Source organism: Malania oleifera, chromosome 9 (assembly GCF_029873635.1).
Source record: "Malania oleifera isolate guangnan ecotype guangnan chromosome 9, ASM2987363v1, whole genome shotgun sequence".
NCBI lineage: Eukaryota > Viridiplantae > Streptophyta > Magnoliopsida > Santalales > Ximeniaceae > Malania > Malania oleifera.
Window position 1 is genome coordinate 42,424,508 of NC_080425.1, and position 144,179 is coordinate 42,568,686.

Genomic DNA, 144,179 nt, shown 5'->3' on the forward strand with positions numbered 1-144,179 from the left:
TAATAAGGAAGATAGAAGGGAAAGAAGAATGAGTTTGTAAAGGGGGGCAGCAAGCTTTCGTCGATGAACAAATTGGTCTCGTCGACGAGTGTTCTGTCTTGGCTCGTCGACAAAGGTACGTGTCTCATCGACGAGGAATTGTCGAGAGGGGGGTTTTCATGACTAAAATTTGTCGACAAGTTCACTGTTTCATCGCCGAATTGTGTACTAGGACTCGTCGACGAGTCCACGTGTCTCGTCGACGAATCCCTGTGTATAAATAGCAAGTTCTTTTATTTCAAGCTCGAATTTTCTGCATGTTCTCTCTCTCTCACTAGAAATTCGGCCCTACTACCTTCTCTTTTCGATTCTGGGCCAGATTTAGCTCAGTTCGATGATCGAAAGCTACCACAAGACTCCTGGGAAGATTCTCTGCAATATAAGCGGAGTGGATTTTTGATTTGAGAAGTATGAGTGTCGCGACGTCCCGGGAGCGCGTGTGCCCCGGGCGGCGAAATTAAAAATCATTTTAATATTTTCAGGAAAAATATGGTGTAGGAGTCGCCATTAACCTTTAGTGCGGTTAGAACACATGATTACTACCCCGTTAGGGGTAGAATCGGTCTACATTACCAGAGTTGGGGTCAGGAGTTCGGTTACGCGAGGGGAAGGTACGAGTACCCCCTACGCGCCCGTTCTTACGAACGGTACCTAATTAATTTGAAATTATCCCTAAGTCAATCTAACAATTCTTTAAATTACTCCTTTTTATAATTTTATAAATACATAGGGAAAATAAATAAATAAATAAATAAATAAATAAATATATACATATATTCCCTCAGAGCTTAGGGTACGTGATGCCCAAAGGCTCATACCCCCGCAATAAAATCATAGGGATTAAAATCAAAATTATTTAAGAAAATACGCTCCCACATTTTAAAATTGTAAGTAAAAGTTTTATAGGAAAATATTAGTATGGGAGGTTTTAATAATAGATATAATAATTTAAACATAATAAATAAGTAAATAAAATAGTAATAAACTAGAATATTAGGATACCAAAATACGTACTAATCAACATATATAATAGAAGCTAAAATATCTAACATACCAATAATAGTAGAATATAAACAATAATATAGACTAAGATAATGAGCAAATATTAAAATACTACATGTGCGTTATAAACAAAAATACTTAAACATACCATAATGATAATAATAATAAATATCCACAAATAATATAATACGTAATAGATTACTATAATACTATATATACTAAACATACCATATAATAGCATGATACCAAAACACCAAAAATATTACCTAAAATATTAAACTTACCATAATAATTAATACCTTGTATATTAACATACTAAAAATATAATAATAATATATAATATTACCTAAAATGCTATATTACTAAATGTACACGGTCACCTAAAATACTAAATTAAATGTATAATGCTACTTACAATTCTAAGTTGCTAAATATAAATATCATTTATTCAAATAAATATTATAGCATTAAAAATTCCACAACAATGTTATGAACACGACAAAATGATAATACAATCGTATACAAGAAATAAATAAATAATAAACAATAATGAACATCAATATATACGCAATAGCAATATAAAGTAAATTAAATAAAACACTACTCAAAACCCTAATAACGTGAAATAGCCAAAACCCTAAAATAAAACAATAACCCAAAACCCTAAATGGTCGTATTATGAAAATAATGTAAATAATCAAGAATCCTAGATGTGCATAAATATTACAATCATAAATAATAAACAAAATCCCTAAATACTGTATGAATAATAAATATGACAGATATCCTAAATACATCAAAAAGCCTAAATAATGTCTACACAATAAAACATCCTAAATAATATGTAACAATAAAAATAAGTATATTACAATGATTACAAAAAAAAAAGAAAAAGAACCCCAAACATTAGATATTAGAACAAATAAAACAATAATAATACAATATATATACAAAATAACATTAAGAAGAAAAAAAATATATATATAAACAAATTACAAAAACATCACACGTGCATGTGTGTGTTTGTTTGTGTGTGGACAAGTTGTCCAAGAGATGAAACTCAAAGAAATTAATCAAATCAGTAAATATTAACAAGGGAGAGTTAGAAACAACCGAGTAAGGTTTCAGATTGATCAGATAAGAAATCGCCGCTCGATTGGCTTCATCTAGTTGAATGCGCATACACCGACGATTCCACTGCTGCGGCGGTGAGACAGCTGTGTAATAAATTAAAATGAAATTGTAAAACTCAAAATAATAATCTGATTGGTGAGAATTAATATAAAAGGGTCAGAAACAACTTGATAAAATTTCGCATTGATCGGATAAGAAATCGCCACTCGATTGCCTTCGTCTAGTTGAATGCGCAGACGCCGATGACTCCACTGCTGCGGCGGTGATACGACTTTGCAAGAAATTAACACAAAGGGAGAAAACTCAAAAGAAGAATCTGAACGGTGAAAATTAAGAAAAAAGGGTTAGAAACGACCTCGTAAAGTTTCACATTGATCAGATAAGAAATCGCCGCTCGATTGGCTTCGTCTAGTTGAATGCGCAGATGCCGATGACTCCACTGCTGCGGTGGTGATACGGCTGTGCAAGAAATTAACACGAAGGGAGAAAACTCAAAAGAAGAATCTGAACGGTGAAAATTAATAAGAAAGGGTTAGGAAAGACCGTGTAAAATTTCGCATTGATCGGATAAGAAATCGCCGCTCGATTGGCTTCGTCTAGTTGACTGCGCAAACGCCAACGACTCCATTGCCGCCGCACGAGACTGCAAGGTAAGGTTTTTCTTTCTTTGGTCTGTGCCTCCTCCTCTTTGGCTTGGCTATGCCCCCCTTATATAAAAAAAATTCTGTAAACCCTAAAAAAACTTCCTTTTTGATTTTATTTTTCTTTTTCTTTTCTTTTTTTTGCTTTTACTATTATGGTAATAATGAAAATAGTAATAGTAATAATAATTATAATAATAATAATAAAATCAATAAGGTAATAATAATAATAATAATAAATAATTGTAGTAAAAGTAAAAATAATAAAGATACTATCAATAAAATAATAATAATAAGACTAGTAATAATAATAATACTAATAGTAATAGTAAAAATGACAATAACAAAATAATAATAATAATAATTATATTAAAAAAATAAAAATAAAAATAAAAATGAAGTGATAATAACAATGTAAATAATAATAATAATAATAATAATAATAATAATAATAATAATCATATCGGGCCTGGGTAAAAATGGGGTGTCTATAATGAGAAACATCCCAAAACTATGGTAAGTAAAATAATTTAAGGTATTAACATTATTTTGAGGTATTTGGAGCCTAGGAAGTATTATAAGGGTGTTTTACTAAGATTTGAGGAATTTAGAATTTTTGGATTACAGTGTCTCGTTTTGTTGATTTTGGGTCGAATTTCAAGGAGCGGGTAAGGGAAAATATTTTATAATAGCTTTTCAATAATTCTAAACGACTAGTTTCGAATATGAATTTCTGTATATATACAAGTATAATTTTCTAAACCTTATTGGTATTGAAAACGCTATTTTTAGATAAATAAATTATATTGGGAAAAATCGTGTGGTTGAAACCATTTTTGATAATTAAATGGTTGTGAATAATGTGGAATAAAGAATTGTTGAGGGTATGAATACCGTTTGATTGTGAATTCTGGCTGATTGAAAATATTGATGTTGTTATATTGTGGTAGAATTATGGATATGTTGAATGATTGATTATTGTTGATTTGGGTTGTGGTTCATGTAAATTACGATATAGCGTTGGCAGTAGTATAAGAAGGTCGTTATATCGTACCTGGTATAATTATCATATGACGTTGGCAGTGGTATGAGGAGGTCGTTATATGGACGCTTATATTAGGAGGTAAACATTGGCAGTGGTATGAGGAGGTTGTCTGCCTATTTACCATGAACGGAGTGTTGTTTTGTGTCTTGTGTGGACCAGTCCTGTGTGGACATTTATGCTGTGATTTTGATTAGTCCTATGTGGACCAGTCCTATGTGGACATTTATGCTGTGATTTGATTATTCTTGTGTGGACTAGTCCTGTGTGGACATTTATGCTGTGATTTGATTAGTCTTATGTGGACCAGTCCTATGTGAACAATTATGTTGTGAACCTTTGAAGCTTCTTAAGGAAGCTTTACTTTATTATATATATATATATATATATATATATCCTTTAACCATTTGTTATATATATATTATTATATTATTATATTATTGCTTTATAAATATCTTACTTTATCTTTTTATTTTATATTACATTACATTCTTTATTTTATCATCTTATTTAATTCATCATCTAATTATTTATTTATTTATTTATTTATTTTAATAATAATAATTTTTTTGAAAGAATTTTTTCTCTAATCAGGTATATATTTTTAGGGTCGTTACATTTTTTCCTCCTTATAAAAATTTCATACTCGAAATTTTGATAAATATAACTCTAATTAAAATATTTTATTTAAAGCGTAGCAAAATAATAGATTTAAAAATATCCTAAGCTACCCATTCCTACCCCCATCATGATTCATGTCTATATTTTGGTAAAAATTATTCCTAAAGTCTACAAAACCTATCTCTTGGACTCTGATACCAAATGTAGTAAGAATACTAAGGTGTAGTCCCAAGAGGGGGGTGAATTGGGTTTTTAAAATTTCTTTTGAATCTTTTTATGAATTCTTAACTTCTTTTAATTCTTTCAATAAATTCTTGACTTCTTGACTTCTTGTTGATTTAGCAATCACAAAAGAACTTAAGTCTTTTTATTCAATCCACAACCACACAATTCAATACAAAACTTTAATCAACCAATCCTTAGTTCTTTATTCAATCCACTACTAATCACAACACAACTCAAGTAAATCAAAACTTAAACATTCAGTCAATCAATCAAACATTCAAACAAGAAAGCTTAATTTACAGCCCCCACGAGCATGGCGTGATGGAAAGGCATCAGCACATAAGAAGGAGCATCAGAAGTTCACTTCCAGGTAGATACACTCACGGAGCCAGCGGTACTTGTGGATGGTGAGAATTTACTCTGTGATCCATCATGTACCATGGATGGTGAGAGTTTTCTGTGTGCCAGTAGGGACCGTGGATGGTAATGGAGATGTGTCCTAGGGGTCGGGTTGGCCGAACGTCCAATTGATGCATGGAAGCCGTGTCCGCATTCCAAAATTTACCTGATCAGTGAGACCTAGGGGAGGACGCTGATCCATAGGTTTGGTGCCGCACCAGGGGGTTTGAAGGGCTTGTTGGTGGCTAGAGTTCCTATGTTAAAAAAAAAAAAACTTAATTTACCACTTTTATTGGCAGCCATGTGTATATATGAATTTGTAAGCCCTGTAGAGAAAGAAATTGATTTTTTAAGTTGATGATCAATATACCATCCACACTCTTTCCAAGATTCAGATTTCAAATAAACCTTCAGTTAATAGGTTTTGGGGTGTTGACCAATCAATGTACTCCCTTATGGTTTCCGCAAATTATTAATCAACCAACGTACTTCCTTTCAGTTTCTGCAAGCCCAAAAACAAATTAATCTTTCAAATTATTTAGTATCCAATCCACGTAGTTTATATTATTAATAAATATAAATCATCCGCGCAATTTTATATGTGCTGAAAATAAAGAGCAAGGGAAAGAGAGAGTGAGACCACGGTTTTTACGAGGTTCGGCTTATCCCCAGCCTACGTCCTTGCCTTTGGCAAACCACCAAAGGATTCCACTAAACCATTTCCTTTCCGGGCGGAACAACACAGTTACACACTCCTTCAATAGGCAAGAGCACCATTTCTCCAAGTGATATCCCCTCACTCAGTCACTCCTTCAATAGGCTAGATCTACACCTCTCTAAGCAATACCCCACGCTTAGCCAACAATCCAAACAATCCTTGGAGTCGCCAATCTATAAGAAAATCAAAAAGAATTTCTGTGTACAAGAAACACTCTCTAAAAAGAGTAGGTTAGTACAAGTTCAGTACTATATACTTCAATGTAAAAATATCAATATGAAATAAAATGAAGCGCAAGTGTAGAATTCATCAAATTCTTTCTTAGATGAAGATTGGCAGTAGAAACTCTGAGGAGTAAGGATCAGCACTTCAAAATATATTAGCAAAAGAGTTTTGCAATGAGTAAGCAAGAGAACTTTGTAAGAACAAGAGTACTTTTAGCTTATCAATCAGATTTTTCAATTTTTGGTGTGTTTTGATTTGCAAAACCATGTATTTATAGGCTTTCAAAAATGTTTTCGTGTTGCCTAAGATTACTTGGAATATCTTTCAAGTTTTTAGAAAATTTGGGGCACAAGCAACCTTTATTTTGAATTTAAAACATTTAAAAAATTTACCCATTAATAGTGTTCAGATGTCTGAAGTCTCAAGTTCAGTATTCTGAAGTTCTATAAAGCACTAAAAAATCAAGTCTGGACACAGGGTCAGACGACTGAACTTGAGGTTTAGATTTCTGAAGTCTCACTTCAGTTGACTGAACTCACACTTCAGTATTCTGAAGGTACACTGTCTCCTTAGGTTTTCAACAGGAAAAACTTCAATCTTCTGTTCTTAATGTTCAGTCTTCTAGGGAGACAAAAACCTAATAGCTTCAAACCCCCTTTAGTATTTTGGTCATAACTTTTTCTATACAGCTCTAAATTAGTTGATCTTAGTATCAACAGAAATATAAAAGAAAATCCTACAACTTTCATGTTGAACATTTTTTAAAATAATAAGTTTTTGATAGAGACAAATGCTCATCAATACGGATGTAGAAAAATTAACAGCATTTGAAAAATCCTATTTTTGGTGCTTTTCATTCCAAAAATAATTTTAATCTTTTGAAATAATTTTTTAACCATATAAAAATATTTTCCAAGTATTTTAAAACGTATCTAGGTCCAAGAAATTAACCTAAAAGTTTCAAAATATTTCAAACGATATTTTAAACATTAAAACACTTACATAAAGATTTATAAGACATTTGACATTATAAACACTTAAATCTTCATGCTTGTTTTGGCTCTTTCTTGGTCTTCAAGTTTTAATATTCTTTGAGCTTTCTCTTTAACATCATGCTCTCATATTCTTCAAGCTTTCTTTAAATCATCTTTGAATCCATGCTTTAAGCTTCATATGATCATCCTTCTTTGAAGTAACCTTTCAATGGATTCTTGTGATCACTTGACTTTGTTTTCTCTAAGTGAGTCCTGAAATGTCATCACTTAACCAGATATGTTAAGTTTTCACTTGTTTGTTAGCATCAAAACATGATTTTAAGCCTTGTAAGGCCAACAAGTCTACAAAACCTATCTCTTGGGCTCTGATACCAAATGTAGTACCCCGAACCTAAAAATAATTTTGCAGCGAAAGAGCTCAAATAGGCAAAGACAAAATACTAGCAAATTGTTCAAGGATAATTCCAAGGTCACATGTTTAACAAAAAAAATTAGTGAAAGATTGGTATTGAAACCAATACAAACTAGGTTTTTATAAAATCTAACAAAAATTGGATAGATAGGATCGAAGAAATAAGTGAAATTAGTCCACCCTTGATGTTGAACAAGGATTTCAAACGTAAATTTCAAATTTGAAAAACTCAAAATCAACATGTCCAAAATGTAGAACTTCTCAATGAACACACAAACTATTGAATCTATGCCTAGCCGAGTCACTAAGGAATAAAGAGGGGTTAGATACAAAACCTTAGGATGAGGAGCAATGGCTATAGAAGTATGACCTTGAGATGCTACAAGTTTACTTGATCATCATATGATGAGTTCATACCTTGTTCCTCAAGGTTTCTAGAGACATTCTTTAAGAACTCTTCATTTAAGCATATAATACTTGTGCTATCACATATAATAGGTATAAACTTGAAATTTAAACCATAATCATGCAATTCAATTGACTGGTCATCCAAATAATTTGGGCACAATGGCTTCCAATAGTCACATGTTCAACTTTGGTGGTGCTTAGAGCAATAGATTTTTGTTTTTTTTTTTGTATTAAGAAATTATGCACATACCAAGACATTGACAATTATCATTGGTACTTTATCTATCAATCTTACAACTAGCAAAATCAACATTAAAATATCATATAAGGTTTGTTGGTCTGGTTAATAGGTACCCAGTAGTGGGGATCAATTGTGTTGACTTTTTGAATCCGATTCTTATTTTGATAATGATAAATCATAAGAATCTCATTTGTGCATTGAGTGTTTGAACAAATGTATATCTTAGAAGGCACAAATACTGATTGCAATATAAAGGCCATGAGGAACTTAAAGCGTATATGGCTTGGCCTATTCCATGGAAGATTGAAGAGTAAAAGGATGAAGACACATAAATTTTCAACTGTATTGATTTAGATTTGATTGTAATATATATGATTGTAATATGCATGTCGTACTTGATATGATAGAAAGCTTAAAAATGACTATAGACTAACCCTAGGGACTCAAATTTTTCATGAAAATTTATATACACTTGTCCTAGGTTGGGTTAGTTCATTAGAAGGCTTACTAAGTATGAAAAACAGGGGACTTGTCAACTAATGGATATAATTCATCAACTAATGACAGTTAATAGCCTTAACAAGTTTTCAACCCAGGGTTCTCGTCGACGAATGAGCTTGACTCATCTACGAAAGGGGCTGACTCATCGATGAATGGTCTTTGGCTCGACGACGAACGTTTCCAGTAGCTAAATTCATTTTTTCAACCCAAGTGACTCGTCGACAAAAGAAGGTGACTCCTCAACTAGTGAAAGCTACTCATTGACAAATGATAACCACTCATCGACGATTCAAACGGATAGAACTTATGCAATAGCTCCCCAACAGCCATAAAATTCAAATATATTAATTTTCTATTGCTTAAAAGGCTATATGTCGAAAATGCCTATAAATACCAAGCCTAAAAGTCATTAAACAACTTTTGCCAATACATATTCATACTCAACACATTTGGGGATTTTTACATTCATTCTCTCAAAAATCAAAGAGCTCATCTACTCTCTTCTCTTCATTCATTTTGAAAAATGTTTTTGAGAGAGAGCATTTACTCTCATTCACTCCCATCATTTGCAAATCATTTATTGCTCTTGAGGGTTGTTGAAGAAGCATTCATTTGAGCATTTATTTCTTCACATCAAAGTCTCCTACTTATTCATTTTGCAAAAGTCATTTTGAGAGCAAAACCCTAATTTCTCCTACATTCATTTTTGCAAATCATCTTTAGAGAAAAGTTTTATTGGTTTTGAATCTTTGAAGCATTCATATACATATTTATACTCAAAAATCATCTAATCTCTTATTGTAAAAATCTTATTGAGAAACACTCTAAAATCTATTGAGCTTTAAATCATATATTGTGAGAGTGTTTAAGATTTTCATTTGTACACACTAGCTTTCAAGAAGCATTTCATTGTACTCAAATTTTTACTTCCATTGTATTCGCGGTTCGGGTATAGAACCGAGCCAGGCGTGGGGTATCGTCTGGAAAGGTAGCTTCGCCTTAGGAATAAGCGGATTGTAATAAGGTAGCTCCACCTTGGTTAAGGAGCGGATAGTGGAAATCCTCAAGCGAGTTGCTTTGAGGCGAGGACGTAGGTGGGAATAGCCGAACCTCGTAAAATCTCGTGTTTGCTTCTCTTTCCATTCTCTCTTTAAATTTCCGCTTGTGTATGGTTATATTTATTTTATAGTGATTATTGTGAATGCCTTAAATTTTTATAGCACTTGAGATTGGTTGTGTAATACTGATTGCTTAAGAAATCATAAGCCTGAATTTGTTTGGTGTTGTAATATTGAAACTTGTATATCTCCAAGCTTGTGATTTTGTTGTTGTGTTTTAAAAATAAGACATTCTTGACTTAGAATTTTTAAAACCTTCAATTCACCCGCCGTTGGAAATACACAAAAAATCACAAATTGGATGTTAAAATTTTTTAGAATTACAATTTATAGCAAGTAAATGAATGGAGAAATTGCACGGAAGCTAAATAAAAAATACACCCATGAACACACGATCAGCCAATCTAGAAAACATATACTTTCATAATGGTTTGGTCAATGTGACCTACTTCACTCCCTAAATAGAACTTGAGATTTAACATATCAACACTAATTACTTATGCAAACTTGCACATGAACAACACTTGTCCAAACTCACTTATAGTAGAAACTCAACTCAAGCTTGTCGATAGTCATTTTTTACCCAGTAAGATAAATACCAAGCTTGAACATATGAAAATTAAGAGAAAGGAAAAATAGTTGAGGTTGTTGAACCACTTTTGGCGGTCGATTAGTGCATTTTTTTACCAATCATTGTTGGTGCCCCCAATAGGTGATTGACTAGCTCATTCAAGTGGTCGATCAACCCCAACAAAATTTAAAATTTTGTATCGTTCTCTTGTAATTGACTAGGAAATTTGGGCATGTCATATCTCCTAATGATGTCAAACAACACCATTGGCTAGTGATTGGTAGTTAATTTTGAATTTGAATTTTCAAAAATCAAAGTCAAAAGGGTTTTACCCCTCCATTCCATTAGAGGTTTATAAAATGACTAGGGGAAGAGAAATAGACACAGCTAAGTGGGGGCAAGGAGAGGTTTTCTAAGATTTTTAGTGGGATTAAATTTGGAGTTTGATTGAGAGAGAGAGAGAGAGAGAGAGAGATATATAACTACATCTCATTACTTGTTTTGGGGGCATTTAGGGTGTGAATTTAAAAGAGAAAGTCCTCCACTTGATCTACAAAAAGTAATTTCTTCAACAAGATCAGTGCCTCGCCTTTCTCTTCATTAGTTTTCATTAGTTTTATAAGTTTTATAGCAACTTGACAAACAAAACAACAGTCTACATCATTGATGCAAGCTCTCTCTCTCTCTCTCTCTCTCTCTCTCTCTCTCTCTCTCTCTCTCATGTTTCTCTCTTTAGGGAATGGATGTTACAAGAGTAGTTTTGTGAGAGAAAGGAAAGGTGGAGAGATATAAATGGACAGAGGACATAAGAAGTGGAAGACAATATTGTATTATTTAATCGCGGAGAGCATATGTAGGGGTTCATATCTTTTTTTTTTGGGGGGGGGGGGGGGGGGGCAATGATGATGAGGGGATTTATAGATTGTTTAGCAAGACTTACGTGTTGCTCCAAAACTCACGGTCGAAAAGATGCCCCGATGAACGTGCCAACCACAGCAACTCGCACGTGAAGGACCTAGACCGTTGATAAAATTTTGGGAACATAGCCCATGTGAAATTGAAGAGTTGTAGGGGGATGTAGAGAGTCTCGAAAAAATGAGCTTTCGTGTATAGAAAGTTCCTATATGCTACCACCTCAGCCGCACACGCTTCACCCACGTGCCGGAGGACACGTGTCAAGACTAGACATAAATGGTTCAAAAATATAGTATAATCTATAATATAAAATTCTTTGCGGTGGAATAATATATAAGAAAAAAAAATACATAAGAAATAAGTTAAAAAATCAATATAAATATTAAAATCAATGTTAACAATACAAAATTGCAATTATATATAATTACAGCATGAATCTTGAATGTAAATACAATTTTACTATTAGTAAAGTTGTATAGGAAAAACTATCTAGAATAGAAAATTTCGTTAAATAGTACCTTTTAAACACATATAACACAAAAAATATTTAGGTATATTTTTTTTCTTTGTTTTTTAGTGAGATTAATTGACAATTAAATCACAACAAAAACAGATTAACCTAACTTCCTTGGCCAGTAAAAAACTTGAAAAATAAAAAATTGCCATAACATATCATTTTAGCATGAAACTAAACATTACATTGAAACACACAGAATAATTACAATTCATTATATAATTTTAGTAGATATAAATATAAACAAATAATAAAGAAAATGAAAACTAATAATTTGAATTAATTATAGAATATAAATGTATTGAAAAAAGAAAGTGATGGAATTTTGTTGAGTTTGACTTATTTTGTGAAAAATTATTTAGTAAAATTCATTGATATTGGAATTTTTAAATTTTGTATATAAAAATAGTAAATATCTTTGAAAATGTTTTTTAAAAAAGTAATGGAATCAATATAGAGAGAGTAACTTAGTGGGGCTTGTGTAAGATCAAAGGAAAAGGAAAAAGTTTTAAAAATAAATTTAAAACTATTAAAAATCAGTGGGGCTCGTACGACCCCTATTGAAAGATAAAGGAGGGGAAAAGAAATAAGAAAGGTTAAATATTATGTGGCTCGCAAAGACCTCACATATGCCCGAAAAATGTTTTTTTTTTTTTTTTAATGAAATGGTGAACAAGATCAAACGATACGTGACATTTTTGTTCTTTTTTTTTATTTTTTATTTTTAAAAGTACTACAGCAAGGTGACATTAGTACGACGTCAACTTGATACGTGTCACTCTCCAGGGCCTTCCTTTTATTTTTCAAATTTATTCTAAAAAATTATAGGACTTTAAAAGACTGAAAAAAATAGAGCAAACATGGCCCCCTCTGCTATAAAGATACAAGTAAAAAAAGTCTTGCATTAAGTGTACTCTAGAAAAAATGATTTCTTTAAAAATAGTAGGGCCTATATCTACCTAAGATATAGAAGAAAAAAAAATAGTACCACATATTGATGCTAGGTTGAATTTATGGGCTCAAAATCAAAGATAATGATGGAGAAAAGAGGGAGAGAGAGAGAGAGAGAGAGAGAGAGAGAGAGAGAGAGAGAGAGAGAAAAAAAAAAGTAAAATTAGGTGACAAAATTTGGTGACGACACTCACTAGGCACAAGAGTTTTTTCCTGTTTTATTATTAATTTAAAATAAAAAAAATACTCTATTTGGGAAAATTTTTTCTAGTTTAATGCTTTCGTAATTTCACAACTTGGTGCTGCAAGATTTAACACACGTCACAAACGTAGAAGTCCTGGTCAAGCAAATCTTGTAGCTTTGTTCTGTGAGATTTAAACACGTGCTAGAAACTAGGCAATCTCGTCAATTAAATCTCGCAGGTTGGTTCTGAGAGATTTAAACACGTGTCACAAAACTGGCCAGCCTTGTCAATTAAATCTCGTAGGTTGGTCCTACGAGATTTACCAAGTATATATTTTTAATTAAAAATGTATTATACCCAATTAAAAGAACAAAGTATTTTTATTCGAAGTTAATAACTCAAAATGTGTTTTAATTTATAATTTTTTTAAAAAATATAAAATATTTTTTTGTCTAATTAAATGAATTGTTAATCTAGTTTCATGTCCAAACATATAGAACTAAGCAAAAATCATATGCATTAAATTTTTTAGTTTCTTCTTCTTTAACAATTATCATGCTTTAGGTTTTTTTTTCTTTACTTATAATGCTTCTTAAAACAATATGAACGGATTAAATGCTATTCATTGCAATAGTCAAATTTAAAAATTTTGTTTTTTATGAGAATGCACATATATATTGTGGACACCAAATTTTATTCAGAGATCTAAGGTCTTGGGTTAGCCATGTTCTCTCCCTCACTTTTTGTGTATATTTCACATCTCACTCCGGCATATTTTACCCGTGAAAGTGCGAAAATATCTTATAAACAAGAGTTCATAAAAGTCCATTTATACAGATAACTTCAAACTATAAGTACATTTGAATTGCATCACAATGTAAGGATTGGTAACTTTAGATAAATATAAGTAGGCATCATAGAACATATGATGGTGCAAATATATATATATACTATAAATTTCAACATGAAATAAACAAGAAACAACTTTTTAAATTCCATAATGAAAATATAGTGCTTATGATCGATAAAATCATATAATTTTTTTTTTTTTTTTTTTTTTCAAAGTTTACATATTTTAAATGTCATTCTTGATAATATTATATGAAGTGTGCACGAGACATATGAAGGTACAAATGAAACAAAAATAATCAAATGTTATACAAATGAAATGAAAATAATCAATGAATTACAAATGAAATATAAATAATCAATGTTATACAAATGAAATAAAAATAATCAATGATATACAAATGAAATGAAAATAATGATATACTACTCAGTGTTGCAACGAGGTTGTCTCCGAGGTCATGGTGGCTGTCGTCTGCGTCTGCCCTCTCCCTGCTGGTCATCTGCATCAGGTGTCCTATCCCGTCGTCCTGTATGAGGATCATCTCCGCCAAGAGGTACTGCGTAATCATCATCCTTGCGAAGAGCGTGCGGAGAGAATTGATATGATGTCACTGGACGAGAATGAGGCGGCATAGCGAGTGCATCGACCTCCTCCCCACAGAAAATGTCGTCTAATAAAAATGACATCAATAGGGTGGCAGCAGAGTCAGATGGGGCATCGGCCGGTCTACTGGATAGTCTCGTAATATTAGCCGCACTGGAAGGCGCATGCGGTGCTGACGAACCAAACACGTACTCGGCCTGTACAACTGGTGACGAGGAGATGGGACTCACTGGATGACTAAAGGAGGCATGTAATCCTCCTCGTACTGGAGCTGGTCGATCTCCTCGTGCTGGTACATCAAGTCGAGTAGCTAGGATCCATCGTTCGTCTTTGTGGATAAGGTCCAATGCAGCATTTATCAATCGATGGATAGCGGGATCTAGCGAGATCTGATCTGCCTCATGTAGTATATTAGCCTGCAGGATACGAAAATTTTTTGTTAACCCATGCAAATTGTAACGTACACATAACAAAAGGAAGTGTGGGTTAAAATCTTTTTACGAGGCTCAAATATACAGCAGCGGTCCTATCGATGAAGCGGCGTGTGATGGACCTATACCAAGTGAAGTATGGGTCATCCAAATGCATCGGACCGTCCTCTGCCACTCCTGGTATGATGTACTCTCGCCGATGCTCCCACGCAGTCATGAATATCGCATGTGTAGTCACTCAGTTCGTGACCCCTCGACCGCGCCCATCCATGCCATGGAGGTCATCCCCAACTACATCTACCCCCGACGTCAGAAAGCGGTCGGGAATGCCCTGTCGATAGTCGAACTGCTGCATGACTCGGTCAGGGAGATACCACTCGATAATATGTAAGCATATAAGTGGCACTCGAGTTACCCAGAAGTCACTTCCAACTACATAATGGGGAGGTAGATCGACTAGAATTTCAGCCGTGTAGGGCCTCCATAGGAATTGCACTTAAAGTGGGCGAAGTGGGCCAGCAATTTGTGTCTTCGAGTGGTGAGCAGCACGACATATCTCCTTGTAAAACCACACCAAAGTAGTAGACCCTCAATTGTATGAGCATATCGCTCCTAGTTCTGCAAGGAGTGAAAGGAACATCAGATTCGTATAGTTGCCTGAAACGTCACAAAATAGCACCCCACATATCAAACGCAACAAGTGGGCTCGTGCGTGGCACATTATAGTCTGTGCATCTGCATCTGCCGGGAGCTAACAAAACATATCCCCCTAAAGGAACTGCATACGCATATGTGCACCAACCAACTAACTGTCAGGTGGCACGACTCCTAACAAATACTTACACAGAGTACGCAGGGCGAGTCGTCCCTGACGGTCTGTAGGTCCCTCTACTGGCCCGACAATATAACCAGTGACGGGGCACCCATCAATCGGCAGCCCAAACAAAACGGCGATGTCTTGGAGTGTGACGGTCACATCCCCATAAGGTAGGTGGAACGTGAGCATCTTGGGTCTCCATCACTCCACCAAAGCTGTCACGAGATGCCAATCCAGCTGAATATGGGCAATCCAATAAATACCATAAAACCCTGCATCGCGTATCCAGTGGATGATGCGGTTGTCTGCCTCTAACCAGCACTCTGCAAACTGCGTGCCCCCTCAGTAGAACAAGGGGTCAGCGTGCCCATCGGCCCACGCTCGGCTGGCTTGGTGATCATCGCCCATCGTCAAGACGCTCCAATCAAACAACCCTAGATCGATCCTGCAAAATTAACCATCGCAATACAATAAATATATAAAAAAGAAAAAGTGTACTAAAAGTCCTATAAGTGCATACAAAGTCAATGTGACAGTCCAGCTGCATCCCCGAGTTGGGTCCTTCTCGGACACCTTATCCGGTTAAGTCCTTCTTGATGACATATGTCGCACGTGCTCCTCTTCCTACCTTCCTTTGCGTTCATCTCATTGTGTATACGTGAGCTCCTAGGCCGACCTTTATGTCGAGCATATGCAGGATTTTCCTATATAGTCGGCAACGAGGATGCTGACTAGTACGCCTCGTGCATAATCGGATGAAAATCCGCAGCATATGTCGCATAGTGCTCTGCAGTGCTCCAACATGACTCAACGTACTGCATAGCGTTCAGTCGTGTTTCTGCACATGCAGCGAGAAGGTGGGAGTAAGGAAAGTGTAATGCTTGCCACTTCCCATATGAGTATTCGCGTCTACCCTTAATTCTCAAAGTTTGGATGTTGTTTCCTTAATGGGGCTCCAACTGCGCTGTTGTGATGCTAAACCTACCCTTAGAACGGTTGAATGTCGTGACTCGATGTCCGGTTGCCTTCAACTTCATTCTTTCCATCGCTAGCAATATATGGGGAGTGAATGCAATTCCTCCCGATATTGCGTTATGAGTAGCCTCACGTCGTCTATTGAAATAATGTGCAACACGATAAAGTTTCAATTGCACAAGGGCTGTTATTGGGAGGCTACGAGCGCCTTTCAAGAAGGCGTTGAAACATTCCACAAGGTTAGTGGTCATGTTCCCATACCTTCTTTCACCGTCATGGCATTGAGTCTACATATAAGGAGGGATCTAATCGAAAAACGACTTCGATGGTTCCCCACCCTCATCGAATATCCTCTCCATTCACATATTAAATTTTCTTACACGATGGTCCCTTCCCGCTCGCTTAGCCATATACTTAAGATTGACACTGTGTACTTTTGTGCTAAAGTTGCTGACCACGTGTTGAAGGCAATCAGTGGTGGCCATGTGGTGGTTGCCAATCAGGATTGTGTTGTACTGTAGCGAGAATTCCTAGATGTCGATCTGATATAAGGCAAGTGTCGTCCCTATCAGTAATGGAATGAAGACAACATAGAAATCAATTCCATGTGTCTAGACTTTCCTCTTGAACAATAGCAAATGGAAGGGAAAATATTTGCCTATTTGCATCCGGGCACATCGCAATTAGAAGTTTACCCTTGTACTTACCGTATAAGCGTATCCCGTTGACCGGTGCAAACTGCAAGTGCACAGTATTGTAGTTTTATAATATAAAGATGTGTAGAGTATCATCCTCAGGGATTGATGTCTTAATTTTACCAAGTACCGAAATTTTACTAACCTTGATTTTATTTAGAAAAATTAATAATTTTAGACTGTGAAATTTAAACAAAGCTACTTTAAACGAGCTATTCAGGAGAATTTAAAACTGGATACCGCGTGTCAAATTGATGATGGTGAAAACTTCTAGGAAACCAATTTCACCTAGTTTCTCACTATGCTTTACTCATTTAACTAATTCAACTTCGTTTTCTCTATTTGTTAGCAAATCACCAATTTTTCCAAAAGCCTCTTTCTATAGTCAATCAGAACCTATTCTTGTTTATTATTTAACATTAGAGTATGCAAATTAATAACGCAAGAACGTAGTAAGACCCTCGATTTTTAATGCTACGTAGGTTCATACAAGTCTTTCGATCTCTCTATTTACCTACGCTGAATTATCCAAGATCTATCCTATAATCCCCCCTTTCAGAAGCAAATCACAAAACTAAAATCATTTAATTAATGGCCAGTTAATTAAAAGCATTAGGCACAGAATAACTCAAACAAACATTAATGAAAATTACTTCAGATTAGCATCAAAGAGCAAGTATAGTTCGAAACTGGCTACATCGTTTTCCTAGAATTCAAAAATTTAGTTCATTCCAAAAATTAAATTCAACATAACAGATTTCACCATATTTTCTTTAATTTGGAGCGTACGGGAAAGATCAACACTCGCCGCACTGCCGTCGCGCGTCACGAACACCCCGAACACCGCCGTTGTTCGCCACCTTTCGATTCTGAAAAGATATTATTTTTGCGTGCTTCCAACTCTCCTTTGCTAGCTTTGTGTGTATCTTCGCAGCACCCCCAAAAGAAAACCACAAGAAAGCTCCTTAAAAAAAATAATTTTTCCAAGAAACTCTCTGTGTTTTTGGCCTCCCTTGTGTGTCTAACCAACCAAAATCAATCCTTTCTTTTTTTTTTTTTATGGTGCGGCCTTCTCTCCAGCCCAGCGCACGCTGCCCCCCCCCCCCCCTTTCTCTTCTTGCGCACTGCTCTCCCCCAAGGAAACCCCCTTCTTTTACTTTTTCATTCCTTCCTTTCCTTTTGACTTTTCTTTCCTTTCTTTTGTCTTTCCATTCTTTTGTCTTTCCTTTCTTTGTACCCAGAACCTCACCCATATGAGATGACCCGGCTGCATGGCTGGGTCACATCTCATTTTTTTATTTTTTTATTTTCTTTTTCTCTTTTTTTTCAAAGGTACACGAACTGCCCTCCTCTTTAAAGCCCACTTTCGACCCTCTTACAGCTCATAACTCTCAAAACTTAAAACAAAAAAGATGTAGAACTCTTTTTCAGATTTTCCTATAATTTTGAATCAGTTCAATCGGAGCTCGGATGAGAAAGTTACGCCAAGATTACGAAGAATTGTCGAAATAATCCATAAAACGGCGTATGCTAACTTCACGTCTGATTTCGATCTTGATGCATCCATTATTTAGCAAAATGCAAAACAAAAAAATTGTAGAACATTTTCTTATCTTTCTATGGCATCCTGAATAATCTAAATCGGAGGTTGGATGAGAGAGTTACGCACAGATTAAAAAGTGTTGTCGGTTTTTGGCTTCCGATAGTTGCGCTACAAGAAAAAAAATACTAAAATTTCATAAATTACTTAATAAAACTCAAATATTATAAATAGAACATAATGTTAAAATATTGAGAGTAATTAGGCATTTAAATACAAAATAGGATTCCTAATGCATGATTTAAAGCACCTAATTACGCAATTTAAGCGCGTAATCACAGCCCCCAACTAAAGTTTTGCTAGTCCCTAGCAAATAACGTGAATGCAATTCAGGGTGGTGTCATACCAATTTCAATGAATGAATACATAGACAACACAACCATACCCTTTCACATACAGGAATATCACCAAATTACACACAAACTCATTCATACCCAATTCACGCAACTCCGAAGTAAGTTATTCATGCAAATCTCATCATTATATAGCCATTAAGAACAGTAAACTCACGTAAAATTAACCAGCGAGCACAATTAAGAGTTAATGTAGCCATATAAATTCAAGTATAAATAGGCGAAATCTTGAAACACGTGTAATGTGTGTGACTCGTTACACCCAGGATATTCGTGGACACCTAAAGAACTGTCGCTTTGACTCGGCCTAAATGGTATACCTTCAAAAACACTCAAAAAGGATGGGTTCACTCATCGTATGTGAGGAGGAGTGTCATGATCAAACATCCCACATACTGTAAGGAACAAAGGCTAAATGTATAGAGTGGACTAGTCTAAAAAGGATCAAGCCTATTTAGGAGGTGTCGGGTCCTTCACCCTAGCATCTCCTCACCTACTCGCCATGTCCAACCGAGACCACCCTAGATCAACTTATTCACGAACTAGGCATGAATACATCTGAGGCATTAGGCAGGTGAAGAGTCTTCATATGTGGATAACATGCGTCTTGTCCTTGACTTTTGTTGTAGTTGTGTGGAGCAGGTATTAATCTTTCACCTCTTCTAGGGTATTTCTTTCTCTTTTTCTTTCTTCTACTCATTTTTAAATTTCTTTCTTTTCATGGTCAATTAGGACAATCATAACACTTCTTTTATTATTTTCATACCACCCATGTGCATTAAGCTCGAACAAGAGTCCATGAAATAAGTCTATTTCTAGGGGTGGTTCGGCCTTCACATCTTGAGTAGGCTACAAGACCTAAGTTTTTATCCCCCAACTAGATGTCACCTCTAGGCTAGCAATTCAAAAACCAAGACTAGCGTACAAAGAGTATCCAGAAAAAATAGGAAAAGTTGAGTTTCATGAACTCTGAGTTGACGTCAAAACTCAAAAGAGCGATAAATGGCTCAACAGTACCTCACAAGGTGTCAAAGTCTCCACGGGTGCTCTCTCAGTGTTCACAAGGAACCCTAAGTGCTATAAGTCACGTGAACGTGTATTTTTTTAGCCTCAAGAGATGCCATATAGATACAAGAGTTTATATAGCCAGATTAACACAATTGCACTATCAATCAACTTTCAATGAGTTACGATTCCTAGTTTAGCCATATAAATAGAAACTACACATAAATGACCCAGTGTGTACTCCTAGGTTATATGCAGGTATATGAAGGGCATAAGTAGCGTCACGCATGGCCTAATCATCCATATTCACACATTTTTTTTTCAATGTTATTCAAAAATGAGAAAGATTGAAGAAAAGAAAGAAACTTCCCTGACTTATTGGTGAATCCGTAGAGGAATTAAGTTTTCAGCTCTGTACTCGTGCCAAATAAACCTGCATCAAAAATCTAATTTATTCAAAAGTGCATAGATAAATTAATAAAGTAATAAAGATAAAAGAAATAAACAAAGGAAAAACTCCTTGGGTTGCCTCCCATAAGCGCTTGTTTTAACGTCTCTAGCAAGACGTTTCAGCCTTCATCAATGAGGATCTCCAAAAGGAATAAATGCACAGTTCCTCTCCATTTGTTCTCCATAATAGTGCTTCAATCTTTGACCATTCGCTCTGAATATGTTCCCTGTCTTGTCCTTCTAGTCTATTGCTCCAAAAGGGAAAACTTTGTCAATTGTATAAGGACCTGTCCATCTTGACCTTAACTTACCAGGGAAGAGTTTTAATCGTGAGTTGAAAAGTAGAACTTGCTGTCCTGGAGCAAACACACGCTTGAGAATTTGCTTGTCATGCCACTTCTTCGTACGTTCTTTGTAGATTTTTGCATTTTCATAAGCATCATTCCTAAACTCATCCATCTCATTCAATTAAAGAAGTCGCTTTTCCCCTGCTGCCTTCAAATCAAAATTAAGTTTCTTTACAGCCCAATAGGCTTTATGCTCCAATTCCACCGGGAGATGACATGCTTTTCCAAACACTAATCGGTAAAGGGACATCCCGATAGGTGTTTTAAAAGCAGTGCGATATGCCCACAAAGCATCATCAAGTTTCTTTGCCCAATCCTTTCTATTAGAGTTAACCGTCTTCTCAAGGATGTTCTTGATTTCTCAATTTGAAATTTCAGCTTGGCCATTCGTTTGAGGATGGTAGCCAAGTGCTATCTTATGCTTCACACCATATTTAGAAAGAAGATTGTCAAATAACTTGTTACAAAAGTGAGTCCCTTCATCACTAATAATAGCTCTTGGAGTGCCGAATCTTGTGAATATATTCTTATGCAGAAATTTGAGCACTACGTTTGCATCATTTGTTGTTGTAGCAATTGCTTCCACCCACTTTGACACATAATCAACTGCTAACAAGATATAAACATAGCCAAAAAAAGGAGCGAACGGACCCATAAAATCTATTCCCCAAACGTCAAACAACTCAACCTCTAAGATGTTTTTCAATGGTAGCTCCTGACGTCTTGAAATATTTCCCATACGTTGGCATCGATCACAAGTTTTCGCCACAGTGTAACTATCACGGAAAATAGAAGGCAAAAAAAAAACCACTTTGAAGTACCTTAGCTGCTGTACGTGTTGCTCCAAAGTGTCCTCCATATGATGAGGAATGGCAATGATGAAGAATGGCGTGCATCTCTTCTTCTGGCACACATCTTCGGATGATTTGATCAGGGCATCTTTTGAATAGTAAAGGCTCATCCCAAAGATAATATTTCACATCATGTAGAAACTTCTTGCGTTGATGGTACGTAAGATTTGGTGGCAATACTTTGCAAGCTAGGTAGTTTACAATATCAGCGTACCAAGGAAACTTGATCTCACATGCAAATAACTGCTCATCAGGAAATGCTTCTTGGATCGTTGAGCCTGGTCTTACTTCCTCTTGCTTTAACTGAGAGAGATGATCAGCAACTAAATTTTCACTCCCTTTCTTATCGCGAATCTCCAAGTCAAATTCTTGCAAAAGCAAGATCCAACGAATCAACCAAGGCTTGGCATCCTTTTTGTCAAATAAATAGCGAAGTGCTGCATGATCAATGAACACTATCACCTTTGTACCAATAAGGTAAGACTGAAATTTATCACAAGCGAACACCATAGCAAGCATCTCTTTCTCAGTTGTTGTATAATTTAATTGAGCATCATTTAATGTCCGTCTTGCATAATATATGGCCCTAAACAGTTTGTCTTGCCTTTGTCCTAACACTGCTCCAATTGCAAAGTCACTGGCATCACACATGACTTCAAAAGGTTGACTCTAATCAGGTGCAGTCATAACTGGTGCTGAAATTAGTTTCTCCTTGATTGCGTTAAAGGCCTGCAAACAAACATCATTAAAGTCAAATACAGAATTTTTTTCAAGAAGATTACATAAAGGTTTAGAGAGTTTAGAAAAATCCTTTATAAACCGTCTATAAAATCCTGCATGTCCTAGAAAACTCCTGATTCCCTTCACGTTCTTTGGAGGTGGTAGTTTTTCTATGATTGCAATTTTGGCTCGATCAACTTCAATTCCTTTAGATGACACTCTATGGCCAAGCACGATCCCTTCTTGAACCATGAAATGACACTTCTCCTAGTTTAAGACTAGATTTTTATCTTCACATCTCTGCAAAACAAGGGTTAAATTATGCAAACAATGATCAAAAGATGTACCAAAAACTGAAAAATCATCCATGAAAATTTCCATTATCTCTTCCACCATATCAGAAAAGATAGCCATCATGCAACACTAAAATGTTGCTAGGGCATTGCACAATCCGAAAGGCATCCTCCTAAAAGCAAATGTTCCATAAGGGCATGTGAATATTGTTTTCTCCTGATCCTCGGGGGCTATGGCAATCTGATTATGCCCCGAATAACCATCTAAGAAGCAATAATAGAAATATCCGGCCAATCGATCTAGCATTTGATCAATGAAGGGAAGTGGAAAATGATCCTTCCTTGTTGCTTTATTCAACTTGCGGTAATCCATACATACACGCCACCCCGTGACTGCCCTTATAGGAATAAACTCATTGTTGTCATTTTTCACCACCGTCATTCCACCTTTCTTTGGCACAACCTGCATTGGTCTTACCCATGGGCTATCTGAAATAGCATAAATAATTCCAGCATCGAGGAGTTTTAAAATTTCAGCTCTCACAACTTCCTTCATTGCTGGATTTAATCGTCTTTGGTGCTCGATTGACAGTTTGTAAAGTTCCTCCATTAAAATCTTGTGCATGCAAATTGAAGGACTTATACCTTTTATGTCAGAAATAGTCCATCCCAAGGCTGTCCTATGCTCCCTCAACACATGCAGCAGCTTTTCCTCTTCTTCCGATGTGAGCGATGCAGTGACAATAACTAGAAAGGTGTCGTTGTTCCCTAAGAATGCATAGCGAAGATGCTCAGGTAATTGCTTCAACTCTGGAGTTGTAGTTTGCTGCATCTTTTCTTTAGAAATTCCAGAATCCTTCTTTGTCACCATAGGTTCTATCCTCCCCACTTCATTGCTAATTGTTGTAACTTGTTGCAAAGCTCCCAAAGAAAATACACAGTGTAGAAATTCCTTACTAGCACAAGGTAAATCAGATTCACAAATAGTAGAATTATTAAAATGATAAACATGGGAAGAAGTAGTGATACACCGTTCTAGATGATTGGTTGGTACAACTTCTTGAAAGGCTTCTTCTATACATTGCTGCGTGATATCTACCCGAAAGCAAGTGTTTGGATCTTCTGGGAATCTCATAGCTTGGTAGATGTTGAATATGACCTCTTCCTTGTTTACTCTCAATGTGAGCTCACCCTTTTGAACATCAATTAACGCCCTTCCAGTGGCCAAAAATGGTCGGCCAAGAATTAGTGGATCTTCTTGGTTTTCCTCCATATCTAACACCACAAAATCAGCATGAAAAATAAATTTATCCACCTTTACCAATACGTCTTCTATGATTCCATGTGGATACTTGATGGATTGGTCTGCTAGTTGCAAAGAAATGGTTGTTTGTTTCATCTCTCCAAGTCCCAATTTCCTGCAAATAGAAAGTGGTATAAGATTAATGCTAGCTCCAAGATCACATAAAACTTTATCAAAAAATAAATTTCCAATAGTGCAAGGCAAAGTAAAACTCCCTGGATCTTTTAATTTTTGAGGCAATTTCTTTCGAAGAATAGCACTACACTCCTCAGTAAGCTTCACTGTTTCGAACTCGTCCAACCTTCTTTTCTTTGAAATGATGTCCTTCAAGAATTTGACATAGTTTGGCATTTGTTCCAAGGCATCTGTAAAAGGAATATTTATGTGAATTTTCTTAAAAATAGCCAAAAACTTAGAAAATTGCTTATCTAGTTTTTGTTTTTGAAAACGTTGAGGATAAGGAAGTGGAGTAGAGAGAATAGGAGGATTGTCAGGAAATGAAATTGTTGGTGACATGTCAGTCTCTCTTGGTGTGTCATCCACCATCTCGTCTTCTTCCACTTTATTCTCGCCTTGGCCATTATTTTTAGTTGTAGGTGTGGACATGGTTTCCTTTGCTGGTGACTTCTCAATTTCTCTTCCACTCCTAAGTGTGATGGCTTTGCATTGTTCCTTTGGATTCATTTCGGTGTTGCTAGGAAAAGTTCCTCTCTGTTGAGAATTTATAGTCGTGGCCAGTTGCCAATTTGCATTTCAAGATTCTTCATAGTGGCTCCCATATTGTTGCAATGAGTCTCGATGTTGTCTAGCCGTGAATCAGTCTTTTTAGACCTTGCTTTTGTCTCCTCAACAAATGATATCATGGCATCCTCAAGTGACATCTTCTTCTCACTTTGTTGACTATCAAGTCCTGGAGGAGGTTGCAGCACATTCCTTGTATTTCCATAAGACAATTCTCATAATTTCAAAGCCCAGGATGGTAATATTGTGGTACTGGATTACCCCTATAGTTGTAGTTCCGATTGTTGATGTATTGAACCTGTTCATGACTCTCTTCATTGCTCGGATCTGTCCTACTTGTAGTTGCCATATATTCTGCACCTTGTGGTATCCTTTGGGTTGTCAAAGATGAAATCTGATGAGACAGAGAAGCAACTTGAGCTGAAAGTGCAGCAAATGGCTCCAATTCATGAATTCCAGCAACTTTCTTAGCCATAGTTCTTTCAGTTGGCCATTGATAGTTATTTGAGGCCATTTCTTCCAAAAGAGCAGTAGCACTCTTAGGTGTCTTTGACATCAAAATTCCCCCGGATGCAGCATCAACTAAAGTTCGCGTTTGCCCATTTAATCCATTATAGAACATTTGAATTTGCAACCAATCAGGCAATCCATGTTGTGGGCAGTGTCGAATCAAATCTTTATACCTTTCCCGTGCTTCATAAAGTGATTCCAAATCATGTTGCTTGAATTAACCAATCTCACTCCTGAGTTGAGCTGTTTTTGCAGGTGGAAAGAATTTAGCCAGAAATTTTTCAGCCATGTCCTGCCAACTAGTGATACTCCTAGGTTGTAGCGACTGTTCCAACCTCTTGCTTTGTCCCTCAAAGAGAAAGGGAATAATCTCAGTCTAATGGTGTCTTCAGTAACACCATTGATCTTCACAGTATCACAAATCTCCGAAAACATCGCCAGATGGATATCGGGATCATCAAGCGGTGATCCACTAAATTGGGTCTGATGCACCATGCTGATTAATGCCGGTTTGAGCTCAAAATTGTTGGCATTAATGGGCTGGCGTCTGATACCCGATAGTTGTCATTCACAACTGGTCGCACATAATCCTTCAGGGCACTGGCTGCACGTTATCTTGTCCGTTCTCCTTGGCTACTACCCTCTTTTTCCTTAGTGCTCTAAGCGTTCTTTCAATCTCCGGATCAAAAGGAATATTGTCATGTGTTCTACCACTGCGCATCCAACAAAAAAAAACACACTAGAAATATAGAAAAAAATAAAAATAAATAGAAAAGAAATAAATAAAAATATAAAAATAAAAATCTAAATTAAAATCAAGATTACTTTGTATCGATATTGGCAAAAATAAGAAAAACTCAATCCCCGGCAACGGCGCCAAAAACTTGACCGGTGCAACTTGCAAGTGCACAGTATCGTAGTTTTATAATATAATGATGTGTAGAGTATCGCCCTCAGGGATTGATGTCTTAATTTTACCAAGTACCGAAATTTTACTAACCTTGATTTTATTTAGAAAAATTAATAATTTTAGACTGCGAAATTTAAACAAAGCTACTTTAAACGAGCTATTCAGGAGAATTTAAAACTGGATACCGCATGTCAAATTGATGATGGTGAAAACTTCTAAGAAACCGATTTCACCTAGTTTCTCACTATGCTTTACTCATTTAGCTAATTCAACTTCGTTTTCTCTGTTTGTTAGCAAATCGCCAATTTTTCCAAAAGCCTCTTTCGATAGTCAATCAGAACCTATTCTTGTTTATTATTTAACATAAGAGTATGCAAATTAATAACGCAAGAACGCAGTAAGACCCTCGATTTTTAATGCTACGTAGGTTCATACAAGTCTTTCGATCTCTATATTTACCTACGCTGAATTATCCAAGATCTATCCTATAATCCCCCCTTTCGGTAGCAAATCATAAGACTAAAATCATTTAATTAATGGCCAGTTAATTAAAAGCATTAGGCACAGAATAACACAAACAAACATTAATGAAAATTACTTCAGATTAGCATCAAAGAGCAAGTATAGTTCGAAACTGGCTACATCGTTTTCCTAGAATTTAAAAATTTAGTTCATTCCAAAAATTAAATTCAACATAACAGATTTCACCATATTTTCTTCAATTTGGAGCGTACGGGAAAGATCAACACTCACCACACTGCCGTCGCGCGTCACGAACACCCCGAACACCACCGTTGTTCGCCGCCTTTCGATTCTGAAAAGATATTATTTTTGTGTGCTTCCAACTCTCCTTTGCTGGCTTTGTGTGTATCTTCGCAGCACCCCCAAAAGAAAACCACAAGAAAGCTCCAAAAAAAAAATAATTTTTCCAAGAAACTCTCTGTGTTTTTGGCCTCCCTTGTGTGTCTAACCAACCAAAATCAATCCTTTCTTTTTTTTTTTTATGGTGCGGCCTTCTCTCCAGCCCAGCGCACGCTGCCCCCCCCTTTCTCTTCTTGCGCACTGCTCTCCCCCAAGGAAACCCCCTTCTTTTACTTTTTCATTCCTTCCTTTCCTTTTGACTTTTCTTTCTTTGCTTTTCTTTCCTTTCTTTTGTCTTTCCTTTCTTTGTACCCAGCGCCTCACCCATATGAGATGACCCGGCTGCATGGCTGGGTCACATCTCATTTTTTTATTTTTTATTTTCTTTTTATCTTTTTTTTCAAAGGTACACGAACTGCCCTCCTCTTTCAAGCCCACTTTCGACCCTTTTACAGCTCGTAACTCTCAAAACTTAAAACACAAAAGATGTAGAACTCTTTTTCAGCTTTTCCCAGAATTTTGAATCAGTTCGATCGGAGCTTGGATGAGAAAGTTACGCCAAGATTACGAAGAATTGTCGAAATAATCCATAAAACGGCGTATGCTAACTTCACGTCTGATTTCGATCTTGATGCATCCATTATTTCGCAAAATGCAAAACATAAAAATTGTAGAACATTTTCTTATCTTTCTATGGCATCCTGAATCATCTGAATCGGAGGTTGGATGAGAGAGTTACGCACAAATTAAAAAGTGTTGTTGGTTTTTGGCTTCCGATAGTTGCGCTACAAGAAAAAAAATACCAAAATTTCATAAATTACTTAATAAAACTCAAATATTATAAATAGAACATAATGTTAAAATATTGAGAGTAATTAGGCATTTAAATACAAAATAGGATTCCCAATGCATGATTTAAAGCACCTAATTACGGAATTTAAGCGCGTAATCACCCCTCCACACATATAACGGGAGGGCAGTGACGAAAATCCTGAATAAATGCTGCAAACGACCAAAATGGGAATACAAATGTTGCGGTGTGCTCGCTACTTGGAATAGGAGTCCACCTCCACTTGACTATAGTACCAGGATTGCACGCGCACATCGCTTCCATCCACTTCGGCAATGTTTGATAAGACATCTCCCAATCGCCAAATACTTGGATAATTGCCTTCTGTTTGCCTAATCAAACCTTCTTATACGAGATTGAATAGCCAAAACGATGATTAATGAACTTTTTCAATGTGGCGATTGATGTCGATGCATCACCCCTGATCATATTCACAATCTCCCTAGCAATGAGGGACAGCGTGGTTTGGTTATGGTCCTACGAGAGAAGTTCCTTCAAACACGTGTGTGGACCACTATATTGGGTGATTTCGAATAATCGATGTTTCATCTGATACATTGCATGCACTCTTCATCTGCAATCAGGCTCCTTACACCTAGTAACCCATAACACTATGGTAGACTACAGAACGTGGAAGTCATAGTGGGTTAGAGCGTGGTATATTCGTACTGCCACTATCAACTGATCCTTCGACCCGAATAACATCCCCTTACTTAGCGCAGATGATTCATCCCAACGAGTTACCCGTATAGGAAGCTCCTTATCACGTGACAAATCTGTAGCACGTGCGTCAATTAAACCGTACATAGGAGGTTCGTCCATCAGATGCGCATTGTACGTGGCATCATTCGTGGCACGGGGGGTTTGTTGACATCATCAGGGAACTTATTCGTCCCTTCACTCGTTTCCTACTCGTACATGTCATCATGTAAATCAACATCATTCGTAATGTTCATCTCCTCGTCTAACGCATTGTTCGCAATGGCGAACAATGATCTTGGACATTGTGCTAGAACTTCTTCGCAAACTACATGATCATTCGTGTGAAGATCATGCCTTTAGTACGTTTGCAGCTCGAACGACGATCCCGGACATTTGTTCAAATCCCCAACAGGCATCCCACCAACATCCGTACTCGTGTATGGTTCAATACCTTCTTCCGTAGTCATATCATAATGACGTGTCTGTTAGGTGTTTTCCTTCGCTTCAACCACACATGCTCGGTAGACGCCCGCGGTGACACCCATGTGAGGAATGATATCGACATATAATTACATAGTTAAATATGTCGTACTTACACAATGTGCATCCAACACAATGCGCAGACCGTAATCATCAGTTACGGGAACAACCTCATAGAGGACTGTACCATTATACCCTCGCATAGGGTATCTTGCAGTCACTCATAATGCATATTGATCTGGATCAATATGCAAACATTGATATATCTTCGAGTACAATTTATTTAATTTACACCTACGACCAATTCGAATTGGTCGAACCGGCGTAGTACTATAACTAACACCCTCTACTTCGGTAATAATTTCCCCCCCATATACAACAATACCATCACTGGAACATTGCTCGAGCTTCTTGCCATTTAGAGATCGACCCTCAAGAAATTGTAAACACCTACGAAAGTAAATTAAACCAAAATTAGATTAAAAAATGTATTTATACCTATGTTAATTATTGCTTGAATAAGAAGTTTGTTCTATTGTTTGGTCATAATAAAATAAACTAATTATATATGTATATATCCATACTTATGTCTATCCTATATATTAATACAATTATGGTAGGGTAAATTATTTTGTCATGTACATATGATTGTTCTTCTAAAGTGAATTTTGAAATATAATAAGTAAGTAAAATAATTACAATAATATGTTTATAATAATGACCTATAGGGTTGAGTTGTTTTACATCTTTTAAGATTTCAAAAATCTCACATACATTTTTTAAAATTTCAAAATTTTTACAAACTTTTCCTAACATTTGATTTTTGACACTTATATCCCTAAAAATTTTTATCTTTTTACATAAATAGAAGGAGAGGAAATCTTTAAAATCTCATAAAAGGTTCCTAAATTTTTTTAAATCTCATAAGAGACTTTTGTCTTTTTACTGAACTTTAAGAGAGGTCAATTTTGTTTTATCCTAAATTTTATTAAATAATTTAAATAAAAATGCATTAATAAGTTTTGATGATATTTGTTTGAGAAAAAAATATATTCAATATAAATTTATTAAATAGCAAATCTGGTGTCATGCATGTAATTAAATTCTTATAATCTATTAATATTTTAATACACAAAAATGCAATCATGCACATGCATAATAATCAGCATATGCAATGTAGGATTCACACACTAATTTAAATGTTATCATTTAATATTTTTTTGTGATTATGAGTAAAATATAATAATTTAATCTTAATTAGCTTTAACATTTAAATTTTAATTATTGTTTCTTTAGTGGAAACCCTACACATTATATTTCATTTTTTATAAAAAAACTAGCATAAGGCTGACTCAATAACTTTGGATGACTTATAAATTATATATCATGCACCAAATTAACATTGCTCTAAATTAATATTCTATGTGTGTATTGCACTAAAAATTTAATTGCTAAAATAAATTTAATTGCTGAAATAAACTAGCATGGAGGCAGACTCGGTATATATATACAACATGAAATATAGATTATATTCAATTTCTTTTTGTACTCTTTAAATTTGGATGAACTAAAAGCTAAAAGTCAAAAGCCAAAGAACTAGAAGAAAAAAAAATTGGAAAAACACAAATGAAATGAAACCTACCCTTGGGTTTCCGGACGTAGTCTTCAACGAAAAAATTGAAACCACACAATACTATATGAAGTTAAACCAAACAAATCTTCAAACGTTTGTTAAATAAGAATTCAATGAAATAAATTTTATTTTACGGTAAGAAAAAATACGTACCCTATTTTCAATTTTTTATAACTTTCGTTCGAACGGTCACTTGCACTCACCCACTCCACGAACAATCACTTACAGTCGCATTCCCGAATGGTTACCTACAGTCGCACTCCCGAACGGTCAGTTGCCGTCCTCCTTTCTGCTATCTCTGCAAGTGGAGCTCTATAGACCCTCTCTGCTTTCCGTTCACGAGTGAAAGGAAGGGAAAAAGACCAGATCAAACAAATCTCGCAGGATGGTCCTGTGAGATTTGCCACGCATTATACGCTATCTCATTTCTCACACAAATCTCACGGGACCATCCTCTGAGATTTTCTGCCACGTGTCAATTGATTTTGTGTAAAACTCTTTAAATCTCGCAACTTGATTATGCGATAAATTTGTTAAACCTCCTGCGAGATTACATAAGAATTAGTGTGAGAAAATTTTTCCCACCGAGTATTATTTAATGTTTTATTTTAAATTAATAATAAAACGGGAGAAAACTCCCCGGCACCAGGTTCAATTTTAACGTATAGTAATTATATTTTCGTTAAAAATTTCCGAGATGAGAGCGCGAGTTGAATAATGGCAGGTATTGTGGTATCAGCGCTCGCATGGCTTTCTCTGATTCCTTTTCCTCCCTTTCTACGGCACCAAGGTGGTCTCTCTCTCTCTTTCTCCGAGGAGCCGGAAATAAATATTGAGGAATTACAATCAATGTTGTACTTGCTTTGAATTTATTTTCTGAAACAAAAGTGAAACTGTTTTCAGAAATGGTGGCTATCGGACCCAAGGCGTAGCTTTTCCACGAGGATTTCATCAATCAAGGTTTTTGAGCTCATCGTTTCCAAAGTCGAGAGGTGGTCAAAGGAATTATCGAGTTCAGATTTCTGCGGCGATGCAGGGCGACAAAGTTTTGATGATGAGTGGTTGCTCTAAAATCAGAGTTCCGCATGTGCTCACTGTTGCTGGCTCTGATTCAGGAGCTGGGGCTGGAATACAAGCCGACCTCAAGGCTTGTGCAGCACGCGGGGTGTACTGTTCCACTGTTATCACTGCTGTTACTGCACAGAACACTATTGGGGTTCAGGTTGGATTTCTGACTGTGTCCTAGAATTCTAATTCCACATTCGGTTTCGTTAGATTTGAACCATAAAATTGGAAGCAGAGATCTTGATTATAAATTCCACTGTGTGATTGCTTTATTTGTTCATTGAATTTGGACTTTGGGGGTTAAGATTGAATTCCAATTGCACAAAAATGAACCCACAATAAGAGGCAAGAATTTTGGATTTTACTGAATGGATGTGTGTTCTAAAGCTCATTTTTGTGGAACAAAATGTGGCCCGAATTGAATTTAATTTAGCCTGCGGTTTGGCAATCCTTAAATTGACACGCGTTTTGATGATTTAATTTCAAATTTATTCAAATGGCAGGGTATAAATATTGTGCCAGAGGATTTTGTTGCACAGCAGTTGAAATCTGTGCTTTCTGACATGCGGGTTGATGTGGTGAGTTGAAAATAATGATAGCAATAATGCAATTAGTATTGATTTCTATTGTTTTCTTGGAAACGGTCTATCTTATGTTGATTTTATTGTATGTATGTGAGTCGAAATATATTATTGCAATTGATATTGCTTTCGAAGACTTGGCCTATTGTGTATTGGCCCTATTGGTTGCATATATGTATTTGTATTTATTATTCTGAAGCATATTATAATAGGGAAGGCATTTTATATCACCTTGAAGGAAATGGGTATCAGAGTTGGGGTTTTAGTGATGTTTTGCCTCAATTATATCAATTTTTTATGGTGCTTCCAAGATAACTTCCACACTAGTAATTAATTGCCCCTGTTGGATCATGTGGCTTGATCAACAAATAAAAATGCAAAAGATGTGATTGTTTAGCTCTTTAATTCATGAATTGTAACTATTTGATTTGATTTCGTTGACATCCCTTAATAATTGCAAAAAGTCATAGCCAGCAAAGTGTTGGTGTTTTGTATAGTCTTTCAAAAGCTTGTTTTGGTTTGTCCCACATTAGTTGTTTAATAAAGTGTGGAACCTCTTTTATGTGGGAGCTCTCCTTTGGGATCGTGATCAAGTAAGCACCTAGACTCCCTGACACTTGCATGAGGCAAGGCTCCATTCATTCATTTTAGGGGACCTTGATCTAGAAACCTTTAATCAGTGAGGGCTTAGTTTTAGCTCTGATTTATTGTGGGTCCTTAATGTCTTTTGGTTTTTATTATCTATTGGTCTTTCTAATACATGTTTTATCTTCATTATTTTTTTTTAAAATTTATTGTCATTTGTTTTTCTAGTGTTTTTAGTGAATTTTATGCGGGGAGCTCTCCTTTGGGATAGATCAAATCAACACCCAAGCTCCCCCATGCATGCATGAGGCGAGGCTTTGTCCATTTATTTATGGGGAGCTTGATTCAGAAACCTTCAATTGAGTGCGATGCATGCATACATTGCACGCAGGGGGACCATCCTGCCCCCACCCCGCGTGGGCTCAATTTCAGCTCAGTTTTACTGTTTTGGCCTTTTTGTCTTTTGGTTTTTATTTTCTTCATTGATCTTTCTAAATAGTTGTTCTTCACCTCCTACACTATAGCAGGGGAAGGGGAAGAATCAGTTTACATGTTGCGAATCAGGGCCCACTCCTGTATAGGGAAGGGAAGGTTCTTCTCAAGCTTACATTTGGAAAAATCCTTTCACTATTTGATGTGCTCTATGTCCCCGACATTAGAGTGAATCTTGTGTCTATATCTCTTTTGGGAAAGGTCAAGGTGAAAGTGTTATTTGAGTCTGATAAATTGGTACTCGCAATAAATCGATGTGCTTGTGGATAAGGGGTAGTCAAGGTCTTTCCGTTATGAATGTTCTTGACGTTATTAATAATAATGCATTTACTTCTTCTACTTGTCTGATATTGTTAATTTGTGGCATGGTAGACTAGGACATGTTAGTGTATATTATTTAAAGAAAATGAGTGAAACATGATTGATTGCTTTTTCTAACTTTGATTTACAAAAATGTGAAATTTGTGTTGAAGCTAAAACAATTAAAAAGACGTGTAAGTCAATGAATAAAGAAATTGAGCTTTTAAATTTAACCCACACAGATTTAGGTGAGCTAAAATACTTCATGACTAGAGGGAGAAAGAGATACTACATAACATTTATTGATGATTACTATAAACTAAGTTATATCTTTTAAGAAATAAGATGAAATTGTTGAAATGTTCATAAAATATAAGAATGAAGTTGAGAATAAATTAAATAAGAAAATTAAGAGACTTAGATTAGATATAGGAGGGGAATATGATTATGGACCTCTCATTGAATTTTGTAAAAAGGAAGGAACAATATACATGAGGTTACACCTCTCTACTCACTAGTATCTAATGGAGTTGTAGAAAGAAAAAAAAACTGAACTCTAAAAGAAACGATGAATCTATGTGAATAAGTTTGGGAGCACCAAATAACCTGTGGGGAGAAGCAATACTGTCAGCTTGTCACATTCAAAATAGGATACCTTATAAAGAAAATAGGGAAAACACCGTATGAACTTGGCAAAAGTTACAACCCTAACTTAAAATATTTTCGGATGTGAGGGTGTTTGGCTAAAGTAATGTTGGCAGAACCTAAGAAGAGGAAAATCGGGTCTTGAACTTCTGATTGCATTTTTATAGGTTATGCACAATATAGTGATGGCTATAGGTTTTTAGTTATTAAAAGTGATGTGCTGGATCATAACACAATAATAGAAACTAAAAATGTAGAGTTCTTTGAAAATATTATCCCTTTTAAAGATAATCAAGAGAGGATAATACATGGATCTAATGTGGAAACTGAAAATGAAATTTCGAAATAGAATTGAGGAGATGCAAGAGACAAAGAAAATACTTGGAGATGAATGTTATACATTTTTGCTTAATAGTGATCCACGTACTTATAATGAAGCAATATCTTCTCCTAATGCACCTTTTTGGAGAGAAGCCATTAATAAAGAAATTGAATCAATTTTGTCTAACACCTGAGAATCAGTAGACTAGCCTCTTGGGGCTAAACCTATAGGGTGTAAGTGGATATTCAAAAAAGAAATATGTACTTGATGGGTCTGTTAATAAATTTAAAGCATGTTTAGTAGCTAAATGTTACACACATAAAAGCTAATATAGACTATTTTGATTTTTTTGCACCTATGACTAGAATTTATTCAATTGGAGTAATAATTTCTTTAGATCAATTTATGAACTTGTAATTCACCAAATGGATGTAAAAACTGCTTTTCTTGAATGGTGACCTTGAGGAAGAAATATATGCAAACGGAAGGGTGTGTTGTCAAAGTGTGTAAATTAGTAAAGTATCTTTATGATCTAAAACAAGCACCTAAGCAATGACATGAAAATTTTGACATAGCATTAAAGAGTTTAATGGTTTTTTTACTCTTGATGTGGATAAATGTGTATATGCAACAAGTTAGACGATATTTCCCAGAAGTCTTAGTATTTCCAAGAATATCCGGTGATAATGCAGATTGGCTAGATAGACCATTTGAGGAGGCGGAAATTTTTGATGTCATACAAAATTTTATTGGTGATAAATCGCTTGGACCAAATGGATTTACAATGGCTTTCTTCCAAGCTTGTTGGGGGATTCTCAAACCTGATCTTATGGCTGTGTTCCATCATTTTTTTTTGATAAAGGTCAGTTTGAGAAAAGCTTGAATGCTACTTTCATCACTCTCATCCCTAAAAAAAATGAAGCAATTGAAGTAAAGGATTTTTGCCCTATTAGTCTTGTTGGGGAGGTTTATAAGATCATTGCTAAGGTCTTAGCCACCAGACTTCGCACGGTTATGGAAGACATAATTTCAACTTCCCAGAATTCTTTTGTGAGGAACAGGCAGATTCTTGACCCTGTACTTATTGCTAATGAATGCCTTGATAGTAGATTGAAAAATGGGATGCCAGGGCTTCTTTGCAAATTAGATGTTGAGAAGGCTTTTGATCATGTAAATTGGGGTTTTCTTATGCCGTTACTAGAATGGGGTGGGTTCTCTGCAAAGTGGAGGCGGTGGATTTTCTTTTGTATATCTACAGTTCGTCTCTCCATTATGATAAATGGCACTCCTTGTGGATTTTTTGAGAGCTCTAGGGGATTGAGACAAGGTGACCCATTATCTCCTTTGTTGTTTGTCTTGGTTATGGAAGCCCTGGGGAGAATGTTGGATAAAGCTGTCCATGATGGTCACATGTCAGGCTTTGGTGTGGGATGTATAGAGGGAAGAGCTTTGGTGGTGGTCTCATCTTCTCTTTGTGGACAACACTCTAATTTTTTGTGATGCTGATCTGGATCAGATTTTGTTTCTCCGTGTGATACTTATGTGGTTTGAGGCGGTCTCTGGTGTAAAGATAAATTTGGGCAAGTCAGAGTTGGTTCCTGTTGGTGCGGTGCTTAATTTTGACTTATTCTTGCATGTCCTTGGCTGTAAACAAGGTAATCTTCCTATGAAATATTTGGGTCTTCCTTTGGGAGCCAAATTCAAGGATAAGACAATATGGAACCTAATTTTGGAGAAGATAGAATGAAGGTTAGCAGGGTGGAAACGTTTGTACTTATCTAAGGGAGGTAGAGTCACGTTAATTAAAAGCACTCTTATCTAATTTTCCCACTTACTTTCTATCTTTATTTCCTATTCCTGCTGCTGTGGCTAACCGTATTGAGAAACTTCAAAGGAATTTTTTATGGGGTGGCATTGGTGATGAACCAAAATTCCATTTGGTCAAATGGGATACTGTTTGCTATCCCATTTCTTCAGGTGGTTTGGGGATAAGGAAGGTAAGACAGTTTAATGAAGCTTTGCTTGGGAAGTGGTTATGGAGATTTGGGATGGAGAAGGCTGCTTTTTGGAGGCAAGTGATAGAGGTGAAATACGGCTGTGAATGGGGTGGTTTGTGTACTAGACCTGTTAATGGTCTACATGGTGTTGGCTTGTGGAAAAATATTAGTCGGGGATGGTCTTCTTTTTCTTGCCACGTTCTATATGATATTGGAAATGGGTCTAAGGTGAAATTTTGGCAAGACCATTGGTGTGGTGAGACATCTCTTGCAGTCAGCTATCCTGATTTGTATATATTTTGCCGAGATAAAGAAGCTAGTGTGGCTGAGTTTATGAAGTTTGATAATGGAGTCTTGTTTTGGGATGTAAGTTTCTTTAGGGGTATGGATCTTCGGGAATTAGAGGCCTTGGCTGGTTTTATGGATACCATATATGGTGCTTTGGTGAAGGGGTCTGGTGAGGATAAGATGTGCTGGAAATCTGATAGAGAGATGGGCTTCTTGGTTAAAGGTTATTATGGTATTTTAATGGGCTCCAAAGATTGTGGGTTTCCTTGGAAAAGTATTTGGAAGCAGAAAATTCCATCTAGAGTAGCTTTTTTCGTTTGGACTGCTGCTTTAAGGAAATGCTTAACGATTGACAATTTACGAAAAAGAAAGGTTTGGATATTGGATTGGTGCTACATGTGCAAGTTTAATAATGAGACGGTTGATCATTTTTTATTCATTGTCCGGTTGCAATGGACTTGTGGGTTATGGTATTTGTTTTGTTTGGAGTGAGCTGGGTTATGCCGCAATCTGTAGTGGGAGTTCTAGCATGTTGGCAAGGCAGCTTTGATCGTTATTGAAATGGGTTTATTTGGTTGATGGTTCCTCATTGTTTATTGTGGTGTCTTTGGAGGGAGAGAAATAGTAGGTGTTTTGAAGATAAGGAAAGATCCATTTCGGACCTGAAGCTATTTTTCTTTACAACTTTGATGGATTGGTTGGCTGTTTTGCGAAACCAATCATTTGCTTCTGTTTTTGATTTACTAGATTCTTGTAATTTCTGTTTTTGATTTGTTTACCCCATGTACATTGCTTGTGTAATTGGTGTTCATTTTTGTTATCAATAAACTTGTTACTTAAAAAAAAAAAAAATAGTTTGTATGTTGATGACATGTTAATTTTCGGGACTGATTTCGAAATAGTCGAAACAATTAAATGTTTCTAGCCTCACAGTTTCACATGAAATATCTCAGGGAGGCTAATATTATATTAATAGTGAAAATCACCCCGCAAAATAATGGGATAATGTTGTCTCAAGAACATTACTTACAAAGAGTACTTGAGAAATTTGGTCACTTGGATTAGGAACCTGTTTCTACACCTTTTGATGCAAATTCACAACTAAAAAGAATAGAGGTGATAGTGTGTCATAGTCTAAATATGCAAAGATAATTGTAAGCTTGCTGCATTTAATGAATTATACTTGTCCTGATATAGCATATGCAATTTGTAGATTGTGTAGGTATAATCAAAATCCTAACCAGGATCATTGGAGTGCGTTGAAAAGACTGGTATCTGAGAGGTACTATGAATTATGGTATCGTATATAGTAGATTTCTTGTTTTATTAGAGGGTTACAGCGATGCTAATTGGATTTTGATTCAGATGAGACAAAATCCACTAGTGGTTATGTCTTTACTCTAGGAGGGGGTCTGTGTCTTGGAAATCATCTAGACAAATTGTTATAGCTTGGTCCATCGTGGAATCTAAGTTTATTGCCTTAGAGATGGCAGGAAATGAAGTTGAGTGACTGAGGAATTTCTTAGCAAATATCCCTTTAGGGATGAAATTAGTTCCATTAGTGTCTATGCACTGTGATTGCCAAGCTGCAATAGCTTGTGCAAAGAATGAAGTATATAATGGAAAAAATGAGCATATACGCCTAAGACATGATGTTGTAAAGCAACTGGTAAATAAGGGGGTTAATCCCTAGATTATGTGTGGTCAGAGATGAACTTAGCAGATCCTTTGACAAACCACTAGGTAGAAAGCTAGTGTAGTTGTGTGGGACTCATCAAGGGGAATGGGGTTGGCTATAACAAAAGGTTAAAGGTGATTGTAACCCAACGTATGTGATTGGAGATCCCACGAAGTGGGTCGGTTGACCTAGTATATACTCATTGAATTTATGAATATCCATTCCTATGTTAAGGATAGTGTAATACTGCAATGTGTGGGGTTGAACACTTGCTCTTAATGAATTTCATAGCCCTCTGTGGGTGGTGTGCTTAATTGCAATGCACATTAGATGGTTTCGCCTATGAGTGAGGAGGGGGGTCGCTCCTATATAATCTTAGGCAGGGTTGCTAGGGCACTCATGAAATCTAGGAAAGGGACATGGCCTATTTGTGTCAACCCGCGTTGAACAACTAAGCTTTAGATTGTAATATGGATGATTTGTATGACTTGTAATAGGAATTGTGGTTCATAGAGTCTTAATGTATAACCATATTTTCATGGGATACAACTTATCTTCCTAGGTCTGGTTCATAGACCAAAAGGCACCAGATACAATACATTACATTCTGATTGGTAACCCAAACATTCTGAATCTTTTAAAATAGCGAGGAATTGTTGGTGTTTTTTTATTCCCTCAGTATTTCAAAATCTTGTTTCAGATAGTCCCACATTGGTTCTTTTATAAAGTGTGGAACTTCTCTTTATGTGGGAGCTCTCCCTTGGGTTAGTGATCAAGTCAGCACCCAGGTTCTCCCACCTGCCCACGAGGTGAGGCTCCATCCATTCATTTCCGGGGAGTTAGATTTATGTCCTTTGGTTTTTATTTTCTATCCATTGGTCTTCCTAATACATGTTATATCTTCACTATTTTTTTTTTATTAAATGTTTAATCTTCGATAATGCAAACAAGGTTCTTTGCTCGCATTTTTATATTTCTGGCTCGTTGTTCATTTGGATATAGCGCATTCCAGAATAGCACTCCTTAAACTATCACTCCAGATTGTTGTTCCCGATTGTTTGATTTGATCGTGAATGTTCGATTGCTGACTGTTTGATATTGATCTTAGTGTTCTTTTGCTGTGTTCTGTGAATACTGACGAAATGGTTATGTGATTCCTGTTCTGTAATTCAGAATCGCAGCGTTCCGATATTTTTGATTGCTGTGTGATATGTTCGATCACAGAACCTGAGATTCCTGCGATCGTGTAGTTCTGCTATTCTTATTTCATTGTTTTCCTGAGATTCCTGTTTCCTGATCAGTGAGTGCACACTGATCAGAAGGGCTGTTGTATCTTGGGGGTGGATGCCGACGAGCCTTCTGCACTGTACCAGAGGAGCGAAATCTACCTGAAGGGCAGTGCTACACACACCTTAGCCAATAAGTTCTTTCTAAATTTTTTCCTTGTATATTGTAATCAGTTTAACATTTTCCAACGCAAAGTGCCTCTTGGCATGCAAAAGACTAGCGTGTCGCCCCCATTCAAGAGGCGTGCTTGGTCGAGGTTAGAAAATATGAAACCTAGGGTTAGTAATGAGAAGCTCGATCAAGTAGAAGCTTTAAAGAGAAGTAGGTCATTAGAAACTCAATTGTTTAATACCTTAACTGAATAAGCAGCTTAGAAAGACAAAAGGGAATGGCAAAGGTTATGATTATATGCTCAGAAAGCTTTGATCTAACATAATAGGGGCAAAGGAATGATGGGTAACTGTAATCCTCAATCAACTAGTCCAGAAAGCATTTGGGAGGGCAGAAGAGCTCAATTGGTTGAAGTAGTAAATCAGAGAAGGATCATAACAATGTTAGAAGCAGTGTAAGATAGAAAACAAACGTGGTAGCAGATAATTAAAGTGGGCATCAAGGTAAAAATGTACAGTCTCTGCGAAAACACTTGATAAGTCCACCACTGCAGTTAGAGATGCCTTCAAAAATAAGCAGGAAAGGGTACTTTGACAAATGGAGAAGCTAAGGAGCAAACTAGATTCTTATGGAAAGGGTTCTCATAGAGTTAAACCTATTTATGCATTTTTAAAATCTAGATCTAATATCAATTATCTCCAATATCTTCTCAATTCTGACTTCTTATTTCCTAATGTTGGATAAAATTTTCATCTAAAATTAGTTATTTTCTCATTCAGAGGCTTTTGATGAAGCATTTATGTGGAAAATATTTTTCATCAAGAATTAATTCTCATTGAAACAAATAGAGCCTTAATTGAAGAAGACTTAATCCATAACATAGGGGAGAAAGAGACAAGTTAAAAGAGTGTGGAATGTTGACAAAAACAAGTGTATATTTCATGGGGAAGCTGCATTACTTTTTATCAACACTCCTCTCTAGTATTCTTTATTATTTTATGTCGTTATTTTGGATATTGTTGAAGTTGTGGAGAGGCAAAAGCTCATGATGAGAGAGGTTTCATGGTTGGGACTGTTGTTGGTAGGAGGGATCATTTTGTAGGTTGGCAGGTTATTAGTAGGCTGACATTTGATGGGTTTAGGATCTTGGTTATTTGGTGTTAAAGAACTTTTTATTTTTGTTGAAAAGGATATTATGTTTACACTATGTTTGGAGAAAGAGGAACCATGGGAAAAAGGAGAAAGGAAAAAGTGAGAGGAAGATCATTTTTGATTTTTCCCGTAGTAATTAAGAGGGTGGAAAAACTGAGGAAGGAAAGACACTGGATGGAAATGGAGCTTTCATTTCTCTCCAAAATGATCACATGGGAGCAAATGGGTGGAAAGAGAGTTGCCTCTTAAATTGAACAGATCATTCTTTTCCCTTCCATTTTCTTTCATTAAACCAAGCCATGAAGAAACAACAGGAAAATAAATATTTTTTTCCTTCCTTTTCCCCTCCCTTTTCCTTCCTTCCTACCAAATACAACATAAATCCAAACTTTCTGCGGCATAAGGTTCTTAAGAACAAGCATTGTCTTTAACCTAATACGTGGGATGCTAGACAAGGTATTCATGCTACACATGTAAGCCAAAGGAATTTCATTTCTCAGGGTTTCCATATTTTCTTTTTCACTGCCCAGAAAAATGCTAACCTTTATACACATTCTTCTTGGCTTCATTGACTTTCTTATCTTCATAATGCTCTAGTTCTCCCAACTTTTCCCCTATTGCTGGGTTCCCACTTTTGGGATTTCCATTTCTTCAGGAATCTTATTTAGAGGCAAACCTTGGAACTTGTTTATTTTATTGGTAACCTTAAATCTTTTGTTCCTAACTCTTGGCATCTTTCAAGAAATTGGAAAGGGAATAAAGGGAATTCAGGGAATTTGAAAGTTTCCTCTAAAAGCACGGCATTTATCTTGACTTTGGTTCTTAATAGAACTAATACTAATGTTTTCTTGTAGTCTTGTAGGTGAGAAGGCCTTGGAAGGTACTTAGTCTCAATATGTGTATAATAATTCTAATGGAACTAGTTGACACCTCTATCTCCATTGTTGGATCGTAGGGCAGCTGATAACTAAATTGTATGGGATCCTTGGTTTGCAATTATATGACTATTGTGGAAGGAAAACAAATCATAGGGACTTTCATATCAATTTACATCATTGGATCTACTTGGGATCAAATTCTTGCTTCAATTTTGAGGGCATTTCTTTAAATGATGTACAAAAGCTCTTCCTTTTGTAAGTTCTTTCTTTAATTTTTGAGAATTTCTTGACAAATTTTCTTTTCCTCTTTCTTTTGTTAAATCTTCATTCTAAAAAATATATAAAAGGTAGCTTTATTGCAAGCCTATTTTTAATTCAAATTATGAGATTGGTTTAACTTGGAAACTTGATAATTCTCCAGTGTATGGAAAATATTCTTTACTTTGCATCCGTGAAGCATGGATATGAATACGGGGATATGGGATACAGATATGAGGTTATTTCAGATATGACAAAACTCAAGGTGCTACATGACAGGGATACATGCGTAATTGAATATATATTTATGTATATACACATCAATATTTGACATGTTCTATCTACAATCTATGTTACAAATTAAAAAGTAGCAAAAGGATTAAATAGAATATGAAAACAAGTAGCAGTAGAACAAATTAAAGTTTGTTTTGTTTTTTATGTAAGACCTTGTGTTGATTATTTATTATTTCAGAAAATTTCAATTAAAGTAATTTTTGCATAAATAGATAGGCATGCAAGTATTTGTGGTTTTCTAACGCGTTAAAAAAAGAAGAAGAGTAAGTTGTGCTGGGTTTTGGAGCATGGGGTTCAAGCCATGGATTTGGAAATCTATGGATTGAATAGAACACAATAAAAATTGTAAATCTGTATTGAATTTCAACAAAATCTGCTAAATCTAAATAACTTCAAATCCATTCTTCCAAATGTAGTGTTAATCTGGTTTAAATGTCAAGACATCAACATACAGTCACAGGAAACATTGCCTTAAAGAGATAATGGAATATATTGTGGATATGCCATTATACACTATTAAAGTATTTGGCACTGTTTTGAAGCATCTGATACATATCCAAGGAATGTTAGATGAGTATGCATATTGTATGTAGTTATGTTATGGGTGTGGCAAGTGGCAACCCTCTAGAAACATCCATACTTTATAGCTTTGCATGCTTTTATGAAGTTTGATTCACTTAAATCAGGGAAAAGGAAATTGTTGTTCACCTTTGAAAAATATGTAATGTTTTTAGTGTGATGTAACAAACAGGATCTTTGTCTTGGAATAAAAAGGGGTATTTGCAGTGCTTTGCCTTTGAATTAGGGGATTTGTGGATGGAGTTTGAAGACCTTAGTTTATAAACACCTCAGCTTTTGAGTGACTGAGCTTGTGCTTTAGCAGAGGAAGCACCACAACAGTTTTTTCCCCACTTATAATGTGCTTGGTTTGCAATTGTACGGTTGCTGTTGAAGGAAAAGAATGATAAGTTTCTTTTGGATTGGTTTAAATGGATGATCAGTTTCTTTCGGATTGGTTTACATGGATGGAGTGGGCCTTAGCTTTAAGAAGCATTTGTTGCTTCCTGTTTATGATTGAAATTATGGGCTTGATTGGCCTGGCAAATTGATAATTTTTCTCAAGCATACAGAAAATTTTGTTTACTTTGCATGCTTATAATTATGATGTTTGATTCTTGTAAGTCAGGGGAAAGTGAATTGGTTTTCACCTTTGAAGAGATGTAATGTCTGTAGCATGATGTAACAAACAGAATCATTGTGTTGGACATTAAGTATTTCTGGACTACTTTGCCTTTGAATGGAGAGGATTTGTGGGCAGATTTTGAAGAACTTAGTATATAACCACCATTAAATTTTGAGAGACTGAGCTTATGCTTAGAAGAAAGTGTCGCAGCATTTTTTTATGACTATCTCATCAACACTATTGGCTTGTACAGTTAGCATGGTTGATGATACACCACTTATTTCAAGGAGACAATAATGAGTTATTTATGTGAATTTTGTGGATTACATCCCATGAATTAATGTAGTTGCTGTATTGCTTGCTGCATAGATCATGGTCCATAAGGTTTATCTGCAGAGAAGTAGTACTACTTCTTTTACTTCTGTTTTTCTTTGAAAATGCCTTATTTTGGCTTCCTTTTTTTATTGAATTTGATTTTGTGAAAGTCATTGCCAAAAAAAAAAAGAAAAATAAAGGAAAGAGTTTATTGTGATTTATTATGAAATGTTATTAGGTTAAAACAGGCATGCTTCCTTCTACAGGCATAGTCAATGTCCTTCGTCAGAGTCTTAAGGAGTTTCCAGTTGGAGGTACGCACTGATGTCACAACAACACTATTTTCTTTCTCTCTTGCAGTTGTGGCTTTTAAATTGACCTAGTCAAATCATTGAAGGCAGCTTTAGTGGTTGATCCTGTTATGGTATCTACAAGTGGAGATGTTCTAGCTGGTCCCTCTATTCTTGATGCTTTTCGGTATGTTTAAACTTTTGATACAAACACAAGTATGATTTTGATGATTCGCATAATTTAATGTTACATCATCCTATTAACTGGTTCGCCATTCTTGTGTGTGAACTTGTTAGCTTATTGGATCTGCCTTCTACAATTGTAGCTGTATTAATGTATTAAAAGCTGGCTGTGTGTAGAATGAATTAATCTCTTCTTCGCCCAGTTTGAAGACTAGAATGCACTTGCCATGGTTACAGAAGCAAATCTACTGAAAGTGATATTCTTTGGATTGTGTTGGTTATAAAGAGCAAGTATTAAGTGCATGTACGTAGATAGCTGAAGGCTTATAATGCCAATTCTTGGACAGAAGGTCAATAAAATTGCAGTGATACGTTCACCTAGATGAGGTTTTTAAACACTTAACACACCCCCCCCCCCCTTGCAAAAAAATAAAAATAAAACAGTTGTCTGATGTTTGAGGAATTGCAGAGACCCCCATTGAGGCATTCTGTCATGATCAGCGCTTACCCCTCCCTTAATTGACTATCAAATGGTGAGGTATTCTGGCATTACAATCAATTACCCTTCACTTAGTTGAACATCATACGATGTTCAAAATATGATGACCTTGCAAAATGGATGATTTTACCCTTCAAGATTGTTTGACTGATGAATGTTCAATTTGTCCTTCCATTTCAATCTCTATGTTAATTCTTTCTCTGAGTGATCTCTATTTTTTTTCTTTGATAATTTGTAATTGTGCTTTTGCCAATGAAAACGTTTTATCTTCTAGCACTTCAAATTGTTACAGAAAAGCAATGTAAAGCAATTTAAGCTTATAGGCTTTGGCTATGGAATAATAAAGAGTTTTCAAAATCTAAAGCACTTTGGTCCTGTTGGATCAGTAAATGAGGTTCGCTGAAGTCCCTGCAATATAAATTGACCTATGAGTTGATCTACCGCAAGGAAGAAGACGTTCTGACAGAGCACCATTAATTGGTTAGAGAATGCTTTTCCACTTTGGAGGCCTAAGTCAAAGCCAAGCCTATACCCAAAATTTTGGTCCAATCAGAAGCAACCTTGTTAGTAATTACGGTTAATTTTAGGGATAATGTTTGCGAAAAATTATTAAAATATACGTCTCCTATTTTAATTGGGTTTTTCCTTTATAAGTAGTTCTTATGTAATGGAATTAGCAGATTGTTATGGAGATTAACTGAGGTTTTTACCCGTGGTATCTATTTCTCTCTCTTGTTACCCCCCCGCCGTCCTCTCACATCAGCCTCCCAGATTAATTTAGATTGTTATGGATTTTTCTGGAGATGGTAATTGTGATTTGTAGTGTGATGTTCAGGTGACAAAGACCATAGAGGTTTTTGGTAGTGTTGAGATATGACAATGTGATCGTTGGGGGTTTGGCTGGATGGAGTTGAGTGGTTGGAAGTGGAAGTAACAAGAGAGTGCACGACTAATGATATGATTGCTTTGAGTGCTGGGGCGTTGATGGTGGGTTGTGCTATTGGTGAGTAGACAAGGAAGAAAAAATGTGAACGAGATGAAGAAGGGGAAATCCTTTACAGTGATACTTAATAACTTGATTTTCTTGAAGGGTGAAATTGTCCAAATCATAATGTTATTGTCGCTTGGTGAGATGATATAGTAGTTTTTTCAAACCTCAGGGAATTCCCTATGATATTTTCAAACCAAGTCAAACCATAGGGAAGGCCATTTTGTTGTGTCCAAAAAATTATGAAGAAAAACTTTAAAAGGGAAATGATTACATTTTCTGCTTTGCTGAAGAGAAACAAGATTTTCCTTCATCAAGGATAAAATAGATGACTTTTTTAGATAAAAAAGAAACTTATTGAGAAAGGAGGAGGACAAGAACAAGAGAACAAGATGCCCTCCAATCCCGTTGCATATCAGTCAAAGAAACACACCAAAACACCCTAAAACATCACTGAAGCTATAGCTCAGAGTGAAGCAAGAAATACCACTCTATCCCACAGCAAGAAGGAAGACAAATTGTATAAACCAGGCACCTTGCCATAATACCCTTGCTTTCCTACTCCTACCAAAACCCCTGAACTTTTCTTATGCATGAAGTTACCCATATCATAAGGCTACACCCACTGCCGTAATACCATCACTTATTTCATTAGGAACTAAGCACATAATGCAGACATTTGGGCGTATTGTGTTATTAAGTATCCTTGCTTGCAACAAACCATTACTATTGGTTTTGTTAAGAAACTGTTAGAGGTTATTTATGTTTTATAGTATTATTATTAAGCGTATTAGTATGTTAATTAGTGAGAGTTAGTGAGAGTATATTGTCATAAGAATGTATTTAATTTGTATTATAAATAGAGGGAGAGACCTGTCTTCAAGTTAGGTCATTCATTTTAATCAAATTCTTAACATGGTATCAGAGCGTGATTCAACCTAAACCTTATTATACTCAGCTGTCGAACCTTTTTCAAACATGCACTTGCGGTAATACATTAATTTCTTTTCGGTGCTTGTAAAGGCTTCTTTGTGAGTTTCTTGGAGCAGTCGTAGTGTTCGTAAGTCAAGTTGCGAGGCTGTGGCAGTGCTATATCAGTAGGTGAGTCGTTCATCTTGTTCGTGGCTGTTTCGGTGCTTCACAAAGTTTGTGATTGTGCTGATTCGTTTTGATTGTTTTTTTTTTGTTTGACATTGGTGTGGCTGCAAGTTTGTGAGTGTTGGGATGGAGTCTATGAATCCCAAAAATATGCTTCCTACATCGCTGCCACAGATAACGACTCAAAAGTTGGATGGAAAGAATTGTGTTCAATGGTCTAAAGCTATTCGGGTTTATTTAGCAGGATTAGGAAAATCTGACCACTTGCTCCAATTTGATCCTTTTGAGAAGAGAAAAGAAGTGTGGATTCAAGAAGATGCGTTGATTGTTTCCCTTTTGTGGAATTCGATGGAGCCACAGATTGCATAGATGTGTGCATCTAGATACGTGCAAGGAGATTTGAGATTATGCCAAGCTTCTATACTTTAGTAACATTACATGTATGTATATTTTTATCTGAAGAGTACTCTCAGTTACAACAAGGGGATAGGAGCATTTCAGATTATTTTGGAGAGATGAAGCATATTCATGAGGAGCTTAATTTCGTGCAACACTGCAACCTATAACTGCCAACGTTCATGAGATGCAGAAGCAGAGGGAGCTTATGACAGTCCTTCGGGTTCTACTGGGCTTGAGGCCCGAGTTTGAGGCAGTCTGGTCCTAGATACTTAGTATTGCTGATATGGCACCATTTGCCGATGTTTATTCTCGTGCCCTTCATGCTTTCTTTAGCACACATTCTCTTGCTCTTGCATCTAGCTTTGAAAGGACAGCCTTTGCTACACAGGATGCTTCTAGTTCTCTACCAAACAATTGCATAAGTTATCGCGGCAGTTTGAGTGGTCATGGTGGTAGAGACAGATGAGGTAGAGGCACTCCTCACAAGTGTACTCATTGTGGATGGAATAATCATACTGTTGAGCAGTGTTGGGATCTCCACAGTAGACCTTCACATGTTGCCAATGTAGCCACCACCGATTTCACATCTTTGAAGCGGCCAATGCAGCCACCACCGACTCCACACTTTTGGGCTAAGTGGGGGGCAATGTTCTATATCCATATTAGAGGAAGAGTATTCCAAGTTCTTACAGTATCAAATGTCACAAAAAGCTTTTTTCCCCTTGCATCTCTTGCCCAAATAGGTAATCTCATAGTATGTCTGTCATCTAGTACTTCTCATCTTAGTCCTTGGGTCATAGACTTTGCAGATCATATCACCTGTATACCTAACTTCTTCTTCTTCTTCTTCTTCCCCACTCTTCAATATCCTGCAAATTTACCTTATATTACTCTTGCTGATGGATCCACCACTGTAGTCAAGGGAATTGGGATTGTAAATCCTACTTCTATTTCTCTTTCTTTAGTTTTGTATATTCCCAAATTTCCTTTCAATCTTATGTTTGTTAGCAAGATTACTAAATCCATGAATTGTTCAGTGACATTCTTCATTGATTCTGTGGTTATTCAGGATTTGAAGACGAGGAAGACGATTGACGGAGGGCATGAAGCTGGTGGACTTTATCACTTTGAGCTGCTATCTTCTACCGCCTGCACTGCTTCTGCAGCACCTCTCCAAATTCATTGTCGTCTTGGTCATCCTTCGTTGGAAAAGTTAAAATGTCTTGTTCCTAATTTGAGTTCTGGGTCTAGTCTTGATTGTGAGTCTTGTCAGTTGGGAAAGCACCATCGGTCCATCGTGTGTCCCTTCGCTTCTTGAGTCAATAAATGGGCCGCAAGCCTTTTCATGTTAGTTCATTCTAATGTTTGGGATCCTAGTAGAGTTGTGTCCAACTTGGGTTTTTGGTACTTTGTAACCTTTGTGGATGATTATTCAAGAATTACTTGGCATATTTAATAAAAGATCGTTTTGAGTTATTTCATATTTTTGTGCCTTTTGTTCTGAAATAAAACTCAATTTGATTTGCTAGTTCGAATACTTTGAAGTGATAATGCTAAAGAGTATTTCAGTGCACAATTCACTACTTATATGACTTAGTTTGGTATTGCCATCAATCATCTTGTGCCCACACTCCTCAACAAAATGGGGTTGCAAAGAGGAAATCACTCACACCTTACTTTATCAAAAGCATGTAACTAAAGTGTTTAGGAGTGATGTTGTACTTATTGTTTGTTATCTGATCAACTAGATGCCATCCTTTGTTTTAGTGGCAAATCCCTACTCCATTCTCTTTCCTAATTCACCTTCATTCTCCCTCCCTCGTACATTTGGGTGTGTGTCCTTTGTTCATCAACTAACTCCTTGGGTGAATGAGTTGGATTCTTGTGTTATAAAATGTGTTTTTTTGGGCTACTCATATACTCAAAAGGGATATAATTGTCATAGTCCTATGCTGCATTGCTTCTTTATTTATGCCGATATTACCTTCTTTAAGTCTACGCCTTACTACACCAGTCTTTGAATGCTTCTGAGCTCGATGAGTCTCTTCCTCTGCATAATCTTCCAGATTCTACTTTGCTATCCTTGCCTAACCAACCATCCTAGTCTCCATGTAGTTTGAGTCCTTCTTATCATCTTGATCATCCTAATTTGCAGGTGTATTCACGACGGCAACTCCAAGGAAGAGAGTCCCCTCTAGCTTCTACTACAACACCCTTGGTTTCCTCTTCTGATGATCATATTTCCCATGATGTTGATCCTCCTATTGCTGTTCGGAAAGGTAAATGCACATGTACCCAACATCCCATTTCCAACTATGTTTGTTATGACTTCTTATCACCCTCCTATTATTGTTTTGTTACTGCTCTATCATTACTACCCTTCCTAAATTTGTTTCGGAAGCCTTAGCCCACTCTAGGTGGAGGAATGCTATGGTTGAAGAGATGAATGCTTTACAGGACAATGGCTCTTGGGACTTGGTATCTGTTCCTCTTGAAAAGTTTGTGGTTGGTTCTCGCTGGGTTTACATTGCGAAAGCCAACCTTGATGGTTCTGTGGCTTGTCTAAAGGTCCCTCTTGTTGCTAAGGGGTATACTTAGGTGTATGGTTTGGATTATTCCGACATTTTTCTTGGTTGCCAAACTTACATTAGTATGTATGTTCATCTCCTTGGCTACTGCTTGTCACTGGTCTCTGCATTAGTTAGATGTGAAGAATGCCTTCTTGCATGTTGACCTTCAAGAGGAGGTCTATATGGAGCAACTACTCGGGTTTGCTGCTCAAGGGGTGTCAGGCTTGGTGTGTTGGCTCAAGAAGGCACTATATGGTTTGAAACTATCTCCCAAAGCATGGCTTAGTCGTTTCAGTGCTGTAGTACTTGAGTTTTGTCTTCGATGGTGTGTAGTGGATCATTCTGTGTTTCATCGTCATACTTCATTGGATGGGATCCTTCTTATTGTTTATGTGGATGATATTATTATTACAGGTGGTGCTGATAAAGTGTTCAAAGTCTCAAACTTTTTCTACAGACTATCAAACCAAAGATTTGGGGACCTTTGAAATACTTCTTGGGTATAGAAGTATCTAGATCTCGTACGGGAACTGTTTTGTCACAAAAGAAGTATGTTCTTGATCCATTGGATGAAATTGGATTGTTGGGATCTAAATCGGTTGATACATCCATGGATCCTAACAGCAAGTTAGTGTCAGATATGGGTGATTTGCTACCTAATCTTGGACAATACCGGAAACTTGTTGGAAAGTTGAATTATCTCAGTCACATGGTTGGATATATCTTTTTCAATAAGTGTTGTGAGTCAATTTCTAGATTCTCCGAGGACAAGTCATTGGGATGTAGTAATTCGCATCTTTAGATATCTCAAAGGTGCACCTGGGGGATGTCTTTTATATCGTGATTAGGGTCACACTTATGTCCATGGATATACATATGTAGATTGGGCTAGATTGCCTTTTGATCAAAGATCCACAATTGGGTACTATACCTTGGTTTGTGGTAAATTGGTTTCTTGGAAAAGTAAGAAACAAACTGTGGTGGCCAGGTCAAGTGTTGAATCAGAATATAAATCTGTGGTTCACACTGCTTCTGAACTTGTTTGGTTGAAGAACATGTTGGAAGGATTGAGTTTTTCACATGCTCAGCCTATGGAGTTGATGTGTGATAATCAAACTGCTCTTCATATTGCCTCAAACCTAGTCTTTCACGAGTGGACAATGCACATTGAAGTTGATTGCCACTTTGTTTGGGAGAAACTTGTGCAGAAGCTCATTACTATTGCTTATGTGAAGTCTGATATGCAGCTTGTTGGTTTGTTTACCAAAGCTTTGGGGGGTGTTCGTGTTAAATTATTTATAACAAGCTAGGAGCATATGACATTTATGCTCCAGCTTGAGGGGGAGTGTTAGAGGTTATTTATGTCTTCTAGTATTATTATTAAGTGTGTTAGTATGTTAATTAGTGAGAGTTAGTAAGGTTATTATTGTCATTCGAATGTATTTAATTTGTATTATAAATAGAGGGAGAGACCTATCTTCAAGTTAGGTCATTCATTTTAATAGGTATTATTGCATTAGAATGTATTTAATTTGTATTATAAATAGAGGGAGAGACCCATCTTCAAGTTAGGTCATTCATTTTAATAAAAATATCAACAGAAACAAAATCCAAGTCAATGCCATAATTTTGGAAGTGATCCTAGCCTTCCAAATTGCTTTCTCCAAAGATAATGGAGGAGGGGATTCAGTAATTGTAACAGAAAAGATTTCCTAGAAAAGACACAAGGACTATTCCACTTCCAAGATCAAACATAATATCTAAGATGAGGGGCAAAAGAACTGAGAACATCCTTTTGGCTCATGAGCTCATTGACTTCCTCTTAAACCTACTGACCACATCCCAATTAACTAAACAATCTTTCTTACTAATAATAGATCTTAAACACTGATCCTAAAAACTGACATAATAAATGGAATACTCAAATGACATGCCCTAATAATTGTGATATGACTCCCACAAAGGAATATAGGCCTATTTCAACCCTTTTATTTCTTACCCACCTGCTCCCTCCACTGGATCTCAGAAACTAATTTTAATCCAGGTTTATTCTACAAAAGAAGGCCTGGATGTGTTAATGGACAAGATAAACTAGAACACTTTGAGGAGCCAAGCAGCCATTTGCTATCACGAAAAAAATTATTAAAATGAAAACTAGAAATGAAAACCAAAAACTAGAAACAAACTCTAAAACTGAACCCTGAGTCGGCACCTCATTTGTTCTTACATTGTCATTTTGCTTGGAGCATCTGGAATAAGTTATTTGGCTGTTGGGGTGGAAGGAATGGTGGCTCTTTCTTTTGAGGGTTTTGGAAGAAGGAAGGATAGGGCTGCTCTTTGGAAATGTGGAATATTTGCAGTGCTGTGGGGTTTATGGTTGGAGCGCAATGCATGCATTTTTTCAGGGAAAAAATTGAACAGGCAGTTGCTTTGGGAGAAGATTTATTACTTGGCTTCTTTATGATGTGTGTTGGCTTTGAATGCTTTAAGAGAGTGAGCTCTTCAGAAATTCAGCGAGATTGGAAGAATTTTTTGCTTTGATATTTCAGAATATTCTTTTGTGTTTTTAGTATCTTTTTCTCTGGTTTTTTCTAGAATTTTAATGGGAGGTGTCTTATGCTCTGCTTTGTAAATTCTTCTCTTTCTAATGAAATCTCTTCCTTTTCTATCAAAAGAAAAAAAAAACACTGAAAACCGAACCAGCAACCCATTAATATTTTTTAAACTAAAAAAAATAAAAAACTTGATTGAAAAAAATACTCACTTTTGTCTTTGAACTTTAAAAATATTATTATAAAATAAAATTATCATAATTATTTTACTTAATTATTATTTTTCAAAACTTACTTTTTGGTGTTATATGAACAATCTTATTATACATGGCAATTGAAAAATAGTGAAAAAAAATTTAAATGACTTCCATTATTTTTTAAATTTTAAAGAAATTTAATGGGTATTTTTATTTTAAATATATTTCGAACTCGCATGGACATTTTATTTTAATTTTAATTAAAAGATAATGTATATTTAATCCCAAAAAATTAATTATGGATATTAAAGTATTCTAAGTGTCCATATGGAATCATAGTAAAAAAATTATAAAAAAGATAACAAGAAAAAAAAATGAAAACAAAAAAAAAATTAAAAACCAAAAATAGAAACTAAAAAACGAAAACTAGTGACTTGGCTAATATTTTTAAAATTAAAACAAATTAAAAACTTGATTATGCAAATGTTCATTTTTGCCCTTGAATCAAGTAAAAATTACAAAAATATGATTAAAATAATAAAAATTAAAAATAATATAATAAAAGTAAAATTATTATAATTATTTTACTTAATTATTATATTTCAAAATTCACTTTACAAGAGCAATCTTATTGTACATGACAATTGAATAGTAAAAATGTTTCATAAATAGCTTTTATTTATTTTTTATTCATTTTTGAAATTTAATGTTCATTTTTATTAAATTATATTTTAAATCCATATGATCATTTTATTTTAATTTTAACTAAAACAGATGTATAATATGAATGATAAATCAAAAAAATTAATTTTGTACATTAAAATATTTTGGCATTCCGTTGTCAAAACTGAAAACCATAAAAGCTGATTTTTAGTTTTTTGCAAAAAATTTGAAAATTGACAGTGCAAACAAAAAACAGGCAAGTAAACAAATTTGTTTTCCTAACCTGACTATACAGAAACAAAACCAGAAAATAGAAAACCGAAACGATATCAAGCAGGCCCTAAAATATTTGAAAACCATAAAATTTGGTTTTCATTTTTTTGTTTTTGGAAACAGCTGAAAACTGTCAACACAAACAGAAAGCTAGCAAGATAAGCAAACTCTTCGTCATAATTTGTGTCTCCAACGAACAAAAATGAAAATAGAATCAGAAATGAAACAAAACAAGCCCTAAACTTTTCAAACCAATATGAAATACTCCATTGAGGAACTAGACTCCTCCATTCTCCCTTTTCCCATATTAATTTTTTTTTTGGTAACACTTGATCCATATTAATCCTTGTGATGCCACTCTTAATTACCAAACACTTTTTGAAGTTCTCTAAAAAATTTTTAATACAGCGAAGACTTTCTGAAATTGATGGCATCAACCTCAAATAAAAATTGTGTCATCTGCAAGTGAAGATGTGAGACCTGCAACTCTCCCTACCGGACTTAAGCTCCTTAATAACACCTAGTCCTTGAACCTGCATAACCATCCTACTCAAAACATCGACCTCCACAATGAATAAAAAAGGAGACGAATGATCTTCTTGTGGAAGTCTTCTACAAGCTTAATCCATTTCTGGGCTGCCCACTTACAATGGAAGATCTATTTGCAGAACACAGGACCTTGAATCCATTTTCTCCAAACCATGTCAAAATCCTCTCTGTCCAAATAATTCTAACACACTCTGTCATAAGCTTTCTCAAAGTCTAATTTTGAAAGAGGTAAACTGCAAAGAGTTTTTTGCAGGAGCTTTCTCATAGCCTAATTTAAAAAGATTTGAATATTTTGCAGATCCTAAAAGATATTTGGCATACTTTTGTCTTTCTTCTTGCACTCGTTTTCTTCCTGTCCTACAAAATTCTTCTTTTGTGGGACACCGAGAATTTTCACGTGGAAAACCTGTAAAGGGAAAAACTGCGGGACCGTAGTCTACTTCAAACTTCCACTATGATGATAATGGGGTTACAAAACTACACCCTAAGGTGGATACCACTCATAATCATGGTTTTAAATAAAGGCCGCGACCGTTACGTAAAGGTTTTTTGGGTTACCGATACCGTTACACACCGCGAAATCGGTGGGAAGAAAAATCACGGCCGTAGTGGCCGTTACGGACCGCGACCGTTACGTAAAGGCCGCTACGGCCGTTACGTAACCGCTACAGGACTGTTACACCAAAAAAATATTTTATTGTTTACTTTTTCTTCTCACTTTTTCTCTCTCTTTCACATATCATTCTCAATATACCAAGTGGCAAGAGGGGAAAAGATTATAATGAGGATGACAATGATACAAAATTTACTTTTTCTTTAAATACTCACAATAGATGCATTAATTAACAATTTCAAAATACTAACTTGTTAGGAATTTTTTTTTAATAATATTAGTAATGTGATATTTATGTTCTTTATTTTTCAACTTCAACCTTCTTTCTTTTCTAGCTATTTTATATTTATATTATTCGTATGTCTTATGTGTCTAATAGACTAATGGAGTGTATAATGTATTTTATTTTATTAATTCATTTAGCACACATAAGAATTTATCACAGATAAGAACAAAGAGAAGTATAAATACGCTCACACACGTAATTTTCTATCAATGATGGTTTAAAACAAACGTAAACTTGTTGCCCTTACCAAATAACTTAGTTACTCGAACTAAAGGGTCCAAAATACACTAAAACCCTTTCTAAGAATGGCCAAAAGCTTAAAACATGCAAGTACGCTAATATGCACAAGGTTGTGCGTGCTTCAAAAAAATTCACGGCCGTTACACCCGCTTCCCGTTATGTAACATCCGCTACTCCTGCTTCCCGTTACACCTGTTACCGTTACATTACGCTACCCGCTACCGCGATTTAAAACCATGCTCATAATACAAAAGCCTTTATTCTTCAATTTGTGGATAACGTCCTTCACAAGTTGGCTACTTCACTATTTATCTTTAAGAGTATACTAAATACTCTTAGCTTTCTCTGAATTTCTCTGATGCATATATTGATGCATATGAAGCATCCTATTTATAGGCAGTGTGCCTACGTGCAGAAGCTTTTGGCTTTGTCAATAGTGTTGTGCTATTTTCTTCAACAAAAAACGCGTTTGCTGCTTTTGCCAAAGTGGGTAGGCTGCAGAAGTTTTTCTTCTTCTGCAATTTGTCAAAAGAAAACAACTCTCCTACCCCCTTCTGCCAACTCTTTGACACATATTGGTTCCCTCCACATGGAGGGACCCATCAAATCTCTCCCTCTCGACAATGTGGAGGGTTCCATCAGTCCTGCAGTAGCTTTGCAAATTTCTAGTTTTTCTCTAGGTAGAGATTTTGTCATTATATCAGATCCGTTGTCGTTGGTGTGATTTTATCAAGCTGTAATAGCTTGTACTCCAACATTTCATGTATACAATGATACCTAACATCAATGTGTTTGGATCTGGAATGGAAAGCTGGATTCTTGCTTAGATGGATTGCACTTTGACTGTCACAATATTGGACATACTTTTCTTGGCTTTGTCCTAACTCTTTTAGGAACTTCTTCATCCACAGGATGTCCTTACAATACAACCTTTAGTAATTGCGATGTACTTTGCTTCTGTGATGGATAGAGCAATACACTTCTGTAGTCGTGATTGCCACAAAATTGCTCCCCCTGCAAATGTCATTAGATATCCAGATTTGGATCTTCTGGTATTTACATCACTGGCCATATTTGCATCTGTAAAACCTTCAAGTACAGGATTAGCATTACCAAAACATAAACATTGACTGGTTGTACCTCTAAGATACCTGAGTATCCATTTGACAGCTGTCCAATGTTCCTTACCGAGTTTTGAAAGGAACCTACTCACTATGCCAACTGCGTGAGCAATATCTGGCCTTGTGCATACCATGGCGTACATCAGACTGCTGATTGCTGCTGCATAAGGCACTTTCGTCATTTTTGATTTTTCCTTCACATTTGAAGGACACTGTCTAACACTCAGCTTGAAATGACTCGCAAGTGGGGAACTGACAGATTTAGCGTTGTTCATATTGAACCTTTCAAGAACCTTTTTAAACCAAAATTTTCGCTTCTGTTTGTCACAGGTAAATCTCATGCCGAGAATCTGCTTAGCTGGTCCCAAGTCTTTCATGGCAAAGGACTTACTTAGCTCCGTTTTTAGCTTGTTAATTTTGCTGACATCATGACCAACAATTAACATGTCATCAACGTATAGTAGCAAAATTATAAAGTCACCATCAGAAAATTTCTTGGTGAAAACGCAGTGGTTTGCAGTTGTTCTGTTGTACCCATTTTGCTCCATGAATGAGTCAAACCTTTTATAGCACCGTCTTGGTGCTTGTTTCAGTCCGTATAGACTCTTATTTAGTCTACACACAAGTTTTTCTTTTCCTTTAGCTTGGAACCCTTCATGTTAGTCCATATAGATCTCCTTATTAAGATCACTATGTAAGAAGGCAGTTTTCACATCAAGTTGTTCAACGTCCAAATTTACGCTGGCTGCTAAGCCAAGAACAACTCAAATCGAAGGCATTTTTACCATGGGTGAGAATATTTCATCAAAATCAATGCCTTTCTTTTGACCAAAACCTTTTACAACCAACCTTGCCTTGTACCATGGTTGTGAATTGTTTTTTTCATTTTTAATCTTAAATACCCATTTGTTCTTTAAAGCCTTTTTACCTTGGGGTAACTTTACCAGGTCAAATGTATGGTTCTTATGCAAGGATTTCATCTCCTTTTGCATGGCTTTTACCCATTCATTCTTGTGTTCATTATTAATGGCTTCCTGGTAACTCTCTGGTTCTCCCCCGTCAGTAAGCATCACATACTCACTGGGAGAGTATCGGCGACTTGGTTGTCGCTCTCTAATGGATCTTCTTGGTTGTGGTTTTGCTGGAACCTCTTCTGGGATTGGTTCCGGTTTAGCACTATCATCTGTTGAAGTATGATCATCAAGATTCTGATGTTGCTCCCCCGTCAACTGAACTTGTAGGTGGGGATACGGGTTTCATATTGACTAGAGCTTCATTTGTTTGTGACTTCTCTGGTTTCTCGAAATCTTCAATTGTTTGATCTTCTAGAAACACCACATTTCGACTTTTGATGATCCTTTTGTTGATAGGATCCCAAAGTCTATAACCGAATTCTTCATGAGCATAACCCATAAAGATACACTGCTTGGCCTTTCCATCAAGCTTTGACCTTTCATCTTTTGGGATATGAACAAAAGCCCTGCAACCAAATACTTTCAAATGTTTGTAAGAAATATCCTTACGTGTCCAGATTGCTTCTGGTACATCATAGTTCAATGGAACTGATGGAGAAAGGTTGATTAAATCAACGGCTATCCTCATTGCCTCTCCCCAAAAAGGTTTTGGCAGTTTTGCATTTGAGAGCATACAGCTAACTTTCTCACAGATGGTTCGATTCATTCTCTCTGCAACACCATTGTGTTGAGGTGTCTTTGGTGATTTCCCTAGTCTGATTCCAAAGCTTCTGCAATATTCTTCAAATGGTCCCCAGTATTCACCGCCATTGTCTGCACGTACACACTTTAACCGTTTGCTAGTTCCTCTTTCAAATTTTACATGAAATTGCTTGAATACATCTTGCACTTGATCTTTAGTTTTCAAGGCAAAGGCCCACACCTTTCTAGAATGGTCATCAATAAATGTTACAAAATAGATAGCGCCTCCAAGTGTTTTGGATCGCATCGTACAGACATCAATGTGTATTAAATCTAGGATATTAGCTTTTCTAGATGGTGGGGTGCTACGAAAAGCAACTCTGTGTTGTTTCCCATGATGCAGTCAACACAGGTATTTGAGGGTGTACCTTTGATTCTTGGCAAGAGTTCTTTCCTGGAAAGGATTTTAATCCCTTTCTCGCTCATGTGGCCTAGCCGCTTATGCCATAGCCCGGTGGGAACTTCCTTTCTTGTTGCATTTACCTCTCCTCTACATAGCTTAGTTTTTGTAATATACTGGGATGTGTTTTTCTTGCCTTTGGCTACCACCAAATTACCTTTTATGAGTTTTCACTTACCTTCACTAAAGTAATTATTGTAGCCGTCATCATCAAGTTTTCCGGCCAAAATCAAGTTGAGGCGGATCTCAGGAACATGTCTCACATCTTTCAAAAGTAATCTGCATCCAAGGTTAGTTTCTAAATAAATAATGTTGATTCCGGTAATTTTAGATGTACCTTCATTTCCCATATTCACACATCCAAAATCATTGCTAGTGTAAGATGAGAAAAAATCTAGCCTTGGGGTTACATGGTAGGAAGCACTTGAGTCAACTACCCATGTTGAATCTTGACTTGCAAGATTAACATAGTTTTCATCTTGTACAATGACAACTTCATCAGCGATGGTTGTGGTGTCATTTGTACGAGGCTCACCTTTGTTATTTCAATCCTAGTTTTTGGACCATTCCGCCTTTAATTTCCTACATTCTTGAATGAAGTGTCGAGGTTTACTGCAATGATGACACTTCTTGTCGTGTCTGAAGTTTGACTTTGATCGTCCTTTTTGACTTTGGCCACAAGTATTTTGACTTTTGCTTCTATCGCGCCATTCTGGCTTGTCTCGATTTTCTGTGACAAGCGTGTCAGACTCAGGAGTATATCCCTCGTCTTTTCTCCGAGACTCTTAGTTCAACATTAGGTCTTTTACCATTTCCATGGTAAGTTTGCTGTCAGGAGCTGAGTTGTCGACAGACACAACTACTGTGTCCCAACTCTTGGGCAAGGAACTTAGCAACAATAATGCCTGCAACTCATCATCTACCATCATTTTCATAGAGTTGAGTTGATCTACCATACCTTGGAACTCACTCCCGTCTTTGTACTTTAGGTTCACAAGTCGACGCATCATATTCGCTTAATTCTGTGTAGTTGTCCTCGCATACATTTTCTCTAATTTTTGCCAAACAATGTAAGCATTGTGTTCATTGGCAAAATTTTGGAAAATGCTCGTCAATCCATTGGCGGATTTGAGTGGCACACTTCCGATTTAGCACTGCCCAATCATTGTCTGCAGATGATGTGGAGGTTTCCTACTGGCATCGGTGACGACCGGCGTGGTCGATTTGTCACCGTCTTTATCATCTGTTGTAGTCGCCGATTTTTGGATCGGTGTTGCGATGGGCTTCCAAAAGTCTTTAATACATAAAATATCCTCCATCTTTGCCCTCCAGATTGCATACTTAAATGCAGTCAATCTGATCATGTTGTCGGTGCTCTCCTCCATTTAATTTTTAGAAACTGCGAACCTCGCTCTGATACCATTTTGTTGGGAAAAAAAAATATTGGAAATGATAAATTTCCCAAGATTGAATAGATAAAATTAAATGGGATAAAATAAATAGAGTAGAGAAAAAGGCGCTAAGAATTTTTATGTGGAAAACCCGTAAAAGGAAAAACCATGAGACCGTAGTCCACTTCAAACTTCCACTATGATGATAATGGGGTTACAAAGCTTCACCGTAAGGTGCATACCACTCACAATACAAAAAATTGTATTCTTCAATTTGTGGATAACGTCCTTCACAAGTTGGCTACCTCACTATTTATCTTTAAGAGTATACTAAATACTCTTAATTTTCTCTAAATTTCTCTGACGCATATATTGATGCATATGAAGCATCCTATTTATAGGCAGTGTGCCTACGTGCAGAAGCTTCTGCCTCTGTCAACAATGGTGGGCTATATTTTTCCTTCAACAAAAAACAAGTCTGCTGCTTTTGTCAAAGTGGGTAGGCTGCAGAAGTTTTTTCTTCTTCTGCAATTTGTCAAAAGAAAACAACTTTCCTACCCCCTTCTGCCAACTCTTTGACACATATTGGTTCTCTACTCTATTTATTTTATCCTATTTAATTTTATCTACTCTGTGTTGAAAAGGAAGGTGTATTCTCAAGAGGGGGGTGAATTGGGATTTTAAAATTTCTTTTAAATTTCTTTGATTAATTTTTTTTCAATTTATTTTAAGTTCAGCAACCTCACAATCAAAGTTGATTTCAATTACAAGTTCAGTGGAAAATTAACTTTGTAAAACTTTTATGAATGTGTATACCAAGTTGTATAGCCTGTTCAGCACCTCAACACAATCCAACCAACACAATCACAATACAATCCACACGAGAAAGAATTCAGCAATGCTGTCAAGTTTCAGCACTTCAGTAACTCAAAGTAGAGTTTGAGAATATTTGTTTGCTGATAAGAAGCCTTGTATTTGTGTACCTGTTTTCTCAATATAAATCACAATTCAACCTTCCAACAATCTTCCAAAACTCAAGACTTTAAATAAACCTTCAGTTAATTAGTCTTGGGTGTTAACCAATCAACGTACTTCCTTTAAGGTTTCTGCAATTTATATTGGTCAACCAACGTACTTCCTTTCAGTTTCCGCAATCCCAAAATTAAATTAATCCTTGGTTTATTTAATTTCCAATCCACCTAGTGTATATGATCAAAAAACTAAAATCCAACCATGTAGTTAACATGAACAGGAAATTAAATGAGAGCAGGGGAGAGAGTGAGACAAGAGTTTTTACGAGGTTTGGCTATACCCGCTTATGTCCTCTTCTTAGGCTAAACCACCAAAGGATTCCACTATAACAACTCCTTTACGGGCAGTAGCAACCTTACAATCTCTCCTTCAATAGGCTAGAGTACGCCTCTCCAAACGATACCCCACGCTTGGTCCAACAACAATTCAAGAACCTGAACCGTCTACAAAACAAAAACAAGTTTTGGTGTACAAAGATACTCTCAACAAGAGTAGATTAGTACAACAATTAAACACTGAAATATACTTCAATTCAAAATAATAATTGAAAGAGTTTGAAGCCTTTAGAAGTATATCACCGTGAGCTTTCTTTCTAGTTTGAAAGAATTCAGTATAGGCTGAGAATTGTGTGAGAGATTCCCAGCAAACTTCAATAGAAAATTCAGAAAGTAATTGCACAAGAGAGCTTTTGAGAGTATTGAGAGTTTTGAGAGCAAGAAAGCTTGATTGCTGTAATTGCTTGGTGTGTTTGAATCCTTAGCCTTGGGGAGGTCTTTATAGATGATTAATCAAGAGTATTTCGTGTTCCCCAAGTGACTTGGAGTGTTTCCCAAGTTTTCATAACGGCTAAAATTTAAAAAATCAAATTTGGAAAGTATTCGTTATGTTTAAAATTAAAAATCTCGAAGAGCCAGTCGACTGGAAAGTATGAGTCAGTCGCCTGGATCCATTTAAAACACTGAGATTTTCAAAGTCAGAGCGAGTCAGTTGACTAGAAAGAGACACAAGTCAGTCGACTGTGTCCTCTCGAGTTGTTTCAAAATCAGTTCAAATTTTTGTCAGTCGCCTGGAAAAGCCGTGTCAGTCGACTGGGTCCTCTCTGGTTGTTTCAAAATCAATTTAAATATTTATATTTGTCGGTTGATTGGGTAAACCTTGTCAGTCACCTGGAAAGACCAAAAACTGATTTTTTAATTTATTTCCAAATTCTTTTTGCTCTTTTGCTTTCCCCAAAATACTTTAAGTCTTTTGAAAAGCATTTTCCGGGGTTTTTCAAAACATTGTCTCTAGGTCAATGAGATTCGTAATGAGCTTCAAATCCAATCAAATTATCATTTGAATGAAGTACTTACATAGAGACTCTTCTTAAGACTTTAAAACACTTTCTAAGCTTGGAGTTTTCATTTTTGTCCTTTGTTGAGTCATTTGAACTTTGAGCTTCAAATTCTCTAAGCTTTTAGCAAGTCCTCTTTGATATTCATGCTCTCATGATCTTCAAGCTTTCATATTCCTTTTCCATGGAGTCTTGCAATCAGCTTTTGTATTCATTTGAACTTGAGCTTAATAACTTAATTCCTGAAGTTTCATCACTTGCAACAAAACATGTTAAGTGACCTTTTATTTGTTACCATTAAAACAAGATTAGTAAGCCATGTTAGGCCAACAATCTCCCCCTTTTTGATGATGACAAATAAGGAGCAAAAGTTAGTGAACCTTGATAAGGCTTCCCCTTACAATAAGCATATTTTTAACATTGTTTTGCAAGTACAATATATTCAATAGTATCAACTTCAGTTTTTTTTATTTCATATCATAATTATTTCAATATGTCATCGTATATCATATAGCCAATTTTGCTTTTATGTTTCGCTAAATATCTCAATTTTGCTCAATCCTTCTCCCCCTTTTGACATCAATCAAAAAAGAGAAAAACAACAATTAAAGATATAAGGTAGACACAAAGGCATACAGCCTATGATATCATCTACATAAATTTGGATTATAAGCACGTCATCCTTCTTAGTTTTGATAAATAAGGTATTATCAACCTTTCCTCTAGAAAACCCCTTTTCTAGCAAGAATCAACTTAGTCTTTCATACCAAGCCCTAAGGGCTTGTTTTAAACCATATAAAGCTTTAGTTAACTTTTGCACATAATCAGGATTTTGAATGTCCTCAAAGCCCGATGGTTGAGCTACATATACCTCTTCATTTATAAAACCATTTAAAAATGCACTCTTTACATCCATTTGATACAATTTGAATTCCTTATTAGATGCATAAGTTAAAAGCATTCTTATTGCTTCCATTCTGGCTACGGGAGCAAATGTCTCATCATAATCCATTCCTTCTTTTTGGTTGTATCCTTGAACTACAAGTCTAGCTTTATTTCTTACCACAATTCCATTTTCATCCTTTTTATTTCTAAATACCCACTTCGTTCCAATAATTGAATGGTTATCCGGTTTAAGAACTAATTTCCATACTTTATTTCTTTCAAATTGATTTAATTCTTCTTGCATGGCTTTTATCCATGAGTCATCACTTAGAGCTTCTTCAACATTCTTAGGTTCATCTTGATATAAGAAAGCATAATAATTACATAGATTTTTCAAAGAAGATCTTGTAGTTACACCTCGTGATGCTTCTCCTATGATTTGATCTTTTGGATGATTTCTTACATATTTCCATTCTTTGGGTAATTCAGAATTTTCTATAGCATCATCATTTGAATTTAATTCATTTTCTTCTTCTTTTGCTTCTACAATTTCTAAGTCTTCTGGTTTTTGAGTATTTTGAACTTCTTCAACATTTATTGTTTTATTAAATGGATTTTCTTCATCAAATGTTACATGAATTGATTCCACAATTGTAAGAGTTCTTTTGTTGTAGATTCTAAAAGCTTTGCTCTTTAATGCATATCCTAAGAATATACCTTCATCGGCTTTTGCATCAAATTTACCTAAATCATCTTTATCATCTAATACAAAGTATTTGCATCTCAAAACATGAAAGTAAGATATGTTAGGCCTTCTACATTTCCAAAGTTCATAGGGAGTTTTATTTAAATTTGATCTTATTGATACTCTATTTATCACATAGCATGCGGTATTTACCGCTTCAGCTCAAAAATATTTTGGTAGCTTATGTTCATTTAGCATTGTTTTTGCCATTTCTTGAAGAGTTCTATTTTTTCTTTCAACAACTCCATTTTGTTGTGGAGTTCTAGGTGCTGAAAAATTATGATTAATTCCATATTCATTACAAATTTTTTCAACTTTTTTGTTGTTGAATTCTCTTCCTTGATCACTCCTTATATTTGAAACACTATATCCTTTTTCATTTTGAAGTTTCTTGCACAAATGTATTAATATGTTACAAGCTTCATCTTTGGAGGCAAAAATAGTACCCAGGTAAACCTGGAGTAGTCATCAACTATGACAAAAGCATATTGCTTACCTCCTATGCTTTGAGTTCTAGTAGGACCAAACAAATCTAAATGAATAAGTTCTAAGGGTCTACTAGTAGAAATATGTTTCTTCTTTTTAAAGCTTGTTTTAATTTGCTTCCCAAGTTGGCAAGCATCACAAATTTGATCTTTTATGAATTTTGTATTTGGTAAACCTTTGACTAACTTCTTTCTAGATAAGTTTGATAATAGATCCATGCTTGCATGTCCTAGTCTTCTATGCCAAAGCCAACTGACTTCATTCATGGCAGCTAAGCATGTTACATCTTGAGAGATTAAGTTTTCAAGGTTTGTACAATATACATTATTGACTCTATAAGCTGTAAATAACACTTGATGTTTTTTTGGGTTTTGAACTATGCACTTATCTTGCTTAAAGACTATATCAAACCCTTTATCACTAAGTTGACTTACGCTTAGAAGAATATGCTTTAATCCATCTACTAACAAAACATCATCAATTGTAAGGGATGGTTCTTCACCTATTTTACCAATCCTGACGATTTTACCTTTAGCTTTGTCACCGAAGGTCACATACTCTCCATCTTTTGAACTAGGGTGTTGAACTTTGTTCTATCCTCGGTCATTTGTCTTGAACACCTGCTGTCCAAGTACCATTTTTCCTTTGATGGAGTGGTCCTAAAGCATACCTACAAGGAAGGATTTACGGTGTTACTTTTGGAACCCAAACTTTCTTAATTCTTTTTAAGTCATATCTATTTTTAGTGTTCACTTTCCATTCATTTTTTATTTTGACATACTTCTTTTTAAGTGGACAATTAAACTTTATGTGTCCCTTATTCCTACACAAGAAGCAAGTAGTGTGTTCATGAATATTTGTAGATGATGTACTAGCATAGTATTTTGCTTCTTTTACAAAATATCCCATTAATAAGTTCTTCTTCTTTTTGTTTTCAATTCCATTGTAACCAGTTCCTTCTTTGTTACTAATCATCCTTTGTTGTCCAACCATCTTTTCAAAATTCTCTTTTCCTCTAGTAAAATTATAAATGATTTTGTATTTATCTTCAATTTTACTTTTAAGATTACTTATTTCTAAGTCTTTCTTGTTTTCACCGTTTACTTGTAGTTTCACCAACTCTTGAGTCATGTTGTTTATTTTCTTCATTAGGTCATCAATATGAGATTCCTTTTCTTTTTCAGCTGATTTAGAGGATTCTAGCTGATTCTTAAGATTTTCAATTTGTTCTTTCAAAGCTATGTTCTTTTTAGTTACTTTAACGAACCTATTGTGTAAGGCGAATAATTCAACTTGGATTTCCTTGTATGAAGGCATGCTATCACATAAATCATTACAAGACTCTCCACTAGATTCTTCCGATGAACTATAGTAGGAGTTTACCTCAGCATTGAGCGCCATGAAACACATGTTGGCAACTTCTTGTTCACTTGATTCATTTTCTGATTTGTTCGAGCTTGTATTATCCCATGTAGCTTTCATTGCCTTCTTTTTCTTCTTCTTGTCTTTCTTTAGCTTTGGATAATCAGGTTTAATGTGTACGACCTTCTTGCAGTTATAACATGTAGGTGGTTCATTCTTAGTTTCTTTTGTGTTTGTTTCTCCTTTGTTAGTTTTTGATCCTTTAAACTTCCGAGGGAATTTCCTATTCTTTCAGAAAAAATTTCCAAGTCTTTTAGTAATGAAGGCTAGTTCGTCATCATCTAATTCATTATCTTTGTCTTCATCACTAGAACTTTCTTTGCCAGCCTTAAGGGCCATTGATTTCTTATTTTTATTATTGTTCTTTGAATTTCTTTTGTTTATTGCCATCTCATATGTGAGAAGGGATCCGAGTAACTCATCAAGGGAGGTATTTTTCAGGTTTCTTCCTTCTGTGATTGCTGTGGCCTTAGGTTCCCATATCGGAGGGAGCCCTCTAAGGATTTTTCTAATCATTTCATATGTTGAGTAATTTTTCCCTAAAGCATTTAAGGAATTTATTATATGAGTAAACCTAGTATACATGCTAGTGATAGTTTCATCTGGATTCATCTTAAAGGCCTCATACTCGCTAGTGAGCATGTCGATTCTACTATCTCTAACATCTACCGTTCCTTCATAGGTTACCTCTAACTTATCCCATATTTCTTTAGCCGACTTACATGCCATGACCCTATTGAATTCATTAACGTCTAAAGCACAATATAGTGCATTCATGGCACTTGAGTTTACTTGCATCATTTTCTAGTCATTATTAGTCAAATCTCGTTCTTCTTTAGGCACTTCTTTACCATCTACTAATTTAGTAGGAATGTAGTCACCATGTGTGACAACTTTCCATACTTTCCAATCCATAGTTTGAATATAGATTCTCATTCTTTATTTCCAAAAGGTGTGGTTTACATTGCAAAAAATAGGAGGTCTAGTTGAGGATTGTCCCTCAGCAAAAGGGGATACACCTAGGTGTGCCATTTTCAAGTTAAGATTTGCTATAATCCTACTCTGATACCAATTGAAAAGGAAGGTGTATTCCCAAGAGGAGGGGGAGGGGATGAATTGGGATTTTAAAATTTCTTTTTAAATTTCTTTGATTAATTATTTTTTAATTTATTTAAGTTCAGCAACCTCACAATCAAAGTTGATTTTAGTTACAAGTTCAGTGGAAAATTAACTTTGTAAAACTTTTATGAATGCATCTACCAAGTTGTATATCCTGTTTAGCACCTCAACACAATCCAACTAACACAATCACAATACAATCCACACAAGAGAGCAATGCTGTCAAGTTTTAGCACTTTAGTAACTCAAAGTAGAGTTTGAGAATATTTGTCTGCTGATAAGAAGCCCTGTATTTGTGTACCTGTTTTCTCAATATAAATCACAATTCAACCTTCCAACAATCTTCCAAAATTCAAGACTTTAAATAAACCTTCAGTTAATTAGTCTTGGGTGTTAACCAATCAACGTACTCCCTTTAAGGTTTCTGCAATTTATATTGGTCAACCAACGTACTCCCTTTCGGTTTCCGCAATCCTAAAATCAAATTAATCCTTGGTTTATTTAATTTCCAATCCACGTAGTGTATATGATAAAAAAATTAAAATCCAACCACACAGTTAATATGAACAGGAAATTAAATAAGAGTAGGGGAGAGAGTGAGATGAGAGTTTTTACGAGGTTCGGCTATACCTGCTTACGTCCTCGCCTTAGGCTAAACCACCAAAGGATTCCACTATAACAACTCCTTTATGGGCAGTAACAACCTTACAATCTCTCCTTCAATAGGCTAGAGTACGGCTCTCCAAACGATACCCCACGCTTGGTCCAACAACAATTCAAGAACCTGAACCGTCTACAAAACAAAAACAAGTTTTGGTGTACAAAGACACTCTCAACAAGAGTAGATTAGTACAACAATTGAGCATTGAAAAATACTTCAATTCAAAATAATAATTGAAAGAGTTTGAAGCCTTTAGAAGTATATCACCGTGAGCTTTCTTTCTAGTTTGAAAGAATTCAGTATAGGTTGAGAATTGTGTGAGAGATTCCCAGCAAATCTTAGTAGAAAATTCAGAAAGTAACTGCACAAGAAAGCTTTTGAGAGTATGAAGAGTTTTGAAAGTAAGAAAGCTTGATTGCTGTAATTGCTTGGTGCGTTTGAATCCTTAGCCTTGGGGAGGTATTTATAGATGATTAATCAAGAGTATTTCGTGTTCCCCAAGTGACTTGGAGTGTTTCCCAAGTTTTCATAACGGCTAGAATTTAAAAAATCAATTGGAAAGTATCTGTTATGTTTAAAATTAAAAATCTCGAAGAGCCAATTGACTGGAAAGTATGAGTCAGTCGCCTGGATCCATTTAAAACACTGAGATTTTCAAAGTTAGAGCGAGTCAGTCGACTAGGAAGACACGAGTTAGTCAACTGGGTCCTCTCGGGTTGTTTCAAAATCAGTTCAAATTTTTGTCAGTCGCCTAGAAAAACCGTGTCAGTCGACTGGGTCCTCTATGGTTTTTTCAAAATCAATTTAAATATTTATATTTGTCAGTCGACTAGGAAAACCTTGTTAGTTGCCTGGAAAGACCAAAAACTGATTTTTTAACTTATTTCCAAATTCTTTTTGCTCTTTTGCTTTCCCCAAAATAATTTAAGTCTTTTGAAAAGTATTTTCCGGGGTTTTTCAAAACATGGTGTCTAGGTCAATGAGATTCCTAATGAGCTTCAAATCCAATCAAATTATCATTTGAATGAAGTAAGGTCTTAAATTTCGATTTTGACTCAAATTTCGAAGCTCCAAAAGTTATAGAAATTTCGACGGAAATTTCGATTTCTATGTCGATTTCGATTTCGATTTGAAAAAATAATGGAAACTAGTAGTAAAACATGGAATTCTTTGTGAAACTTTAGAAATGGTTAACAAACATAAAAATATAAGTTTTAAGACTAATATATTACAAATTAAATACATCTATGTTTTGTATGAGGTGGAAAAGTTGTAAAATAGTATGTGTATCAAACATATTTGTAAGATAATGTACATTAAACATATTCAGTTAATGCAAAAGAAATTCATAAATTATTTAAATATTATTTATTGTACAAATATTGATAATTTAGACATAAATGGTTAAATAAAATATTACTATAAGTTTATTTTTTCATATAATTTCAAAAGCACTTGTGATAACCTTTTGTTTTAATAAAATAAATAAAATAAATTAAAAGAGAAATTTAACTTCACTCTCGAGGTTTCGATAAATTTTGACAAATTTTGCTAAAATTTCGAGGTTTCGATAAATTTCGGATGATTCGTTGAGATTTCGACGAAAATTATGCAAGATGGAAAGAGACTGCCATTTCGATTTTGAAGGTGACGGAAATCGGAAATTTCGACAATTTCGTGGAAATTTAAGACCATGGAATGAAGTACTTACATAGAGATTCTTCTTAAGACTTTAAAACACTTTCTAAGCTTGGAGTCTTCATGCTTGTCCTTTGTTGTGTCATTTGAACTTTGAGCTTCAAATTATCTAAGCTTTTAGCAAGTCCTCTTTGATATTCGTGCTCTCATGATCTTCAAGCTTTCATATTCCTTTTCCATGGAATCTTGCAATCAACTTTTGTATTCATTTGAACTTAAGCTTAGTAACTTGATTCCTAAAGTTTCATCACTTGCAACAAAACATGTTAAGTGGCCTTTTATTTGTTATCATTAAAACAAGATTAGTAAGCCATGTTAGGCCAACATGGGCTTTGGAAATTTATCATTTCCAATAATTTTCCCAAGACAACTCTCCCTACAGGACTTAAGCTCCTTAATAACACCTAGTCCTTGAGCTTGCATAACCATCCTGCTCAAAACATCGACCTCCACAATGAATAAAAAAGGAGATGAATGATCCCCTTGTGGAAATCTTCTACAAGCTTAATCCATGTCTGGGCTGCCCACTTACAATGGAAGATCTATTTGCAGAACACAGGACCTTGAATCCATTTTCTCCAAACCATGTCAAAATCCTCTCTGTGCAAATAATCCTAACACACACTGTCATAAGCTTTCTCATAGTCTAATTTTGAAAGAGGTAAACTGCAAAGAGTTTTTTGCAGGAGCTTTCTCATGGCCTAATTTAAAAAGATTTGAATATTTTGTAGATCCTAAAAGATATGTGGCATACTTTTGTCTTTCTTCTTGCACTCTTTTTCTTCCTGTTCTACAAAATTCTTCTTTTGTTAAAATACCAAAAAATGAAAAAAGAAAAAAAAAGAGAGATACTTGTTGCGCTCAAAGCCTTTCTTTCAGAAAGTGGCTTTTGTAGTGACTTGGTTATTGCGGCCAAAGCCATTTTTTGAGCAACCATAACTTAATTTCTAATAGAAGGTATGCACTATCTGAAAGGAATCCTAAGAGCCTAAGCCAGTAAGCCCTTGATGTATGGTAGGGTTAAAAAGACATGTTTTGTTTTTTTGTTTTTTTTTCATTTCTACATATTTTCTCTCATTTGTATAACTTTGAGGCAGTCACATGTAATGGTAAATTTTTCTTGTTGCTGACTGCAGGGAGCTTCTTTCTTTGGCTGATATAGTCACTCCAAATTTGAAGGAGGCATCTGCTTTACTTGGTGGTGTGAAGCTAGATACAGTTGCGGACATGTGTTCTGCTGCAAAATCAATTCACAGTATGGGCCCATGGTTAGTTCTTTAAAAATGATTTACTTTTAGTTCTTTTTTTTTTTTGGGTAGGCAATAATCTACTTTGTGTAAGCCAATCATGCTCAACTAGTGAAACTATAGCCATCCCTCTCGCTATCTTTTGGTGTGCTTGGAAAGAAAGAAATAAGAGAGCCTTCAACTACTCTGCTTCAGATCTGCAAAAAACAGTGGTTTGCTGCTGTTTCCAGTTGGTTTAGTGGGTAAACTGTTAATGATCATAATGTAATTCTTGATATTTGCGATACTTTACAGTGGGGTTGATGTTTTGCACCATGGGTTGGCATCCCCTTGATGCCTTCCTAATCCATTTCTCTCTTTACTGATTAACAAAAAAAAAAAAAAACTTATTTGTGTAGATATCTCTGGTGTGGATTCATAATGGTTGAAATTCAGATTGGGTGATTTCCAAACTTTTCTTTCAGAACTGATTTCCATTGTTTCCTCTTGCATAAATCTTAGTAGAAATTTTTTTTATGTTTTGTATGTTGTGGAGTTCTGCTCGATAGATTAAGTCATTTTCGAGACACTCCGAAAGACCCTTTAAGCATAATGTTGTGTTGAATAGACTTTTGGTTTGTTTTTCAGCAATGTACTGGTCAAAGGTGGTGACCTTCCTGCTTCATTTGATGCCATTGATATTTACTTTGATGGTATGCTTAAAATATTCTTTCCTTATGCAATAACAGTTTTTATAAAATGCCAATGAGTCACTCTCTGGGGCCTGCCAGGGTTGGGGGGTGGGGGGAGGGGTTTATCACTTACTGTGTCCTACGTTCTTGTAGGTGAGGATTTCCATGAGTTACGCTCGTCACGTGTAAAAACTCCTAACACTCATGGAACTGGTTGCACTATGGCATCATCCATAGCAGCTGAGCTAGCAAAAGGTTCTCAAATGCTACCAGCTATTAAGGTAATTATTTATATCTTTGTGTTTATGTTTCTGAAATAACTGTTAACAGATAAAGTGATGTTTCAAGTGTTAACAGTTCAAAAGGTGCAGTTTATTAAGGAAGCATGGAGAATAAGAAATCCTTCTAAACAAAACAAAAATTCAAAAAAGAAAGAGAAAAAAGATACATACAAAATGATCAGGCTAACAAAGCCATGACTGAAGATTAGAGAAATCAAAACTACTAAAAGCCAGCAAAACAAGTAGAAGAGAAAGCCCATATCTAGGCGAACACTTACCAAATCAAAACAATAGAAGGTCAATCTTGAATAATGTGAGCATTCCTCTACACACCACTCTAAAAGCAGAAAAACATTGGCTAAGACATTTGTATTTTTCCATATTACAAATAAGAAAGGCAAGTTAGTATCCATGTCATATAAAAATATCTTTGTTCTGTAAAAAAATTAAGTTGAGAAAAATAAGATTTTTAGAAATTCAAGAACACGAGACTTGTATTTCTCAGCACCTAATTCTTAAATGCTCCATGTTGTAGGATTGTGAATTGGGCATTGACAATCTAGAAAACTAGCCTATGTTATGTCTCCCTTACAAGGTTTACTAGCAGCAAGTCACTTGCATATAAACATTAAGCAAGAGCGATGCTTGTTAGAGACCATGTTAAGAATATCTAAATAATATTTTACTGCCTTTCACTTAGATGTTTTCATGTGCAGTTGTATGAATTGTCCCTAGCCTCACGGGGCTTCATGGTTATCTTGTATAGGAACATCTAAATTTTGACCACAATGTGTGTATATTTTCATTGAGAAATATAAGCACATGAATTTAGTTTAGTGCTTTAAGTATTAAGGCATACAAGGATTCAAATGTATCTCTCAGTAAAGAGAGGGAGTGCCCCATGTTACTTAGTTTAGAGAAATCTTTGGCCAAGGAATTAAAAAAAGCTTCCAATCCCACTTATGGAGTCCATTTCTGTGAGTGGGGCTAGGGTTCTTGAGAGGATGATGAGAGATTTCATGTGGTCTGGCTTTAGGGAGAACAAGAGGGATCATCTTGTTAGATGGGATGTTAGGAGATCTAAGTCTGACAAGGATTTGAGACTTGAAAACGTGGTATCTAAAAACATCTAATTAATAGGAAAATTTTTATGGAGGCTCCCCTAGAGTTTAACTGGGCATTAAGTTATTGAAAGTATGGAATTCATTGAAATGGGCAGAATACTAGAGGAAGGAGCAATGTTTCTGATGTCAGTCCATAGAAATTTGTTTTCCAGAATGCTTGTTTGTTCTTTCCTCTTACTCGTTTCAAAGTGGGTTATGTCAATAGAATTTGGTTCTGGGAAGACATTTCAGTGGGAGAGGCTTCACTGGAACTGTTGGTGCCTCGTTTTTTAGATTATCCACTGTTCATAATGCACCAACTATAACTTTTTTCTTTCCGGAGGGGGGCTCTCTTTCTTGGGACTTCCACTTCTTTTGAAGTCTTAATGAAAGAGAGGTTGATGTGCTTACTTATTTGTTGAGTGTGTTGGATGCTTTCATTCCCTAAATTAGGGGAGATGCTTCGGTCTAGTTGGCAGATTCTTTGGGCTTCTTTTCTTCTAAATCTTTCATCACTCATCTTTTGAAACTTGCAACCCTAGTCCCTTTTCCTTTACATCATGCTTTTTGCAAGGCTAAGGTTCTTTTTAAGGTCCAGGTTTTCCTTTGGACCCAAACTCTTAACAGGATTAATAATTTAATATGAATGGCTTGTTACAGTTATGGATGCCCAATAAGGCTCCTTCCTCCTCCTCTTCCTCTGTTCTGTATCTAATTCTCTTTCTATCCCTCTTTGCTGCCTTTTAGTTCTATTCCGTAATTTTGCCTCAGTTTCTCTATGTACATATGTACTTCTTCCCCTTTGCTCATATTCTTCACTTCTAATTCTCTCCCACAATTTTATCTACTCCCTCTCTGATTTCTGATATTCAATTTCTTGTCCTACATTAAATTGGTACCAAAGCCCAACCAAGATTCCAAAATCAAGGGAATAGCAGCCATCAAAGCCACGGACCAGAATAGCCATTGTTGTCACAACAGAGAACATGGAGCAGGTATTTTGGATTCAATTTTTACTACTGTGGCCCTTGTTGCACAACTACAAGTCCTACAAAGCACTCAAGGATCAGAAATCACAGGAAAATACTAGAGAACTGAAGCACTATTCATTTTTGTCTTCCTCATAAATTACGTTTGTGCCCCTGAAATTCTCACACCAATCTCCAGCAAGAATTTTACAATGCCTCCTTCAACATCTGAACCAGAACACTGAAAAGACCTTCCCTGCAATTTTGTATTCACTGGTCAAGGGGTTTGGGCCCACATGCCACCTGAAGGTGCTCCAGCCAAACCTCTTATGAAATTTCAGATCTGCAAGTTTTCTCTTGGCACACCACCACCACTCAAGCTCCCCAGCCCCTGATCTGCCACCAGCTGGAGCACCATTGCCGGTGGCACATGCACCCCACGCGCCGGTGACGTGCATGAGGAACTGCCTGAATTTCTCCTGTATGTTCCAGACCTGTGAGATATTGCTTCCATCCGTGATAAAAAATTGGGGTTTCCCTCGAGATTTTGAAGCAGAATCGAGGAAAATTCAAGTGCTAGTGCATGTTATAAATTTTGGAGGATAATTTCTGCTCCAACACTAGGTCCAGACTTTATTTGCTGCATTTTGTAGGCTTTTATTTTGTTAGACTTGAGAAATTGGGAAGTTAGTTCGAGAAATTGGGCTGTAAATGCCATTTCCCATGTTTTGGAGGGTGGATTAAGTCGTTCGGCACTCTATTGAGGCTCAGCTGTGATAGCTTGAGATTTCCTGCAACATATCACTTTTCAGACATATTTTGGAGGATAAATTCAGTATGCCAGCACTTTTTTCCAAGTTTATAAGTGGAGTTTTCTTGGAGCATTTTTGAGAAGTAGTAGTGAGAATATTTGAAGAATCTCTCAAAAGCTGCGAAGTCAGCAGAAGGACCTTTTTCGGTAACATTGTAAGAACTTACAGGACTTGGGACTCCACAGAAATTGATATAATGTCGCTCAACTATTTGGTACTTGTTTGAATTCGCATTGGTCCTTTTTGCTCTCTAGTTAAAAAAAAAAAAAATTACAAGTCAGTGTTACTTATTCGCACCTAGTTGGCAATTCTCAACAATTGATAAAACGTAGGCGTGCTCCTGATTTTAATGATTGTTCAGGTCCAAAATTTTTCTTAGATTGGTCGGAGGACATGGTGAAATATTTTTATTGGTATGGATTGTCTAACCACCAGAGTATATGCTTAAGCTAAATCAAAACTTTTTAGTTTAGCAAAGCAATATTCGCAAAAAAGTGGAATGGGACAAATACTATCATGGAGATCCTACTGTTTCCCTCAAATTTTCCATGCTCACGAGGTATTCTTAGATCCTCCCAATTTGTTCAAGAGAGAACTCAAATTGTTTGACAATAAAAAATGCCCTTGCAAATTGGTACAAAGTATCATGACTACATAAATTATTTGCATATTACAAGTGCCCATGCAAATTAATGCACAGTCGAGTATCAGGACTACATGAATGATTTGCATATTACTAGTGCACAATTTTTTGATTCTTCTGTGGACCTGAGCCATGAATCTTTTCAAAATTAGACCATAGACTTGTCTTTAGTGATGCTAAACGCTGTTGGAGCCTTTAGGCTAGAGATGAACCTTAACTTTTCAACAACCTTTGTTGTTGAGGCTTGCAAAGATCTTCAAGATGAGTTGCCAACCACTAGGAAAGATTTATTTGTCACTAACCTTGCTCGTCAACCGCCATTTTCCATTTCTAACCTAAGGACTGAGGAACAATTGGGTGCTCCGGAGTTTGTTGAAATTCTTTAACTATGGATCCTATTGCTGAAAATCCCGTTGAGAGATATCCTCAATCCAGTAAACTTGTGCCTCCATCCCTAGCACCTTCTCCCTCCACATCTTCCTAACCAAATCTAGTGAAACATTGCCCATCATCCCAGAATATGGACTGAATGCATATTTGCTTGAACTGCCAATAGATTTGGATATTAAATTGATTTCTTGTATGAAGGAATTGTTATTTTATCATAGGAAATTGCAGCCTTCTATGCTACTTTCAATTGGAGGATCTTCTAGATATTTTCCAATGGATTGACGATGTAATGCAGATTGTGCCTCCTCTTGATTTGCCTACTTGTTTGACTTTGTTCCCACTCATAGAGTTAAAGCTATTATGCCATTTTAGAACTCGAGGTCTAGTTTTCTCTAACAAGGGGAGTTTTGATGGAGAATCACCAATGGAGAACTTTTCGATGTTTATATTGTAGCTAGGTTTCTTCTTGTAGTTTGGGAACACTCTTGTTGTAGTTTGGGAACACTCTTTTTAGATTTTCTGCTAAACCTATTTAGGGAGCATATGCACTAATGACGGTCACTATCTCCAGGCCTAAAACTGTTCCTAACACAACCCTGTTCCTTTTTCCTAGGCTTGGAACTGGCAGTGTGTACAAAGAAATTGTGTTACACAGGTAAAGTACACATTTGCGTTTTTTTTTTTAAGCAAGCTTTTTTCATATATACAAATTTCTAAGTCACACCCTACAACTAGTATAAACCACACGCACAATATAGTGCATTAAATTTTTTTTAAAGTACAATTTTGGGTGTGAATCCAAGCTAGACTAAAATCCATGCAATGGTACTTTTTGAAAAAAAATGGTTATATTCCAAGATTTGCAAATGAAAACACAAAAACACAAAAATGCATAAATTAAGCCTACATTTCCTAAACACAAAATCACCACAGCTAACCAACTATTGAAAAATTTATTAATAATAGTAATAAGAAAAGAAATAACAAGAGAGGAGAAAATCTTACCAGTGGCTGAAACTAAAAAGGTATAGACAACTGTCTGAAAAATACCATGTTAGACAACCACTTTACCTAAAAGCTTAAGCTATTAGATTGTGAGCCAACAATGTATATGAAGCTTTAGTAGAATTTGCTTTCCAAACAGCTTTGTTCAAACAGAGAGCTGGGATTTGAAGATTTCAAAAGATGATTAAGTAAAGACTTTAAAGAGTAAGACTTCAAATAATCCCCAATACACAACCTAACAACTCTCCACACAGTCCCCCGGGGCACCAAAAGTAGATAAAAAAGAATCCAGCACACCCAATGACAAAGTAAGCTCATTGAGATCTCCATCATTGAGACTTCCTAAGACTTGGAAATCTCAAGAAAAAAGAGCATCCCTCAAAGACACAAAGCTGAAATTGGTGCATTATAACAGAAGAAAGTCTAAACAAAAGTGGCACCAATAGCTCCAACGAAGTCTCACCCACCCAAGTATCATCTGAAAACCAAATTCTATTTCCATTACCCACCTTAAAATGAGCAAGGAAAGAAAATTCAATCTACCTAGGAAACAAACTTCCAAGGACTCACATGGGTTGTTACCAATACCCTTGGTATCTCACCCATTCTTATTCATTCCATACTCTCAATAACTTGATGCCATAAGGAGCTAGGCTCTAAAGGGAACCTCCATAACCATTTTCCAATTAAAGAGATGTTCTTAGAAACCACAATGGCAAGCGCCCCCCCCCCCCGGCCCCCCCCCCCCCCTTTTCAGATTATGGTCTCACTAATTGCCTCCGGCCTCCTAAATAATAAGATGAACCCTCTTATCCTCCCCAAAACTATACCAAAAAAAATCTCTCATAATTCTCTCTGAGGCCCAACACTTTTGAAGATATTCATGTAGTTTATGCAATCTTTTGGATTGTATGGCTTGAGAGAAACGTGAGGATATTACTTCTCCTTCTCTAATTGTGGAATGGAGTTAACTTTCTTACTTCTTTTTGTGCACATTCATTTGGAATTTTTTGGGGGATATTTTTGTCTGATCTTCTAAGGAATTACAGGGCATTATTGTAATTAGCTGATTCCATGGTCTTGAAGTTCCATGAAATTGTCAAAATTTCCATTGAAATTTCTGCTTTCCATCGCCATCAAAAATGAAATGGCAATTGATTTTTGTCTTATGAAATTTCCGTCGTAATTTCAACTATCATCCGAAATTATTGAAATCTTGGAAGTTAAATTTCCAATACATTTTTGAAATTTCTGTTGAAGTTCCACTTGCCACCATCCTCAAAAATGAATTGGAGATTTCCGTCTTACGAAATTTCGAAAATGAATCATCCCTCCTAAATTTATCAAAATCTCAAAATTTTAGCGAAACATGTCTAAATTTTAACTACAAAATGAAGTTTCCTTAGAATTCAAATGTGAAATTTAGACGCAAAGTGAAATTTCTCTCAATTTATATTATATTATTATTTTATTGAAATCAAGGATTATTACAAGTGCATTTGAAATTATATGAAAAACTAAACTTAGATATTAACAACATTTTATTAAACCATTTATGTCTAAATTGTCTTTATTTGTAATTTTGTTTAATAAATAACATCTAAGATGTGGCAGGGGCATCCAAACGCCATAACCAAATCATATTTGCTCGCCCACCTGCTGCTAGGTCTGGGGCCAGGCATGGGTGCTGCTATGCGCCGCTGCTCTGCTGGATTTATGAATTTCATTTATATTAATTTAATATGTTTAATATGAACATTATTTTACAGCTACTGCACCTCATACACAATGTACTTGTTAATGATGTAATTAATTTATAATATATTAGTTCTAAAACTGGCATTATTCTGTGTAATCATTTCTAAAGTTTGATAGGATTTCATGCTTACTACAAACTTCCATCATATTTTAAAATCAAATCAATAGCAAAATTTTGATAGAAATTTCTATGCTTTTGAAGTTTTGCAATTTTAGTCCAAATTGAAATTTAAGACCTGCTTAGATTTTATCATTTTAATGATTTTTGTTACCTAAAAAAATCCCATGTATGGAGCATACTTATCAAGTTCTCTTTCATTCAGTTGGTTTGAATTGCAGCGATATACTATTTGGTGTCACTTAATGAAGTCCTAATATCGCTGGGATAATTAGAAGGTGTCTAAGTTCATTAATTAGAACTTAGAAGCAGGGTCTAAATTTCGATTTCAATTAAAAATTCAAAGTTCAAAAGTACAGAAATTCCTATTTCAATGTCAATTTCGATTTCTGTTTCAAAAAATGAAGGAAATTGGTAGTAAAGCATGTACTTGTTTTATGAAACTTTAGAATGATTTAATTGATATTATAATGCAACTTTTGGAACTAATATGTTATAAATTAAATACATAAATAACAGGCATGTTCTGTGTGAGGTGTTAGTAGCTGTACATATAGTATTTGTATTAATCATATTCAGTTAATATAAATGTAATTCATAGATCAGTTAAATATTCTTTATTATATAACTAAAGATAATTTAGGCTTAAGTAGTTAAATAAAATGTTGTGGCTAATATCTAAGTTTAATTTTTTTTTTTTATATAATTTCAAAAGCCCTTAATAAACTTTTATTTCAATTTAAAAAAAAAAAATTTAAGAGGGAAATTTCACCTTGCATTTGAATCTCATTTTTGAATTCCAAGAAAATTTCATTTATAGTTAAATTTTGATAAATTTCTCTAAAATTTCAAGATTTTGATAAATTTCATATGGTTCATTGAAATTTCATGAAAATCAATTGCCATTTCAATTTCAAGGGTGATGGAAAGTGGAAATTTTGACAACTTCTAGAAAATTTAAGACCATGATCTTGGAGGTTAATGTCATTGTACCCATTACCAAATTATAATGCACTTAAGAGGGTTATGCACAAAAAGGTTGAGTGCAATTAAGAAGGAAAGAGAGGTTAAATTCATAAGAGGAGTAAGGAGGGATAAAATAAGAATAAAAAAAAATAGTTAAAATCCTAATTATGATTAGGATTATTGAAGCCAGGTGGCTGCCTCTTCACTGAAAGACCCAGAATGAAACCCCTATCGTATATTGATCAACATCAGCAATGAGAAAAGGAGACAAAGATCCCTTTGCCTCACCTTATTAGAAGTTGAAAGCCAATAAAAAAAAGAAAACCTCTAGTCCAGCCTCTCCATCTCAAGCAAAACCCTTCCTACCTAAAACTCTATCCAAAAAACTCTAATTCAGCCTATCAGAAGCATTCTCAAAATTTAATCACTACCTTCTCTTTTTCCTCCTGACATCTTCAACAACCTCATTAGCCATGAGGACAACATCCAAAATCTCTATCTCACACCAAAAAAGTGACTTTGAACTAACCTCCCTTTACCTATCAAGAATCTTAGCAATAAAATCTTAACACTTATGGTTAGATTTTCAAGTCTGAAATCAGTCACATGATAGAATGATCCTTTTTATGAACTAGGTGATTAAAGTGGAATTCATACTTTTAGGATCACCACCTAATGCAATATGAGCTCCAAAGCCTGCGACCCAAATTCATTGAGTTTTGGCATTTTTTGGATTTTTGGGTTCAGGATTTTTCATAGTTTGGCAGAATTTTTGTAGTAGGATTTAATAAGGTAATAATCTAGTAGATTATCTTGGGTCTTCATGATTTAAAGATCTTACTAGTATGTCCTGTTTTAATTTTTAGGGAAGGCATCCTTAGTCACAGAGCAATCCCCACCAACAGAAAAGGTAAACATAGCATTGGCCAAAAGGAAATCCATCAACCACATTCTCTAATAAAATTGTCAAAAATGGGGATGCTAGAAGTAACCCTAGCGCCTCCCTGTTGCTCTGCAGAAATCTAATGACATTAAAATCCCCTCTTAAAAAACTAATTAGGATGACAAAAAATTGAACACAAGAACTGAATGCTTGTAAAAGCTGTAAGGATAATCTTTATCTGCCTAGCATACACATCCCCTTAACTCCTATCATTCCAAATTGCATTGGCCAAAAGGAAATCCATCAACCACATTCTCTAATACAACAACAACAACAACAAAACCAAGCCTTAAGTCCCACTACATGGGGTCGGTTATATGAATCATTTTCCGCCAATTTATGCGATCATGGACTATTTTTTTTTGATAGATTTGGGAATATTAAATCCTTACTCGCTACTTCTTCCCAAGTTATTTTAGGTCTACCCTTACCCCTTCTACTGTCCCCCTACAGTAACTAGCTCACTCTTCCTCACTGTCGCACTATGTGACCTACGTTGCAAGTGGCCATACCATTTGGGTTGTCCCTTTCTTATCTTATCTTCTATAGGAGCTACACCTAACTTACCACGAATATGTTCGTTCCTTAATTTATCTTTCAATGTTATACTACTCATCCATCTAAGCATTCTCATCTCGGCAACTTTTACTTTTTGGATATTTTGTTTCTTCGTCGCCCAACATTTTGATCCATATAGCATAGTTGGTCTTATAGCTGTCCTATAAAACTTCCTTTCTAATTTTAAGGATATTCTACATTCGCAAAGCGCACTTGAAACACTTCTCCATTTTATCCAACCTGCTTTAACTCTATGCATTACATCATCTTCAATTTCTCCTTCATCTTGCATAATAGATCTAAGGTATTGAAATCTACAAGTGCTATTTATTTCTTCATCATCAAGTTTAACTTTATCTCCAATATTCCTCCTACTATTACTAAAATTTCATTTCATATATTCTGTCTTATTTCTACTTATCCTAAAGCCTCTAGATTCCAAAACTTCTCTCCATAAGTCTAACTCAGCCTCTACTCCGTCCCTAGTTTCATTAATTAATACAATATCATCTGCAAATAACAGACACCATGGAACTTCTTTTGAATACTCTTGGTAAGTTGGTCCATCACTAAACCAAAAAGATAAGGGCTCAAAGCAGATCCTTGATGTACGCCTATGGTGATTGGAAATTCTCTAGTTTCTCCATCTATAGTCCTTACACTAGTCATTACTCCATTATACATATCCTTAATGACATCAATATACCTACTACATACACCCTTTTTTTTTTCTAAATCCCACCATAGAACTTCCCTAGGCATCCCATCATATGCTTTTTTTAGGTCAATAAATATCATATGCAAGTCCCTTTTTATTTCCCAAAACTTTTCCATTCATCTTCTTAAAAGATATATAGCTTCTGTGGTATATCTCCCACGCATGAAACTAAATTGATTTTTTGAGACCTTCGTTTCTAACCTTAATCTTTGTTTAACTACCCTTGTCCCATAGTTTCATCGTATGACTCATAAGTTTAATTCCACGACAGTTATTACAATTTTGAATATCTCTTTTATTTTTGTATATAGGTATTAAAGTGTTTTTCCTCCATTCATATGACATTTTCTTAGTTTTTATAATTATATTAAATGAATTAGTTAACCATATAATTCCGTTATCACCTAAGCATTTCCAAACTTCAATTGGGATGTTATTTGATCTTATAGTTTTACCATTTTCCATTTTTTTAGTGCAAACTTAACTTCATTAACTCTAATTTTGCGAATAAATCTCAATTTTTTAGTCTTTTCCTCATTTGACAATTCTAAGTTTAAATCTTTTATTTGATTTTCATTAAACAACTTATTAAAGTAACTTCGTCATCTTTCTTTAATGTCTTTGTCCTTAATCAAGACAATATCATCCTCACTTTTTATACATTTTACATTTCCTAAGTCCTTACTCTTCCTTTCTCTAGCTGTAGCAAGTTTAAATATATATCTCTTTCCCCTTCTTTTGTATCTAATGTATCACACAAACTATTAAATGATCTGTATTTAACTTCACTAAAATGGAATTTTTTGCATTTTTTCTTGCCTTCTTATACTTTTCAAAGTTATCTCTATTTCTACATTTTTGCCACGTTTTATACTAAATTTTTTTTGTCTTTACGACTTTTTGTACATCTTTATCCCACCACCAACTTTCTTTACTATTCGAGAATCTTTCCCTTGATTCACCTAAAATCTCTTTTGCTATTTTTTAATAGTGTTAGCTAATCTACTCCAAAGAGTATTTGTATCTATCCCATCCTCTATAGTCAAATCCCCATATTTGATCATTTTATCTTTAAATTTTATTATATTCTCCTTTTAGGTTCCACCGCCTAGTTCTCTTACACTGATTTATTTTATCATTTTTCTTCCATTTTTTAATACATATATCTAACGCTAAGACTCTAGACTCAATATTGTCTGGTTAGACTTTCACTTGGAATAACTTTACAATTCTTGCATGATAAACAATCTAACCTCCTAGTTAAAAAAAAATCTATTTGACTTTTATTTTGTCCACTTTTAAAGGTTATTAAGTGTTATTTTCTCTTCTTAAAGCAAGTATTCATTATACTAAATCATATGACATAGCGAAGTCTAAGATCATCTCCCCAAGCTCATTTTGTCTCCATATCCATATCCTCTGTGTATCCTCTCATAATTTTTATTATCCCTTCCAATGTGTCCATTCAGATCTCCTCCTATAAATATTTTCTCAGTCCTTGGTATGCCTTGTATAATACCATCCATATCTTTCCAAAATCGTCTTTTAAGAATTGCTGTTAAGCTGACTTGAGGAGCATAAGCACTAATGATATTTAATATCTCTTGTCCTAATACCATCTTAATTTTTATAATTCTATCCCTTACTCTATTTACATTAATAACTCTATCTTTTAAGTTTTTGTCTATAATTAAATAATTCCTACTCCGTTCTTATGTTTTTCTTTTCTAGTGTACCAAAGTTTAAATCCCGATTTATCAATTTCTCTAGCTTTCTCCCCCACCCACTTTGTTTCTTGAAGGCAAATTATATTAATTCTTCTTTTGATCATTGTGTCCACAATTTTCATGTCTTTACCCGTAAGTGTCCCTATATTCCAAGTTGCTAATCTAATCCTAGTTTCTTGAACTAATGTCTTTACCTGCCCACGTCCAGAATGATGCAGGAACCCTCACATATTTGATATCGTACTCGGGCGCCAACACGGCGAGTCGCTTCAAGGCGATGACCTAGCCCACCCTCGCCCACTTTTTGCTACACCCGGGTGGTACAAGTGCAATGCGTCGCTCGTAGGGGACGCCCCAATAAATATTTGGTAAGGATTCATATCATAGTGATTTGACAAATTTTACACTGGCTGTCAACTACCTAACGCAACCCTTCTCCTTTACCCAGGCTTGGGACCAGCTGTGTGTGAAAAAATAAGGACATTAAGTACATCAAAAAATGGGCATGCTAGAAGTAACCCTAGTGCCTCCCTGCTGCTCTACAAAAATCTAATGACATTAAAATCCCCTCTTAAAAAGTAATTAGGACCACAAAAAAACCAAACATGACAACAAAATGCATGTAAAGACTCCAAGGATAATCGCTATGACTGCCTGATGCTTATTCACATCCCCTTAACCCTTATCATTCCAACTTAGGATCCTTATGAACTGCCTAATGCCTTCCTTAATAGGTGTAACAATGGAGTGAATCATTATAACTTTCTTTTTTGTTCTTTATTAAAGATTGGAATAATGTTCTTAAAGAGCTAAAGTTTGACAATCAATTAATGGCATGTTGGCATCTAAGTTGAAGACATTCATACAGATAAGTGAGAATGTTGTTTCAAAGAACCCTAGGTGTAATTCGTTAGAAAAAGAAAGTCATTGGAAATGACCACATTGCTTTGAATATTCATTGATACAGGGACACAAACAATATTGAATTTTGGTTATTTTTAGTAAGAAAAAGATGAAAGCATCTAGTGTTATCATTAGCAACTCCTTGTAAAGAAGTAAGAGATGGAGAACCACGAAATAAAGATGATCGTTGAAGATTTGGTGAACATGGCAAACTTATTACCAGAAAACAGAAAATAAGGGATTGAAAGATGCTGAAACGCATTATGAAGGAAATGGGAAGACAAAAGTATATTTCAAAGAAAAAGAATGGCAGAAGGGGAAAAAACATGTTCTTGCAGTGGATCACTGATTAGTGCCACTGATTGGCAACTGTCAGGCTCTTAAAAAATCATCAGATTTCAAAATTTTGTTGCTTTGATGGGTAAAAAGCATGGACATTTAAGGATATTGTTGTAACTTTTTAATATACTGTCTACCCTTGAATATAAAAACACTTTTTACATGGAATGAGATGAAAAGAAACCCTATTTAATTCTCATTACGAGACAGACAGCAAGTGGAAATTTACGTGTTACCTCATGACATCTTGAACTCTGAAAAATGTGCTTCTCAATACTTCTTACCATCAAGCTCAATGAAAGGATGAGCTAATATAAGCACCTCGATAATATGCCTTGAGTTTGAATCCCCATTGGATGTGCATCCCCTTGAGGATTTGCCGGCCCTAGTTGTTGGTGGGGAACTGCAGCACTCCCGTCTGACATTGTCCACATCCCAACAGTTAGAACATCAAGTAAAGTGGTAATGTAACATGTGTCAAGGGCTGAATATTTCACACCTTATGAAGGACCGTGCAACACTAGCTAAAGCACTTTTGCTTAACTAGTCAACCAAAGTTTACAACAGTTCACCAACAGAACACATTCATAGCAGTTAAATGAAATGTAAGCGGAAGCAGTAAGCAGTTCATGAAAGTAAATGGCAAGTAGTGGTAAATATCGAAGCAAAATAATTCATTAAGCAACACCTTTGTGAGCAACGTGTGTGTAGTGAGGAAGGTGAGTAGACTAAACACGATTACAATGACTAGTGAGTTTTACAAGATTGATGAACGCACACCCTTCCTTAAAGAGCTTTCTATGCTATTGTAGCTTTGGCACTAGGAAATATCAAACTATCTGAGGCGTCATACTCCCATTTTAATGCTAGGATAGAAATACCCTTAAAGCAATAAACATATACTAGTATTTACATGATAGTAACCCATCCGTACAGGAGACAAGCGGTCATAGGCAAGTATAATGCCTTGAACAAGCTTGGCTCATGATGATGGCATTAGAGACATGGTGCCTAGGAAGTAAAAGGGGCAGCCCAACGCACAAAGCTCCCGCATATGCGCAGTCTGGGGTAGGGGCGGACCACGATTGGTCTATATTATGCAACCTTACCTTTCATTTTTGCAAGAGGTTGTTTCCACACCTCGAACCCATATTCTCCGGGTCACACGGCGAAAACTTTACCATTCCGACAACTTTACATGGTGCCGAAGAAGTCCCTGGTTATAATTTTGTTGCTTGAATTTATTGTAATTTTATAAAACATAAAAAATAAAACTAAATAAAAATAAATAAAAAAACTATTGCATTCTCAATATGTGTGTTATTTAATGTTTGTTTATCCCTCAACATGCAATCAGGCTATATGTGTGGATGTTAAGGCTTGATATAGGCTATATGTGTGGATGTTAAGCCTTGATATACATGACTGGAGCTTAAGCTTTTTGGTAAAGTGGTAAACCTCCACACTCAACCCTCACCCCCCCACCCCCTGCGCTTGATATACATGATTGGAGCTTCTGGTAAAGAAGGAAAAAAAAGTCCCCATGCTTGATTGCCAATCTACATAGATTTGTATCATTGTGTTTGCGTAGTTGCCATTCCAAGTCTGCTATTTTTGCAAGGACTGCAATGGGAGTTGTTCCATTTGTGCTATGAAGCACGGATACTTGAATACACCCTGCCTGGTATCAGTTATGGTTGCCCTTGTGATACACAATAATATGTCTCACAAATTCTTGATTTATTTTAAATTTCAGATAATAAAGGGATACACCTAGGATAAATGAGGGTACGTACATCAGTACATGTCTGGGGATAGTTTGGATTTTTGTTTAGGTCAATGTTAAAATGCAAAGTTTTCTGGGTTTAGCTCAAGTGGAATGGGATCAAAATTGTTTCTTTGTGAAAGTTAGTAGCCATATTATGACGCAGAACATAAAGATCTCTAATTCCATTAGCCTCCACTTTCGCAGTCAGAAGAGAAACTTCTCTCCTTCAACAGGTGTGCACTTGCCTCTTAGACAAACCTATTTCCTTTATCTTTTGAATTTTGGTGGTTGCAGTTTCTCCTTACCCCCATCCACCCACAAGCAAAACCCCCAATTGCAAGCTTCCAGAATGCTTGTCCAGTGACTAGTCTACGTTGGATTTATTCAAGTTCTGAAATAAATGTGCATCTTGTTTTTTTTGTGCTTCTTTGTTCATGCATGTGCAAGAGAATCTTTTATCATATCTAATTTATTTATTTATAAAAAATAGATGACTTGACACAAAAAGGGTTTACACTTAACAATTCCCATCTTTCATGTGTAGAGGTCCTAGTGCTTTTCTATAGCTTCCTACTGTATTTCTTAGCTAAAATAATCAAATATCTTGGGTTTTTTGGTCTTTTGCTTGATGCCAGTTAGAAGTTCTTGATTTTGGTCACTTTTCTCCAATTAAGTGTCGTGTATTTACTTATATATGTATGTTCCTGCAGGTGGCTAAATGCTTTGTTGAGACAGCCTTGGATTATAGCAAAGACATCATCATTGGGAATGGGCCTCAAGGTCCTTTTGACCACCTACTCAAGCTTAAGAGTAGTTTTCACAATTCTGGCAGGCACTGGGCATTTGATCCGAGTAACTTGTTCTTGTATGCTGTTACGGATTCAGGGATGAATAAGAAATGGGGCCGATCCATGACAGATGCTGCTAAAGCTGCCATAGAAGGCGGAGCTACCATTGTACAGCTAAGGTTTGTTGGTGTTGATAAGGATTTGCTCTAAATTTTGATAAGCTATTTTGTTTATACTGCAATTTTTGCGTATTTTAGACTTGACTCTTGTATTTTCAGGCTATGTGGCCTAGCCAATGGTCTATAAGGAATGCAAGTGATTGCCACTATTATTTTTATCTGATTATATAGAAATTTGATTTATTTTAGTACATGGAATGGAATTTTTCGATTTAGTTTATTAAAATTTAAATCCTTCAAGGGGAAGTTTAATTTGTCAAGATACTTTCATTGAACATGCTACATCTCTCTCTGTGTCTCTCTCTCCCTCTCTCATGGGTGTGCCCACACGTATTTTGGTGTACCACATTTAAGGAGTAGTAGTGGAGAGAAGATTAAACTTGGTAATCAAGAAGTTAATAGCACTAATAGATTTAGATATTTTGGACTATTATGCAAGCGGAAGGGGAAATTGAAGCAGATGTGGTACATAGAATTAAAACAGGTTGATCATGTGTGTTATGTGATCATAGAATCCCCTTAAAATTAAAAGGAAAGTTTTATAAGACGGCTATAAGGCCGACTATGCTTTAAGGTTCCGAATGTTGGGCAACTAAGAAACATGTACAAAAACCAAAGTTGCTAAAATGCAAATGTTAAGGTAGATGAGTGGGTATAACATTAGAAGATAAAATAAGAAATAAGCATATACCCAATAATTTAGGCATAGCATCGGTCAAAGACAAGATAAGGGAGGGGCTTAGATGGTCTAGACAGTTAAAATGCAAGCCTAGTAGAGCACCTATGAAGAGGTGTGAGTTAGTTATTATTTCTGACATGAAAAGGGGTAGGGGTAAACTTAAAATAACTTGGAATGAGATAGTAAGGAAGGATTTAATAGCCTAATAAAGGAAAATGCTCTCGATCGGGTGAAATGGCGGAAAAGGATTTATGTAGCCGACTCCACAAAGTGGGACTTAAGACTTGTTATTGTTGTTGTTGTATTCTGTGGTAAAGCAGATGGCATGATAAAAAACAGATTAACAGACATGATTGAAAATTAATTGGTGGAGCGTGGACAGAGATTTTGGCAATTTTAGCTCAAACATTTTTGAAACATATAATGTTATGAATTATTTCAGAAATTGTTATAGAGCTAGAGGAAATTTATGGTAATGCTTGGGAAACTGCGACGTTTTTTATTTAAATCACACGGAATCAGGCATGCGCACACACTCTCTCTCTTGCTCTCTGTGTTTGAGTGTGCATGCAATAAAGTTTGGCTTTTGTACAAATTTTCCAGTATTAAGCTTTTCTTTTTGTTGAAATGAGATTTTTTTGTTTTCTTTTCTTTTTTGTTTTAACATTCTTGTAGATGCTTTTAACAACCGTATTAGAATTATTAAGAGGATCTGTCTTATACTGTAGAATATCCACCAAATGAAGAGGATATAAAGAATTTTTTCTTCTCCACAGCTGATGGACTCACTTCTTCTTCTATTTTTTTTTTTGTTGTTTCTTGCCATGGAGCCTACTTGATGAGCCAAATTTAGGTTTTTCTATTAAGCTTAATTTTTTCAGTTTAGTTCCGGAAGGAGTATGGTACTAAGATGGTCAAATCCATGACAAGATCCGCATGTGGTGAGACTAGCTTGATGAGCCAAAATTCAAGCCGTCCTATTAAATTTAATTTCTGAGTTACACAAAAAATTTCCCCAGAAGAAAGAGTATGGTATGAAGATGGTTCAATCATCTAACCATGTCAATATGTTATGCAGTTATTTAAGCAAGAGCTATCAGACGGTGGACCTTGATCCTTGTATCTTTTGGTAAAATCTTAGTGGGTAACCAAAATTAGTGGACTGGTCTTGCTGTGGAGAAATCAGATCTTAAGATGCTACAAGAAAAAACTGATTGTCCCATAGGTATAAATTAACAGTTCGATACATGTTCTGCCATCAGACAACAAAGAAAAAGGGTGGCTATTAACATTCCTCAAGGGGTAGATCTGTCCCAGTAAGGTCTTGAAAACCATAATCACACTTCATTGCAATATGAAAAACATGGGTTTAGAAGTATAACATTGTCTTTGCATTGGCAGTGTGTACCACTTGTTAAAAGGAGGTGTGTCATACTGCTGTGGCTAAAATTTTCTCATTATTTTTATTTATTAGTTCTATTTTCATTTTTTTTATAACTTTATTGAGCATGAGGTTAATTTTCTTAAGCCTCACGTATTTTGATATTCCACAATAAAAAAAAAAAATCACTTTGCAGGGAAAAGGATGCTGAAACACGGGACTTTCTGGAGGCAGCCAAAGCATGTCTGAAAATTTGCCATTCCTATGGGGTACCTCTGCTGATAAATGACCGAATAGATGTTGCCCTTGCTTGTAATGCTGATGGTGTGCATGTTGGCCAGTCTGACATGCCTGCTCGTGTTGCCCGCATGCTGCTTGGCCCAGAAAAGATTGTTGGTGTATCATGCAAGACGCCAGAACAAGCTCAGCAAGCATGGAGTGATGGTGCTGATTACATTGGTTGTGGTGGTGTATATCCGACCAACACCAAAGCAAACAACCTCACTGTTGGCTTGGATGGATTGAGAAATGTCTGTTCTGCTTCTCGATTACCGGTGGTTGCCATTGGTGGTATCAATTCTTCAAATGCGTGTTCTGTATTGGGGATAGGTGTCCCAAACCTGAAAGGTGTTGCTGTTGTGTCAGCTCTCTTTGACAAGGAATGCATCTTGACGGAGACTAAGCAGTTACATGCAATGCTAAGTGAGGCACTTTCATTGGACCAAGAAGGTAAATAACAAACATGAAAGGATGTGCATTCATTGGGTAAAGGTCTCACGATTATTACCAATAATCCGAATCCATGATTAGATAGCATATATTCTGTTAATATTTATAATTGAATTGTTATCCTTGAAGATTTCGAATTAGTTGAAAATTAAACTATCTTCAACCTGAGATTACTTTTATCAATAGTTTCATGATTAAATGCTCGTGGGGTAAATTTAATGTTTGAGCTAGTCCTTTTTGTGATAAATGTATAATGCTTGAGCTAGTCCTTTTCAAAATGAGCCAGCCCAATTTTATTTTGTTACTTTGCGTTTGGATAGCATATTATGTTCTTGAATTTCTCTGGTAGAATATTTAGCGGGAGCAATTTTATTTTCTATTGAATAAGCTGAAATTTGATATTTTGGTTGACCTTACCATGTATAGGACATTGAGTTTTCACAATTGTATTTTAAAGAATATTCTATGATGTGGCTTATAGCTATGTCAATAATTCTTACGGCAGCAAGTTCTGTTTTGGCGCTCATTAAAGGCTACACGACCAGAGTAGCCCACCTCACCCCCACACTCCTTTGTGATATCAATTTAAAGATATGCTTTTGAAAATGATTTCCAAATCTTTCATATTTGAAAATCTTATTTTAACGAAAGATGTCATTTAGAGTATATATATTTTTTTTAATGAATTAGGCAGTTACGACATGTTGCAATTTTGATGGGAATAGAATTTGAGTGAATGAGTAGAATGGATGGAAATCTTGCACTGATGAAAATCCTTTGGAATCTTGGAATATTTTTAGATATTGTGCCTTCTAGCGAAATCCTCAGAACGGTGTACATAATCCATGACACCAAAACATGACTGACAAAAGATTATAAAATGCTCATACTTCTATAACAAGTAGGAATATATTTCCTTTGCAAGGTCTGCTTCATCTTATTTCATGGGAGGTAAAGCCAAATGAGCAGGTCTGTGACATACGAGTCTATGTGGCAACACAAGTCTAGGCAAGGACAGTTGGATGGTTTATAGGACACCAAAGAGGATATACAGCTCGACTCTGTGGCAACAACAAAGAGATGGTGCATTAGACACCAAAGAGGTTAGTGTGTGGAGTCTCGTCTTTTTTTAGTGCTGCCATTTGAGCCTGTGACCCTAAATGTTTGCTGGACTACATATTAGGCAATGTGCTGCCGGAAACCACTTGGTAATCACAACCTACTTCATCCTAAAGCATCAGCCTTCACCCTTATAGCTATATCACCAAAATCATACGGTGCCAATCCTAGTAGAATTTAAAATGATGATTACTAGGGCTGGGTGCCTATCATCATCAATATGCACCTCTTGATGTGCCTGGGAGATTTTAATGCAATTAGGTTGTGCAACGGTATATGGGATGGGAGGATAACGTGCATGTCCTACTTAATTTGTGATTCATATTGTTGAAATCTTAGTATGGTCAGGACTGGACAATTCTGTTGCCTAGGGGAGATGAGAGTATCGCCTTCATGATCCATGGGTTGAGTTTCCATCTTATAGGCAGACCCTAATTTCTCCTAAAGATGTATTGCACCTTGTGGACATAAAGTTGGGTTGGTAAGCATGAACACATTATTTTTGATGATATAAAAACATAGGTGTAACCATTTCATAGAAGTTCATTGATATCTTCTCTTTATAAAGCAAATTGACTTCGATTCTTGGATAATTCACAACACTTTTGCTTGTATTGTAATAATAGATTCCCTTTTTAAGTGGAAAAGTCCGCATCGGTAATTATGATTTTACGTACGGACAATTCCTCAATATCTTTTTCATTTACAAGAAAATATTTTTGTTATGTATTGGTTAAAAAAACACGTGTTTTTGGAGAGAGATACTATTTCACCAATTGAGTCGTAGGTATCTAACATATTCATACCTAATGATTTTCCACAAAATGGTGACGAAATGTATAGCTTGTACAAATCTTTCCATTTTTCAATTGATATTGATTCATTCGTTCATAGAGCTATTTACTTGATTGTAGACATTTCTGGAACACCTCTAATAGTGGGACAAATAATTAATTTTTAAAGAACTTATTGTCAACCTCTTTCAAATATCAATCTATCTAATTCAAGGGATTTGCATTAGTATCTTAATTTCAATTCAAACATGGGTTTGATTCACACTCCACGTTCTGAGAAATATTTATCATTTGAAAAGTGGAAAGAACAGAGTCTTTTTCTAAAGAAATGCATGAGAAAGGGCAGTTCCACAAAACCTTTCAACGAGAAAGTGATTTTTCAACTCTCTCAATGAGCAAGTATTTACATAATCTTCTTCTATTCGAAGAAATGATTCATCGAATTAATGAGTTACCCTTGATATCGTCACATCTAAGATCAATAAATGTTTGGGAATTCCTCTATTTGATCCTTTTCCTTCTTGTTGTTGTTGGATATCTTGTTCTACACATCTTCTCTTTGTTACCCAAGCCCCTTGTGAGTTAAAGATGGAGTTCGCAAATGTCAAATCTTTGATGATTCCATCCTACATGATTGAGTTGCAAAAACTTTTGAATAAGGTGTATCTAAATAGAATTCTTTTTGGTTAAAAAATCTTCTTCTAGTTGCTATGAGACAATTAAGAGAGTTTTTACTGTTCCTGGTGGCAACATGCTATTGGGGGTGGTCCCATTTATGGGGTCAAATCAATATGCTCTAAGAAGAAATATTTGAATATGAATCTCATCTATATCCTTGATCTCATAAGTATCATACCAAATCTCATCAATCAAATCACTTTTTAATAAAATACTAGATATCTAAGTCATACGAGTAAATAGAGCTATTTAGTGATAAGAAAAAGAAAAAACGTAAACGATGATTTGATTGATGATAAAATAGAATCCTGGGTCGCAAACATTGATTTGATAGTGGATCATGAAATCTTGGTGATCTTCTCTATCTAATGAATGGGGAGTTCACTTTGAAATCGTCTGCTTTGCACTCACCCCCCAAGTACATGTTTCAACTGGAATTACCCAAAGGTAGATTGATGCAATAGACCTTTGATAAAATGCTTGCTTGTAACCCAACAGATAAAGTACATTACATAGTTTGTTTTAGGAATTGGTGACTTACCCATTCAGTGACTTTGGCACTAGGTGTTCCCAAAATGAGTACTATCAGGTTAGGTGAATTCAAGGAGAGACAAAGGGCTTATCTTTGGATAGGAAAAAGAGTGGATTTGTAGGGTCCCAAATGAATTGGCTTATTGAAAAAAAGCCTTGTTCTTTGGAAGATCTATCTTGTGTTTGGTATTGCAAAAAGATTAGCGGAATACCTTCTTATGGACTCGTTGAGAATGATTCAGTGACTTTGGCACTAGGTGTTCCCAAAATGAGTACTATCAGGTTGGGTGAATTCAATAATAAACACCTATTGGCATTCCAACCTTCCTTCTCCTTTCAAGGCCTATACAAAAGAGAATCTGGTACTTCTTGTTCGTGAATATCTGAATAGGACAAACAACCCCTGTGGATATCTTTGCTTTGAAACAAAACAATTAGAATTAGGTTCGGTCAACTAAAATGTGTATTATCCATATAGGGGATCCTCCAATTGAGAAGATCGATTGACTCAAGACGAAGAGAAAGGTCTATCTATTTTATTTAGTTATTCAATTAAACCAATAATTCGTTCTTGGAATAGATAGTAACAACCATTTTATCAGATATGTGTATTTTTGATTTTCTAAGGGATTTACATCTTTCATTAATGGAAATTTTTTTGATGTAGTAAGCAATAGGTTTTGGTTGTTCACTATTCAAGAATTCTTGTTTTGGCAATTCATACCATCCATGCATAGTGTTCTAATCTAAGATTTCAATTCTTTCCTATTTTAGCAATAGCCTATTGTTCCATGGAGCTAAGGTCCAAAATATGAAAGAAATAAGTGTTTCCACGACTTTACTACCTAGTCAATTATGTTCCATTTAATCCCCCTTTCATGGCCACATATCTTTTTGGCTAAGGAATGAAAAATTTTTCTCCTGTTACATGAATCCAATTTTCATTTCATCCTGGAAAAGCCATTTTTTCTCAACAATGTCTTTGTCATTTGATCCAATAGTATTCCGTTAGATAGGAACATATTTGATAAATACTAATAACTCTCGAATAGAGTATTAAAATGGAAAGATCCATTAGATAATGAATTATTGGTTCTAAGTCATCTTTGATGATTAATCAACAATTCAAAATGCTTTTGTTGCATATTCTTGATAAACTAGCATTTCAATATCAATGTAGGCGGATCTGTTTGGGAAGTAAGAAGTCTCTTTGACATCTCTTCATCTACAAAGAATTCTTGATATGAAAAAGGAGAGACAAATGGCTGATCTTTGGATAGGAAAAAGAGTGGAACCACAGGGTCCCAAATGAATTGGCTTATTCTAAAAAAGCCTTGTTCTTTGGAAGATCTATCTTGTGTAATTGCTTGAGGCTCGTTTCATAGTCCATGAGTTTTTCCACTAATTCTTCAAAGGAGATGGGTGATTCTCTTGCACGTAAGGCAGCTTTGAGTTCTTTGTAATCATTGATGAGACCATTGAGCGTATGTACCACTATTTCTCCATCACTTATATTGTGTCCAATTATAGTAAGATCATCAATAATGGTTTTAACAATTTGCATAAATTCAGAAAAGCTCTTTCCTGCTTGACTAACCTTGGTGAGGGAATCAATTAGACTAACCGTCCGAGTATTATATTTGTTGGCATAAGTAGTTTTGAGTTTGCGCCACACCTCCTCGACTTTTTTGCATCAAGAAACAATTGGTCTTGCTGGACCAGTGATAGCTGTTTGGATAGCAAGAAACAATAGTCGATCTTAATGAATCCAAATTTTATACTTTGGATGATTAATTAGTGGGCATGGATGAATTCCATCTACAAATCCTATGAGATTATACCCAAGAAGAAGATTTGTCATCTGGGAGTTCCACATTGAATAGTTTTCACCGCTTGAAAGTTTGGAAGTAATAAGTGTGGATGTATTGATTGAGACAACATGAGTATTTTTTCCGGTAGATATAACTATAGCTTCACTGGATTCAGCCATAATTAAAAGATGGGAGAAGATAAGCTAGTTATACGCGTATATAGGAGTACAGGAGTTTGAGATTTATTAAGGGAAAATTTGGAAGAGGGCAAATGGCTGGAAAAGTGAATGAGGAGACGGGTGTAGGCGCCGCAGTATGGGTCATTAGGAAGGGAGTATTTAATAGATGGGTTGAATTATTGTATTGGAAGTGGGGCTTGAATTGATGAATTGGAAGTGAGGCTTGAATTGATAAATTGGAGATGCATGAAAAGTATTTAATATATGGAGTGGTGTCGGGAGAAATATTTAATTGGAAGTGAGGCTTGAATCATTGAATTGGAGATGCAGGAAAAATATTTAATTGGACAGTGGTGTCAAAGAGATGTTTAATTGGACCTTGAAATGTTGACTTTGAGATGAGGGCTGTGCTACACAATTGAGGTAGAGAGTTGCCGGGGTAGAGGCCGCAGGTGTTGTTGTTGCAGCCGGGGCTGGGGGCAGAAAAGCAGTCGTCGTAGCCATTGGCTCTGGTGACGGAGCGACATCGAGCAGAGTGGTAGGAGGAAGAGACGTAGTTTTGGTCGCAGTCGACCCAGAGGAACTCGCCGCCGAGGTCAAGGATGAGAGACAAACCACGAATTTTCTATGGAAGCTGAAGGCGGAAGCAAGCTGAGAGGGAAGTGCAATGCGGGTGCAGCCGAGCACCCGGGGTAGAATATGGCGCCGGTGAGGGGAGATTTCACGGCGTAGATTTGTCGGCAGAGAGGCAGAGACTTATCGATTTCAGGAATCGGCGGGCTTTGATACCATAAAGAGAATTATTGTATTTGTATATTTTCTACATAATAATACATTGTTATACATGACTTTTTATACATGGTCAGTGATGGATGCGGGAGCTATACTTAGTAAATTCATAGTAATTTCAGTCAAGATTCACGGAGATAATGGAGGCTTGACTGGTGGAGTGATTGACGACTTGATTGGAGGAGCAATAGGAGGCGTTGACTCATCAAAGATCAAATATCTTGAGTGGCTGATCCAACAAAACAACTCAAAAGATAAAGAAGAATCGTTAATTTCTTCACGCTCATTCCAAGTTCGAAGTACCATTTGTACAAATAATAATCTCCTTCATTATATGATTTCTTCTTCATACAAATATATATAGGATCTATGGGGCAATTACTTAGAAATATATTTTGTGCGATAGCCCCTCCTATCTGATAGAAAAGGATCCCATGATCTTGAACCAATCTTACCTGGGATCACAAATCCCAAGTCTGTTTATAAGGAGCAGATCTAATTGTATTAGTGCTTAAAACTAATTTCTTCTGTGTAATACTAATCGATAAGCCTCATTGCTCAGTGCTATAAGATCTCACGCATTGGAACCCATGGTTATGGACCGGAATCCATTAGTATGAAATATTTTCTTTTTCAAGTGAAATCCCTTAATATATGAAAAAGTGAAAAATGCTTTCGTGGTGGAATAAGAAGTCATATCTTAATAATGATGGGAAATGATATAAAAGGTGTGGCCCAAATGCAACATGAATGCTAAGGTTACTCGGATTGTACCAAGCTAGCAATATTTAAACTACGCAGATTTTAAGCATATAATGAGGGCAATATTTTGAGATATTTTGCAAACCAAGGCGGTTGTGAAGAGGGAAATGCATTTGTGGCTGAATGGTGAAGGGAAATAGGTTTTGTAGCTAATAGTTGGATTAGAGTATTAATTCCGATGTTCCAATAAGGCAATGTACCTTACCAAGGCAAAAAAGTTTCTTACTAGAAAAGATTAATACCTGAAAATTCAACCATAAAATCTTTTTGTTTGTTTTTTTATTTTTATTCTAGCTAATTACTGTGGACTGGTCACATGGACCAACCAGTTCTGCACTAGCTGTTAGGTTAGCGAATTTTGCGCTTGCTACTGGACCAATAACTAGGTCAGATTGAGTTGGGTCCTTCTTATTTTTAATTTTCGTGTCAAAGGTTTGGAACCCTACTTTAGAACTTTGATCTAGCGAATGGAGATGTTAAATTATATTTAAAAGTATAAATTTTAAAAATTAAATATAAATTTATGACTTAATATAAATTTGTTTATTATATTTTTTTAGGATCACACAGATTTAAGTCTAAAATTCAAATTCCAAGCACTCAAATGCATGGTTAGAATTTTTTCTTCCTCCAGTCTGGCAACACTAATGATGGATGTAGACTGACAATCATAGGCTGGAATAATAACAATGACTTGAGAGGAATGATGACGGCAAAAACTTAAGTGATAGTCGATGGTGTAGGGACAAATTATTATGACACCAACGTTGGTCGACGAGGGCAAGGATGAAGGGGTGGAAGAAGTGGCATGATGAACGACAAACACAGGTTCTTTTTTCTTGTCGCCCCTAGTTTGTTTTGTCTTATCAAGAATCCATTTGGTTGGGAGAGAGAGAGAGAGAGAGAGACAGCTTGCTTCTCAACACTTCTTAACAAAAGGTTAAGAGGAAATCAAAATGAAGTGAAGAAAGAATAAAATAAGGGCCCCTTCTTTGAGAAATTAGAATAAGAAGACCAAGAAAGAGAGACTTTAAAAAGCATGACTGGGGACAATTTTGCAAACGCAAATTGATATTTTTTTCTCCATATTTCTCTGTACTATCTGACCAAGAGGGAGATATTATTTTTCTTCCCTTTCACTTATGATTTTCTTGGACTCCAACTGTGATGTGCAATGGATGGGGCAAAGAGCTTAATGGTAAGGTATTCAAGCACTCCCTTTTCTCTCGTTTTTCAATGAAATCCAATGGTTGGGATTTGGGAGGGTTTGGGAAACTAAGCGGGGGAGGCGATTGGATGGGAATGGGGTGTTTCATACCGGGATGTTTTTTAATTAGATGAAAAATAAAATTGAAAAAAGTTTTGGATTAAGAAAAAGAGTTAGGACTGTTGTGGTTATGGTTTGGACATGGATGAAGGTGGATTTGTTTATAGCAACGATAAAGCATTTGATTGAGGTTGAACAATGGTGAAATTGCACAATGGAGCCAAGATTTTGGATACAAGTAATCATCCAAAAATGCTACGAGAATGACATAACCCCTGTAAAGATCCAAAAAATAACAGTAATTAAATAAAGAGGGAAAAGGAAAATAAGGCTAAGTAGATTATTTTAGGGTTATTTGGTTTATAGATTTTTTTGAATCCAGATTTAGTAGTAGATGTTGTATTATTGGTGTTTGGAATGATTTATGTGGGTGTTGTAAATTCGGGATTTTGGGACTTTCACGGCAGGCAGGCTAGGTTTTTCAATAGGTGTATTTCTTCAGGGACCCAGGTAAATGATGAGTAGTTAATAATTCATAAAATGTGAGTATGAAACTATTCTGAGAAATTCAGTTGATTGACAGGAAAATATATATGATATTTCAAGATTATGAAATTATGAATGCCATGAGCGTAAGTTAGAAATTCAGTAAACGAGCCTAGTTGTCAGGTAAAAGAAATATGCTATGCTAGAAAATTCAGAAATTTTATCAGTAAATTATAGTATTTGTTTATTAAGATACAAGGTATAAATTATACCGTGTTACAGATTTCAGAATATGAGTTTTTATTAATTGTGTGGCCTGAGTAGATATTTGTTCAGTACAGAGTTTATACAGTTTTTCAGAATACCATGATTTATAGTATTTATGCACAGAAATATGTTTTACCAAATTTTACAGTATTATAAATTACAGCGTATATACAGACAGATATTATACAAACATATATTTTATAGAGAGATATTACTCAGATAGATATTATACAAACATATATTTTACAGAGAGATATTACTCAGACAGATATTTTACAGACAGATATTATATGGACAGATATTTTACAGTATTTACAGAATACCATGATTTTCAAAATTTTAAAACCATAACACTCAGATTATTCAGTCAGATATTATAGATATTTTAGTTAGTTATTACAGATATTTCAGTTAGATATTACAATTATTTCAGTCAGATATCACAGTATTCACAAATCAGATTTACAGTGTTATGGTTATTTTGGAATCATGATGAAACAGTAAAATAATTATATATATATATATATATATATATATATATATATATTAGTATGATCTAATATCGGACCCTGATGAATTATTTCAGTAAGATTCAGTCAGCAGAGCACGGTACCGTTGCTATTTCAGATCAGAGTGCAACCACATATCTCAAATAGTATGTGGATTTTTGTCAACTATGCCTATGGAGATATTGTAGGCTCCCCAGTTCCTTGGTTAAGGTGGCCAGTTTGACGAGGTAGAGATGAGTTACCGTTCTTGGAGGGATTGCAGGTTCCCCGGTATTCTGGGTTGAGGAGGCCGACCTGATGATTGATAGAGTTTTTCAGTTGACTTACCTGGTAGGTCAACTAGAGTAAAGTCCTGCCAACGAGCCGCATAACTCTATCCTGAGGGATTAAATCATGACATACATATTTTCAGGATAGTTTTCATAGATATTTATATGTATATACAAATTCACAGAATAACAACAAATATATTATGACACTAGCATTATGATTAAATAGAAAACTCAGATATTACAGATGCATTTTAAGCCACATAAGTGAGGTACACAGTAATATATTTTACATGGTATTTCAGTTTAGTTATTTATTAGTAAATTATTTATGTAAATTTAGTTGTCACACACTAGTAATAGCATATTTCTTCTTATTGAGCGTTGTCTCATCCCAGTAAATTAACATTTTTCAGGTGGTCCAACTAGACGAGCAGATCAGACTCGTAGGTAGAGAGGTCGTCTACACTACCCTGTCTGTAGGGTAAGTGTTATCAAGGGATTGTATTTTGAGTAACATTCTGGAGTTTTTGGGTAGAAAATACTGGAATGGTATGTAATTATGTATGTATATTTTGGAGAGATACTGAATTCTGGTATTGTGTACATGGTTGTAAAATTTTATGTTTTCTGTTGCATAAGTGTATTTCAGTAGTATTTACAGGGGTATCAGAGTACGGTAATTTACAGTCTATTTTTTAAAAAATGATATGAAATTTTCAAGTCGTTACATTTTGGTATCAAAGTCTAGGTTATTAAGTTCTGTAGACTTTAGCGTACAGCGAAAAACTATACCAAAATATAGGGAATGAAATTTTGGAGAAAGATAGAACATAATATCAGTGAGTTAATGTTGGGAAACTAGGATGGGGATTTAGGGTTCTGTTCTGCAGTATGGAAGTAGGAATTTCGGGATGGTTTATGTGTTTTTCTTGGGGTGATGATTTCAGGAAAACCATAGTAAACTATCGTTGGTTTCTTTTTCCATATGGTAGGACTAGACCTTAAATTTGTAATAAGAGCTATGGGGTATTTTGGTTAGAATAGTATTATGAGGTTCAAATTCTCAGAATAAATTGGTGTTATTGTAGGATGGACCATGGATGAAGTAGCGCACATGCTAGTGGTGACGATGGAGTAGGGCCTTCTAGTGGAGAAGGTAGGTACACAGTGTAGCTTAGCAGGTCATGACTGAGATTGCACGGAATTTCAGGGAGCAGAGAGGTCCATCTACTTTGTAGGGGTGTACAATAGAGAAGTTCACAAAGATGAATCCTCCAGCGTTTTCAGGAGCAGCTGATCCTGTAGTTACTGAGAATTGGATATAGGAGATAAAAAAAATACTAACGGTGCTTCACTGCACCGGTGAGTAGAAGGTTCTTTATGCCATGTATAAATTGGTAGGGGAGGCCAAGAGGTGGTGGACGACTACTAGATTACTGGAGGAGCAGAGACTCATGCCAGTGCCTATGACCTGGGCTCGATTCAGAGACATATTTTTCAACAAATACTTTCCTGCCATAGTTAGAGAGGCTAAAATACAAGAGTTTCTAAGTTTGACCTAGAGACCGTTGACAATTCAGTAGTATGCAGCAAAATTCATCGAGCTCTCACGATTTGCTCCATATATAGTGCTAGATGAAGCTAAGAAGGCCATAATGTTTGAGAGGGGCTTGAGACGAGACATATATAAGTAGGTGGCGGTTTTAAAGATACAAGACTTCTCTGAGTTGGTTGACAAAGCCATCGTAGTAGAGGAGAGCGAGCAGACATATGTGGGAGTACCGAGCAAAAGGAAAAGACCCACGCCTCCAGATTTTCAAGTGGGTTCCAGTCAGGACTAATGGAGAGGAGATTGATTCAGAGGAGGCCAGAGATAGATGATAGGGTGCCGAGGGTTTCAGGGTGAGCATACTTACCCCATTTGTCCTAAATGTGGCCGAAGGCATCCAAGAGAGTGTAGAATGGGAGAGAATGCCTGTTACCGTTGTGGGAGACCTGGTTATAGGTCTTGGTCATGTCAAGGACCGCTAGCCCACGCACCTGTTCACAAACCATTTTGGGGTGGTTACCAGGCGCCCCATGGAGGCCAGTAGAGGAATACAACACTGGCAAGGGTCTATGCATTGACGTTGGGAGACGCTGAGGCTGTCAGAGACGTCGTGATAGGTATTATTACTGCTTTACCATGTAAAGTTGTTATTTTATTTGACATAGGTGCCACTCATTCTTTTGTGTCGTCGGAATATGCTAAGTTATCTAAGGTAGAAGTACAATTGTTAGATGTTGAGTTGTCTGTAGCCACGCCGACTAGATCTACAGTGAAATGTAGGAAGATACTTAGAAATTTTTCAATGGGCATTCAGGAGAAAGTACTACCAGCCGATCTTGTGCTACTAGACATGCAGGGGTTTGATGTGATATTAGGTATGGATTGGTTGACTGCTTATCACGCCAGCATAGATTGTTATCGAAAAGAAGTAATTTTTAGACTCTCAGGTGAGTAAAAATTTATATTTATTGGTTCACGTGTGCATGCCTTATCACAATTAGTGTCAGCCTTTTTGACAAGGAAACTGCTTCAGGGTGGTTGCTAGGGGTATTTTGCTTACATAAAGGAGTTGCCAAGGGAAGAACTGAAACAAATTGATATTCCAGTAGTCAGGGAATTCACAAATGTTTTTGCAGAGGAGTTACCTTGTTTACCACAAGATCAAGATATTGAATTTACTATGGATCTACTACCAGGGTCGACACCAATATCTAAAGCACCGTACAGAATGACTCCAGTTGAACTGAAAGAATTGAAAGACCAGCTGCAGGAGTTGATGGATAAAGGGTTTATTAGGCCTAATGTGTCACCCTAGGGAGCACCAGTCTTGTTCGTGAAAAAGAAAGATGAGACTATGAGAATGTGCATAGATTATGGGGAAATAAATAAACTAACAATCAAGAATAAATATCTTCTTCCTAGAATTGACGATCTATTTGATTAGCTCTAGGGGACCTAGATCTATTCTAAGATTGACCTTCAGTAGGGATATCACCAGGTGAGAATTAGAGCAGAGAATATTCCGAAGACAGCTTTCCAAATTAGGTGTGGGCATTACGAGTTTTTAATAATGTCGTTCGGGTTGACTAATGCACCAGTAGTGTTTGTAGATTTAATGAATCGGGTGTTCCATTAGTATTTGGACCAGTTTGTTGTTGTATTTGTTGATGATATACTGGTCTATTTGAAGAGTTTTGAGGAACATGAGAATCATCTGAGGCTGGTTTTACAAGTGTTAAGGGAGAAGCAGTTATACGCTAAATTCAAGAAATGTGAATTCTGGTTGAAGCAGGTTACTTTCCTTGGGCATGTGATCTCTGGGGATGGAATATTAGTTGATCCGAGTGAAATAGAAGCAGTAGTGAATTAGGTAAGACCGAGAACAGAAGTTTTCTAGGTCTAACAGGTTACTACTGATGCTTTGTAGATGATTTTTCCAGATTATCGGGTTTGAATGGATCAATGATTGTGAGTAGAGCTTCTAGGAGTTAAAGTGGTAGTTGGTCATTGCACCAGTACTGTCTATTCCATTAGGGGAGGATGGATTTGTTATATATAGTGATGCATTTTTGAAGGGACTTAGATGTGTGTTAATGCAGTATGGAAGAGTTATTGCATATGCCTCTCGACAGAATATGAAAAATACCCTGTGCACGATTTAGAGTTAATGATAGTGGTGTATGCTCTAAAAATCTAGAGGCACTATTTTTATGGAGGATGATGCAAGATCTTCATTGATCATAAAAGTTTAAAGTATTTCTTCACTCAGAAAGAATTGAATATGAGGCAAATAAGATGGCTGGAGTTCATTAAAGATTATAAATGTATGATCAGCTACCATCCAGGGAAAGCAAACGTAGTGGCGGATGCGCTGAGTCGAATGTCAGTAAGTACATCATTTTTAGCAGTGGAGATTTAGCATCCAATTTGGATGGATTTGGAGAGGCTCGATGTAGAATTAGTACAGGGAGATCACCAGACATTTATTGCCAACCTGGTGATACAACTTACCTTGTAATAAAGAATTAAAACTGCTCAGAGAGATGACCCAAAATTGGTTGAACTGATAGAGAAAATGCAGGACGGACAGGGGGAGGAGTTTAGTATATCAGATGATGGAGCTCTACAGTTTCATACCAGACTGTGTGTTCCTGCAGGTACGAAGATTAGGAGAGCTATCTTAGAGGAGACACATAGATCCTTATACTCAGTTCATCCTAGCAGTACTAAAATGTATCGGGATCTCCGGGAATCTTTTTGGTGGAGTGGGATAAAGAAAGAGAGTAGAATTCGTGGAGTAGTGTTTGATGTGCCAGTAGGTAAAAGCTAAGCACAAGAGGTCGACAGAATAATTGTAGCTACTTCACATTCTCGAGTGGAAGTGGGACCATATATCTATGGATTTTATCATAGGTTTGCTGCCAACGCTGCATGGTCAGAACGCTATCTAGGTGATTGTAGATCGGTTGACGAAGACGACCCACTTTCTCCTTATTAAAGTCAACTACCCTATGAATAGACTGACATAGATTTATATTCAGGAGATAGTTTGACCCCATGGAGTGTCAGTATCTATAGTCTCAAACTGTGACCCACGTTTCACATCACGGTTTTGAAGGAGCTTACAAGAGGGTTTGGGGTCTCAGTTATCATTCAGCACGACATTTCATCCTTAGATTGATGGTCAGACAGAGAGGACGATCTAGATACTTGAGATATGCTGCGAGCATGCGTGCTGGATTTCGGGGGTAACTGGACCCAGTATATGCTGCTGGTTGAGTTTGCGTATAATAACAGCTATCAGACCAGTATCGATATGGCACCTTACAAGACGTTGTATGGTAGGAGGTATCGTTCTTCATTGTATCGTTTTCAAGATGGAGTTTGGAAGTAGCCGTGCACATGCTGGAGGTGATAAGACAGGGCCTTCTAGTATGGGTGGCGGAGACCCTGATGCAATGCTACATAGCATCACCTAGTAGGTGATGACAGAGATGGCCAAAAGCTCAGGGGAGCAGAGGTGCACGATTGAGCAGTTCATGCGTATAAAACCCCCGTTGTTCTCTGCAGGGGCTGACCCATTCTTGGTTGAGAATTGGTCCAGGATATAGAGGAAATGCTGGCAATGCTCCATTATATCGAGGAGTAGAAAAAGTCCTTTGCTGCATTAAGTTGACAAGATAGGAAAAACGTTGGTGGAGATCAACAAGACTATTAGAGGACTAGAGATATGAGCCTGTAGCGGTGACTTAGAGCCGCTTCAGGGAGTTGTTCTTCGAGTAATACTTCTCGACTACCATCAGAAGAGCGAGGGCAATAGAGTTTTTGCACTAAACGCAGTGGCATATGATGGTACAACAATATGTTGCCAGATTTATTGAGCTGTCCCGGTTTGCCCCATATATGGATCCAGATGAGGAAAATAAGGCGAGAAAATTCAAGGATGGTCTGAAACAGAGTTTGTATAAGCAGGTTGTGGGCTTTCAAGTCTAGACCTTCTCAAAACTGGTAGATAAAGCTACAGTGATTGAGACCAGCATATAGAGAAGTGCCCTAGTGTTGAGCTAGAGAAAGAGACCCACGCCTCCTGATTTTTAGGCAGGTTCCAGCTAGGGACCTTGGAAAAGGTAGGATAGCATAGGAGGTCGGAGACAGGGGATAGGAGATCGAGTGGTACAGAGCAGACCGATGCCTCCTCTCTGTACCAGATGTTATAAGAGACACCCAAGAGAGTGCCGAGTCAAAGAGATAGTTTGTTATTGATGTTATTAGCCTGGCCACATGGCGTGAGATTGGCGAGCACCGCCAGTAAATGCATCTCCTCCTAGACGGTATCGAGGAGGTCACTAGGTACCCCGAGGCGGTCAGCAGAGGAACACCACCCCGACGTGGGTCTATGCTTTGACATTAGGAGATGCTGAGGCAGCAGGAGATGTCATGACACGTATTGTTTCAATTATGTCATATAAAGTAATTATTTTATTTGATTTAAGGGCGACTCAATCCTTTATAGCCCGAAAGTTTACCAAGTTTTGTGGGTTAGAAACTCAGTCATTAGATATCAGTTTGTCAGTGGTTATGCCGACTGGGGCTGTAGGGTTATGTAACATGGTACTCAGGAACTGTCTAGTCGGTATTCAGGGGAGGTCTTTACTAGCTAACTTGATGGTTTTAGATATGCATGAGTTCAAGGTAATTTTGGGGATGGACTAGCTAGCTGCCCACTATGCCAGTATTGACTGTTATCAGAGAGAGGTAGTGTTCAGACCTCTAGAAGAGCAGGAGTACAAATTTGTGGGGTTATGTGTGTGCACCCCACCACAGTTATTATCCACCATTTAGGCGAGGAGATTATTGCTGGAGGGTTGTCACGGATATTTAGCCCATGTGAAGGCAGTATTAGAAGGGGAGTTGAGGTTAGAGGATATCCCGGTGGTGAGAGATTTTTCTGATGTATTTCCTGAGGATTTGCCGGGATTACCTTATGATTATGAGGTAGAGTTTGCTATTGATCTAGTTCTGGGGACAGCTCCAATTTCTAAAGCACCATATAGAATGGTACTGGTGGAATTGAAAGAGCTGGAGCAAGTTATCTTTCTTGGACACGTGGTATCCAAAGGTGATATTTCGGTGGATCCGAGCAAGATCGAGGTGGTAGTAGATTGGGTGTGCAGGAAATCAGAAGCTTCTTGGGATTGGCTAGGTATTACCGTAGATTTGTTGAGGGTTTTTCTAAACTATCAGGCCCACTGACGAGATTGATCAGAAAAGGTGTGAAGTTTGAGTGGTCTAATAAATGCGAACAGAGTTTTCAGGAGTTGAAGCAGTGACTCATCACTACACCGATTTTGATGATTCCTTCAAGAGAAGAGGGTTTTGTGATTTACAGTGATGTGTCACATAAAGGGCTCATATGTGTTCTAATGCAGTAGGGGAGAGCTGTAGTATATGCCTCCCGATAGTTGAAAGAATATAAGAAAAATTACCCTGCCCATGATCTGGAGTTAGCAGCGGTGGTCTACGCGCTGAAAATTTGGAGACACTATCTATATGGGGGTAGGTATGAGATTTTCACCAATCATAAGAGCCTGAAATACTTCTTCATACATAAAGAATTAAACATGAGGCAGAGGGAATGACTGGAGCTGATAAAAGATTACGACTGCACCATCAGTTATCACCCAGAAAAAACTAATGTAGTAGCGGATGCTTTGAGTCATAAATCCGTGAGTTCATCAGTATCTGCAGGTATGATTCAGCATTCGATTCAGATGGATTTAGAAAGACTTGGTGTGGAGCTGGTGGAGGGCGATCACCAGGCATTTATTGCCTATCTAGTACTACAGGCGACCCTACAGGAAAGAATTAAAGCTGCTTAGAGGAACGATGCAGAGTTAGTGAAGCTTATGGATCAAGTACATAATGGACAAAGGAAAGAGTTCAGTATTTCAGATGATGGATCCTTAAGGTTCCGCACTGGACTCTGCGTATCTATCGACCCTGAGATTAAGAGGATTATTTTGGAGGAAGCGCACCGGTCCCTTTATACAATGCACCTGGGAAGCACTAAAATGTATAGAGATCTTCGGGAGTCATTCTGGTGGAGCAACATGAAGAAAGAGATAGCTAAGTATGTAGAGTAGTGTTTGACATGCCAACAGGTGAAAGCTGAGCATTAGAGATCGGCGAGATCATTGCAGCCACTCCACATCCCCGAGTGGAAATGGAAGCATATATCGATGGATTTTTATCACAAGATTACCGCCGACATTGCATGGACATGATGCCATTTGGGTAGTCGTAGATCGTTTGACGAAGAGTGCCAATTTCCTTCATATCAGAGTTAACTACTCCATCAGAAGACTGGTAGAGCTGTATATGCAAGAGATAGTTAGACTCCATGGTGTGCCAGTGTCCATAGTTTCAAATTGAGACCCACGGTTTACATCCCAGTTTTGGAGAAGTTTGCAGAGGGCCATGGGTTCTTAGTTGATGTTTAGCACAATATTTCACCCTCAGACAGATGGGCAGATGGAGAGGACGATACAGATTCTGGAGGATGCTGCGAGCATGTGTGCTGGACTTCGGGAGTAGTTGGATACAGTTTATGCCGTTGGTCGAGTTTGCTTATAATAACAGCTGTCAGGCCTGCATTGAGATGACACCATATGAGACATCATATGGCAGGAGGTGGCGATCCCCGTTATACTGGGATGAGATTGGGGAAAAATAGATATTGGGGCAAGAGCTAGTACAGCAAACTCAAGATAAAGTTAGACTCATCAGAGAGAGGATCGGAACAACACAGAGTCGGCAGAAGAGTTATGTGGATACTCGCCAATGAGAGTTAGAGTTTAATGTAGGAGATCACGTATTCCTAAAAGTGGCACCAAGGAAAGGGTTTATGAGATTTGGGAGGAAGAGTAAGCTGAGTCCTAAGTATATTGGACCATTCAAGATTCTTAAGAGAGTGGGTCCAGTTGCCTACAAGTTAGCCTTACCACAAGTCTTATCTAGAATCCACAACGTATTTCATGTTTCTATATTGAGGAAATACGTCCTAAATCCCTCCCATGTGATAAGTTATAAGGCATTGGATCTTGGTGACGCCATGTCTTATGAAGAAGAGCCAGTGCAAATTTTGGATCGGAAGGAACAAGAATTGCGTACAAATAGGATTCCACTAGTAAAAGTGTTATGGCGCAATCATGCAGTTGAAGAAGTTTTGTGGGAATTGGAGGATAGGATGCGCTAGCAATATCTGCACCTGTTCGGTGAAATCCAGGGTTGAACTGGTAAAAGAAAGTGAATAAAGGTGTATCTTTGTGGACTTGTATAGTGTAGGATATGTAGTGTTTTGAATTTTGATTATGAATGGTTTTGGGGGAGTTTTTCTTTTGATGTACATAATTGTAATCTCCTATAACCCTTTTCTGTAACTACTGTATTCCTCCACCATAAGTGAGGGTGATTAATAAAGTTTTGGTAGTTTCTTTTAAATGAGAATAAAGAGCTCGATAACAAATTTCGAGGACAAAATTTTATAAAGAGGGGAGAATGTAGAGACCGCAAAAATTTAATTTATGAAAATAATAAAGGAAAAGTGGAAGGGAAAATAATAGAAGAAGGAAGAGAAATTTAATTTAGATTGCTCTTCGACGAGGAAATACCGAGAGGCAGGGAAATTCAGAGAATTTAAGAATCATCGACGAACCAGCTTATCTCGTTGATGATTGTTCTTCATTGGCTCGTCGACGAATCATTTGTACTCGTCAATGAGCACTAGCCTATAAATAGGCCGCGGGTCATTTTTCAGCATAAATTTCTCTCTTCTTACACACACACACACACACACACACACACACACACTCTCTCTCTCTCTCTCTGATTTCGGCTCCATTATAGCCCAAATCAACGATCAGGAATCACCACGAGGATCTAAGGAGGATTCTCTTCAATTTAATCGAAGTGGAATCGCGTTTTGAGGTTCCGGGGCATTACTCCAAAATCGACATAAGGTGTTAAATATTGGTTTTATTGGTAATTTGAAGTGTTTGGAGCTTAGGAAATGCTACATGATAAATATTCTGGGAGTTGAATTGATTGATTTGGGGGAAATGTGAATTTCAAGGTTTTGAGTTTCGAACGCCACGGGTGTGGGTTTAGGAATTTTAGCAGGCCTCTTAGTAAGCTAGGTAATGAGAATAAATTATAAAAGTTATTTTTGAAAATTACTGGTTGAGTAAATATATGAAAATGAAAATATTATATGTTCACGACGGTTATTATATTATGAATATCAGGTGAAAAATTGTGTGACATGAGGAAATATGAAATGATTGTTTAATACTGGGAATGTGATTGAAATTGAAATATGTGAATTATACTAAGAAATTAGATTATGATATGATTATATCGAAATATTTTATACAGATATGAAGAAATGGAAACCTAGTAATGTTTGCATATATATAAGTATAATGATACAAGGTTTATATATAGAATTGATGAAATGTGAAACATAGATATATTTTTACTGGGAAATGATGAAATATGTTATACAAACATATTTTTACAGTGATATGATAAAAATATGAGATACAAATTTGTTTTCATTGAAAGAATGATATATGTGATAGAAAGATATGCTGGTATAGAGATATTTTATTTAGAAATATTGAATTGAGTTTTATAGTATATGAGATGAAATGTGTACTAAAATGATGAAGATGATACAGAAAATGGTGACAATATTTCTGATGTGATGAAATGTACCAACATACTGAAATGTGAATATCGAAATGTGAATACTGGATTATGAAATGAGATTCCTGATGGACGATTGTTGGTTAGAGAGCGTGGTATCGTTGCTAGCAAGGTATTAGTGCAATCACACGGTCTCGTGGAGAGTGTGGCGTGACAGTCGATTGAGCCAGTGGGAAGGGTAGTTTTGACACCTGGCGTCTGGGCTAGGAGTGGGCAAGCCAATCGTACTACAGACAGACAGTTTCATTGTTTGATCTAACTGGGTAGGCCAATCATGGTTAGGTCCAGCCTTCGAGCCGGACAACCCAGTCATGAGGGGAAGCATGACGATGTGAATATCCTCAAGGCAGCCATGAGTTGTAGACAAGATGCGTATTTGTTATTGGTGGACACTCATGAGCTAGATTGTGAGATGAAAATGAGAAATGAAAGAGTGAATTTAATGGCATAAATAATTAGGACGAAATAAAACTATCCGCCCGAGTGTTTACTGAGTAAGGTGAGTGCCCTGATAAGTATTAGTTGTAGCCACACCCGAACTAATTGGGCAATGTTACAAACGATATCAGAGCAGAAGGGGCATTACATGTATGGGCGTGTAATCTCCCTTATCCTCGGGAACTTTCTCTAATAAACATAGGTTACATATATATGAGTATGAGAAATGATATAAGAGCTTATGAAATTATGTTTTATATCTATATGATTATAAGTACATTTATGTATATTTTCTCAGATGATATAATCACTTAAATGAGTATATTATGATATAACTAAACTTATATTGTCACACACTGTAAATAAGTTATTCCGTCTTACTGAGAGGTGTTTCACCCAAATATTTAAATATTTCAGGAAACCGTAATAGACCGCAAGATAGAGCTATGAGATAGAGGGGAACTGGTACCCTAATAGTCAAGGTAAGTGTTTTGTGTTGAGGATGCGTTTGTGTAATCCCCTAGGGTATGTTGTTGATTTTAGTGATATGTATAGATATGTGTATATGGATATATAGAACTCTGGTTATTTGTATTCTAGATGGTTTGTAAATATTGACTTTTGCTATTAGGGTTGTTTGTATGAGATTGATTGTTTACCGGTACCCATTTCAAGTCGAGTTATGTTTGAAATGGTATCAGAGCTTGTGATGTGGCAAATGATTTGATTATTATTGGAAAAAAATTGTATGAAAAAATCAGGGCGTCACATATGTGCTTTAAGTCCCTTCTTGGCTTTCATTTTATCTCTTCCATGTGTGCGTTCTGAGTTATGAACCTGTTCAAGTACTAAGCACACATATGAGATACTTGTGCTTTTTCATTATCAAAACAAAGATCGGACTCAAAAAGTCAATACTATAAATTAGGATTGTTTATAAGCATTAATGGTCTAGTTATTATAATTGACTCTCATAGTCATACCTCATGATTGCTTGTCTTATCATTTGATAACTAGATGACCTTTGACACCTAATCTTGATAATAAATCATGGATGTCACCGAATTACTAGACAATCTTTGAATGACTGGGCGATCTTTTTTGTGATTTTATAGATAGTTTGGTAATGAATGATGCACCTTACATGGATGAGTGTTATATGTCCAAGTGGCATTCATCATGTCTATCACATCTATGACCTTCTATTGTAATTCTCAAGGCAATTTTGTACTGAGTGTGTCGTGTTATTTGCAATGTACCTAAGTGATTGTCATAATAAGGTGACCATTATTGTTGTGCAAATTAATGCGCGCGGAACCAATCGTGTAATGCAGTAATTAATGACGAATAATACGAAAACACAATCACACATAATAAGAGCAATAAACACACGATACAAGAATTAACATGGTTCGGCAGAATGCCTACGTTCATGGGAGCAAGCGGTGGCTGAAATTCACTATCTATCAAAACCAGGGTTATAACATTGTATTTATGCTAGCCCTACACGTACAAAGGGATTAGAATGTTCCTTAAAAACCCCAGTATCAATCCTCTAAAGATTTGCCTCTGTATCCCCAACCTATTGATCTTTCTAATTCATAATTCAAAAATAACGCCGAATAAAACCGTTGACGATTTCCTTCTAAGTTAGCTTCTTTCTGAAACCTTCGATGTAATCATCGATGGACTATGCAGAACCGTCAATGATTTTCTTTTTGACTTGGCTTCTGCCTAAAAACCGTCGATGTAATCGTCGACTTACTATGCAAACCTTTGACGATTTTCTTCAGACTAGCTTCTTTGTTTTCATCAACATGATTTCTCTGTATATGTGTTTCACTCGATATGAACCACATACTACAACAATCTCCATCTTGGCGAATATTCACCCCTTAGGAGAAAAAATGAAAACATAACCTGTAGCTCCATGTGGGACAATAGGTTGATATGCCTCCCATCTAGCATATAAGACGTTAATCAAGTCCAAACAATGCTTGAACTTGTCTATGGTAACATACTTTGTCAATATGTCTGCTACATTCTTAGAAGTGTGAACTTTCTCAAGCAATAATTCACCAGAAGAAACCAATTCACTGATATTGTGAAACCTCACATCTATATGCTTGGTCGTCGCATGATACATCTGGTTCTTCGCCAAATAAATGGCATTCCGATTATCACAATGCAATTGAACTCCACCTTACTGAATACCCAGCTCCTTGACAAATCTTGTAAGCCATGATGCGTCCTTGGCAACCTCAGCCACTGTCATATACTCTGACTCGGTTGTAGATAGTGCAACTAGAGACTAAACCATGGACCTCCAACAAATAGGTCATATCACAAGGGTGAATATATACCCTATAGTAGACCTTCTGTCATCCAAGTCTCTTGCATAGTCTGCATCCACATATCCCACAATTGAAGGATCACCCTGTTGTCTACCAAACTTGATCCTATAGTCTGTAGTACCCCTCAAGTATATGAAAATCCACTCAACTTTATCCCAATGATGTCATCCTAAATTTGAAAGAAACTTGCTCACAACATTGACAACTTGTTCCAGATCCGGTCTTGTAAAAATCATAGCATGCATCAAGCATACCACTGCATTGACATATGGGACATTTGACATGTCATGAAGGTCATCATTTGTCTTCGGCACTGGGCAGTAGACAATCTAAAATGATTCGCCAATGGTGTACACATTGGTTTTGCATTATCCATGCTGAACCTCTCCAACACCCTCTTAATATAGCTACACTGAGATAACCACAATCTTATGGAAGCTCTGTCCATGCAAATCTCCATCCCAAAAATCTTCTTAGTTGCACCTAAATCCTTCTTGTCAAATTCTTTACTCAATAAGGTTTTTAAATTATTGACATCACTCATACTCTTCGCAGCAATCAACATGTCATCATATAAAGAAACAAAAAAATGAATGTTCATCTCCGAGGCTCTTATTATAAACACATCTGTTAATTTTGGTGTATTCCCAAGAGGGGGGTAAATTGGGTATTTAAAAAATTATCGCCTAGGTTAAACCAGATCAATAGTATTACTCAACCTATGGTCTGTCTACGCAAAAATAAACTCAATCATTCATAATAAAACATACACGTGCAGTAAATAAATTGAGAAAATATAAAAAACATGCACAATATGTTATCGGGGTTCGGCCAACTGTGCCTACATCCCAACCTCTAGCTTGCAAGCTCAAGGATTCTACTAATGTTCACTTAACGGGTGGAGTGACACCTAATACAATCAAGTCAATTAGCACAGAGCTGACCTCAACCTTTACAAATTCTCTTTGCGGGGCGGAGAAAGTCCTAGGTTAAATTCACAGAGCTGACCCCAACCTAATCCTTCCGGGCTAGATCAAGTCCCCTCAGGCCACGTCTGGAAATACAACAATATTTTTCACAACATAACTGGTACAGTGATTATGCTTCTCAAGTAAAGCAGATATGTATCCCAATACGCACAGTATTCTCAATCAATCACACATCAACAATATAGGAAATGTAAGCTTAGTGACGTGATTTTGTGCAAGCAACACTCAACAAGGTATTATCACTAATATGCTCAAGAGTGTTCTAATCAAGCTATTTCTTTGAAACAGTAAATATAAAATATCAATAATAAACCAAGGTTTCAAAGATGCTAATCAAATATTCAAACTAACTCAAAATATTTTCCTTCAATGAAATAGGCACAAGAGTAGTTTGAAAATATTATAGCTTTGTAAAAATATTTTTGCACACAAAATATAAGCTCTAATGAGTCTTACAATGACTTGTAAAGACCCACTTAACTATGAGATTTTTCCCACTGAAAGATTTATCAAATAAAATTGGGAGAAAAATCAAGTTAAACCCTCAATATGAAAATCACAAGCACAATAGCAAGTGAGGGTTTTTAGCAAAATGGAATAATCAATAAAACACTCACAAATCAATATTTCTCAAAGGAATGGAAGTATTATGAGTGTATGAGGTTGGAATGAACAAATAGGGGTTAGGAAATTTGAGAGAAATTTTGGCTAATCCTATTTGCTAATCTTACCTTAATTTTGCAAATGAAGAGATATATATAGGCATAGGAAAAATTATGACAATTGGGAACACCAAGGGTATTCTTAAAATTGTTTTAAAACGATTTAGGAAAATTAACCCTGTTTAATTGAATTTAACCCCGGTAAAAAATAATTTAACCCGTGAGATTTGGGTGCCCAGTCTGAGGTTCGGGTGCCCAAATAGACCTAGTCATAGATTCAATTTTTAAAGGTTTGGGTGCCCAAAGTCAGGGTCGGTTGGCTGAACGAAAGACAGAAACTTTCTGTTCGCGGTTCGGGTGCCCGAAACTGAGTTCGGTTAACCAAACCAACAAGTTTGATTGCTCGAGGCCTTTTTGAACTTGAAGGTTCAGTGCCCAGGTTGGTGAAAAGCACTCTGACATGGGTTTGGTCGCCCAAGGGCGATGCACTCATTTCTGGTTCGGTCGCCCGAAACCTGGTCAACCCGCTGACTTCTCAACGGTTTGGGCGCCCGAGGTGTTTTGAACACGATAGGTTCGGTCGCCCGACCTCTCACAAATTTTACCTATTTAGTCCATTTTTAATCCAATTGATTCCCCTAATTATGTAAGTGATATGGGGACTGTTTGTGCATTTGTTTAGGGACCTAAGGTCTTTCTATCCTACCAAAAAAATTCGGCGTCGATAGACCAAAAGGTGCCCTAAGGTCATTCGGTCCTTATGGTCAGTCTATGGCATTTTTGAGCTTAAAAACCTACATGTATGACATGCAAAGATTATTACAGACCATATCCCTAGTTACTATTACATACCCATATTACATTAATTGACTTTACAATATGAAATAGAATCTTCAGGGTCTTAAGGCTTCACTTCAGGTTGTCGCATGTCATTATGTGAGTATTTGCCAATAAGAACCTGCACACAAACTTGGCAACCATTAAATACCTGAGTATTTGTCATAATCAAAATAAGGTATGACCTATGGGATCAACAACATCAATCATACTCACATCTCCTGTAACCAATCCACATCATGTAGGAGTCCAATCGCTTGTACAACTACCTCGGAGACTGCTTCAACCTGTAAAATGATTTCCGTAATTTACAGACCAAGTGTTCCTATCCAGACTGACTAAACCTTTTAACTATACCATGTAAATAAGCTCTTTCAAATCATCATGAAGAAATGCTGTCTTTTACATTCATCTGCTCCAAATGCATATCAAATGCGCCACCAATCCTAACATTGTCTTGATGGAAGTGTGTCTGATCATATGGGAGAAAATCTCATCATAATCAACCTCTTTCCTCTGTGAGTAACCCTTTGCGACCAGACGAGCCTTAAATTTTTCTTCTTTTTTTGATATTGATTATTTCTTCCTATACACCTATTTGCATCCTATTGCTCTCTATCCCTCTGGAAGCTCCACCAACTCTCATGTTTGCTTTTTATGTAGAGACTCCATCTCCTACACCATAGCACCCATCCATATACTTTTCTCTTAACTGTGCATCGCCTATTGAAAAATAGTAGGATCCCTACTACCAGTAATGAGTGCATAAGAAACCAGATCATCAAATCCATACCTTTGGGGGTGGCCTAATAGTGTGTTTAGGCATGTCTACAGCTATATTGTGATGCTGTTGGTCTCCTAGCCTAGAGCTCCCTCCATTCTGAATATTGTCATCTCTACCTTGAGTCTCTAGCTCCACCTGCACCACATGCTCGTTGCTACTGCCGTTTTATGGTACTTGTTTCTCTTCATTTGAGTACATTGCAACATGACTTTCTCACAAAAAAAAAACCACATCTATACTGACCACCACCTTATTTGCCTTCGGATCCCACAACTTGAACCCTTTCACCCTTTTTTGATACCCTAGAAAGATACACTGTCTAGACTTTGCATCAAACTTTGATCTGTCCTCACTAGAAATATGCATATAGCGTGGACATCCAAACACTCTCAAACTAGAATAGTCTATTGCAATGCCTGTCCACACCTCCTCTACTACTTTCCCATATAATGCTGCCCTTGGTGATATGTAAATCAAGAAGCACATCATATTCACTACCTCCACCTAGAAGTTCTTTGCAAGCCCTACATTCAACCTGAAACATTGAGCTCTTTTAGCTATTTTACTGTTCTTCCTTTCTACCACACCATTTTGTTGTCGTGTTTTACATACTGTGAAGTGTCTCCTAATGCCATGCTTCTCGCACAACTCCATGAACTTTAAATTTGTGTACTTAGTACCATTGTTTGACCTGAGGCATTTGATCTTCCTCCCAGTCTGTTTTTCCACTTCAGCTTTCCACAACTTGAACTTGGCAAACGTTGTTGACTTGTGCCACATGAAGTACAACCAGACCTTTCGTTAGTAGTCATTGATAAAACTCACGAAGTACATATGTCCTCCTCGTGATGCTACCCTTACTGGTCCCCAAACATCTAAATGAATATAGTCAAGAATTCCCTCTATCTTATGTGTGGCTGTCTTGAACTACACTCTATTCTGTTTCCCAAGAACACAATACCTATAGACATTCAGCTTGCATGTTTTGAAACCCTTTAATAGATTTCTATTATGAAGCTCCATCATCCCATGATCACCCATATGCCCTAACCGCATATGCCACAAGACAATACTATCTGACTTAGACTCAGCAGCTGCAGCTCCACCTACAACTATGGTACCTAGCAGTGTATAGATATTTCTTACTAATTTCTGTCCCTTCATCATGGTTAAGACACCTTTACTCACCTTCATTACTCCACTTGTAGAATTTTAACTAAATCCATTACAATCTAAAGTGTAACGACTCGAAAAATTTTAAATATTAAAATAATAAGGAAGATAATAAATGGAATAGGGAAAATAGAAGAAAGGGAAAATAGATTTAAAAAGGGGAACAAACAGGCACTCGTCGACAAACTTAATTTTTTTGTAGGCGAGCGATCTTTTGAGCCTCATCGACGAGTATGTGTGTCTCATCGACAAAGATATACCGAGAGAGGTTTTAGATCTTCTGAATCTCATCGACAAACTCTCGACTTCGTCAACGAATGGTCTTCTTGGGCTCGTTGACGAATCCACGTGTCTCGTCGACGAGGCTATGTGGCCAGCCACCTATAAATATGTAAAAAAATCACATTTTAGTGAAGAAAACTCATCCTCTACTGTTTCTCTCTCTAGAAAATGGCCCTCCCACCTTCTCTCTAAGATTTTGGCTTTGTTTCTCCTTGGTTCGACGATCAGAAGCTACCGCGTTGATCTTGGGGAGATTCTCTATTACTTAGGCGGAGTAGAATTTCGATTTGAAATACTTGGGAACCACTCCGAAATTAGGGTAAGTAGGGTGTTTTTAAATTCCATTAATAATATGGAATGTATAGGGCCTAGAGAGTGATAAAATAACATTTTTGTTGAAGTTTGGGTTGATAAATTTAGGTTTTTGAATTAGGGACCTAGTGAGTACCGTCGGCGTCATTTTAGGGTTTTCGCAGGCATAATTTAGAAGAACGGGTAAGGGGAACTAATTATAGTAGGATTTTTATTAAAGTTTAAACTTGTTAATTTGAGAATATAATATATATATATATATATATATATATATATGGAAAAGAAATTGTGTGGCAGGGATACAATTTTCATAATTTTAACTGGCTGATGTGAGTACAAAATGATGAAATTACTATTGATTTGTGAACTATTGGTTAGCTGTGAGTACGGTTTATGGTGAATATTGATTGATTGTGAATACTGCTATTTGAGATTGCTGCGTGATTAAAAATGTGATATGTGTGTATGGATTTTTTGTGGTTATTCATATGTATCACAATATAACATTGGTAGGCCTGAGGAGTTCGTTATATTGCCTAAATGTAATCATGATATACGTTGGCAGGCCTGAGGAGTTTTATATTATCATTATATATTGGGGTAGAGCATTGACAGACCTGAAGAGGTTGTTCTACTGATATACCATGGGTAGGTCATGGATATTTGTACTCGTGGTTAGTGGTGCATGTATGGGCCACGATGTGATCTGTGATGATGATTGTCCTGTGTGGACTAGTCTTATGTGGACCATGTGAGGATGTTTGTTTTGTGTGGACCATGTGATGAAGTATGTCCTGTGTGGACCATGTGTTGATATATGTTTTGTATGGATGAGAGTCTTGTGTGGACAGTATGTTTATGTAATATGTGATCTGATAAGATGAATGATATAATAATTAAATTATATGTATTATATATGACAAGGTAAAACTTTCTGTCAAGAACTTGCTGAGAAAGGCGAGTGCCCTGGTATTTTCAGTTTGATGCCAGAGCAGAGGGCTTACCGAGTAAGGTGAGTGTTCTGATACTGGTATTAGAGTAGAGGGAAGCTACTTGCATGAGTGGGTAATCTTCCCTATTCTTGGGTTTTATTTTTAAAAATAATTATGAATGTGAGTATGGAATCAGAGATCAGAACTTACGCATATTAAATGTGAGTATGAATTCAGATATATATGTTGATATTAATGATGTGATTTCTTAGCAAGGGTTGGTGATGATTGACAAACGATAGTATATTTTGTAATATTTAAACACTCTGTCGCACACTGCTATGATTTGTTCTTCCTTACTAAGATGTGTCTCACCCTAGTGGATGATTATGTTTTCAGGTCCATCAGGAGATCGGGCTTAGGGCTCTGGGAGGGTAGTATTTTTGGTAAATCTAGGAAGTCTAAAAAAACAATTTATGTAAGTTTATGTTTTTTTTTCTTTTTTAAAAAAAATACCGGTATTTAATATAAACAAATGGTGGCGAATGTTTATGGGGTATATATATGTATATAGTTTGACTCTAGTATTTGAATTTGGGGTTATATGTTTTTATTTCGTTGCTTAATTGTGGTGTATGGTATAAGAAGCAGGTGAATGTAACATGTGACCTCCGGGCCCCACTTGGCAGGTACAGGGCGTTACATAAAGTGTCCAATGAAATTAGATTCTTCCTTAACTTTGGTATATGCTCAACATCACACAACGTTCTCACAACACCACCAAACATTTTAATTTTGATATTCCTTATTACAACAATTTTGTATGAAGCATCAATTCCTATTAGAACATAACCAGAATTTACTAACTTATAGGTGTCAAATCAATCTTTGTTGCGTGTCATGTGATAAGAGCACACCGAATCTAGGATCCAAGAATCCGTGAGACGATCTGAATAAGATGAAATCAAAAGCATATCACCATCATTGCTCTCCGAGTCTCCTTCTTCCCCTATATTCGCGAATTTTGATGAACCCTCTTTATTTTCTGCATTCCCCTTCTTTTTATCTAGACAATTTAGTTTTATGTGTCAATTTTTCCCGCACATAAAACACTGTATGTCCTTCCTTTTCCTGGAATTTGACCAAAATTTATTGTTACTTGGTCCGCTCTGGAACTTGCTTTTCCCACGTTCCTGGTTACCTTTCACCTCAAGCCCTTCACCTTGTAGATTCTCATCGCTGGCTTTCTTCCTCTGATAAAAACCTAAAGAGCACTTGTGATCTCCTCCAATTTGAGAGATTCCTTTCCCCACATAAGAGTTGTAACCAAAGTTTCATACATAGTAGACGCAGGTAGGGATTTCAGTAGCATCAATGCCTTGTCTTCATCTTCGAACTCAAATCATCTCGCTTCAAACCTCTAATGATCTGATTGAACATGTTGATGTGCTGGTTCAGATCCAAACCCTTTGACATCTTAAGTCCATGCAGTTTCTACTTAAGATAAAGCTTGTTCGTTAATGACTTGGATAAATACCGACTTTCCAGTTTCAGCCAAACTGCTGTTGGCAATTCCTCATCCATGATGTGATTCATCAAGTCATTAGCTAGACAAAGCCTGATAGTCGCCACAGCTTCGCTTCCAGTTCCTTTCAACTGATGCCATCCATGCCTTCTGGCTGCCTTTTGTATAACGCCTTCACCATACCCTGTTGCACTAACAAATCCTTAACCCTCATTTTCCAAAGTCTGAAATTTCTCGATTTATTGAACATGACAATGTAAAACTTCGCAGAAGAAATCCCAGCCATTGTAACCAATAACTCTGATACCAATTTGTTGTGTAAATTAATACGTGCGGAATTGATTATGCAATGCAGCAACTAACGATGAATAATAAGAAAACACAATCACACAGATAATAAGAGAAATAAACACACAACATTAGAATTAACGTGGTTCGGAAAAATGCCTACATCATTGGAAGCAAGCGGCGGTTGAAATTATATCCATCAAAATCAGGGTTACAAAATTGTATTTATGCTAACCCTACACTTATAGAGGGATTAGAATGTTCCCTAAATACCTTGTATTAATCCCTGAAGGATTTGCCTCCTATTCCCAACCTATTGATCTTCCCAATTTAAAATTCAAAAATAGCGCTGAACAAAATCATCGACGATTTCCTTCTAAATTAGTTTATGTTTGAAACCATCGATGGAATATGAAAAACCATCAATAACTTTCTTCTTGACTTGACTTCTGCCTGAAACCGTTGATGTAACCATCAACTCACTATGCAAATCGTAGACGATTTTCTTCAGACTAGCTTCCTTGTTTATTTTAGCATGCTTTCTCTGTACATGCATTCCACTCGATATGAGTCACATATTACAACAATTACTATATTCTAGAAGGTGCATGAAGATGACACAAACTATTGTCAAGAAAAACTAACGAGAGTGCTTCGAAGACCATAAAAGGTAATTGTGCAAAGGCCATATGGAAAGGATTTGTAAGCAAAGTAGAGTTGGCAACTAGTGTTTGGTGTCTTTTGCACTTTGTTTTTCCCTTGCATTGGTGGTGTTCTGTAATACCCCAACCCCGAAGGGTCAAAGATATTTACTTTTTACCATTGATTTACACATGGAAGTAAATAAACTCAATTATTATTAAACCAGAGCGCTAATTATCCATAGTACAATATTTCAAAAGAAGAAAAATTACATAAACCTAAATATCTGGTATCATACTAATATTTATAATCAAGATTTATTTTTTCTATTCTATTCCCACTCGCATGCTTGCTATGCCTGATTTCCGATATGTCATTCAGAGTTATCTGAAATGTAAAAATATGATTGGGGTGAGACGATACTCAAAGTAAAGAAGATTATTATTAGTGTGTGACCAAAATGAACTTTTTAAAAATTTCTTAAAATAATATTTAATACTATAACTTTAAAAATGCTTCTAAAATAAATGTAAATTTAAAAATTTCTACATAAAACTTTTACCGTCAACTATAACAGTAAAAGTTAATAACCATATACTATGACTGTTAAATTTAACTTTTAACTTTAAAACTATAAAAATATTAAATTATATATATACGTTTCCTTTAGATCGTCGTTTAGGCACAAGAATGACTATTTTCATATAAACATATACTTTTCCTTCAAATCGTCAATAATTTTGTACACGTAATTAAATATGTATAAACATATATTGTAATAACTACCCTTAGGTCTGTTTGTCGTAAGTCATGTTTACCTCCATGATTGGGTTGTGCGGTCTGAAGACTGGACTTAGTTGGCTAGCCGACCAAACTAAATCAATGTACGTAAACATTAAATGAGATTTTCCTTATTATGGTTCAGAACCAGGTGTGCACTCAGGAGAAATCCATTAACATAAATAACCACTCTGTAAACAGTGTGGGTGCACTCTGATCCGTTTAAACTTTAAGCTGCGGTACCGAGCATTTGTAACTTTAAACTTTTGTTGCCATAAGGGGTTTTAAAATCATCTTATTATAATTTATGTAATTTAAAATAGAAACATGAAAATCTCATCTTTAGTCATATTTTCATAAACATATGCAACATAGAAATAAACTCACGTCACACAATTTTTGTGTTAAAAATATTTATTTATTTATTTTTTAATAGAAAGAAATAATGAAAATTACCCGAGTGGATTAGAATATTTCTTAATCCAAAAATAAATGTAAGAATATTAAAATTAAAACTGGTATAATTAAATATGTGTAAAAATAAACTCAGGAGAATTTTACGAAACTAAGTAACATAAACGAAATTTACTTACAAATAAACTGGGGTATAAATTTTAAATGAAAATCTAACATAATCTAATTTACATATCTCTTCTTTTACCTTGCGTTACGAACACAATGACTATCTCTAAGAAATGAGATCGGAAAGAGTGGGTGAGTGAGAACTTACTCAAAAACTCTCTCTCTACCACTAATTCTTTAACTCACTAATCTTTCTCTTCTTTTGAAATTTTTTGTGAAAAATGAAGGTTGAGAGCTTCCTATTTATAGAAAAATTTTGGGAAAGAAGTGAAATTTGTAAAAGTGTGGGGAGAGGGGTGAAATTATAATTTTTTTTAAAATTAACGAGTGGGCATGGGATGGACTAGGTATGAGTTGAGTATGAGATAAGGATAGAAGTCATGTGGGAGAGTGCTTGCCACCATTCCCGTTAAATAAAATTTTAATTAATTAGTTAATTAATTAATTAGTTAATTAATTTTTTTTATTTTTTTATTTTTTAAATCATTATTATTATCATTATTATTACTTTTAAGTTATATTTTTGTATTTATTTATTTATTTTTTAAAAAAAGAATTAAATTTGAATTTCAAAAATTCATGTGGGTCCCACACAATTTCGAGACCCAAATGAGTCCTATATAACTCCAATAGTTCTTATACTGTTTTGTGAGTCCTACATAACTCCTGGACTAATGTGAATCCCACACGACTTCGGGACTCATGTGGGCCCCACATAGTCTTGTGGGCCCCACATATGATACCTATATTGTTATTATTATTATCTTATTATGTATTTCTACAAATTATGTCTATCAAAACACTATTTTATGTATATGTACTTATTTATGTGTACAAATAGTGTCTATCTTGTTTATCTTATGAAATTCCATTTTGACCAGATCGACTTCCAGGGAGCGACTGAGCCGCAATGGTCTCTCAGCACTCGCTTAGACAAGGTCTTTCTTAGGCATCAAACATGGAATCAAGGATCCTATAGAAAAATACTTTTATATTGATATTAATTTAATGACCATTTTTATTATTTTATTATTATTTGCTTTAATCGTATATATATATATATATATATATATATATATATATATATATTTTTGGGTCATCACATGTTCCCTCCACTCCTTTTTTTTTTCCTCATGTTTGTTTTGTGATATTCTTGGCTTTGGATATTTTATTTTATTTTATTTTGGATTAAAGATATAGACTTTTTGTACCTTTCTCTTTTTTTGAAAAGTCATGGACCAAAGATTTCAACATTTTTATGAACTTCTCCAGAGCATTGCTAAAAAGGCGCAAAGCTCATTTTATATTTAGCAAAAAAGGAGGGGAGGGGGCTAGAAAGTACTATACATATCCAAAAAGATTAAACATGGAAGGTTTGTTGAAAATTATGAAACCTAAAGAGGAGGTTCATGTCTTTTTATCAAATCTTAAGAAAAAATTATAATTTTTTTTGCTTTGTTTTGTGTTTTTTTTTTTAAAAACCTGTATATTTTTCTTTTGTTGGCAAGTAGAACTAGGGACAAACCAAACGAATTTGGAAAGAGAGGGTCAAAATCTAAATCCATCGTACTTACTCCCCGATCCACCATGCAACATTATTTGTATCCCCATCCCTGCCTCATTAAAGCTTTCACCTCCTGCTAGCTCGATCTAAATTTCACTTGCCAACTTTAAATATATATATACAAAATTTTGAAAACAATTTCTATGTCTTTATATTTATTAAAAGAAGATTACTAATCTTATTTTGATATAAATATAGATAGTATAGCCTTTCTAGTAGGATAATATAAAATAAAATAAAAATAATAAACTTAGCATATATGAATAATTGAATAAAAATAAAAAATTTATGCACACTCTTCTATATATGTATTTATTTGTTTATTTATTTTCTATTCAAACAAGATTTGGAAAGGGTTCGATTAAGCGCAGTGGTATTAGAGTGGTGCAAGTTTGGAGTAAAAAATATATTTCCCATTTATTGATACTAAATTGAACTCAAATTATAAAATTCTCATAAAAATAAATACCAAAGTTGTAATAACTTGGAAAAAAAATTAAAAAAAGTTAATTAATTAAAATTATTAGTCAATTAATTAGTTAAACATTATTAAATTAATGTATTGAATAAACATGTAAAAAGAAATAATATGAAAAAAAAAAAGTTAAGAGTAATTATTAATTAATTATTAAAATAAATAAATAAATAAATAAATAAATAAATAAAAAGGAATAGTAAAAAATTGGAATAAAGATATATATATATATATATATATATATATATATATATATATAAGATTTAATAATATGATAATATATATATTATTTATATGTATTAGATTATTGAAGGATCAAAAGATGCTTCAGTTTAAAGTAATCCAGCTCAATCTCTTTGTGCCCTCTCTTCTATGCCTCTCTCAGTCTTTCTTCTGCGTCTGTCCACTCCTTTGTCTCCATCTCTCTCTCTTCTCAATTTCTCAACGGATATTCGGCCGATCGGAAAATGAAAGATACCGTTGGGTTCCTAACTCCGCCACAGACATTTCTACTAGAGCAGATTTAACGTGGGAGTGGCATAGGCACAACTCCTGAGGAAAGGTATATTTCCTCTAAATCCTTAATTTCTCCTTAAATCTGCCGTTAAATCTATGATTAGACACCATCATGGGATCCTAATCGTGATAGTTGTCATTTTGGCGTGAGTAATTTTTCAATTAGAGTTTTCTAAGCCCCACTCTAAAGCGGGAGTGAGATTTGGGGAATTAGGTAAATTGGTTATATTTGAGAGTATAATTATTTATTTAAAATTTATGAGATTAGGAAATATTAAAATAATATTTTATTTATGGTTGATTTAATGGAACTAGGATTTTTGATTCAAGGCCCGGGTGAGCACCGTAGTTATTTTTCAGGGTCTCTATTGGCATAGTTCAAGAAATCAGGTAAAGGAAAAAAATATACATTAAATCATAATTTTTATGAATTTAATGGAAAATGAATTATATTACATATACGTGTATATGTCTCTGTATGGGTTTAAAATGCCAACCATTTAAATTATGTTTTTCCAAGTTTAGGGCTATTTATTAAATACGTATATGTGAAAATGAACTAATGAAAGTGAGAAATATTTTCCGAATAATTATGTAAGAAATGAAAATTATATTTTTAGTATTTAAATGCTAAATGTGGGTTGATTTATTTTATAAGGAATATGTATGAATTTTATTGTTAAATTATGTAGTATGAGTAAATGTAAGTTCTGTGCAAATATATGTTAAATGTATGAGATGCAGACTAAGTAAGTAAAACATTAAGAATGAAATATGATATAAAATATGTTGCATGTGAGTGTTAATGCAACCATATAAAACAGCGGAAAGATGTTGGGTAAACAGCTAAAAGATGTTGGGTAAACAGCTGAAAGATGTTGGGTAAAACAGTTGAAAGATGCTAGGTATGTAATGAAATGAAATGAAAATGGAAATGAATGGACCAAAAATGAAGTGTGAAATGTAAACAATGTAAAATGGGAAAGAGTCACTTAAAGTGAAATGAAATGAAATGTTAAAGTTATGAACATGAATATAGGTAAATGGTTGAATAATGACAGAAAGAATAATGTATTATGATATTAGAAGTATATATGCTTGTAGAACATGTTACGATTGGGCGGGGCGTACTCTTCGCCTGAGGGCTTGCTAAGAAAGGTGAGTGCACTAGTAACTTCAGATGTGGCAGTAATTGAATAACGTACTAGGGCTACTTGTATGGGCGGGTAGATTTCCCTAACCTTGGGGTCTTCCCTGGTAAACCTTTGTTTGAACTGTGTGAGTATGAGATCAATCTAACACTAGAGGACTTACTGAGTAAGGTGAGTGCCCTGATATGCTTCAGTAGTGACCTTCGGGTTGTCTAATGTATCAGAGCAGATGGGTGCTACTTGTATGGGCGGGTAATCACCCCTATCCTTGGAAAATCTCGTGAGTTAAATCTTTTACATGTGATTGATTAGGTTCAGAGAATAATTTCAGAAATTATGTTAACAATTTTGAAATGTTAAATATTATGTTGTTATATAAACTTATGTTAGCCACACGCTGTTTTAATATATTGTTTCTTCCCTTACTGAGATGTGTCTCACCCGAATATGAACTTATCTTTTTCACGATTTCCTCGAGATCGAGTTTAGAGAGTTCAAGGTTTTATAGCATTTTTGAGAAATAGAAAGAGAAAAGGGTATATTTTTATGTTAATTTTGATATGTATAAATTTTTGTTTTATATTCTATGTTTTAAGTTTTCTGAGATATGGATGGTTGAGAATACTGATATTTGGGGATTATGTTTTGGAGACATGTATATATGTGATTACAGGTGGTAAATAGTTAATTTGGATTATGGATAGGAATAGTAAACTCTGGTATTATATTTGTAGAAGATTATATTTATGTTTTCCGCTGCGTACATGATATTAGTATGTGGATTATCAGGTAAATGAATAGATAGTAGCACTCCGGGCCAACGTAGAGGGTCGGGGCGTTACAAGCGTTTACTAATTGTATCTGTATTCCATAATAGCCATTCATTACCTGTATTACCATACATCCACATATCTCCAAAAATACATAGTATTCGTGTATGTTCCACAACCATCCATAATTCCAGAAAAACATAAAACATAACTTATATACATCCTAAATATCATCAAAATGTTTATACGCTTTTCTCTATCTAGAACCCAAAATGCTATCAACCTCGAGCTTCTCTAAGCTCGTTTACATGGTGGTCCTGAAAAGATAAATTTGTAATCGGGTGAGACACATTTCAGTAAGGGAAAGAAACAATATATATTAAAATAGCGTGTGGTCAACATGAGATTATAATCAAAATTTTAATATCATTTGCAAAACCATTAACATATATTTTGAAATCATTTTTTAAACCCTATCAAACACATGCAAAACATTCACCCACGAGACTACCCAAGGATAGGGATGATTATCCACCCATACAAGTAGCACCACTCTGTCCTGATACATTAGGCAATCCAAAGGTCACAACTGAAGCATACCAAGGCACTCAACTTACTCAATAAGCTCTCAAGTGATAAATTATTTTCGTACTCACACAATTTATACAAAGTTTACAAGAGAAGGCCCCCAAGAATAGGGAAATCTACCTGCCCATTCAAGTAGTTTTCCTTTGCCCTAGTGCGTTATGCATCCTACTGCTACAACTTATACTACTAGTGCACTTGCCTTCCTCAATAAGCCCTCAGGCGAATAGTTTGCCTCGTCCTAGCGTAACATGATCTACTAGCATAAATACTTGATAATACCATAATACATTATTCTGTTTGTCGTTATTTAACCATCCATAACTGTTCATGTTCATAACTTTAGCAATTCATAACATTTCACTTTACGTAACCTTTCATCTTTTACATCGTTCATATTTCATATTTCATATCCATTTCATTCACATTTCCTTTTCATTTCATTCATTTGCACTACATCTACTTTTAGTTGTACATCAATTAGTCCACATAGAGCACTAGAATCTGCTAACACATCTCCTTTTAGCTGTCATTAGTTAGTCTACAGATCCTTTTAGGTGTCATTGCATACATAGTTGCATTATCAAACACAAGCAACATGGTCCTTATAACATTTCATTAACAATGCATTTCTTATATAGCTTGCATCGTATATATATAACATATGTTCAAACAACATTACTATCTACTTTTGCCACACATTTTAACAGTAAAATTCATACATTGCTTGTAAAATAAGCCAACCAAAATTTAACTTTATATACTGAAAATAAACCTTCATTTCTTGCATAATCATCCTAAAATACTTTTCACTTTCATCAATTCATTTTCACATATACGTAGCTAAATAAGCAGTCCTAAACTCAGAAAACATAATTTACATGGTTGGCATTTTATACCCACATGAAAACAAATATACATATATATAACATAGTTCATTTTTAATTAATTCATGAAAAACCTGATTTAATATATAAATTTCCCCCTTGAATCCTCAAACTACACCAACAAATATCCCAATCTGAGGCCTGTGATACTCACTCGGACCCTAGTTCAAAAACCCTAGTTTAATTAAATAAATTCCAAATAAACTACTATTTCTACATTTTCTTAACCTAAAAACCTTAAATAAACTTTTAAAAGCCTAAAACTGAAAACCCTAACCCTAACCTCAACTTAGGAGCATTTCCCAAAAAACCCAGTTTAGAAAACTGATATACTAGATGTGTAGAGAATCTTCCCTAGAACACCGTAGCGACCTTCGATTGTCGATTTGGGCTGAATTTGGGTCGAAAAGCTAGAGAGAAGGCAGAGAGTCGAGTTTGGAGAGAGAAAGCTAAAAGAAAAATAAGTTTCCTTCATAGAGAAGCTTCCCCAAATATTCTTATACTCGACTTTGCCACGTGAACTCGTCAACGAGAAGATAGGACTCGTCAAGAACCACTGAAGAACACTTGTCGACAAGGTCATGAGCTCGTCGATGAGTTTCAGAATAGCCCAAACCCTCTCGGTTAATCATCGTCGATGAGACATGCCTACTCGGTAACGAGGCTCACAAGATCTCTCGTCGATAAGAAAATCCTGCTCGTCGACGAGCACCTGCTTATCACCCTTTTTAAATTTCCTTTTCCTTTCTTCTTTTTCCCCTTTTCCTTTTATTATCTTTTTTTATTATTTTAAATAATTAAAATTCTCCGAGTCATTACATTCTCCCCTCCTTAAAGAAATTCGTCCTTGAAATTTTTCCTATTAATTCCTTTTTCCTCATTTCAAACATTCATAACCTCATTCTATTTCGTATATCCATACTATTCATATCATAACTCCAACACAAAATTATATAATTTAAATCCAATATTCATCCAAATTCTTCACATAAGGACCAGTCTCACAATTTAGAAATGAAATCATCTAAGATTTACCGTGGCTTTTCTGAGGCCATCAACTGCTTCAAAAAATTCACTAGAAATTGTCGGCATACTTTCGCTTCTAAACTATAAAACAAAATCCTATACTTCCCTACACCAAACCTTCTTCTCAACACCTAATATATTCATCTAATATCCTTATCCTAACTAATTCCTATACTCTGGTATAAATCATCCCTAGTTTGTAGAACCCAAAACCTATTGCTCTGATACCAAATTGTAACACCCTGAACCCTTAAACCCGATCCAGTGCGTTATACCTGATTAAATTCTGATAATCCATAATTAAATCGTATATACATAGAGGAAAACATAACTATGATCCTCAATCAAAAAAATAAATATCAGAGTTTACTAATAAAATCTGTATTTCATAATAGTCATTCATCACCTGTATTCCCATATATCCACATATCTCCAAAAATATACAGTATTCGCAAACACCAGTATGTTCCACAACCATCCATAAATTCCAGAAAAATTTAAAACATAAAACATAAAACATAACTTATATACATCTCAAATATCATAAAAAATGTTTATACCCTTTTCTCTATCTAGAGCCCAAAATGTTATCAACCTCGAGCTTCTCTAAGCTCGTTTACATGGTGGTCCTAAAAAGATAAATTTATAATCGGGTGAGACACATCTCAATGAGGGAAAAAAACAATATATCATTTTAATATCATTTGCAAAACTATTAACATATATTCTGAAATCATTTTCTGAACCCTATCAAACACATGCAAAACATTCACCCACGAGACTATCCAAGGATATGGGTGATTACCCGCCCATACAAGTAGCACCCCTTTACCCTGATACATTAGGCAACCCAAAGGTCACAACTGAAGCATACTAGGGCACTCACCTTATTCAGTAAGCCTTCAAGTGATAAATTAATCTTATACTCACACAATTCATACAAAGTTTACCAGTGAAGGCCCCCAAAAATTTGAAAATCTACCCACCCATACAAGTAGTTTCCTTCTGTCATAGTGCGTTATGCAGCCTACTACTACAACTGATACTATTAGTGCACTCGCCTTTCTCAGCAAGCCCTCAGGCGAAAAGTTTGCCTTGCCCTGACGTAACATGTTCTACTAGCATAAATACTTGATAATACCGTAATACATTATTCTGTCTATCGTTATTCAACCATCTATAACTGTTTATGTTTATAACTTTAGCATTTCATAACATTTCACTTTACGTAACCTTTCATCTTTTACATTGCTCACATTTCATATTTCATATCCATTTCATTCACATTTCCTTTTCATTTCATTTTCATTTCATTCATTTGCACTACCACTCCTTTTAACTGTACATCAGTTAATCCACATAGAAATGCTCTAGAATTTGCTAACACAACTTTTTTTAGCTGTCATTTGTTAGTCTACAACTACTTTTAGCTATCATTACATACATGGTTGCATTATCAAACACAAGCAACATGGTTCTTATAATATTTCATTAACAATGCATTTCTTATATAGTCTGCATCTTATATATATATATATATATATATATATATATATATATATATATATATAACATATGTTCAAACAACATTACTAGCCACTTTTGCCACACATTTTTAACAGTAAAATTCATACATTGCCTGTAAAATAAGCCAACCAACATTTAACGTCTATATACTGAAAATAAACCTTCATTTCTTGCATAATCATCCTGAAACACTTTCCATTTTCATCAATTCATTTTCACATATACGTAACTAAATAAGAAGTCCTAAACTCAGAAAATATAATTTACATGGTTGGCATTTTATACCCACATGAAAACATATATACATATATATAACATAGTCCATTTTTAATTAATTCATGAAAAACCTGATTTAATATATAAATTTCCCCCTTACATGAATCCTCGAACTACACCAACAGGTATCCCAATCCGATGCCTATGATGCTCACCCGAACCTTGGTTCAAAAACCCTAGTTTAATTAAATAAACTCCAAATAAACTACTATTTCTGCATTTTCTCAACTTAATAACCTTAAATAAACTTTTAAAAGCCTAAAGCTGAAAACCCTAACCCTTACCTCAACTTAGGAGCATTTCCCAAAAGTCCCAGTTTAGAAAACTAATTTGCTAGATATGTAGAAAATCTTCCCTAGAACACCGTAGCGACCTCCGATCGTCGGTTCGGGCTGAATCCAGGCCGAAAAGTTAGAGAGAAGGAAGAGAGACAAGTTTAGAGAGAGAAAGCTGGAGGAAAAATAAGTTTCCTTCGTAGAGAAGCTTTCCCAAACCTTCTTATACTTGACTTTATCACGTGGACTCGTCGACGAGAAGATAGGACTCGTCAACAAACCACTGAAGAACACTCGTAGACAAGGTCGTAAGCTCGTCGACGAGTTTTAGAACAGCCCAAACCCTCTCAGTTAATCCTCATCGACGAGACATGCCTACTCGGCCATGAGGTTCACAAGATCTCTCGTCGACGAGAAAATCCTGCTCGTCAACAAGCACCTGCTTATTACCCTTTTTAAATTTCTTTTTCCTTTCTTCGTTTTCCCTTTTTCCTTTTGTTATGCTTATTATTATTTTAAATAATTAAAATTTTCTAGGTCATTATAGTTACAACCTCTTCTTATGGGGCGAGGTAAACCCCAACTCAATTACTAGGCTGAGCCCAACTGGTCTCCTTTATAGGGCGGAGACACCCTAGTTCAATTTACAGGCTAAACCAAATCAGTCTCACTTACGGGCTGAGACTTCCCAGTTCAATTCCAAGTTGAACCCAACCGATACAATAAAACCAGTTTTTGTACATATTAATACGCTTCTAAAAACAAACTTGGATGTACACATTAAAAGCTCAAATACATGCACTTTCTTATGATATACAATAATGCTCAGTAGAGAAAGGGTGTTTTTCAAAATAAATAATCTAATCTTTGAAGAAAGATATATATGATAAAATGCATCAAAATTTGAACCCTAATAAAATACTCTCCCAAAAAATATTTTCCAAAGACGAACCGGAGAACTTAGGGTTTTTGGTCTTAATAATATTTTTACAAAAACGAAGATGTGTGATTTTTTTGATGTTGAGACTTCAAAGATCAAAATAAAATAAGTATTTCTCCAACAAAGATTAGCAATAAAAAAGTATTTGGAGAAATTAGGATTTATGCTCAAAAGTTTTTTTTGCAATAAACACAATCAAAATAAATGCCCAAACAAAATAAATACTCTATTACAAAAGATTTTCCAAATAGTAATAAAGAGAGTTAGAGAGTAAAAAATTTAACCCCAAAATGATTTTTGAAATAAAAGTGTATGTGGAGGAACTTTGATTAAGTGAAAAATTTGAGAGAAAATATTTGTTAATTAAAGTTGCTAATCTAAGCAAATGAAGGGCTATTTATAGTTTTTCTGAAAAATATGATCGTTGGGGACATATTGGGGATTTTGAAAAAGTTTAATTAAATTTTAACCCCAATTACCATAGTTAATTCTTGGCAACCCGAGAGATTCGGTCGCCTGGTCCTTAGGGCCAATCGCCCAAACAGACACAAAGCCTGTAATGCGTTCGGGTGCCTGTGGGTGAGTATGGTTGGCTAAAGTCAAGGCGATTTCCCAGGCCTTTGTAGATTTAGATGCTCAGGTCTTTGATTCGATTTGTCGTGCCTCACAATTCGATCACCCAGGATGATTTTGAACTATAAGTTCAGGCTGCCAGGGACAGTGGAAAAGTTAATGACCAGGGTTCGATCGACCGTGGACGATACGTTCATTTTTGTTCGGTCGCCCGAGTCTTAGTCAATATTTTGACTTTTTGGCCAATAGGGTGTTCAGTCGACCAAGGTGTTTATAATTAAAATGGGTCAATCTACCGGTTGGATTTTTGGGCTACTAAAATAACCCAAAAATCCAACGTCGGTCGAATGAAGTCTGTCCTAAGGTCTGCCTATGGCCTATCTGATTATTAAGTCATATCATGTAGGATGTATGCATTTATTACAAACCAAAATATAAAAACATAAATACATATACAAATTAAATCAAATATGTCTTCTTCTTCGCTTTTCTGACATCATGGAATGCGCTAGAGAGTGTGATCTTTACGTTCCTTCTAGCTTCCATGTCCATTACCTCATGTGCGTGTTGAATTATGAACTTGTTCAAAAACGCTAAATGCACACATAAGATACAAGTGTTTTGTCAGCATCAAATCAGGGATCAGACTCAAAAAGTCAACATACCTATACCTCAACGGCCTAATATACCTAGGGTTAAGCTTACTCTTCTTCTCAAATCTCATTACTCCTTTCATAGGTGAAATTTTCAAGAACACATGATCTCCTACACCAAATTCGAACTTCCTCTGGCGAGTATCAGTGTAGCTTTTCTATTGACTCTGAGCTATTTTAATTCTTTCCTGAATCAGCTTGATTTTCTCATAAGTCCGTTGTACAATCTTTGGCCCCAAAATTTGATTTTCACCAATTTCATCCCAATATAATGGAGATCGACACCTCCGACAGTACAATGCCTCATACGGGGCCATCCCAATACTAGTCTGGTAACTGTCGTTATAAGAAAACTCTACCAGTGGTAGATATTGAATCCAGTTACCCCCAAAATCCAACACACAAGCCCGCAGCATATCTTCTAGTATCTTTATGGTCTTCTCTGTTTTTCCATCAGTCTAAGGATGAAAGGTCATGCTAAAAAGCCAACTGAGATCCCAAATCTCTTTATAAGCTCTTCCATAACTGAGATGTGAATCGTGAGTCCCAGTCAGAAACAATGGACATTGGCATGCCATACAGTCTGACTATTTCTTGAATATATAGCTCTGCCAATCTACCCATGGAGTAGTTAACTCTAATGGGAAGAAAATGGGCAGTCTTTGTCAAATGGTCGATGACTGCCAATGTAGCGACCCTAAATTTACTTTAACATAAAATGTAACATAATAATGGAAAAGTCAACCCGAACCCGTAGGTAACGGGGACACCTGACAATCACAACGGAAACCTAAGCAGTAGCAAGCATAAAATTTAAACCATCCATCCATAAAGCATAATACTAGATTTATTTACATCCCAAAAATACTGTATTCATTTACAACCATCAAAATATCAAAATGACCCTAGGATCATACAATAAAAATCTCCTGATTCTAGTTCAACGCTCACCCTTCTAGTAGGGAAGCTAAACCCACTCAACGGCGGCCCTGACCCGCTGGTCCCTCGGGGTTTCTTGAAAATCATTTAATATTCCGGGGTGAGACACTTCTCAGCAAGGAAAATAAACTAAATACAATTGTGTGGCAACATGAATATTTAATGCAATTATATAAATACAGTACATTTCATATTTCATAAACGTTCATCATATCATATTGAAAAATCAAATGCTTTCGTATTTTCTAGTAAGTCATATCATACATAAAACATCTGTTATACTGATAATATTGAAAATATACCCAGGGTGAATAGTTAGCTGGTGTCATGTATTACCCCCCATGACGAGTTGTGCAGTCCGAAGGTGGGACTCGACAATGGTTGGCTGACCACTGCCGAGTCAAATATGTATATAAGTATGATGGGCCCGCCACACCCTGGTCCGGACTGCCAGTTGGACATCCACACTCTACTGAAAGTTACATCGACTATCCATCTCCCATCCCCTCGTGGGATGGTTAGCACTAATCTGAATGTAGATATCTGATCTACATATAGCTACGATACCGAGCTCCTGAAACTAAACTAAACTAACATCCAGGTTCTGATAATATAATACATGATATAATAGCGGTCTCATGCCAAACATTTGCATAAATATAGCCTCGCGCCGAAATCATAGATATGGCCTCGTGCCAAAACATAAATACGGCCTCGTGCCGATAACATAAATATGGCCTCGCGCCAAAACATAAATACGGCCTCGTGCCAAAAACATAAATACGGCCTTGTGCCAATATCATATTTCAGGTATATACATTCTGAAAATAAATCATTTATCATATATTCGTCAAAAACATAACTCATCTTTTCATAATTACCTGAAAAACATGCTTTGCTCGTAAAATCGTTCTTATCATATTACATTTCACATAAAATAATATTCATGTCACACATGTGCTGTTTAAGTCATACTTTATATTCTAAAATTATGGTTTTCTGGCATCTCGTACATACATATACATTTTATCATCATAGCAGTATTTTCCCAATCGTACATTTCATTCGTAATAAACAAATATAACATATGTTTTTCCGAAAATAGATTTACTCATAACTAATAACAATTTGCATGGAAAATAACTGCTTTAGTTTATTTCCTTACCTGGCTACTGAGAAAGTCCCTATAATATCCTAGCCTGAGCCCCGTAGGATATCCTGATCAATACCCTGAAACTGAAAATTCCCAGTATTAAACCTCGGTATTTTCATGCGTACATCATTTCCTATAACTATCACAAGACCAAATTTGGCTTAAAAAGTCTTACCTCAATTCAGGGATGATTTCCCACTTGCTTTCACCAACGATCCGCACCGGCAGATTTGGAGAGAACTTCCCCAGGAGCGTCGTGGTGACTTCGGATTGTCGATCCGGCGTAAAAATAGCCCAAAATTTATATGAGAGAGAGAGAGAGAGAGAGAGAGAGAGAGAGAGAGAGAGAGAGCCGAAGAGGGAAGAGAGAGAGCGAAGATGGCTTAAGAATGAAGTTAAAAATCATATTTTTCATATATATATATAGAACCAGATTCGTCAATGAGCCATGTCATTCGTCGATGAAATTAATTCCTCATCAACGAAATTCAGGCGACTCAAAAACCTCTCTCGGTATTTCTTTGTTGACGAAATTCAATCTTCGTTGACGAATTTTCTTCTACCCTCGTCGACGAAGTCGACTCCCTCCTTCTGTTGCCGTTTCCATTTCCCCTCCTCCTATTATTTAAATTCCATTATTATTCGGGTTGTTATAACCCATATGACATTTTGCCCATGCTATGCTGGTGGCAATCCTGTGATAAAGTCCATGGAGATATACTCCCACTTCCATTCTGGGATATAAAGTGGTTGCAATGATCCTACTGGCCTCTTGTGTTCAGCCTTTATCTATTAACAGGTCAAACACTACTCTACATATCGGGCTATTTCTCTTTTCATACTGCTCCACCAGAAGGATTCCCGTAAATGTCTGTACATTTTCGTACTTCCTGGATGTACCATATATAGAGAATGATGTGCCTCTTGCAAGATGGTTTTTTAATTTCAATGTCATTGGGTACGCACAACCTACTATGAAACCTCAGAGCTCCATCATCTGAAATATTAAAATTGGCTCCCTGTCCACTCTGCACTTTATCCTTAATCTTTACCAATTCAGCATCTTGCATCTGCGCAATCTTAATATTTTCCAGTAAAGTGGGCTGTAGTACCAGATTAGCAATAAATTTCTGGTGATTACCCTCTACTAGATCCACATCAAATTTTTCTAAATCTATTTTGATCTAATGTCGTGCCACCAATGCTATACTGAGGTACTCCCTAACTTCTGGCTCAAGCCATCAACTACCACATTAGCCTTCCCTAGGTGGTAACTGATGGTACAGTTGTAGTCTTTAATCAATTCCAACCACCTCCTCTACTTCATATTCAACTCATTCTGTATGAAGAAATACTTCAAACTTTTATAATCTATAAATATTTCACATTTTCCACTATACAGATAATGCTTCCAGATCTTTAATGTGTACACCACTGTAGCCAAGTCTAAATCATGCGTCGGGTAGTTCTTCTCATACTCCTTAAGTTGCCGAGAAGTGTATGCTACAACTTTTCCCAGCTGCATCAGAACATACCCCAGCCTCTTTTGAGACGTGTCGCTATAAATCACAAAACCATCATTTCCTAATGGAATAGTCAAAACCGGTGCAATGACGAGTCGCTGCTTCAATTCCTAGAAGCTCTGTTCGTAATCATCATTCCATTCAAACTTAATATTCTTCCTTGTTAGTCGTGTCAGAGGCCCTAATAGCCTAGAAAATCCCTCTACGAACCGGTGATAGTATCCTTCCAGACTCAAGAAACTTTTGATCGCTTGAACATTCCTCGGTCTCACCCAATTCACTACCAATTCTATCTTGATCGAATCTATAGAGATACCATCCCCAAATATCACATGCTCAAGGAATGTAACTTTCTCTAACCAGAATTCACACTTTCTAGGTTTAGCATACAATTTCCTTTCTCTCAACTCCTATAACACCATCCTCAAATGATGTTCGTGCTCCTCAGAATTCTTCAAATAGACCAGAATATCATCAATGAAAACCACAACAAACTGGTCCAGGTACTGATGGAAGACCTTATTCATCAGGTCCATGAATGCAGTAGGAGCATTCGTCAGTTTAAATGGCATAACCAAAAACTCATAATGACCATACCGAGTTCGAAACGCTGTCTTTGGAACATCCCCTGCCTTGACCTTCACTTGATGGTACCCGGATCGAAGATCAATCTTAGAGTAAACTCGTGTTCCCTGGAGCTGATCGAATAAGTCATCACTACGGAGAAGATGATACTTATTCTTAACTGTTACTTTATTTATCTCTCTGTAGTCGATACACATCCTCATCGTCCTATCTTTCTTCTTTACAAACAGAACTGCTGCTCCCCAGGGCAATACACTAGGTCTGATAAACCCTTGTTTAATAATTCCTACAACTGATCTTTTAGTTATTTTAACTCTTCTGGAGCCATTATGTAGGGTGCTTTAGAAATCGGTGCCGTCCCTTGAAATAAATCAACGAAAAATTCAATTTCATGATCAAAAGGTCATCCGGGTAACTCCTTTGGAAAGACCTCTGAAAATTCCCTCACTATTAGAATATCAATAAGTTTCAATTCTCCCTCTGGCATTTCCTTTACACAAGCTTTGTACCCCTGGCACCCGTCCAGCAATAGCCTCCTCGCTTGAATAGCCAACAATAATTGTGGTTAGGAGCGCAAACAATGACCCCACAAATCTGTACTTTTGCTCCCTAGGAGGTTTGAATACTTCCTTTCTGATGACAATTAATGCTGACATGATTAGCAGCTAGCTAGTCCATCCCTAGAATCACGTCGAACCCATGCATATCCAACACTACAAGGTCAGCTAGTAGCAATCTCCCCTATATATCTACTGGATAGCCTTTGAACACTTTCCTACAAACCACTACTACTTTTTTTGGTGTGGCCACAAGTAATTTGGCATCCAATACTTGAGGTTCTATCCCACACAATTTAATATATTCCTAGGAAATGAACGAATGTGTGGCCCCTATATCAAACAAAACAGTAGCTTTAATTGAAAACATAGGAACCATACCTATCACAATATCGTCGGCGGCCTCTACATCTCCTGGTGTCAATGCATAGACCTGAGCCTGCGTAGTATTCCTCTGCTGGCTGCCTCGGGGTGCCTAGTTATTTTCCCAAAATTGTCAATGAACGGGAGCATTGCTCAGCTGCGCACTATAGTCTCATGCCATGTGACCCGGTCTACCACACTGATAGCAGACATTCATTCCTGCTCGGCATCCTCCTATATGCCTCCTGCCACATCTAGGGCAAATAGGATAAGTCTGCTCTCTTGATACCCACGGCTCCCCATCTCCTATCTCTGACCCCTGCTATATCTGACTCCCCTCCATAGGCCTTGACTGGTACCAACCTGAAAATCAGGAAGCGTGGGCCTCTTCTCTGGCTCTGTACCCTAGCACTCCTTTGCTGCACCTTCAAAACTGCCACCTGTTCATAAATTTCCTGCCTCAAGCCTCTCTCAAATTTTTTTACCTTCTTCGCCTCATTTGGAACCATGTACGGGGTAAAGTGAGACAGCTCAACAAACCTTACAGTGTACTGTTGAACCATCAGGTGCCCCTAGGTCAAATTGAGGAACTCCTCCACCTTAGCTTCTCTAGTGGTGGTGGGGAAGTATCGGTCGAAGAATATTTCCATAAACCAGCTCCAGGTCATTGCTACTGGTACTGGTCTCTGCTCTTCCAGTAATTTCACAGCTATCCACCACCACTCGGCCTCACCAGTCAACCTTAATGTGGCATAGATAACTCTCTTTTCATTAGTGCAGTGCAACACTGTATGTATTTTCTTAATTTCCTGAATCCAATTCTCCGCTATACCTGGGTTGGCTCCCCTAAGAAAGCTGGAGGATTCATACGAGTGAACTGTGTAATCATATAGCCTTGATCAACAGGTGGGAAGTTATGTTCTTTTGAATTTTGTGTTATTTATGCCATTACTTGTTGGGCAACACTGCAGAATATTGCATCAGAATTACTGCTGCCCACACTGGAAGGCCCTGCATCATAACCACCACTAGCGTGTGCATCGCTATTTCTAGGGTCCATCCTGAAATAAAGCGAAAATAATCTAAGAATCCTATCTTCATAACACAACTAATACAATAATCTATCTAAGAACCACAAAATATTCTCATACCACCGATCAACTAATTTATGGTTTAGTCTTACCACTTAGAAACAAAAACCAACAATAGTTTACCATGGTTTTCCTGAAATCGTTATTCCTAAAAAATCACAGAAACCACCTTGAAGTCTCTGCCTCCAGGCTGCGAGACAAAACCCTAAATTCTCATTTTAATCTCCCTCATTGACTTATTAAAATCTCAATCTACCCATTTCTTTCCCTTATCAAGATTCATTCCTATACTCTGGTATCATTTTCCGTTGTACACTAAAGTCTACAGAACCTAGCAACCTAGGCTCTGATACCACAATGTAACAACCCGAAAATTCTACTACTTTTTTTTATACTGCTAAAAATGTTAAATTACTCTAATACCAATAATAATATCCACAATGTCGTCCCGGACCCAAAGTGGGTACTGGGGATATCTGTCCATAAATACATACTATCTATGCAGCGGAAAACATAATATACCTAAACTTTATATACAATACCAGAGTTCTACTATCTCCATAAATATACATGTGCATCCCCAAAAACATAAATCGTCCTAGGCATTACAAGACGCATCTCCCAGCTCAACACTTACCCTGAATCTAGGACTATAACAACACCTCCTTTACCTCAGAGCTCACTCCGCTCGCCTGTCTGGATCTCCTAAAATGTTTGAATTATAGGGTGAGACACTTCTTAGTAAATGAGGCAGAGTATCATCAGTGTGTGGCAGCATAAGTTCTAGTGTGTTATAAATATATATATATATATATATATATATATATATATATATATATACTACAAGTAATTTAGCTGTAATATATATATATATATGCATATATCAACTGTAACTGATAAATCGTGAAAATCTGTACTTTTAAACATAAGCATACTATATCATAATAAATTTTTGTAACATGTAAATCATCTGGTATAGCTGCATAATACTGAAATTTTTTCCCCGAATGGATAACTAGCTAAATCATGTACTACCCCCACATGATCTGGTTGTGCATCCCGTAGGCAAGACCTAGAAATGGTTGGCCTACCATGCTTAGCCAAAACTGACTCGTCTGTAATACGATTGGCTTGCCTAGCCTGGTCCAAACTTTCAGGGGGGGGGGGCACACTACTCTTCTCTAGGCTCAATCAACTATCCAATCACCAACACTCTATCTAAGACGTGTGGAGGCACCAATCTAAACTGATTGTTACGGTACTGTACTCTGAAACTAAACTAAGCCATCAGGTTTCTTCTATCATATAGTACATTTCATAAATAACTGTAACATAACTTGTTTCATGTTTCTGTGTAAAATCTAGCATATTAAAATTTTGAATAAACAGTTATATATATATCTGATCATGGCACTAGGCCAGCTGAACTGTCACGACACTAGGTCGGCTGAAATATCATAGCACTGGGCCTACTGAAAGGTCACGACACTGGGCTAACTGAAATGTCATAGCACTGGGCCAGCTGAAATATCACAACACTAGGTCGGCTGATTTGTAATAGTATAGTGTATAATATCATATTTTATGTGATGTCTGTGTCATTTTGAAAATCATTATCAAACTGCATTTGTTCAGTATAATCATAAAATATTGTGGTTTGTTTATACATATTGTAAAATAATCACATTAATGCCACACGAGTGAGTATTGCCCTATAATATACTAACTGTTTGGGGAAAACATATTTTTTCTGAAAAATGATATTAATCATGTTTGTAGAGTTTACTTAGTTCAAGCATCAGATTTCCCAAAATATATACTAATTCATAAATTTCATTCCCATTTACCTAAATATCTAGAAAATTATAAAAAATATTTTCTATAATCAAATATTGTATTTTGAACCGGTAGTTTTTTTTTAAAGAAAATACCTGACATAATCTATTCCCTTACCTGATTCTTGAAAAAAAAAAAAAAAAAAAGCATGCAGGGATCCTAAACCATGCCTGCGGCATTTGTACAAAACCCTATACCCATAAACCCTAATTTAATCAAATCAACCCTAGAATAATGGCCATTTAACATTCCCCAGACCCACATATTCAAATAACTAACTAAACTTAAAAAGCAACTTCTTTACCCTAGTTTTGGAGTGGTGTCTGGAAAGCTTGAATTATGAAACCGCTCTGGTTAACTTGCAGAGAACGTCGTCAGGATCTCGAAATGACGTTTCTTCTTCGATTCAGATTTAAGTCAGGTGAGAAAATAGAGAGAGAGAGAGAGAGAGAGAGAGAGAGAGAGAGAGAGAGAGAGAGAGAGAGAGAGAGAGAGAGAGAGAACTTGATTTTTAACAAGAAAAAATAACTTAACCCTTTATATAGGGTTGCTGGTGTAGGGGAAACCATCGACGGTTTCAAGGAAACTGTCGACGGTTTGGCCTTTTTAACCAAACCATTTCCACTGTTTTACGCTTACCTCCCCTCGGTAACTCAAAACTCTCGGCGATTTTCTGAGCTCCACCAAAACCGTTGACGGTTTTGCCTTGCACCAAACCAATTTCTCCTTTTTCTGACTTATTATTATTATTATTATTATTATTGTTGTTGTTGTTGTTGTTATCGTTTTTCGGGTCTCTACACATATAATTTGTAACCAAATCTTATCATTATTCCCAATCAAACAAGTAATAAATATAACAACGTAAAATTCACAGTCTTATATGTAATAAATATAACTCCGCAAAAATCCCCAAACTTGCTCAATTATGCAATAAAATAAATTAAACTCATGCCATGTAATTTGTATAATAATTATAATTTCATAAATCACCGGAGAAAATGTATAATACTTAGGTATATTTTAATAAAAATGCAGGTATTATCACCTCCACATATTTAATTTAAGTCAAATATATTTAAATAAAAACAGACAAGATCAAATCTACGTACTTCAATTTTACTCACATATATATTTAAATAAAACCAATATCACCACATCCATATATTCAAATTTAATCATATATAATTAAAATAAAAATATAATCAAATCTTTGCAATTTAATTTAATTTAAAAATATATTCTCAAAACCCCGATTTGATCAAATCCCCGAAGTTTAATTTTTCCCAAACATATGAATATAATAAAAATAAAATAATCAATTTAAATTAGACATATTTTATAATAAAACCTGACATAATCTAGTCCACTTACCCTAACCCTAGAGTGGTGCCTACGGTGTGCGAATAATGAAATTTTTCTAGTTAAATCATTGAAAGCTGCACCTGGGACCCGAGAACGACGTCCGTTCTTCAATTTGGCCAAAAAATGACAAAAATTTTGTGTGTGTGTGTGTGTGTGTGTGTGTGTGTGTGTGTGTGTGTGTGAGAGAGAGAGAGGGAGAGAGAGAGAGAGAGAGAGAGAGAGAGAGAGAGAGAGAGAGAGAGTACGACCTTTAAGGGGGAATTTCAATTTTAATTAATGAATCAGGAAGTTTCCTGATCCATCCTATACTTATATATATATAGTATTATATTATTTAATTAATAATTAATAATTAATTAATTAATTAATTTTTATTTTTTTAGGATTGTTATATATATATGTTTTTGGGGTCGTTGCATATGTGATAAAGGTTATAGATTTTCTTATGAACATGATAAATGCATAGTAAAAAATCCTTCTGAGCATAAGATAATATCCACTGCCGATAGATTCAATAATGTTTATACTACTAGCTTTGACAACTTAGCCTCTCAATATGTAAAATGTTTTTCTGCAATTAATGAGACTCTTTGACATAAGAGATTAGGGCATGCTAGCATGGATTTACTTTCAAAATTGGCAAAAGGAGAACTAGTTAAAAGTTTACCTAAGACACAATTTGTAAGAGATAAAATTTGTGACGCATGTCAATTAGGTAAACAAACTAAGTCTAGTTTTAAGAAGAAGAAAGTTATCTCCACCACTAGGCCACTTCAGATGCTTCCTTTAGATTTATTTGGCCTAAATCAAGTTCAGAGTCTAAGAGGTAAATCATATGCC

General features: G+C 35.9%; 1 protein-coding gene and 1 non-coding gene across 2 annotated transcripts; both read left to right on the forward strand.

The window, feature by feature from the left end:
* The first annotated feature begins 25,535 nt into the window (after positions 1-25,535).
* On the forward strand, positions 25,536-25,642 carry LOC131165196 (small nucleolar RNA R71). The gene has a single exon (XR_009139512.1). It is a non-coding gene; the product is annotated as a small nucleolar RNA R71 (small nucleolar RNA).
* Positions 25,643-31,501: 5,859 nt separating this feature from the next.
* On the forward strand, positions 31,502-100,494 carry LOC131164607 (thiamine biosynthetic bifunctional enzyme TH1, chloroplastic). Its single transcript, XM_058121912.1, has 11 exons — positions 31,502-31,627; positions 31,741-32,059; positions 32,406-32,480; positions 44,507-44,582; positions 44,670-44,745; positions 70,813-70,944; positions 71,551-71,615; positions 71,748-71,875; positions 87,305-87,561; positions 89,818-90,350; positions 100,228-100,494. The coding sequence occupies exons 1-11, from the start codon at positions 31,584-31,586 to the stop codon at positions 100,263-100,265; spliced, it is 1,743 nt and encodes a 580-aa protein (XP_057977895.1). The 5' UTR covers positions 31,502-31,583; the 3' UTR covers positions 100,266-100,494.
* The last annotated feature ends 43,685 nt before the right edge of the window (positions 100,495-144,179 follow it).

What these genes read in the sequence shown, in the direction of transcription:
- LOC131164607 (XM_058121912.1), top strand. Translation starts at nt 31,584, where the DNA reads ATGGCTTTCTCTGATTCCTTTTCCTCCCTTTCTACGGCACCAAG. An exon ending in CATTGATATTTACTTTGATG is followed by an intron (nt 71,616 to 71,747) that starts GTATGCTTAAAA and finishes ACGTTCTTGTAG; the next exon opens with GTGAGGATTTCCATGAGTTA. An exon ending in ACTTTCATTGGACCAAGAAG is followed by an intron (nt 90,351 to 100,227) that starts GTAAATAACAAA and finishes AACATTTTTCAG; the next exon opens with GTGGTCCAACTAGACGAGCA.